Source organism: Maylandia zebra, linkage group LG1 (genome assembly GCF_041146795.1).
Source record: "Maylandia zebra isolate NMK-2024a linkage group LG1, Mzebra_GT3a, whole genome shotgun sequence".
NCBI lineage: Eukaryota > Metazoa > Chordata > Actinopteri > Cichliformes > Cichlidae > Maylandia > Maylandia zebra.
In genome coordinates, this window is record NC_135167.1 from 38,625,103 (window position 1) to 38,769,281 (window position 144,179).

At 42.0% G+C, this 144,179-nt stretch overlaps 5 protein-coding genes and 1 long non-coding RNA gene across 6 annotated transcripts in view; 4 read left to right on the top strand and 2 right to left on the bottom strand.

Annotated features, from left to right (window-relative positions):
* The first annotated feature begins 15,274 nt into the window (after window positions 1-15,274).
* On the top strand, window positions 15,275-39,284 carry si:ch211-71n6.4 (para-nitrobenzyl esterase). The gene is made up of 10 exons (XM_004571822.5): window positions 15,275-15,364; window positions 17,676-17,946; window positions 21,176-21,596; window positions 25,479-25,586; window positions 27,959-28,155; window positions 28,968-29,167; window positions 29,249-29,307; window positions 31,156-31,323; window positions 34,686-34,913; window positions 36,764-39,284. The coding sequence occupies exons 2-10, from the start codon at window positions 17,683-17,685 to the stop codon at window positions 36,904-36,906; spliced, it is 1,788 nt and encodes a 595-aa protein (XP_004571879.1). The 5' UTR covers window positions 15,275-15,364; window positions 17,676-17,682; the 3' UTR covers window positions 36,907-39,284.
* An 8,990-nt stretch (window positions 39,285-48,274) lies between these two features.
* Window positions 48,275-54,071, top strand: LOC101463913 (coiled-coil domain-containing protein 42 like-2-like). The gene is made up of 7 exons (XM_004571823.4): window positions 48,275-48,435; window positions 48,527-48,647; window positions 51,483-51,569; window positions 51,653-51,844; window positions 53,328-53,549; window positions 53,647-53,805; window positions 53,887-54,071. The coding sequence occupies exons 1-7, from the start codon at window positions 48,398-48,400 to the stop codon at window positions 54,007-54,009; spliced, it is 942 nt and encodes a 313-aa protein (XP_004571880.1). The 5' UTR covers window positions 48,275-48,397; the 3' UTR covers window positions 54,010-54,071.
* On the bottom strand, window positions 52,188-57,310 carry LOC143419366 (uncharacterized). The gene is made up of 3 exons (XR_013099332.1): window positions 57,155-57,310; window positions 55,838-55,998; window positions 52,188-52,679 (listed from the first exon to the last, which is right to left on the bottom strand). It is a non-coding gene; the product is annotated as an uncharacterized LOC143419366 (long non-coding RNA).
* Window position 57,311: 1 nt separating this feature from the next.
* Window positions 57,312-88,057, top strand: LOC101464206 (USP6 N-terminal-like protein). Its single transcript, XM_076885837.1, has 14 exons — window positions 57,312-57,578; window positions 62,489-62,562; window positions 70,241-70,326; window positions 70,419-70,458; window positions 70,543-70,623; window positions 73,020-73,127; window positions 73,665-73,774; window positions 79,757-79,805; window positions 82,431-82,551; window positions 82,792-82,886; window positions 82,980-83,045; window positions 84,395-84,494; window positions 85,083-85,235; window positions 85,340-88,057. The coding sequence occupies exons 2-14, from the start codon at window positions 62,497-62,499 to the stop codon at window positions 86,032-86,034; spliced, it is 1,770 nt and encodes a 589-aa protein (XP_076741952.1). The 5' UTR covers window positions 57,312-57,578; window positions 62,489-62,496; the 3' UTR covers window positions 86,035-88,057.
* A 2,512-nt stretch (window positions 88,058-90,569) lies between these two features.
* LOC101473797 (ankyrin repeat and BTB/POZ domain-containing protein 2-like) lies at window positions 90,570-113,751 on the top strand. The gene is made up of 17 exons (XM_023154122.3): window positions 90,570-91,607; window positions 102,052-102,180; window positions 103,147-103,354; window positions 103,481-103,633; window positions 103,964-104,129; window positions 105,123-105,212; window positions 105,291-105,392; window positions 105,520-105,616; window positions 105,963-106,089; window positions 106,180-106,433; window positions 108,869-109,047; window positions 109,802-109,907; window positions 109,993-110,095; window positions 111,615-111,687; window positions 111,772-111,840; window positions 112,523-112,636; window positions 113,226-113,751. Exons 1-17 carry the CDS (start codon window positions 90,728-90,730, stop codon window positions 113,469-113,471), a joined length of 3,096 nt encoding a protein of 1,031 aa, XP_023009890.3. The 5' UTR covers window positions 90,570-90,727; the 3' UTR covers window positions 113,472-113,751.
* Window positions 113,752-120,054: 6,303 nt separating this feature from the next.
* LOC101464487 (serine/threonine-protein kinase BRSK2) overlaps window positions 120,055-144,179 on the bottom strand; it is a 54,109-nt gene continuing 29,984 nt past the window's right edge. The window contains exons 12-19 of the mRNA XM_076887583.1: window positions 140,134-140,194; window positions 136,491-137,148; window positions 135,931-135,979; window positions 134,842-134,965; window positions 132,189-132,369; window positions 130,214-130,306; window positions 126,420-126,467; window positions 120,055-122,687 (exon numbers count right to left, since the gene is read on the bottom strand). Of these exons, the coding sequence (XP_076743698.1) occupies window positions 122,470-122,687; window positions 126,420-126,467; window positions 130,214-130,306; window positions 132,189-132,369; window positions 134,842-134,965; window positions 135,931-135,979; window positions 136,491-137,148; window positions 140,134-140,194 (1,432 nt within the window). The 3' untranslated portion in view covers window positions 120,055-122,469. The remainder of the gene's footprint in view (window positions 122,688-126,419; window positions 126,468-130,213; window positions 130,307-132,188; window positions 132,370-134,841; window positions 134,966-135,930; window positions 135,980-136,490; window positions 137,149-140,133; window positions 140,195-144,179) is intronic.

Sequence of the window (144,179 nt, forward strand, 5' to 3'; positions counted from 1 at the left end):
CCTGCTGACAGTCAGAACCCAGGCTGACCTCGGCATGGCACAAACCATGGCTGTGCACCCCCGGGCAACTGAAGATGCACTTTTGTAGTTTGGTATCTTTTAGCAATCAGCTGCTTCAGACAAACAGGGCAGCAGCTGCGCTCCCCTTCCTTGTAATCCTCACACAACCCGACACAAACTGAGCCGTCATGCAGAATCTCAGCTCTGTTATCATCTCTAGACTGAAGAGTTTTCATAACACTGCAGCATAACTGTTGAGCAACACTGTTTGTAGAGCGTTGTTGAATCTTTCTACCTACGGTGGCATTTAGATTTCAGTCTTACTTCTTTTGGAGCATACCCCTCTCGCTGTTGACGAACAACATTTCTGGCAGAAAAATTTGCAAATACCACCACAGCCTTTTGTTCTTATACCAGGTTTAAGAGAAACGCAACAAACTGCCGGTGTTAATTTTGGCAGGAAATATAAATTGTGTTTTATTCATAGTCTTTTGACTAAAACATCATTTAGTTTTATTCTATTGTTAGTTGACTAAATATAAGACTAAATCTGATTCAGTTGACTTAAAGTGTTAAAGTGTAGATTAAGCAGAAAAGACCAGACCTTCCTCTCCACATCCACCTTCTGCTACTCGAGTCCCCTTCCTGGGAGCATACACCCAGAACTCTTCACCTACGAGGTTCCCAAGAGGCACATCACCACCTACAACCTAGGATTATGTTAAAGAGTAGTGGCTCCATTCTGAGCCCCTCATGACCCAAAGTGGGCACTCCACTGATTTTCCAGCAGAGAGCCGTGGCTTTAAAATTGGAGCTGCTCATTTTCATTTCCACTACTTCACAATCAGTTGAAAACACCCTCACTGCAAGTGAGAGGTGAGATTCTGAGGCCACCAAACTGGAAACCTTCCTCCACTTGGCATCACCAGGAAACTACTCTTCAGTATCTTGGCACAGACTTTCCCCTGAGGAGCGTGATCCCCCTTGTGATTGGAACCAACCCTCCACAAGAGTTGTTTAACTACCCATGTGACATCCTTCCTAGTTTACTCTACTTCCTCTAAGGAAGTCGTGTCAGTGGGACTGAGGAGATCATTCAAATAGTTCCTCCACCACTGAACTACATCCTCAGTCAGCAACAGTCCTGTTACTCAGAAGCTAAAGTGGGTCATATATCTGTAGGAAGGTTGGTGGTTCAATCCCTGGCTCCCCTAATGTGTATGTCTGCCCCTGAATCCAGCTTCCTCCCTCCTGACCTTCCAGACCATCTGCTACCTCTCTGTGATAAATCTGCTCTCATGTTGCTACCATGTTATTTAGCATCTCCTCAAGTTAACTTTGTAAACTGTGTGTCTTTACTTATCCATTCCCTGGGCTCAGAATGTGCAACTTACCTGTTTACTCACCTGGTGCTGGCCTTCATATCGAACGCTCACTGCTTGCTCTTCTACTCACCGCCATTCTCCAGATTTAAAACGTTAGACTACTTTCCAAGTAAGATATTCAGCCTTGCTCGCTCTTCCTCCAAACTTATCAACACGGAGCTAGCGGATTAACCCCGTTCTCCTAACTAGATCCACTCACTCCTCCTGATTACCTGTTGACAAAGTCTCCTGTGTTTAACAAAGTCATACCTCTAAATAATCTGTGTCTGCATTTGATTCCAAAACTTGGTGTCAGCCATCTCGACCATTGCCATCAGCTTATAAACACACAGAAAAAAGATGGATGTAACCACTGTGATAGCACTCATCGGTCTTTGAGGTCCAGTTCTGAAGCTTCAGTAAAGTCATAACACTGGCCAGTATTTTCACTCACCAGAACTGAAGCACATCCTTACTGGACTGTCTGTACTGCACAACAAGCCATAATAACATTCAAATAATTCCATTAAAGTCAACAACAGCACAAACATGGTAGCATGGAGTTCAAAGACTCCAAGTATCTATAGGACACCTGTCAATAAAAGCAGCCACGCCTCTAACTCCAGTATCTCGTTAACATAAATCAGCCCCACTTGGAGTTGATAAAGAAAACAATCCACAGAGGCCAAAACTGTCGTAGAAATGCTTTCTAACTGTGCACACTGGGCATTTTAACATGGATGTTTTTGAATAATTAAACTGAGAATTACATTTTTATCCAGTTTTGGACAATGATGTGTGCTTTGGCAAATCACAGACCTCTTAGTCTCTTGTGAAAAGGCTGTCTTATCTTTCCTTTCCTCCCCGGTGACACACTGTACGCTCTCGTGTGCATCTGAAGCAGCTGTGGGTGATATTTGGCTCCTAAATCAGTGTAATGATTCTGAAGGTACTGTCAGAGTTTCACTCCAAAGAAGAAAAGAAAGACTTTAATGTCGGCACTGTGCTGTGTTTCTTTTCTCATTTGATTTGGGAGCAATTTCAGCAGTTTGCATCAGAGGTTTAAAAGTTCTGTTTTGATAGAGGTTGTTCAAAAATCTTTATGTGGCTCTGATCTGTGGTGTGACTTGTTTACTCTGCAGGCACTCGCATTGATCAGCTTCATAAGTCAGTAATGTAGTGAGCGGCTTGTGAGAGATTGCTGTGAAACATCAAGGGAAAAAAATTGGTTTACGCTCTGTAAATGACTTGTAATGGTCTCCCCTGAGCAGAGGTGGTGTTCATCAGTGAGTAAGAACAGGAGAAGCACTTGGCAAGTCAGGGACAGACTCAGGCGTGGACAAGTTAAAGCAGACATGTTGACATTTTGCTCACATTTTGAACTTTCAGGGCGTCTGATCACCAGAATTCTATAGAAAAGACGAGCAGCAGGCTGATGCAGTGGTTAGCTGTGAGGTGCTAACTGAACTGATTTGCTGGCCCTCCCTGGAGTCTGCGTGCTCCAGCTGGAGACTCCAGCTTCCTCCCACAGGCCACATACATGTATGTGCGGTTAACTGGTGATTCCAAAATTAATTGCAGGTATCAATGACACCTTTTTTTATTTATTTAACCTTTATTTAACAGGAAGATCCCACTGAGATTAAAAACCTCTTTTTCAAGGGAGACCTGGCCAAGATAGGCAGCAGCAGCAGAAATTACTCAATTAAACACAGGCAGCAACAACACACATGCAAAAAAGAAATGAATACAATAAAAATAAAATTCAAATAAAAATTCAATCAAAATGACAATCTAATTGAAACAGTTGCATGTTATGGACTTGGCCTCAAGGATTCTTAGTTTAGATTTAAAAGCACTTAATGAAATGAATTCAGTCATTTTCCAGTCGTTCTGCAGTTTGTTCCAAGCTGAGGGAGTTAAATGGACAAAAGCTCTTTTGCCAAATTCAGTTCAGGCAAATGGAACAGAAAGCAACAAGTAACCATGCGGACGAACAGAATACCGACCAGCAAGCAGGGAACATATATAAGAAGGCAGCAATCGCCTTATATATAAAACAGTAGAAATGAGAGTTCGTCCGACTGGCTAAAGCAGGCCGTTCTACCTGAGAGTATAACTCACAGAGGTGAGTCTGAGATTTACAGTTAGTGATGAGAGAAGCACGACACACAGTATCAACCGTTCGAAGATAGTGAGCAGAAGCATTCAGATAGAATATCTCCATAACCCAGCACAGGTAAAAATGTTCCAGCAACAAGCTGCTTCTTTGTATTAAAAGAAAAACTTATTTTGAAAATAAAATCTCAGTTTGAACTTCAGATTTTTCACAAGACTCTACATTTGGTTTGAAAGTGAGCGAGCCCTCAATCAAGATACCCAGATATTTATACGTGTGAACCAACTAGTGATGTGTCGGTCGCGAACGAAATGGCTCTTAGAGCCGGATCTTTGACGTGAGCCGTGGGGAGTTTTTTTTGGTTTTTTTTCCTTTCTCTCACCCTCTCTCTTGCACTTTTTTTCCGCTTCACTCCGCACGTGAGCCTTGTGCTTTGCACTGGGCAGAGGGGGGAGGGGCGGTAGTTACACTCAGTAGCACAGGAACAGAGCGGGAGGGAGAGAGAGAGAGAAAGAGAGCCTAGAAAGGTATAGTAATCATCCACAACTATTTTCAGTTGCAGATGATAAAGGATTCAGAAAGTTTATTCATGCAGGCCCATATGACAGAGAATGTGCATGTTCTTTTTGTTTTCATATTATAATTTATATTTAATTGTGTTGTGGTTTGCAGTGTTTTGTGTTGTTTCACTTTAAATTTGTTTAAAAAGGAAAAAGCTGAAAATTTAAATACTTAAAAGTTGAACTGTGAATAGTTGTTTTTTATATTATATGATTTATTTATTACATTTTATGTGGAGTGAATAAATAAAAGTATATTTATGGTGGCCCCTACAGACAAAACACGTACAAAACACAACAGAAGTGCTCCAGGATGCTAGGGGGCAGTGTTGAGCTTTTGTTACCTAGTGGCTACACAAGCCAGCAAGTACCAACGACCGGATTTGGTGTGTGGTAATAACAGGTAAATGAACATTTGTTTAAATTATTTGAATATATATGAGTGCTTGTGTATAAATACGAAAACAATACACATATGCTTTCAATTGTGTAATTTAAGTGATCTAGGTAGCTGTTCTGGAAGTTCAGTTTAAGCTAGAAATGTGTTTTGGAGTTTGTACGTGTTTTGTCTCTAGGGGCCACCGTAAATATTTATATATAAACATATATAAATAAAACCACTTTTTTTTTTACATTAGTAATTCCTTTTGTGCATAATTTTATATTATTGTTAATAATACATTAATTAAAGCAACAGGTTGGGAGCTGAAAGAGCCGGTTCTCTAAAAAGAGCTGGAAATCCCATCACTAGAACCAACTCTATTTTACTACCTTTAAGAGTGGTTACTGATCACCTTATTGTCTGCGTACAAATGTGGCCCTATGATAAAGTGGTAAAGATAAAGAAACACATTTTTACACACTTATAAAATCAATATTATTTGAAAATGTGAGAAGCTGCAAATCAATAGTAAATATTTAGGTTGTATTACTTTTTGTGACCTGTATTGAAGCTGACACTACACAAAAGAAAGCCTCGCTCACCACACCATCCTCGCCCTTTCATGCCGCCTAATTATATCCTTAAGCAGGAAAAAATGTTTAGAAGAGGAAAAAAGCTCCGTTATTCTAAGATTACTCCAGACCGAAGGAAAAAGGCAAAAAATCTAATTTGGTTGGGCTTTATTTACGTGGACTTGAAGCTCCTGCCAGCGAGGCACACATCAACCAACCAAATCACTACACACACACACAGAAATGGTTCACTGCCATTCATAAGTCACAGTGTAATTCTGGCCTCCTGGCTCACTGCTTTAGATGAATGTTTCTACCCAGAAAGCAAACAAGATTCTGAAACCATGTTAATATTACCCAGCTGAGTGAAACTGAAACCAATCATCCCTCTTTCTCCCAGTCTGCAGCCTTACTGTGCCACCACACTGTCAAGGGAAACAATACTACCAGTAAATAGTATTTGAGGAACAGAAGGCAAACAAGGCCAAATATCTGCATAGATGTAGTAGCACTCATGTTTATTAAACACCAAAAAATGAAATATGCAGAAAAACAGCAGCCTCCAGGGTAGCAAAATGAAACAGAACTACCCAAAACAAACGAGTCCTCTAATGGTCACTTACTGCTTGGATTCATCACAAAGTCGGTTCCACAGACTCCAACGTCAAACTCACCAGAGTTACATCAGAAACAAACATGATTACAGCTCTAAACACTGGGTTTGGTTTCTAATGCTAGGTGAAACTATATACAGAACCAAAATTTAGCATCATATTTTATGTCACAGTGAATTATGCATGCACCTTGCTAACCGAGATACACACCCAGCACTAATCGGCCCTGTGCAGTCTGACTCGGCACTATTTTTAGTCCCCTCTGGTGCACTTTTGGAATGTTTCAGGATGACATTTCTGTCAAGTCTTGGATAGTGCACTTCTGAGATTAGTGTGTGCGCCTGTGTTCTTTTTAGCTTCCTAATATCACACTCTCTGTGTGTATTTCACATGAAATAAAATGGCTTTCTTGCACCAACAAAGAGCTATTAGGTAAAACTGAGTAGAAACTTGGTGCATCTTGGACTGAACGACTGAAAGATTAATAGGCTCTGTTTTGAGTTTTGTTCAAAAAAGAATGACTTCATATAAGAAAAAAATATATCACATATGCAGGACACCTTAAACTAGTGTTTTAATTAAGCAGCAGGGCAGAAAAAAGTCAGGGCTGCATCAAGACACGAGGACTAAACCCCAATTCAACCAGACCCAGAACTGATCCTGAATTAAAACAGGACTACAACAGTTCAAAATCAGGACTACTGAGGACTTAACCAAAACAGACCCAGAATCAGAACTAGATGATAGTAGCACTAAAAATCATCATAGACCTGCACTACACTTGTTTTTTAATTCTACCAAAGTCCACTATTTAGATTCAGAAACGTTTATATAATTATTTAGCCTTGTTGTGCAAACAAGCCTGCAAAACTTAATAAATATAGAATTTGAAAAATAACAAACCTAAAAAGAAACACTAGGTACGAGATACATGAGGACCTATGATACGGTGATACTTTTAGTAAGCAACCATTTGACTAACATGTGTGTCTCACCTGCTCTTGTTCCTCTCTCTCCCTCTCTGTTCCGCTCTCTGTGTTCCAACAATGAATCCCATTTGTATTGAAAGCATTAGTTTGCATGTGTTGTTCCCTGTATCACCTTCAGTTTTGATTTGTGGACGTTGTCGTCTGTTAAACTCTAATGAAACATCAAATAACGGTCAGTTTTTGTTTCATCCACTCCACTCTCATCTGCGTTTGAGTTCACATTTCCACCACCAGAGATCATGGCAAATATTATGTTAAAGTCATGTCTTAAGAAACATATGGCCTCTGAGACGATCCATCTGCTCTTCACTGCAGGCGTACCAGAAATGGTCTCAATACTGACGTGACTGTCAAAAAGTCGTTCTTAAGGAAGGAAAAACAGCTCAAAATTTCACAAGAACTGGACTAGAAATCAGTGGCAACAGGTGTTATGAAGTGAGGAAATTCAAATTTAAGAAAATCTTTTTGTTCAGATTGGTATTTAAATGGTTGTCTACAGCTGGTGGCTCCATCATAGTTTGGGGGTTCGTTTTATCCAGTGGTACTGGGGATCTAATTATTAACACAGAACTCAATTTTAATCATCTGGAAAGCATCTGTAGCATCAAACACACTGCCAATGCAGTGAAAGCGTACCTGGATAGGAAAACATAGATTGTCCTCCCAACAGCCTGAACATCATCATTATTGAAGCAGCGTGGGATCATCATGATTGAACAAATGAAAGGCAACATCGAAAGAAGAACTTTGTCCTCCAAAAAGCCCAGAAAACCTACTGAAGACCGCTTAGAGGAATTATAAGAAAGCCTGACTAAGAGTTCAGGCTGTGCCTAAGAATAAAGGTAGTCGTACCAAATACTGAATTGAACACACTGGATCAAGACTTCAAGACTTTTGAAGAATTAAACAATCATGTTCAACTTCAAGCTAATTATTTCTATAATTCTTATTTATTGTATATCTAATATTTATGTTCATCCCATTATAAAGTATCTTTGTCAGGGACTGTACATAGTGTATCTGATCTATTGTACACAGATATAGAGGAGCAGCTGGCAGGGCCTGAATTCTGGCTGGGAAATGGTAGAGCTGGTCTGTTGGAGGCTGGAGCTGAGCTTTGTCAGGTGATAGACATGAAACTGAAGCAGAGGAACAAACATCCCATACACATGAATGGAGAAGCTGAAATCATTTGTCACAGGAACAGTGACACTGAGGTTTATCTGACTGTAGATATTTGAAGTTTTCATTGGTCAGGGAGAAGTCAGACACACTCACAGTATACAAAGAACCTGGTAGCTTTTGCAAAATAATGTTGTTTCTGTGTGCAAAGTAAAAGATAGATTATGATAAGATTAAGATACGATTTTTAATAATTATTATTTTTCGGTATTTTATACAATAAAATAGTAACAACAATTTTCCAAAATAAGCAAAAAGAACATTAAAAAATAACTTGTTCTGATTATCCGCACTGGCAGCTGGAAGTGCAGCAAAATTCTTACTCCCCCTGATGCTAATAGTCAGTTGTGGGGTTTTTGCTAGATAATACCCTGCAGTCATTGGCTGCAGTTTTCAACAACAACAACAACACCTCCCCGTGTGCAATCCCAGCACATTCTTCTTTGGTGAATCGCTCAAGGTCCTCCAGATTTGATGGTCTTCAGTTCGCCCCACAGATTTTCAGTAAATTCACTCTGGTCTTCTGGACATAGTTCTTCAGCAGGAATGATGTAAGTTTTGTTCCTTCATGTTGGAAGACAGCAGTGACTCAGACTGACAGACTGAAACCTGCTCGAGGTTTTCTTTCAGAATCTTCACGTATTCTTCTGTCGTTGTGATTCCTTCCACCTCGATGAAATCCACAGATCCAGAAACACTGTAGGAGCCTTTTTTTTCTTTTGTTTACTGGATGTAAATTGAACAAGATAAGTACAGCTGGATTTATTGGACTTTATCAATAGTTACTAAAGGTTTCATTCACAACAGTGGCATCAACCCATCGAACACCTCAGTGGCTTCAAGCGTAGCCTCTACAAGCACCGACTGCCTTCTTGTAGACTACAATGTGTCGATTAAGTCACTCACTGGAGTCTTTGTAGTTGTTCTGCTAAAAATGCATTTTGAAGTGATATTACACTGGGTGTGTACCTGTACCATTTTATATGCTGTACAAGGGCATAGATTTGGTTTTGGCGTTGGTGGGGACAGATGATTCCACCGCCGAACCCTGCCCTGTTTCTTTTTTTTTCCTTTTTGTCTTTGCTTCTTGATAAAAAAAAAAAAAGGAGAAATACACTAGCCTACATATGCTATTCTACATGCTTTTAAACCATTTAAAATCACAATTCATAGTTTTATATGTGAATTATATAATGTTAAAGTACTATTAAACAAATGACTAAGTATTTTAGACTTTAATTTACTTCAGCCATATTCCATATAAATCAGGTATCATGCTAAAATAAAAATAGCTTCAAATACAGTCATGACAATAAAAGAATATGACTTTAAGGACTTAACAACATTACTTCAGTTATAGTGCACCAACATCTCTTACACATTAGCACTAAGGGAACACTGAATGACCTGCTGGTTTTTGTCCATAAAACTACTCATCTAAGAATACCACAAAATTATCAATTCCACCTGTGATCTTGTGTCACCATTACTCTCTGAGCTTTGTGTTGGTTCTTCTGTCACCTGACAAATAGGACATTGTTGAGTATTGCTGCATCGACAGCGATCAACTCGAAGGAAAATGACAACGGAGGCAAAAATGTCCTTAATATTTTGGGAACTTTATTCCACATCAACACGCGGCAAAACTTTCCTCATGGGTGCCATTTTCGTTGTGGTATACTTTTTTCTTCTTAGGGGCGTGAGCATCCGTGCTCTTACAATGAAACAGTGCCTCCTTGTGGTGACAACTAAAATACTGTCTCTGTTAAACCCCAGTAACCATAATGCAGTTAAACACTGTACAACATGAGTACACACAATGAATATCTTAACAGACATACATGACTAGGGATGGGTACCGGTATCCGGTGCCATGATGGCACCGGTTCTGACATAAACGGTAGTAACCAGACCGAAAAGCAGCGCACATTTCGGTGCTTTATTTCGGTGCTTTTTTTTCCTGAGCTGTGATACACTTTAGATTCTAGCCAATCATTTTACATTTCCGAGGATAGTAGGCGGGGCCAGGTACATAGGTTCTTTTAGAGCAGAGCTACAGATTAAAAATGCCCAAGGCGAAGCGGTCAAAAGTCTGGCTGTACTTCACAGCAAAATATGCAAACTCAGCAGCAACAAGTGCTTTAAGGTGATACTGTGATACTGTCAAAGGAGGTAACACCTCGAATCCGATGAAACACCTGGCGATGCATAGCGTTTTTTGTTTTTTTTTTAAAGCCGAGAAATGCGCCGTATTTGATAGCTTGCTGTGAGACCTCACACCGAGCGCATCTACTGTGGGTGGGTTGCCTGTTATCGGACCCGGAGTTAGCAACATCCCCCCAAAAACACGAAGAGTAAAGTCCTGGCCCCTAGCCCTGCCAGTGTAGCAGAAATGATGAGGATGATGATGCAGCAGCAGCCGTTCTTCTCTGCGTGAGTAGCTTAATGTTGTTCGTGTGTAATTTACGTTGAGTAGGCTAACCACGTTATTACATTAATGCAGGTAAGGTGAACTAGCAAACATCATCATAGCTACATGCGGCTGTCTGCTTGTTTGATGGCAGATACTCCCTTCACCCTGGCCAAAAAAGGCTAAAATGACCAAAGAAAAAGTGGAAAACAGTTAAACATGAGAGGTTTAGGACAAAGTTTGTGTTTTGTTTTTTTTTTGTTTTTTTTCCCCCCCATTGTTTAAGCACTGCTTCCAGCCAAGAATGATACCATATATGCCCCATAGCTGCAGAAAAGGCTAACATTGTTATCTTTTTACAAAAAAAACAGCTGAACATGAGAGGTTTTTGGACCAATTTTGTGTTTGAGCACCGTTTAAGCACCGGCACAGTTTCAAAAGTACCGGTTTGGCACCGGTATCGGATAAAACCTAAACGATACCCATCCCTACACATGACAATAAGAATAAAATGTGTTTCTGTCAATTTGTGCAGATCTTGACTCATCAGTAATGTTTGTAGGGTGAGTGCATTTTTAAAACAATTTGTGCAAACTGCACTACAAGGTGGATTATTTGCGAAATCATGACTACCTCATGATATTTTGTCTCAAAAATGAACCCTATGAATATGGCAGTACCATTAGGATGAAATTATTGTGTTACCAACATTTTAACATTAGACATATAATTTTAACTTCCTCTGTAAACTAATATCCTGGCTTGCTCGAGGCTGCCGTTTTCTCTGACAGTTTTAATCAAAATTAGAAATGCTGCTCTGGGAGACTGAGAGAACTAATAGTGCCGCCTGTTGTGCAGTTAGTTTCCAAAACACGTTATTCATGGTTACATACAGTTTTAGACTGATGTGGGCCAAAGCCTAGCATAGCCTGTAACAGTATTACGACGGACACATTTTATGAGTTAATTTGGCTTTAAGTAACTTACAGGTTTCTTTGAAAAATACTTTCTTATATCCAGGTTCTTCCTTTTTGCTGCCATCCTCCTCTCCTCCTCGCAGCGCAGGCTTGCCGCTGCTAAAACTAAACAAAGCTCCCTGAAAGGCTCAGCCAATCATATTGGCCATATTTGTCACATGAGGTAGGACTCCAGTAGAGGACGTAATTTAACTCTTTCTGCACCGCTGGGTGAATGAGACGCTGACAGATCGTTTTTTTCTTTCGATCGGTTTTGTTTTTCTTTACTCGAAGAGATCAAATTATTGGTGGGACAATAATCGCTGGATATCGGTGGGGACACGTCCCTTCCGTCCATGCCAAATCTACGCCCTTGATGCTGTATCTAAAAATGGATCCTTAGAGACAACATTTGTTCAAGAATGGTACTGTTGGGTCTGTGCTCCAGCTGGTTCAGAAACGTATTCCCGTTAACAAAGCAAGACGAACAGCTCAACCGGTTTTCACATGCTAGCAAGGGGAACCGGACGGCAGCAGTCCGCTGCCGTCGGTGTCAAGCGAGTCCAAAGAACCAGCTTCCCCTGCAGCCTTTTATTTCTGTGACACACAGTTTACACAAACACTCATTGTAAAATCCCCCTATGGTGCATCATAAACCCTAAGGCACTGAGTGTGTATATGTATGTAAGTGCGTGTGTGTGTGTGTGTGTGTGTGTGTGTGTGTGTGTGTGTGTGTGTATTCATGTGTGCGTTTGTGTTTGGGGGTGCGTTTGTGTGACCTCCTGCTCACCAAAGAGTCATAAAGGCAGGAAGTTTACTAAGCAAGAAACCAGAACCTTCACATAGGATGTTCCTATAATAAAACACTACAGCCTCCCCCACCATTCAACAGGCTGGGAGGGGTCAGAAACAAAGGTCTTTGATCCCACCAAGAACCAAGACTTACAAATTTCAGTACAATAATGGCAACATTTAACAACCTAACAGGTACAGTCGTCAACGCTGGTGTTTACAACCTAATAAAAGATACACTTTTAGATATAGAACTTAAATGTTAAGCACTACATCTCACATTTGATGCCCTGCAGATTTTACATTAATATTTCTCACAAAACTTAAAGCTGCCACTCTTTATACATGCAAATGTGTATAAAGACACACAAAAACAGATCCTGTATTCACTCAGCCTGCAGGCCACCAGTGATTTTACAAACTTTGAGCATTACAGAGTTAACCCACAGCCTTGCACAGCAGTGATTTTGTGGCTCAATAAAGAGGCCAGAATCACAATCATTTTCATTTGGCCAATATTTGCACACAAACAAGGAATTTCTCCCAGGTTCACTTTGCAATCTTCGTACAACCCCCCCCCCCCCCCCCCCCCCAGAAAGGTTTCATTACTGTATAAAATATATAAAAATATACAAACTATAAATGCAAAACGGAGTTTCTGAGGGCTTGTAATATTGATCCTGGTAATCTTTGTTTTTTCTAAAATGGTTCTGTTATCGTTTGCAAATAGAAAATATTTTAATTTTTTTGAGAAAACTATTGAAAATCCTTTGCTCTGTTGAAAAAATGCAGTTGGAAAGATTTAGACAAAAACTTTAAATTTGGTAAATGAGGCTAATAATCTTGTCCTCATCTATATTTGCCATGGCCTGCATGATGGTTATTGTTAGTTGCTGTAATTCTTAGGTGGAGTTGTTTGTTTTGTCCTGAAGTTTGAGTGTATGTTTTACTGGTTACTCTGTCTGCTTTGTCCCTGTTACAGTTTTATATTAAAACCGGAGTACTGGCAGCTGGCAGTGCTGTCAAACAAAGCTTTTGGGAAATACTTTCAAAAATTGAAATTTTCATTAGGGGACTAATAATTCTGTCCCCATTTGTACATATCCCGTCCATCATCACATGTTCGAACATGTCATTTCTTCTTCTTGTTGGTTTTGCTGGTTATCCTGTTCCATTTCTCCCTGGCTCTTTACTTGCTTGTTTTCCTTACATCCTTTGTGGATTTATTTGTTTGTGTGGACTCTTCCTTCTTGGAGTTTGCCACTACTTTTGGTTTACTTTGCGTCCCTGCCAGCAAACAACATTTCTTATCTTTACACAGTTTTCCTGCTTTTGCTTCCCTATTGATCCCAACACAGATCAAACTATTAACGAATGCTGAGAACGTGTAGGCGGTCCTCTGTATCGATCCATATTGATTTGACTAATGTGGCTTCTGTTGTATTTGTCGTTATAGAGCCAGCTTTAGGCCCCTGTGTTTGTATCTGTGATATATACTGACTGTAGTAAATAACAACCTCAAAGGCAGAAAGCTGAGCAAAGATCTGGGGAAGGTTGTTGTTTCTTTCTAATTAGACTTGAAACCACCTCAAGAAAACAGCTGGTCCCTTTGGACTGAGCAGCGTATCAACAGTGCTATAACAGAATTAACAAATGCTTAATTGGACAGAGTAGCTGTAGTCAGATATTAACCTCTTTCCACACAGATACTGAAATGCAAATTAATTTTGTTTAAAGGGTAACATTTTCTATTTTCTGAAATGTTTTACTTCAACCTAACCCTAAACCTGCCCGAGTGGTTTACTGGTGACCTCGTGGATCTCAAGAAGTTAGTGGTTAGATCGGTGAATTCCAATAACAAACCAAGCTCCCATAATGGACCAGGAGGAGCACAAGACATGGATCAAGTATGAAAAGTGCTTTGAATGTGCATTCTTTCTAATATAGGGGTGAATCCTGTGGTTGTGTTCCAGTCTTATAGAAGTCAGTGGGGAAAACTGTCCACCGTATCTTATCTTATCAGATTCGCACCCCTGTGGTTAAAATCTGTCTTTAAAACACCAAAACAACAACAGCAGAAATGCTCATCGTGAGATTTCATAAATGGGACCAGTGGGTTACATCAGGGTAACTACATTATATATAACTACATTATATATAACTACATTATACAGATGATGGCTCCCACATATGCTCTACCACTTGAGACAGCTGAAAGAGCCTTTACCTGGAAAAGTTCATTCATGGAATTCTGGTTGAGTATTCTTGTTTGTCCTTATGTGACATTAGGAAATCTGCTGCCACCCAGTGGATAACAAATTGCCTTAAAATGGGACTGCTCTCATTTCTAATGATTTTATTTTTTTTGACGTAAAATCCCACATGCTCAACTAAGCATCCGTGCACTGTTGCACATTCAGCAGCTGTAGTAGGAAGGTAAGAACATCCTCTCCTTGTATCACTGGCTGCTGAGCACAGGCAGCTGCTGTTCTCTGCTTAGATGTTTTTATTATCATATAACTGCTAATAACCACATACAGTTCTGCCACTTTATTTAAACCTCACTGTATAAATTATTCTTTTTCAGACACTTAGGGTATAATCTTTGTGATGCACTGGATCCTTTTTTTGTGTCCTGATAATTGGCACATAGAGACAAACTTTCTTATTATACTTTAAATCAGCCATTCCCAAAGTCAAGAGTGCTGTGGCCCACTTAAAATCCTATGGAGTCCAAGCGATATTACATCTCCACTAATCAAAATACAAGAAAAATTAATGTATTTCCTTAGGGAACAAAAACTATTCTAAAAACATAAACAGCACATGAACAATGATAACTCACACGCTTTACTGAAGTTGTGTTAGTAAATCATGCAATTCTTTCTGTCCTGTACACAGTTTGCGTTTCTCCACTGCAGTCTCGTCTTTCTTTTTTTGTGTGCAATAAAAATACATGTAATATCCATTTTCCTCGTCCGTGCACAGAAACTGAAATGGTCTGGTTGTAGCACAAGTCAGGCAGAAGAAAAAAGCATGGTTTGATGGTTAACCTTCTATACCTGGTATGTTACTGTAATATATTACTGCATTTAATACAGTTACACATGGTATTGCTGGCCCGCACTAGTAATCAGAAACGATCCTATTAACAAACACCTGTGTGATGATGTGGAAATCCACAGACGGAGTTTGGGGTGTATGTTAGTTTAACCATTGTGATTAGCTAATCAGGGCCGATTTTTAAATCATTTTATTTATTCATTTATTTATTTATTTATTTTCCCGTATATTCTAAGTTTCGTGTCCCTTTAAATGTCCATGCATGTCCGCGCTCCGCCCACTGGAGAACTAAACGCGTCAACTGTTGAGGTTTTTGGAGAGTTTGTGCTTTCTTGCGTTCTTTGGCAGTTTATAGGACATGGTAAGTTAAGAAACTGCAATGTTAATTTCTTCTGCAGTTATCTGAGGCGTTAGTAATAAATCTGTCGAGCGAGAGGAAGTTTAGATTGAGGGCAGGAACGGTGTTATGCCCAAAAGTCATCGACTGCCATAAAGGGTTTTGTTTTTATGCGTTATTTATGTCACTGTGACACTTTGTACCCGGATTAAAAAAAACAGGGATGCATAAAAGTCACTGCTGAAAACTGATTGCAGGATCTAACCTGTGACACGAATGTTGTTTGAGGCTTAATCCTGAGAAACAAGTTTGACAGATTTCAGCCCAACAAGTTGTTTATAACATTTGAACAACTTGTTTGCAGCTGAGGGAAAAGTGCATTGTGGCGAAAAGCGCTGACAGCATATTAACGTCAGACAAAACGATTTCGCTCTTTTAGCTTCTCGTCTTCTTTTTGGGTTAATTGTGAGAGAAATCTGTGACCCGAGCAGCTGAAACGCTGAGCCTACACGTTGAAGTCGCTGTAACCTGTTGGCAGCTCTGATTTATTGCTGGTACGTCCGGTTATTGTTCCCGCACAGTTTTTTTCGTTTTCCCGTTTTGTGTGTTTGTATTTTCGGCACACGTCTGCGGTGGTGTCGGACAGCCGCTCCTCATGTCTTCATATTCTTCTGTTTCGTGTTTGTTTAATGTTCAGCAGTAGTTCTCGAGGCTTTCGCGTGTTTCTTTGGGAATTGGCTGCTTTTTCACTCATTTTCACTTCAACCAGTCAAACCAAGTTGTTATCGTGTCTTTAGGCACTTACTAGACTGTTGTTACTAGAAGCCTGTCACAAAGTAGAAGTTCTTCTCATTATTTGAACGTATGAAAAATACCGGCGATAACAAAGTTTTGATGGATATAAAATCTTATTTTTGATTTGAGCAGTCTGTATTCTGCATTTCAGTCAACTCCAGCTGCTGTCTGTTCTGTCTGTTGGTCATTTTGGAGTTTGTGTAGAAGTAGTTCTGTTCATCGGCACATTTCTTCCTGATGTTTCTTGTTATTTTGTAAACTGGTGGGAACAAATGTGGAATGGGGGGAATGTGGAGGGAACGTTGTACAGCTGGTCCTGAGGTAAACTGAACAGATTGGTTAGAATTCGCAGCGGGACACAAAGAACAATACACAACGTGCCACAATTCACACTGCATATCAGTAAAATCAGCTGTTCCCTCTGTAGCACAGCTGCTGACCCTGATGTATGCATAGACTGTACATAAAAGAAGGATTGGGGCCACTGTGACATCACTCATTTGTTTCTGGCTTCCAAGTTTTAAGCTCCACCCTTCATGTGTGTTTTTATTTTTTTCAGTTATTTGGAGTCTTAATTGGATGAAAGCATGGACTGCCAAGTTATCGATTCATGCCTTGAGGCGACTTTTGTTGTGATTTGGCGCTAAAATATAAATAAAATTGAATGGAATTGAATGTTAACTACCCTGATTAGCAAGCTCCAGCCATAAACTGTGCTTGAATACTGTAAGTGCTGAGTGACAGACTAATAAAACACTGACCACAACCGAAGTACAGATGTCTTGGGTTGTCTGTACCACACAGCAGATCAGTCTGATAATTACATTAAAAGGCTCCAACGGGCACCAGCAGCACAAACAGCGAGTTCCAGTTCAATGACCTCGTTTACCTCGTTTACAGCTGCTGTGAACAGAATAAACAGTTTGTATTTTTGTAGCAGGCTGTAAACTTTCTCTGTAGTGCTTTATAGTCGGGTATTTTTACATGGGAGTCTCATTTTTAGAGCCATAAATGGAGGCTTCAGCTTGTTTATGAGGCAGTGAGAGTGAGGGTATAAACAAAAAGTTTAGAAATGGTTTTTAAAGCTAAGAATGTCATCCACCCCGATGGGTAACTTCGTAATCAGGTTCTAAATCAAGAGCTTGACAAAAGCCTGGAAGAATGTTTCAGAAGTTCTCTGCAGAGATGTTGGGTCAGCTGGACCGGAGCTACTTTATATAGAAGATATACAACAGCTGGTTTTGAGCGAAACTCAATTAAAGGCTTCTGATCAAGCTGCTCTTTATTTTTTGTGGAGAACTAAAGCACATATTTGTTATACAGCAGGCACTGCTCATTACATGACTAATATCATCCCAGTGACTGTGGTGCTGGAAGCATCAGATAGAAATCTTCCTGATGTGTGAGGAGTGTGTTTTGGTGATGTCTAACCTGTAAACATGCATTTTGGACGGACCATAATTCCCGTGTCCCCCTCATGCAGACGAGATCTGATCTGGTCTGAGGTGAAGTCATTATCATTTTCCGTTTCCTGACCCAGAGTGAAGATGAATGAGGATGCATTCGAGGTTCCAGAGAGAACCGAGTACCGCTACTTGGTACAGGAGGAGGATGAGGAGGAGGTGCAGTATGTGCGTCACAGACACTACATCAGCCCCTTCCTGGTCCTGTCCAAACGCTGCATCTTCCTCATCTGCCTCGGCGTGCTCGCTCTGCTCGCTCTGGCCGCCTACCTGGGTTACATAGCCCAGACGCTGCCACCGGGACTCGCCCAGGTGTCAACTGACTGTGGCGACTTTAGAGGAAGATATGTGAGTTTGTACTCTTCATAATATCAGATCTAAGATGTATTGCAACCACTTTTCAAAAACTACTTTTTAATTCATTTAACCCTCATTTCCTGAAGTCTGTAACTGTAATCCTGTACCAAATGTAATCGTTAACCGAGCTTAGCCTTGCTTTCACTTCCCCAGGATGCTGCAACACACAAGATTTGTGCTTCATCTGCAGAAATAACAAAGTAGAGCTCGTGATCGAATTTGTGTCTTTTTTTCTGTGAACACGAGCTGGCTGCTGCAGGATGAGTTTCATGCAGTCAGCGCTCAGCTCAGTTTATTTACATTCAGTTATTTTTAATGATCATTTTCGCACACTGAGTATTTTTTTATGTTTCTCAAAAAAAAAAGAAGAAGTTTGTTTAATAAACTGCTTAAAAGCAGTAAAGGAACATCAGCCTGACTGTTTGATGGTGGGTCAGGGACACACAGACGTCTATATTCTAGACAACAGCACCCGGATCAGCTTCGAGTATTGGGGTGAAATCCAGAACCGGGTCTCAGACCCTGCACTGGTGCTGTGGTCGCAAATTTTGAAGCCATCCTGATAACCTTCTCCCACCAACGATGTGGAGATCCAACCCTTTTAGATCCAATTAAAATCAAGACACTTAACTCATTCACTGCCATTGACGTCTATAGCCGTCAATGGCAGTGAATGAGTCAATGGGTTTAACTCATTCACTGCCAATGGCTGGCAGTGAATGAGTTAAAAAGATGCTCTGGAAAAGAGTAGAATTCTTGGAACAGAGTTTAATACAATGAATCATATGAACAGCAGGAAAAATACATACAGACATTTAGCAAGAGAATACATAGCAGAAAGCAAGCAAAGCAAAACCCCGGGGTGTACAGCCTTAAGCACAGACAAAAGAGCAACACAGAGACGGACAGAGAGAAACAGCAGAGGGGAAAAACGAGCTGGGGGTGTCCTCTGGTCATCTAATATATAGGGACCAGTATCCCCGCCCCCTGCTGCTGGGTAACTTTCCCACCCATCCAAACACAGCTGCAGGGGTCAGGTAGCGGCCAAGGTAGCGGCCAAAGGCCAGTCAGGACTCTGACTACCCCTTGCTCTGGCTTATCACAATAGGTCATGACACGGTCAAACATCACACATTAATCCTAATTATTAAATCTTACACAGCAAGTGGCACAATCTTATAACATATAATCTTATAACTACATAGGTTACATGCTTTCTCATATATAAAACCACTTCAGTGTGGGTTCAAAGTGTGTGTGTGTGTGTGTGTGTGTGTGTGTGTGTGTGTGTGTGTGTGTGTGTGTGTGTGTGTGTGTGTGTGTGTGTGTGTGTGTGATTATATCGTGTGATATTTTATTGTGATGTGTTCAGGATCTCTGTTACATTGTTAATGTTTTGGTTGTGCTGCATGAAAGACGTTGAGTGTGTATTAGAGAAGGTTAGTTAGCTGGAGAGTGAGTTATTCAGGCGAACTCTCAACAACATCAACTGCCCTGTTACTGTAAAACCTTAATAAACCTTGGTGAAGCAAAATGTATTGCTCTTAAGACTCTACATGAAAGTTAAAATATATATGTTCAGTGCACATAGATATATAGTGTATCAGGGCTCTAGACTAACTTTTTGCCATGGGCGTACCGGTACGCCTAACTTTAAAAAGTTAGGCTTACCGGCACAAAAGTTAGGCGCACACAAATTTTATAATAATTTATATAATATAATGTGTTTTTCTGGATACACTGTGCTTTTTCAGCATTCAAAGATTGATGACACCGTGTCAGAGCACTGGCTATGAATTTCAGAAGGATCAGGCCTTAACAGAAAAGTTAGCAATAGTTCTTTTCCTATTACAGCTACATCCACTTCTGTCGTGCCTAGGCTGCTCACTAGGGCTGGTTATCATCACTGATTTCTATAATCCATTCGATTCCGGTTTTCAAAGTCCCGATTCGATTCAACTTAGCCTCAGACAGTCAGAAATATTATAATTCTGATCATTTATCAGTACTGACTTCATCAGAATTGTGAACATCACAGCAGATGCCTTTGTGTGAAAGTAACTGAGAATAAAACACAGAAAAACATGAAGGAGATTTTCCTGGTCTGGCTTTTTATAGCAGATAACCTTAAAAAGATTCTACAATGTTCTGCACATAAAGTTTAAATTTCTTCAGTATTGAATAACAGAAAAAACAGGCTTTCTTGTCCGAGGTCATTTAAGTGAAAAAAAGAAAAGAAAAAGACAGCAGCCACAGCGCTGTAAACAACGGTAGACTGGTGGGTAATAAGCAAATGAATAATACAGAAAACAGAGATTGGAGACGGGAAACTGTTCTTGAAGTACAGAGAGAGAGAGAGAGAGAGCTAGCTGTGCATGAAGTGTGATTTTAATAGTCGTGGAAGCAAAACAGCAAAATTCATGACGACATTGATCAAATGTGAAGCGCAGTTTGCTGCTTCTTTTGCTGCTGGCTCGGTGAATTTTGGCTGGAGAGACAAAACCTGCAGCTCAGAATCAGCGCAAAAAGACGTAATCACAGCGCGGACCGGACGCATCAGGATCGCTAAGCTCCGACAGCGTGTCCGTCTACGGGCCGTCGGGTGAGAAAGCCGAGAAAGACAAAGTTGATTCTGATGCGTCGGGTCCGCTCTGTGTTTACGTCTTTGTGTGGAATCCGTGTACCTGCTCTCATTTGCTGTTTGTTGTTGAAATAGTTTTGTGAGCTTTAATCTGAGAATCTGGCGTTTCTGGCAAAACACAGTTATATTTAAAAGTCGATTCAGGATTTAATGAATTGATATCGCTTTATTCAAGCTACTCACCTCCCACTTCCACCTGCACTTTCAACTGGACCACGGCCAATCAGAGAGGTCCCGCCCCTTACTATCTCTGATTGGTTTAGTCCACGATAGGGGCATAATGTGTGTCTGTTGTTGACCACAAGGAAGGTTGCAGATTTTTTTTTTTTTTTTGCTACCCGAACATTTGGTCGCACAGGTGCAACCAAATGTTTTTTTTTAGTCGCACCACTGAAAAATTTGGTCACATTTGTGACCAAATTGGTCGCACTCTAGAGCCCTGTGTATATAGTTACATAGTTATACATATCACACAAAAATCCACCACAGTGCAGTGGGTCCTGGGATCCTCCTCCAAAACTCAGATCTTCAGGAAAGTACAACAAGTATGCTCTGACAGTTTTAATCTTTTCTTTGTAGAAAAATGGAGCCTACTCCTTTAAAGGCATGTCCTACGCTGCTCCACCTGTTGGTGGCCTGCGCTGGGCTCCTCCAGTTGAACCGGTATGCAAGAGTGGGGTTATCGATGCGGGGCACTTTCGCAGCATGTGTCCTCAGGTGAGGCCCTTGTCGAGCACGGGGAAGGTGATGGGCCAGGAGGACTGCCTGTTCATCAACGTTTGGACCCCCACCCTGCAGCCTGACGCCAAGCTTCCCGTCATGGTGTGGATCCACGGAGGATACCTGCACATGCTCAGCGGAGGAGAGAAGGGATACTCGCCTACGGAGAAGCTCGCCGCCGACACAAAAGTGGTTTACGTCAGCTTCAACTACAGACTCAATGCCTTTGGCTTTCTCGCCCTACAGATGCTGAGAGAAGGTTCTCCAAGAAACACCTCAGGTTAGTCGGTGATGCACAGCAGGACGAATGTGGAGTGTTTTACTGCAGCCTGCAAACAACTGGCTGCATGATATTTGTAGCCTGAAGCCTTAGCTGAAACAAGCTAATGAATATACATGTTCTGTAAGACATTTGTTAGATATCAGGAAAGGTTAAAGGAGACCTGTTCAACTCTTCCAATTTTCTGACCCTTATGTAACCTGTTGCAATGGATTTTGACATGATTAATGTCTCAAATAATGAGGTCACTGTGCATACAACTCTCCCCTGTGAGCCTAAAGGCTTCACACTAAACAAGCTTTTCCTACGTTTGCCTCTGTATGTTGTCAGTGACAGAGATCTCAGCACCACAATTATGTCAGCGCACAAGCCCCGCCCACTGGCTTTTCATACCTTTTATTAGTTTTTTCAATGATCTGTAATATCAATGACCTAAAATGAAGCTACGACACAGATTAGATGTCACGATCTGCGAGGCAAATTGTCGGGATATGAGCGGAGCGTGGACCCAAGTGCAGGCAAACGGAGACCAGAACGGATAATGACAAAAAGTGAGTCTTTATTTTGGCTGCTACCAAACTACAAACAGGTGGAACAGGGAAAGCTAAGAAAACCTAAACTGGGAAAAACTAAGCATGGAATAACACCTGAAACTAGAAACAAGAAACTTGAAAACCTGGAAACGGGATGGAGAGCAGAGGTAATCCGGGGGTAACACAAACTATATATACACAGAGAGAAACGAGGAAATGGCGTACAGGAGGGAGACACAGCTGATCCTCCATAAACATTACGACACAGGGAGGAAGCAAAACAGAATACACTGACATAAGACACAGACCTTCAAAGTAAAACAGGAAACATGACACAATACGCAGCCGTGGGACACGGGAAAAGTACAGAGTAGACACGGGAACAGAGACTAACACAGGCGAAGATAAACACAAAGAGAGGAAGGACTATAATCACTAAGAACTAAAGGAAACCAAAACTATGAACAATATATCAAATTGTAAAGTCAGAAATACAAGTACTGGGTCGCAGCCCAGTACAGTGACATTAGAATAAAGTGATAACACAACAGCTAACACTTCTGAAAAAATGTAGTTCTTACAGAAGAAGAACTTTATGAAAAGTTGAAAATTAAGTTTGGCATTATTTGCACTGAAATATAGACGGTATAAAAACAGACTGCTGTGAAATAGACTGAACAGCTATTGCCTAAATTTTAAACTCGACCTTGCAGCTCAATACAAAATCATAGAAATGCATTTAACCTCTGGGGGGTCCTAGAAAAATGCATACACTATTGGGCTTAGAGCCACAAATCGACCACGCCATGAAAAGTGCCATAAAATATCTATATATTAATATTTTTTTCCACTTTAAATTAGCCAATCTTTTAGACCTACTTCTCCTTGAAATATTCATATCAAGTTTTAATTACATTTCGCGGATTTTAACCCTTTATATCCCGGTTTCGTCACATGGCCGCACTGTTTTTTTAGCCCCAAAAAACAAAGAAATCAAATATTTCCCAAAAGATACAATTCCAAGGCCCGGACTCCCGAGTACCACCAACATTCGGAAGATGGCCCATTATTTGGTTGTAATGACCGTGGAATGGGAAATAGCGTTTATAATGGGTTTCAATGGGGCACAAATCGACCACTAGGACCAATAGTGTAAGTTTATCTGTAGCTCAGCCACTGAAGCTAATTTAAGGGAGTCAGACTGGAATTTTGAAATATATGTAACCAGACTTTTTTTTGGAAAAGTTGGCTATATTCCGTTCAACACAGTGCAAATGGCGTGTATACGAACAATGAAAAATGGCACAAATCGACCCAAGACCACCCAGAGGTTAAAAAAATATTGTAATAGTAGATCAGTCCAAGTTCATTATCTTGTCCACCTCTGCCTGAGCGCTCCGCACAGTCCTGAAACCTTGGCTACCGGGCTGTGGATTTCACTTCGTTTTTAAGCATCATATCAGTTCTCCACAGTCTGGGCTCCCTGCTCAGTTTAGCTACGTTCCCCTGCTGCTCTGTACAGACAGCAACCTGCTTGGTTTTCCACACGCTTGGTCACACACTGCCCGCTCTGCTCTGCATCCTCAGCCCGGCATTAATTATTCATATTTTACCTAGCTACGCTGCCTTAAATTCATTTATCAATCAGCTGTTGCTAGCTGTGAAAGGAAGAGCAGCCTTGTGTTGTTGTGTAAACGGGCGTGTTGCTAGGCAACCCAGCATGCCATAGTAATGGTTTTGCAATAATTTCTGTGGGGTAAAGATGACATCCTCTGCAGTTCTAGGTATAAGTGGTCATGTTTTCTTTTCGCAGCCCAAAACTCCATATTTGATAAATGAGCCTGAAAATACGAGCTTATTCCAGTATTTTCAAAATGCACAAATCTCCAGTTTAAGATGAGTAAAAATTATTTGACCTGTCAAAGTAACTTAAGGAGACCAAGAGTAGAATATAAAGGTGTAGCTGATAATTATTCATCGACTTTAAATATAATCTGAAACTATAAAAATGGAACGTGTATCATTGTACTGTCTTTGCCTCGCAAAGTGGCTTGAAGTAACTGTTGTGATTCGGCGCTATATAAATAAAACTGAATTGAGAAGCCTGCAGTGAGATGACCAAACGTTGGGTATTTATAACACGTAACAAAGATCTGAATATTAGAATTTTGAGGTAACACTGAAATATGATGCGTGATAGATTATACGAATCAACATATTTAAATCAGATATCTGTCCGACTGACTTGGAAAGCTAGATCGGGTCATTTCGGTGCTTTTGTGACAGCAGACTGATGAGAACACAAAGAGATGGAGAGTGTGAGTTTACCAACAGCAACACATGACAAGTCTGTCCACTTGGTCAGAGTGGTACTTTCACCTCATTCACTCTGCTGTCTGTGCTTACTAATGACGTTTTAAAACCACTCCATCGCTCACACAGTCTGGCTAACAGCCTCTAAACTACAAAGCCTTTCCCTGTCACCATCGACCGCACGGTTAGCGTACGCAGCTGGCATGCGATGTGGAACCGAGACACAGCTTGCGCTCCGTCTTCAGGCCCGTTCTCATTATTGTTTGGTTCCCTCAGAGGTGAACCGTGAGCCATTTACTAAACAAATAAAGTGGAATAAAATGCAGCCGAGTTTGAACAAACAAACCTTTTTACATGCTCAGTTAAAGACCCTAATTAGCGTCGTGGAGTTTCAGAAGTAGTGACACTTGCAGGGAGCTTTTAACGGCTTCTGTTAGGTCGCTGCAGTGCATCGTGTGGAGTTAAAGAAGTTCTAATGGCTGTAGTGTATTTTCTTACAAGCCATTTACCACTTAAACCGACCCTTTTAATATTTATGGTGTTTACATTGTGCTCCCAGTTAGAGGGAATGCTGAGAAGTCCATAGCCTTCCATTAAGATGTGTATACTTAATGAATGCTAATGCGATCTTTATAAATGGAGCTCTTTCCTAGGCTTCCTCCTGTTTGTTTGCATTTTTCCGCTGTGAGTCAAGTGGGTCATTTCTGTTACGCAACCCGAATAAGCCCACTGTGACCTTGATGTGACAGAGCCTTGCGTGACACGATGGTGTGATGGCAGGGCACACGACTCCTTTTCGGCATTCCAGAGCCTCCTCTCTGTCCTCTTCACTATCACTGCTCATTTTTAATAGTTGTAATCATCCCCTGCCCCATTTCCTCGCTCCCTCAGCTTGAGATGAGTTAAATTTAGTTCATGCTGCCAGAACACCACAGAAAGCTGGTTTCTGATTGAGAAAATAGGACATCAGAAAAAAGGCTGCATCAAAACCTGACTAATCGATCTCTTCTCAACTCTCCCCTTCCCTCCTCTGCAGGGAATTATGGCTTCCTGGATCAGATTGCAGCTCTGAAGTGGGTTCAGAAGAACATCCGTGTGTTTGGAGGAGATCCTGGCAAAGTTACCATATTTGGACAGAGCTCAGGTATAAACAGTATTAAAAAAAATCATTAAAAGTGTCATCGGGACATGCTGTGACACATGCAGTCTCAAACTTACCCTAAAGGATTGAATGTTTTATGTCTGTGTCCTAGAAAAGATTCGATCTAATTAAAAGAAGAGATAAAATATATTAACAGGAACACAGATTAGATCTGTCATGTGGTGTTGTGATTATAAAATATAACACTCACTTATGTTTTCGAAGTTACAGCAGTAACTCACTTGCTAGTAGAGAATGTGCACATTAAAGTTATTTATAGTGAATGCCCAAAGCAGTTACAGCGATTTGATCAAATCTACAGAAGCATTAAAGACACTGCCAGAGTCATATAACAGTTATTTAAAAGACAAATCATGTTAAGCACTGATGTGCTGGTAGTATTTTGGTCAGTATTGTACTGCGAATGAACGCAGTGTATACTGACATAAAGAAAACTGTCATTTGAAGTAAAAACAAAAAACTGATAAAAAGAGATGGGTGTGGCGTCAGTGTTTTCCACAGTATTATATTGTATTAATGGCAGTAGCAAGTATACTTTGTATACCTTATGACCATATCATTTAAACAGGGCGATAATCAAACCGTCTGCAGTGGTAGACATTAGAGTCCTGTGGAAGTACATGGTCACTGCTTAAATTTGACTGAAGAGGCTAACTGGCAGCTAGGTGATGCTAATGAAATGCCCTTGATTAACTGATCATTGCTAAAGTATCTATAAAAACAGAAGCTGTGGCAGTTTACTGGTTTGGAGTATTCAGGCGGATGTTACCAGTGTCAGAGTCTTAGCACCCCAGCAAATTTATCCCTGGGTCAAACCCTCTGCCAAAGCTCAGAGAAACTGTAGAACACCAAAGAGCTACACTTCAGACTCAGTTGGCTTCACGAAGTTTGTGACAGAAGAATTAGAAAAATATTGAACAAAATGGCCTTTTTAGAAGGGAAAACGGCAGCAAACCACTGAACAAGAGCTCTAGAACAATTTACTAACTGCGGTAACGTATTTTCCGCACTATAAGGCGCACTTAAAATCCTTTAATTTTCTCAATAATCTACAGAGTGCCTTATGTATGAATTCTGGTTGTGCTTACTGACCTCGAACTGATTTTATGTGCTACACGGCGCTCAAAAATCTGTCAAAAATGTTTTAGTGCGACTTTGGTAAGCTACGAAGCCGCACCGCTTGATCAGTGTTGCCAACTCCTCAGGAAGGAAAATCGCTATTGGTTGTCCTAAAAGTCGCCAGATTTGTCGCTAGTTGCGTTTTAGAAAAAAAATCGCTAAGGGGGTCTGAAAACTCGCTAAATATAGCGACAAAGTCGCTAAGTTGGCAACACTGCGCTTGATGGATTGTTGGAGCATCGTCAGGTGCCTCGCGGAGTAATCAGTGTCCTAAACTCCATCTTCTTCAGGGCCCAAAGTCAAACGAACCCTGCAGCATCACTGAGAGTTAAAAACTGTCTAAATTCTTTCATCTTTAATAAAATCATCAGCGTTGCTGCTTTACCAGGTGTAACAATTAAGTTTAACATCCAGGCATTTAACGGAGTTAGAAGTTAGCAGGAAGTTAGCTCGCTGGTTTCCACCTAAACATGATATAGCATGTTCTGACTGAGAGATTTCTGAAAAAATTCAAACGTACAGCTCTGCTATCACTTCCAACATAAATGAAGACAGAAAACTAAACAGCAGTGACGTTTGTAGGGTCACTGAAGTTGGGCTAGCTGGTATATAAGGATGTGCTACGTGATCGCTAGCGACACAGCTATGTTAGCATAACATAAACACAGTGGAGGTGGAACGTTAACTCTTTCGACTCAATAAAAGTTAACGTGAGGGTTCCCAATGGTTAGGATGCTGTAAACGGACCAAACTTCAGTGAGGAGAACAACTGAGATAATCCATCCACAATATGAGATTAGGTTATAATCCGGTGCACCTTATGGTCCGAAACATACGGTATATGCACCAATCTGTGTGTGAATGGTGCAGATGCACAAATCAGCAATTTATGACTATGTTCATACCAGAAATTTCAAAATGCCTTTTGCAGTGCAGCCTGATGGAAATGCTATCACAGAACCTAATAAGAACTGCAGAATGCCACAAACCTCAATGAACTGAAGCGATCTGTAAAGAAGAGTGGGCCAAAATTCTTCCACAACCACATGAAAGATAATTACTTGCTCCTAAAAGTCCTGAAAACATAAGTGTACACTTCACATCTTTTGGGAGAGTTTGAACGTGCAGGTGCTTGCTATGTTGTCTATGTATTTAATAATAAGGCAAACCAGTAGAACCGCTCCATCACCTGCAACCAGATGCTGCTCCCATTTTTGTACTTTGCTCTCCTAAAGGTGGAACGTCAGTGTGGACCCTGATGATGTCACCATTAGCCAAGGGTCTCTTTCATGCAGCAGTGGACATGAGCGGCTCGTACATTTACAATGCGACCCTGGAACAAGCCGAGGTGGACAACCTGGCGTTCCTGAATAAGACGGGCTGCGGAGATCTGGCCTGCCTGAGGCGCCTCTCTATCGGACAGGTCCTGCAGGTAGGGGGAGGAGGAGGCAGACAATCCATCCTAACTGGAGAGCCTTGCTGTAAAAAATCTGTGAAAGGCAACGAAGCTATCACAGTAATAAAAAATCTAATAACAGAAAAACGTTAATTTCTGTAATATTCTCCTTAATGTCTAAAGATATCAGGAAATATCTCATTCGTAGCTCATCTATCCAAACGGTTCTGACATTTTGATCAAAATTAAAATTACATTTTTCATTTTGATGGCTCATAATGTCACGTCCAGGTGCCAAAAGACCTGGACATCTCTAATTTTCCTATGCAGTTGATGAATAAATGGGACACTAAATATAATTTGCAGCCATGATTACAGGCAGCTTTCCCTCAAACACCACTGAGCTTCATTAAACTGAGGATCCTCTGATGAGAAGAGAACCTGTAGGTACATGAAGAGCTTCATTTCAACATGACGATGACCCCGGGAGGAATTATGAATAATGTATGTCATGAAATGATGATGACAGCTGAACTTTTAAAACTGTGACAGTCATCAGACTGCAGGTTACTGTTATTAGGTTTTTAAAATGTCAAAGTAAGTGATTCAAGATGCCACTCAGGAGACTGGAAAAAGAGCAGTTTCCGTCTTATTTTACCCCGTAATTCTGTTAAATACAAATTAAAAAATAGTCGTGTTTTATGAAAGCGAAACCTAAACTCACTGTGGACCAGTCGTCTTTACATACATTGTGCTCCTCTCCTGTCCAAAAGAACCATTAAGATGAATATAAGTTTGTTTCCTTCGTCTTGAATCTTATGCTAAAAACAACAAGCATGTATTCCTAGGCCATCCCATGGCAGGAGTACCCCTCCTGGGCAGCAGATGAGATGACTGACCTCCCCACCAAAGGGAAATCCATCGGCCCGGTTGCAGTAGTGGACGGCTACGTCCTCAAAGCGCCCCCTTTTGAGCTGTGGGAGAAGAAAGGAGAGCACAGTGACGTCCCTTTCCTTGTCGGAACAACAGAGCAAGAGGCTGACTTCGCGTGAGTTCACCTGCTTCCGTTTCTCCACATTCAGCTTGTGCTGAGATGAGTCTCCACTTCAGTGCTGTGTTTCCTCCACAGTCCTCCATCTACAAACATCTCCGAGTGGACCTGGGGGGACTACACGTGGTTCGTAACAGGTAACGGCTTTAAAGGGGGTGTAACCCAGGTTTTTTTTTGTAGACGTCTTCTAAATTTATCGCATGCAAGCAACCATGGAGCCACTGTGCTGGAAGAAATGACTGCTATGGTAAAATGGTACATGGCCTGTATTTGTATAGCGCTTTTCTAGTCCCTAAGGACCCCAAAGCGCTTTACACAACCAGTCATCCACCCATTGGTGATAGCAGCTACATTGTAGCCACAGCCACCCTGGGGCGCACTGACAGAGGCGAGGCCGCCGGACACTGGCGCCACCTGGCCCTCTGACCACCACCAGTAGGCAACGGGTGAAGTGTCTTGCCCAAGGACACAACGACCGAGACTGTCCAAGCCGGGGCTCGAACCGGCAACCTTCCGATTACAAGGCGAACTCCCAACTCTTGAGCCACGATCAAGGATTCTCTCAGAGATTGTAGCCACTTGGCTTCAGGGATTTAGACCAAGATCAGGGTTAGTGCTTTGTAGTTTGTAGTGATGGTTGAATGAAGTCACAGGAGGCTTGGGAATTTGATTGAGAATATTTGAATCATTAATGAATCAATATCTTTACAAACATGGCCCAATAAACATGCCTGTGTGTGTGTATTGGTTGCACCATAGAGCAGCGGTCCCCAACCCCCGGGACACAGTCTGGTACCGGTCCGTGAGTCATTTGGTACCGGGCCGCAAGAGTTGAGGCTCCGGTGTGAAATTTATGGTTTTCAGGGTCTTTTCCCGTGATGAAGCTGTGTGTCTTGTTTTGAAAGAAATATTTACGCGTTACCATAGCGACCAGAGAGCATTAAGGTGCAGAGAGGAGGATGTTACTCTCAGTGTTGTTGGCGCATTTCAGGAGGACGCTGCTAATAAAGTTACACAATTACACAGTGAATTCGCGTTTATTATTATATTTACAAAATACCACAGTTTTTGTCTCGGTCATATCATTTTATTTTGTTGTATTTTGTTGCACCTTAATGGCCGGTCTGTGAAAATATTGTCTGACATTAAACCGGTCCGTGGCGCAAAAAAGGTTGGGGCCCGCTGCCATAGAGTACCCTATGGCTGCAACCTGCAACCAAGGAAATGTTGAGCATCGTATACTTCTCAGGAATCCATTTCACCTTGCTACTGCTGGGCGTCTCCAGCAGCTACTCATGGAATACAGAATTTTGCGTAGTGATTAGCCACGCCCCCTCTCTAGGTCTGTGTGACTGGGGCTTCAGGGAAACGCTGGTAACAGAACCTTTATCCTAAATATGAGAATCATTCATTCAAACAAGGTCAGTCTCACTTACACTCTGGGTTTCCTAGCAACACATCTAAAAGATGTGAATCACATGATCACATGAAAGGTTGTCAGGATAGGCAAAGAACAAACAGACTGAAAGAAATTTCCTAAAATATTAGTAAGATATTGGGCCTTAAAGCAGACCCAGGCTTTCTACTGTCTCTACTTGTTAAAAAGGAGTTCTTCCTCCTTACTGTTGCCATGTGCTTAACATTCAAGGTTTTTTTACTGTATATTTTTTACCTGATCAGGTAAAATTATTAGCGTGGAGGAAAAAGATTTTAGAAAATAAGGTTAGGTGTGCTCTATAAAGTACCATGACAGTGTAGCCCATTAAGAAGTCAACCACGCTCTTGACACTGAAAACTAGGCTTTACCTCACTAAGCCCAAATCCAGTTTCATAGTTCAGGCCACTGTTCTGTTTGATTGCATCCTGCTCACTGACGTATGATGCCAGGGACTGAAACTGAGTTTAAACAGGAAAATCTGTGTAAGCACTTCACATGATAACATATTATGTGTGGACTGTATATGTCTGTGTCGTTTTCCTCTCAGCTAAACTTAAGTCATTCGGCGACGGTCTCGTCAAGGAGGCGTTGCGGCTGTATCCATCTTCAGCCTGGTGTCCAACCAAAGACCGCTGCCCAGAGAGGTCCTATACCACCATGGTGTCTGACATCAGGGTCACCTGTCCCAACAACGACCTGGCCCAGAGGGCTGCAGGTAAACTCATGGATCACTGAATAATATCATGATTATAATAATAAAATTGATAATAGGTTCTCCCATAATAAGAGCTTTAACCCAGATGTGCAGTGCTCAGTGATGATTAAGTGGCAGCTGGAAAACCAGCAGGGTGGATCATCTAAGTGTTTTGAAGTGGAGGCCTCACCATGGTTACTGCAACTGGTTGAATAAAGTTTGACCAATTTCTGACTGAATTGTTATTTCACAACACCCAATTTCCATCTTAGGCTTCACTTTGTCTCCACTCTAACCAGTATATGTGGGGGATTAGAGTTGAGTCTCTCTAACCCAGACCTTCCCAAAGTGTGGGGCCCGCCCCCTAGGGGGGGTGCAGAGCCATGGCAGGGGGGGGGTGCAGGATGAAAGGGGGGGGGGGAACAAAACGCTTGGACACTGCTAGCACAGGCGCCTACAGAAACGCAAAGCAGGAGATGAAGCATCGCTGAATATGTTTCCAAACCAACTTCATTCTAAGCCAAAGACTAGAAAATATGGTGAAGCATGTCTGCCCTTTGGCTTCACCTGCAGTGCCGAGGTAGGTCTCCCTGCAGAATTGGTTTTCCCTTCGTCGGGAGCAGCGCTGGGCTGTTTAAATCACGGACGCGGGGGGGGGGCAAACATTTTTCTGTAAAACAAAGGGGGGGCCCAGCAAAAAAAGTTTGGGAACCACTGCTCTAAACAATCACCACATCAGTCAAGATTCAGTCAGCACGCTTAGTCAGCATACTGGTTTATACCCTTATTGTAAGAGGCAGAGGAAGTAAAAGCTGTCTACCTTTCCTTGGCTGCAGTGCTCAGCTTTAGTCTTGGCCATGGCCCTGGTAGCTGCCCTCTTGCAGCACACTGTCTTTTCATTTATTCTAGTTTGGAGATGATGATGATGGATCCCCACACACATTCATTTAGAAGCAAAGATGTGGCTATATTAAACTTTATCAAAGTGTAACATATACAGTACCTCATATTGATAATATTGATCCATCACCCAGAGCAACCCTACTCTGACATGTAGTTGAGTAGAAGAAAATCTAAATATTACAGTAAAAGTATCTGAGAACAGAAGTTATTTGCTTTCTTTGTTTCTTTGCTTTGTAATCTTTACTTTATAATACTTTCTGATATATTTATTGGTTCTTAGTGAGAGCGACAAAAGCTGAGTGTTTTTCTCTGCTGATACCAAAAGTGAAGTGATCTCCGACATATTAGTATAATGTAACACAAATATATGTTACAAGTCGTTTTCTTTTCACAGTAGCAAGCCCCCTTCCTTCCTTTGCAGTATGGCACCATTGTGCTTCGTGTAGGTTTGGTGTCAGCGGTGAAACTCTGAGTAAAGTGACATTTAGCTGTTGTGTGAGGCGACTGCAGGGCATCCTGGGTGATTTTTCTTCCACTTGCTTCATTGGGTTTTTTATCTTGTGCAGCTTGGTTTTTTTTGTTTGTTTTTTTGTCTTTTTTTTCATCTCTCGCTGAGTCACAGTCAATCTGGGCTCGAAATGACTGATAAATGGGAGATTCAAAAGGAACCTACATGTTGGTTTCAGCAAGAAATGAAACATTGCTTGTGGCTGAAATAATAGAAAAAAGCTTTTCAAATAACATTTGACTCTAAAAATGTACATAACACCAAAAAAACACAGTTAGGTAGGTTTTATGTTTCTTAGAACAGAAATATACCGACTGTATGTACTCACATTACACTTTCATTGCATATTAACATTTTTTGTTGCTATATACTTATTTTCCAACAATTTTCACACGCCCTAATTTGCCAAAAGTATTCAGTCACCCAACCAAATCCCTGAAGGTTCAGGTGGTCTAATCACCTCCGTGGCCACAGGTGCATACACCCGTGCATGGTACCACGATAATACACCACCTGTGCAATAAGCCCAGTCAGGAAATTTCCAGTCAACCTTTAGTGGTATTATAACACAGTGGAAGACCACGTGAAATCTTCGAGTGGATGTGCAGAGGTTGTTAATTTTCTGCAGAGCCAATCACTACAGACCTCCAAACTTCATGTGCTCGTCAGATTAGCTGAAGAACAGTTCATGGAATGGGTTTCCTATGCTGAGCAACTGCGTCTAAGCCTTACGTTACGGGATGTAACGCCACTGGACTGTAGAGCAGTGGAGACATGATCTCTGAAGTGATGAATGACACTTCTGTCTAGGATGTCACAGGGTGAGAAGCTGGGTCCTTCACAGATGGCCGTTCACTCTCACAGCCTTGTTAGTTAGTTAAGCTAACATGCACGTCTTTGGATTAAGGGAGGAAACTGGAGTACAAGAACTTAACTTTAGCCCCTAAATGTGTCACATGCAGGCAATTTGAAGTTTTAGCTTTAAAAACATGAATATTTCACAGTTCCAGCTGTTTTAAATCTTTGCTGCTTTTCAGGAAGGTTTGGACTGCTGCCCCAAGATTTCACAAGTGAGGGATCAGCAACAGTGTGGCTAAGCTTTTTATTTCATCCTGTCATGAGTGTCGAGAAAGAACAAAAAGTATGAGATGTCATTGGATGTCAAAGATCAACTTTTTTTGCATATAGTTCGGATCTCTGGAGGGAACTTCTATCCAGCTGGTCTTCCATCCTCGCTGACTTGCATCAGAGGTTTTGCAGACACATCGAATTGCTGCTAAAATAATCTCCCAAAAAATGTGTAATTTGAACACTCCAGTGAAAACTCCCCCCCAGACTTGCGCACTAAACGTTTGATCGTATTCGTGAATGTCAAGCATTAAAATATAAATCCAAACTAGAGTCGCTTCAACAAAGGCCCAATTAATTAATAAGCCAGAGGACAGATGGGTAATCTAAAACTATTTTTCCATTTAAGTTACTTTTAAAGTCCACGACTCAAACATTCCACTCGTATTCGCTTTAGTGTGTTGGTACATTTATTTCTCATTATATTGAGGAATGATGGTAAAAAGAATGTGGTGACTTTGCCTTTGGCTTCAAGAGACTATTGCAGACATTTTCAGTTTTCTGACACTGTGGAAGCAAAGAAATCATAAAAAAGATGTGAGGTCGCTTCCACCTGTGTAATGTCAGCAATGTTTGCGTAATTCAAAGTTTCTTTTGTCGTAAGTGTTTGAAACAAATGTCAAAAGTGTTTTTCACATTTGACATTTGGTTGAAGATTCTTTTTCTTCAGGTGACAAGAGTAATTTTAATAACAACAATTAATAAAGAGGCATTGATGCTGCAACTGCAGGATTTGTTTTCTTTTGTGTTTATGAAGATAGAAAGTGGAACATTTACAGCAGGATACATTTGGTTTTTTGTCATTTTTGACAGTCTAATAAGCTCTTTTGTAACCATTTCTCAGCTGCTCTCAAAAGTCCGGTGTATCGCTACGTGGTGAGGCACACGCCATCCGGACCTGTCAACACATCCAGCGACCTGCTGCCATTCCCCAGCCGCTTCTCCTTCCACTGTCTGGATGCCGTGGCATTCTTTGGAGGGCTGGAGTTCATTTTAGGGAAACCTCTCTCCGATAAGGACCGGCGCTTTCAGGATCTCATCACACGCAATCTCGTCAGCTTTGCCAAAACAGGTGAGGGCTGTTTGTAAATCATAGATAAGAGAAGTTATTGTGTGTGTGGAGTTAAAATAGTGGATTCAGGGCTTCAAATAAGTCTTTGCAAGTAATTGCTGTGAGCCAAAACTTCAGGCTAATAGACAAGTTCAGATATCTCTGTGCTTGAGAATGAACAAAATGCCACCTGCCTAAACCTTCTGTTTGCGAGGTGCAGCCAATCAGAAGAAGAGGAATAAAAACAGTTAACTGAGGTGCTACACTTTGTGTTTTAAAAAAAATCAAAGTGAGCAAACCCTACTTTATCAGATGTGATGTGATGATGGCAAGAACCCGTCTTTTTGTATTTGTATTACACATCAGTGTTTGTGCTGCTCGCCCATCTCACTGCTGCCACTCAGGACCAGAAAATGACCCCTAAAATTCCTCTAAGGAGCAGAAGAGAACAATAAGAGAATAGGGTTGCTCTTAGCATCCGAGATAAAAGCAGGTTCCTAACACTAAATGGTGTTTCTCCTTCTGCACATCTCTATCAGCTGACCTCTGTGCCCTTTGTTAAGCAGTGCTCGGAGCTTGCTGATGTTCCTTTGTTCAGAGTACCTGTGAGTTAACTTATAGCTCAGGAGGTACTTTGAACAAATTCAGCAGAAACAATCCTCATCCATCGAAAAATGTGATGTAAAAGACTTTTAGCCTTATGAAGGGCTCATAAGGAACTACCTTGGATTTCTCATTTGATGACTCAGTGTATTAGTGTGACGTGTTTTTTTTTTTCTTTGCCTTTGTACATTGAAATTCATGTCATCACGGCGTGTCTTTATTAAGCAGCAGCCTCCAATGCTGAAAATGAAACTGCATTACACTGATGGCAATTTGAGGCTGGCTCCCAAAGATTTTGGACTCCGTCGATAGTTTGCCGTTTTGTAACAAATGTAAGGTGGTGAGATTTTGTGTAGCTGATCCACTTGCTTGCTTTGAAGGGTTAAAGCCTGTTTGTGGCTGATTGCCAGCACATGGCTTTTACCCATCGGCTGTGTGCGTGTGCTGCAGACTGTGCCGTATCATATTGTGCACAATTTTACATGAAAGTGTCATATTCACATCATTGCTACAAGCACACCATGTGTTTATATTTTTCAGTGTGGACTACAACAAGAAAAACCCAGGCGTGTCATACCACGTGTCCAATGATTGATTTAGTAAAACCGAAGCTACTCCAACAACCTCCAGCAAAGCACAACGCTTTGAAAAATATCCATGAAAACTGTTCTCACCAAAGGTGGGAGACACAAGCAGGTGGTGACTGAAAAGTTAAAAAATGACTCAAACTAATTCACTTGCTAGTCGCACTCCATATGACACGAAGAGCAAATGCTGGGTTGAAATGATGGATCCAGTTATATGATGGTAAAGGAGAGCTTCGAGTATTTTCTTTTTCTATATCATCAGTTGTTATCACACGTTTTCTCCAGATATTGACATGATTTTGAGGTTATATCGCTCACCCCTTAGCACACTGGTGGACAGTAAATGGTCGGACACACAGAGATGTGGGTTCATCTGAAATTCTGATGGATATAACGTCCATTACTGAGACCCAAGCACACCCTCACAAGAGTGGCTGATACAACAGTGGTGACAGATGGCTACAAAGGGAGCGGGACACACGTTGACTCCACTAATTTCCTTTTTGCACATCACTTTCAGAGGCAGCCAAAAAGGATAAGGAACTGGCCAGATGCAGATTTAAAAAGGAAAACATACTGTACACTAGACTGTGTGCTGGACGAGGGGATTTGACCTCGTCCACCTCCCGCCTTGATACTTTTGTGCCTTCAAGTTACACTGTTTCTCTTTACTCCTTGCAGGTAAGGTGGAGACAAAGTGGTCCGAGTACCCATCAGCCATTGCTTTCTTGTCCGACATCCTTGAGGTGGACAGTAACTACACCTCTCCTCAGTGTGATCTGTGGAGGAAGAACGGCCTGTATGCCTACGCCTGGATGAACTGAGCACAGACGGCAGCTGGAAGTCACTTTGCAGTTTCTCTGCTTTGTCTCTCATCCAGCTCAAATCCCACAGCAGCCGCTGTTAGTTTGAATCCTCAACAGAGATGAAACGTTTGTTTGAGGCAGCGTTTGATTGCTCAATCTTAAATCTATTATTTTAAAGTCCAGCAACGAGCCATATTTGTGTTTTAAATAATTTCTCACTTCATTCCTAGTTTAAGTTTGTGTGGTTTTTTTTTCCAGTTACATTTCCTATCTTGGCCAGGTCTCCCTTGAAAAAGAGGTTTTTAATCTCAATGGGATCTTCCTGGTTAAATAAAGGTTAATAAATAAATTTCAGTTAGAGGTGCAGGGAATTCTGGCTGATCCACAGGATGTCGCTATGGACCGTTTTAAAACTAACAGCTTTATATTCAAGGAAGCTTAACTTGTTTGCATTAGAGCGAGGTGAGAAAGACTTAACAGACTCTGGGTCTGCATAAAGTAACTGTACATTAAACTAGGTGTGTAAGTGTAATGGAGCAGACCAATGGGAGCTGCAGTGAACTTGGGTTGTTATGGGTTTCAAAGAAAACATGTTTGTGCCAAATCAATCTGAAACATGAAATGAAGTCCCCTTTATCTGGGTGCAGTCATGTAACATTACTTTAAAACACACAGGAAGTTAAACTTCGCTGATCTGCTGAAAATGTTTATAGATCAAAAACAAGTTAGAACCCTCTTCAAAAACCTCGTGAAATCCACTCGACCGAGGGAAAGTTCTTCAAGTCTGGCTCCTCAGAGCAGTTTTGGAAATATACAAAAGAAAGTTTTTCTTTCCTCAAATTAAGCTTTAAAAAGGTAAAACATTTGGATAAAGGCAGGAATGCTGTTTTCCTCCTCTTTATATGTAATATGATGAAACATTTCTAAACCTGGAGTCTCTAAGAAGAAGTCCCTGTTTGACCGCTCACGCTGTGCAGCAGCTTCTGTTTCTGACCTTTGAATGGTCATCACTGGGATGAGAGCGGGTCTGCAGCTGAAACTCAGCAGCCGTGTCAGCCAAGTCGGACATGAAGCGAGACCAAATTGAAAACAGAGGAAACACTTTGGCCACACCAACACAATCTCCTCTTATCAACTGTGCTAACTGAAAGATTTGCCTTCCTGCAACTTCATCCACTCACAAAAATGAAAATGAAAGTGAAGTGTCTTTCAAGGTTTTTAGAAACTGAAGAGAATCCAGTGCACTCTGCAGATGAATAAGTGTAAGTGGGGACTGGGTCTTTCAGAAAGTACCAGCTGCTCTGAGGGCAGTTCAGAGGCGTACAAGGAGACACATTTGATTTCTTCTTTTTTATAAGCCAGAACATTTCTTCTCCAGCTGATATAAAGCAATAATAACCTTAACGAAGGCTCAGTGTGTCTCTCATCTTTGCAGATTGTTGCTGCTAAAGCCTTTAACTGCTTCTAATGTTTTTAAAGAAGTGCAAGGGTTCTTCAGATCATTTGTTTTCTAAAGACGTGCAAAGTCTTGTTAAATATATTTGAGAATACAAAGGAAGGATATCATTTCACTATCATTTCTGTCAACCTGGAATTTCGGGGTTTGCCAGGACACATCCAGTCCTGATGACTAAAAGGCTTTTCGAGGATTTACTTTGTGTCCTTTATTCAGATTTTAAATGAAAGACTGCAGTTACATTCCTCCTGCTTCACAAAGTTTAGTGAAATCGCAAAATAAGTTAAAAAGAAATGATCTTAATAAGAAGCTTAACGCGACTTTGTAACCATTTGTCTAATGTCCAAAGTTCACTCAGACAGAGACACAAACATAGTTGTTACAGCTGTAAAAGTATGTAAGTACACCCAGGTCATTTTCACACGGACTCTTTGTCTGTATTTACAGAGGAAATATTAAGGTATGAAGGGAATATTTTTAAAAAAGAGATTTTTGCTTTATAATTTCAAGACAAATGTGTCCGTGTTATTGTCAACTGTGAATGTGCTGTTGAGTCACGGGATGTTAGTTTTGAATTTTGTCACTTTCTGCTGTTTGCACTGATTTCAAGCTTGGCCACTGCGAACATGTGAACACGTTTCGTTCTTTGTATATTTGATTTAATTTGTTTTGATTGGTTTTAAATGCTCGCTTCCTTTTGCTCCTCATTTGTTGTGTTGTTATGTGAATCCAATCAGCAGACAGTATGTATTTAAAGATGTACCACATTTCCATTTTAATCAAACGACACTAATCATTGCCATCAGTTTGTTTCTATCTGCTTTGGTTTTGCATCGTGTTTCTGTTGTTTTTGGAAACAGCACTTTGATGGTTATATTTGGCTGTGTGTTCATGTGTTGATGTTCACTTTTGTATGTTCAATAAAACTGCATCATGCTGACTGTTGTTAACCTGCTAAACTTGAGGATTAGTATTAGTAAATTAGTATCGTTCTCTTGGTTGGAAGGATGTAAACGTTTTGTTTGTTTGTTTGTTTTTTACAGTTTAATGAATTTCCTGTATTAACTGTCCAGTTTTGTTGATCAATACAATAAGAGTAGCACAAATTACCAAGTCAGAAATAAGTAGACTTAGTAAGGAACCAAGCAAGAAAAAATATAGCACAAGCTAAGGTTTTACATGTGTTTCTTTCTAGAAGCAGAGCAGGAATTTATCTAAAGAGATGCAGCTGAAATAAAATCAATATGTCTTTGATATAAAGGTCTGTTAGAAATTGTCACAGTTGGTGTGCGGTTGGGTAGGTTGAGAGCCATTCACTGGCTAAATCGTGAAAGTTAAGATGGAATACTATTAAAAACCTCTGTCAAGATTCAAGATTTGTATTTGCCATTTGCGCACAGGACAGGAAATGCACAACAGTCCATCCACACTGGAATTGTTGTGCAGAGCTCTCTAGGTCAAGTCACATTTTTAAAAGGTAGAAACAGCAAATAAAGGAAAGTAGAGATCAAGCAAAGAGTGGAGCAATCTTCTAGTAGTATTCATGATATAAAAAGATTTTTTTTTAAAAAAGTCCGGGAAGTTAGGTCTCCCGTGTTAACTCACAAAGTCCTGACAACGCGAGTACGAACTCGCATACTTGAATATTTAGAAACGGCTTAACAGTCTGCAGTCTATGAACAAGCTAACAATGTTAGCTCGGTGGCGAGTAGCCTTCAGTAATAGTAATAAAAATCACACAGCAATAGTACATCGAAGATACTGAAGTTTCGTCCGTCCCATTCTTATGAAGTGGTGTCAGAAACGCATTCCTGCCTGTGCACTGCTGCCTCTGTTGTGCTGCCTCTGGGTCCATTGTGTAACTGACGCCGCCAACATTAACAGGACGCTTACATTAGAGCCTCTTATTGCGTGTTTTGTTTGGGTGTCCTGCAATCAGAATCAGAGAAACTGAATTAATCCCAGGTGGAAATAGAGTTATCCAACTGAACTGTTTATCCCATCGTACATTTGAAATGAGGTAAAGTAGTGCTGTGTTCTTTTAAGTGTTCAGTGTCTTTTGCTTGCCATCAGTCTGACAGTTGCAGGGAAGAAGCTGTTGAAAAGCTGCTGTTGTTCTGTGTGTGATGATGCTGTCTGCTCTGTTGTGTCTGAGCAGAGAGTGAGCTGGATGGTGTGAGTCCCTGATTATTCTCTGCTCTTTTTCAGCAGCGTTGTTGTGTACAGAGAGTACATGGAAGGAGGCTTTGTGACCCTTTGCAGAGCCTTCCTCTCTGCCTGTGTGGTGGTCCCGTACCAGACAGTGATGCCTGTGGTGAGGATGCTCTCTACAAGTCCTCTGTAGGCCTGGGTGAGACGGCGATGATTCATGCCAGCTTTCCTGAGATAGAAATAAAGCCTTTGCTGGGCATTTTTCACTGTTGCTGTGGTGTTGAGAGTCCAGCTCAGGTCTGATGTAACCTGCAGGCCCAGGAATCTGTGGCCATTGGCCCTCTCCACCTCTGTCCCTTTGATGATAAGAGGCTGCAGGGGAGGGGGTTCTTCCTGAAATCCAGTATTACTTCCTTAGTCTTGTCCGTGTTGAGGATGAGGTCATTTTCCTCTCCATAGGCAAGAACACTGTCTACCCCCCCCCCCCCCCCCCCCCCTTGATGAGCCCCAGGATGGTGGTGTCACCAGCATATTTGATGACGATGGAGTTTTCCTGGGTGGAGACACAGTCATGGGTGTACAGGAGTTTGGGGCTGAGGCAGCGGCCCTGTCGAGATCCAGTGCTGACGGTGAGCTCAGCAGAAACGTGCCCTCCCATTCTCACCACCTGTGGTCTGTCTGTCAAAAAGTCCAGAATCCAGTTGCAAGTGGGAGTTGGGATGCCGAGGTCTGTCAGCTTCTCCATCAGCTTGCCCGGGTGGATGGTGTTGAAAGCTGAGCTCTAGTCCAGCATCTGCTGCTCTCCAGGTGTTGCAGAGTAGCTATTGCTGTTGCATCATCTACTGATCGATTGGGACGGTATGCAAACTGGATGGGGGTCTATGGTGTCCAGGACCCTGTGGTTGATGTGTGTGAGAACCAGTTTTTTTAGACACTTCATAACGACTGGTGTGAGGGCCACTGGCCTGAAGTCGTTCAGGGAGAAGCTGTCAAGTTTTTGGGAACTGGTATAATGATGGAGGATTCAAAAATACATGGGACTACTGCCTGGGATAGTGACAGGTTGAAGATATCAGTGCACACAGCTAGTTGTTCCCCACAGGCCTTCAAAACTCTGGGAGGAACTCCATCGGGTCCCACAGCCTTGTGGGGATTCACTTTTTTCAGAGCTATGTGATAATAAAGATGACGTGGAAAATGCAAAGGAACACAAAACATTACTTACCGACAGGTTGCTACCCCACCGCAGTGTTAAGGAAGATACTTTTACTGTGCCACATTCATAAATAAGCACATTACTCATTTGCACTTCAGATGTCCCATTAGTAACTTCTTATTGTTGTTTTTTAAGCTACTTAACATGGACCTATGGATCTTTGAAGCTAAAATAAACAACTCAATGAAGCAGTGTTGTGTTTACACAGAACATATAACACACAACAGCGAAGAACCATTTCAAATAGTATCTTTACTAATTTGTTACTGGCAGTCTGTCACAAAAACTGATATTTTGTTCATATTTCATTGGTTTCCCAGGTTAGTTTCCCTCTCAGACTTTTTTATATTTAGTTGAATCTATGTAAAAAATAAATGAAAGATTTAAAAAAAAGTCTGAAAGGCATAAAATAACATTTTGCACCAACAAAAATGCTCAAGAATGGTTTTGTGGTAAATGGATTGGTTCCTATAGAGTGCTTTTCTAATCTACCTGAGCACTCAAAACACGTTATACATTTTATCTGAGTGCTTTCTAACATTCCTGCTCCAATGGATGCATCAGAGAGCAACTTGGAGTTAGTCTCTTGCCCAAGGATACTTGACATACAGACTAGAGCACCGATTAGTAGATGACCTGCTCTACCTCCTTGGCAGCAACCCCATTTTTCAGCATGATAATGATCCCAAACACTTTGCCAGTGCAGTCAAAGCATACCTGGATAGAAAAACAAACACTGGAACAGTATCAGTCATGGATTGTTCTCTCCAAAGCCCAGACCTAAACATTACTAAAGCAGTGTGGGAAAATCTGGACAGAGAATGGAACAAAAGGCAGCCAACGTCCAAAGAAGAGCATTGAATGTCCTTCAGGAACCCTGCAGAACTATTTCTGAAGACTACTTAAATAAATTGCAAGAGTTCTAAGAGAGTTCAGGCTGCATTGAAGAATGGATGTAGCCATACAAAAAATCTAATTTAGTATTTCCATTCATGCTTGCATGTTTCAGTAAAGTGCTGCACCTCATTCCCATTCTCCTCGAAAAATATTAAGAAATGAAGGGCATGGAAGAATGGAAGAAAAGCTTGCTCCGTGCACTGCTGAAACAATCTGCAGAGGTTTCCATCGTGGGCTTATCTCTCTGTGAGGAAAAGCTATAAATGTGCCTGAAAAAGCCTGAAACACTTGAAACCCATCACTCACAAACGTCAGCTGACTGACCCTTGGAATCAGCAAAGAGCTGTGGAGCGATAGTATCAGAGCAATCCCTCGGACTGCATTCTTCTGGACAGAGAACTCTGATATTGTCCACTGGGATTGCCATACCTATCACAGCTGCAGTCTTCTGCTTCTTCTCAACCACCATTATGTCTGGCTAGTTGGCCAGTATGTCTGACTGGAACTTAAAGTCCCACAGGACCTTAGCCCTGTTCTTCTTAACCACTTTTGGCGGTGCCTCCCATCAGGAATTGGAGAACTGGCCTATTCTGTGCTTCTCTGATGTTGGCTTCCAGCCTCGTTCTCCATGGAGAGAAGTCCTGTCCCATTTTTTTTTAACATGTTATTGCCATGTAATTCAAAATGAGCTAATATCTGTCTCAAAATGACACTTTTTTTCAGTTAATCATTTTGATCATTTTGTATGTTTTTCTGTATTGTGTTGTGAATAAAATATAAGTTAACAAGATTTGCAAGTCATTGAATTTTTACTTACATTTAACAGTTTCCCAACTTTATTAAAGTTGGGTTTATATACATATAGAACTGTACTCGATCTAAAATATGATGACCATTTGAAATTTACATCCTGGCTGTAGGTGAGTGAGTGCTCCCAAAAAATCCCCCCCCCCCAAAAAAAGAAGTCTTGAAAGTGGAAGTTCTTGATTGTTATTATATTAGTGGTATTATATTCTACTGTGCTATTCAGGAAAGTGAGGCAGAGACAGAAGTCATCCATGGCAAAGACTAAGTAAAGTCTAAGTGGTGCCATGACACCAGTCAGTCAGAAGTGCCAGCTTAATGCCAGATCAATATATATATATCTGACCTTTTACCAGACCAGAGGCTCATCCTTATGTGTAATAACCTAACTGAAACTACATGTACTATGTTGAATAAATGTTCTAATCAAGAACCTCTACTAAAAGCTTAATAATAGAATATAAAAGTATAACAGACAATTTGAATAACCTAGTAATTCAAATAGCCTCGTCTAACCTGCTCCTCAGAATAACTTTCGGTTTCAGTTCTGCAAAGCCTGCAACTTCCTGTCAACTGCAACTTAGTCTTTCTGAAAGACACACACACACACTGTTTAAACATCTGAATGCAATATCAATGCTGCAGATTATATTACTAATGCAATAGTAATGATGATGATTATTTAACAATAGCAGTAAAATAATTTCCCTGCTCCACAATATACACTGAACAAAAATATAAACGCAACACTTTTGTTTTTGCTCCCATTCCCCATGGGATGGACGTAGAGACCTAAAATTCATTCCAGATACACAATATAACCATCCCTCCCAAACAGTGGTCACAAATCAGTCCAAATGTGTGGTAGTGGGCACATCTGCCATATTGCGATAATCCATCCCACCTCACAGGTGTGCCACATCAGGATGCTGATCTGACATCATGAGTAGTGCACAGGTGTACCTCAGACTGCCCACAACAAAAGGCCACCCTGGAATGTGCAGTTTTGTCTCACAGCAAAATGCCACAGATGCCACAAGCAATGAGGGAGCGTGCAATTGGCATGCTGACAGCAGGAATGTCAACCAGATCTGTCGCCCGTGCATTGAATGTTCATTTCTCAACCATAAGCCGTCTCCACAGGCGTTTCAGAGAATATGGCAGCACATCCAACCGGCCTCACAACCGCAGACCTCGTGTAACCACACCAGCCCAGGACCTCCACATCCAGCAGGTTCACCTCCAAGATCGTCTGAGACCAGCCACCCAGACAGCTGCTGGAACAATTGGTTTGCACAACCAAACAATTTCTGCACAAACTGTCAGAAACCGTCTCAGGGACGCTCAACTGCATGCCCGTCGTCCTCATCGCGGTCTTGACCTGGCGTATACGACAGCGTGTACCAGTTCCCACGAATATCCAACAACCTCGCACAGCCATTGAAGTGGAGTGGACCAACATTCCACAGGCCACAATTGACAATCTGATAGACTCCATGCGACGATGTGTTGCACTGCATGAGGCAAATGGTGGTCACACCAGATACTGACCGGTTCTGGGTCCCCAGACCCCCAATAGCGCAAAAAACTGCACATTCCAGGGTGGCCTTTTGTTGTGGGCAGTCTGAGGTACACCTGTGCACTACTCATGATGTCAGATCAGCATCCTGATGTGGCACACCTGTGAGGTGGGATGGATTATCTCAATATAGCAGATATGCCCACTACCACACATTTGGACTGATTTGTGACCACTGTTTGGGAGGGATGGTTATATTGTGTATCTGGAATGAATTTTAGGTCTCTACGTCCATCCCATGGGGAATGGGAGCAGTAACAAAGGTGTTGCGTTTATATTTTTGTTGAGTGTATATATATATATATATATATATATATATATATATATATATATATATATATATATATATATATATATATATATAAAGAAATATATGTACATACATTTTTACAGCGTATTGTGTTCTGTATCCTGATTGGCTGTAGACCATTGTCACTCAGTCTCGTGCCGTGTCTCCTGTACAGTACAGAACTCGTTCAGTTTGTCAAATTTACATAAATCTTTGATCCTAGCAGTGTGACTCTGCTGTACTGTAAGTTTGTAAGTTTTCTCCCCAACAAACACGACAATGTTGACGAAGCGTTTTGCACCGTCAAAGGCAGCTGCGGGTGCCTTTGGTTTAATTCTATAATACTGGACTTATTTTTCTACAAAGGTTTGAACTTTGAGGGTGTTTAAACAACAGAGAAAAGTGTGAAAATGTTCATGTCTGTCTGAGAAAAGTGTATAAAGTGTGTAAAGAGGAGTCTTGGAGTCTTCTCTCACCCCCGTTCTCTGCGGCCTGCTGGAGCGGGGGGGCTAGGAGGAGTTGGCCGTCCGACTGCGGTCTGGAGTGTGGGGCCTCCCTGCTGCTGCGGAGTCGGGGCGGTCTGCCTCTCCCCACCGCAGGGAAAAGGGTAACACCACCTGGGTCTGGGTGCAGTTCCCCCCTCCATGGGCAAGGGTACCTAGACCCGGTTCGTAGAGTACGCTTGGGGAGTGTGATTGTGTGTACAGCGTCTCTTTATGTCTGTCTCCACGTTGGGTGAGTGTGGAGTAAGTGCATATGAGAGCATGAGGGTGGGAATGGATGTTTGTATCTGTGTGTGCCTGTATGTCTGTGTCTATATGTCAGGTTGGGTGTCAGACGCCACCTCTCTGGGGACATCTCAGGCCCTCCAAGGTTTGGAGGCCTATCTCCCCCTACCACCACTTCCCCTGCCAGTGGCGGACTCCCTCAGGTGTCGGTGCGTTGGTGGTTCTTTGTGTCTGGGGGTGGGCGTCCGGGTACACACCGGCTCACTCCTTGGCGGCCGCTTATCGGGGCCTGGAGCCTGGGGCTCGCTCGGGCCACTTCGGAGGTGGGGTGCCCCCGGCCTCTCGGCCTGGGGCTCGGTCACTCAGGCACGGCTGGCTGCCGGCGGAGCTCACGGGCGTGTCACTGCAACTCCCCCTGGCTTCTGCTCCACGGCTGCTGAGTGAGCCCTCATCTGGGACTCTCCTCAGCTCTTACTGGGACAGTGGCGCGGCTGCCCCTCTGTTGGTCTTCCTTGGTCTCTTGTGTTCTGGGGGCCTCTGGATGTCTGGAGTTTTGATCTCCTCCATACCTGCTTCATACCCTGGAGGACGGGGCTGTGGCCCCCCCACACTCCCTAGCAGATCGTTACATGGAGAAACCTTTGGAATGCAAGCATGCTGATCCACACAGGTATGCACACAGGTGTTCACACGGGTATTCACAGACGCGGACTACAGCTTTCTTGGCTGCTGCCTCAAAGCACATTGTGCGCTGTCTATCTTGCGTGCTGCACAGTATCGTTTATTATTTAGTATCTACTGATATCTACTGCTAGCTAGTTTATTGTGATGGTGCCGTTTTTTTTATTATGTTGCTCTTTGTTTTTTACTTTCTCTTCTGTTTTTTTTTCTCCATACAGGTGACCCAGGTGTTTTTTTTTTTTTTTGTTGTTTGGTTTTTTTTTTTCTTTCTTCCCCCCCTTCTCACCGTCGCTTCTCCCCTTTGGTTTTCTTTCTCTCCCTCTCTTTCTTTCATTCTTTCTCCCTGTCCTATCCCACAGTCATGTCTGTCCCATTTGTAGCAACTGAAAATAAAATAAATTCATAATTATAATAAAGGTCAATCAAATGGACCAATATGGCAAGGCCATGATGATCCACTTGGTAAAATAAATCTGCTTGGCATCTTTCTTGGCCTTAAGACAACAATTCTGACGGCTAAAGATCCAAACGGGACACAAAAAAAAAAAAAAAAAAAAAGTGTGTAAAGAGGAGTTTTACAGCCCCCGGATCCAGGGAGGGCCTGTTTTGTATGAGCCTGGGCCACATAAAGCATATAAACCAAACCATAATCAGGCCAGATATGGCATGCCATCACATAAATAGTGCCATCATTGCCAGGCCTAGCCAACATCTGGTTGACATGCACCCTGCCATGACGCCAGTCAGTCAGAAGTATCAGCTTGACACCAGATCTGGGCCAGACCTGTCTGCTATGTGGGCAGAGGCTACAGAATGTGAATGACGTTCAGCAGCTTCAAGCAACTATAGTAGAAACTTTACTTCCAGGTGAGTGATTGAAGCGACTGCTAATGAGAGACTCTGTTGATGACCTGCAGTAAATAATTTAGAGGGTTAACTAAACAACCAGAGCCTGAAATGTCCAAGCAACCAGCCACCAGCTCCAAAGAAATGTGAATCGCATAAAAGTCCTCCTGCGACTTCCACACTCTTCTGGTGTTTTGTGGCACCATTCTTAAGCCAGTTGTGATAACATTTAATAATCTTCTCCCACTAGAGGTTTATTAAAAGAAAAAGTTTTAGGCCTAATTTTAAAGTTAGTGTCTGAAAACTGAAACAGACATAGGAAATGTTTCTGTAGCAGGGAATTCTGATAGCTGAGGAGTCCCTATCTGTAGGAGGACTCTGGGAAGTGCTCCGTCGGGATAATATGGTGTTAGGATTCCTTTGAGATATTCACATTTTATTAAAATCACTTCAGGAGTTAACATGGAGGCAGTATTGTAAGCAAATTTCCAGTTGTTTTCTGATACAACTGAACAAGCCAGTTAACTGTTTTTTGCTGCTCTGAATTTATATTCGAATATCAGCTGTGAAGGACCTTTTTGCAAACCTCTAACTCAATCATCATTTCATCTTTTCAGTCTTACAGATGTACTCAAAATAAAAAAAGCTCTTTTCACATTTGGTCGAGACGTGTTTCTTCAAACTGAAATGCTGTGAGTTGTGTCTTTACAAGTTCTGGTTGCCATAGAAACAAGGTTGTTAAAGCCTGGAGATGCACACTTTTAGAAAGTTTGAAAACATAATAAGCGAAGAAGAAGAAGAAAAAGATAACATAAGAAAAGTGAACCAATAACTCTTTTTGAAAAGTCTTCAACAGACAGCCATGTCTTCAAGGCCCAGAAGCCAGAAGCAGTTTTCACAGTAAGTTTTTGTGGAGTGTTTCTACTGTTTTTCTCTGTGAAGCCCGATTCGGTAAATGATGTATGCTAATTACTTTTTACTGTTCTTGCAGGAACACGTGTGGTTTGGGGGAAAAGAAGAAAACCCATGATCAGAGTGTTGTCCTGTGTGAAATGCTGAAGGGAGAAAGACAGCTCGCAGGGCTTAAAGCCAAGGATGAGGAAGGCACACAGGTGTGAATTTGTCACTGGCATTTCTGGCAGTTTAAGGTTTATCAGGTAGCCAGTGTTAATGGTCAGTGTTGGGACTAACGCGTTATGAAGTAACGCGTTACAGTAACTACGTTATTATTGTGGTAACGAGCACGGTAACTAGTTATTATGCCAAAATCAGGAACGCGTTACTCGTTACTGGGATTTAGATAGGCTCGTTATTCGTTACTTCATGTGGTGGCTCTCGCGGAGCTTCCACAGATTCAATAACATTAGCAAGTGGTGGAGGCCAGCAGGTGGATGAAGGAAAGGGGAGGCAAGAGGAGGAGAGACCCGAAGTGGCCGCCCGTCCGAGTATCAGGTGAACTGACCTTCAGGTAAGAAGTTATGACCTGCAGTCTATCTGGGTCAGATATAAACCAAGTTTAGTTGGAGTTTATTTTCGTTGTGTTGACTTTTTCGTACTGCGTGCTAGCTAGCATGACGGGGTTTCTATAGAGATTGACAGACCACGTGACTTTCGCGCATTGCATGCCGGGAACTCGTGGCAAAACAATCCAAGTACCGCATCAAATGCAAGCATTTGCAGCACCGCAAAACATTCATTCTCCGGTTCCAAAACCTTCTTGCTTTTTCTTTGCCCCCCAAAAAAGTTATGTTCAAAACGAAGGAGAACAATGCCGGTCCGTACAAAGACAGACTCGACGAAAAGTCAAAGAAAAGATAAGAGGAAAAAATCAAAGGAGTGAAAGGGTCAGACCCTTACGAGCACACAGAGGGACCAAAGATGTTAGCGTGCTGCCCAACTTTCACCACGCTCATATTTATAATCATACGGTTCTTGGAGTGAGTGCATACACTCATGAAGTTTAGTAACTTCAGGTCACTGCAACAAGCCCAGGTACAGTTTACCGACGGATGGGTGCAGGACCTTGAAATGCACCGTGTAGAACGAAAGACCATCGTACGTATCATAAGTTTACCAGTCTCACAAATCGTCTTCATAAATACACATTCGTTAACCGTTTATTAATAGGACCTTTGAGCTCAACGTTAATTAATTAGCAGTGGAAATAATTTCTGGTACGCATTACAGAAATGTAGCAGTGACAATAATATTGTATGCTGTAATCGCACTGGACAATTAGTGATAGAAAACAACAGTTTTATCCTGTGAATAAAAGTATATGTTTTTGTCAATGTACCATGGTAATAACAGAAGCGAAACGCAATATTGTGTCAGGACAATTCACTATTTATGCACAATAAATAAAGGAGCATAGCGCGACAATTTCTGTTCAGCGCCAGACTTGCTTGTAACCTATATCACCAATTATGTTATGAAAAATGACGCATTAACTACTACAAAACACTGACCTTCGTGGAAATGCTTGGAGCAGACTAACCTGTGAGCTGGAGTGTTCTGGGACGTTATATTTGCTCTTTGAATGGCTGCAATCCAGGCCATCCGTCGCCTCTTTGTTACTTCAGAAACATGGCTCGAACAATTTCTCTTCAACGACGTAATCCGATAACAACCGATCTCTTTACCCATCGGCTTCCCGTGGCTGTCATGCGACCGGCTATTGCAGTTAATAATACAACAGCTTCTTGACATTTTTGTGTTTCTTTTTATTGCTGTGTAACTGATTTCAATTGCAAGCCTGCGTGCGCTAGTACCTCTTGCCACGAGTTCCCAGAATCCTTTGCGGTTTTACCCCTGAATGACGTCACATTTTCAATCTCTATACAGCTGGGTGGTGCTATGTTACTGATGTTGAACTTTATTTTGTTTATACGGTTAATTATTAGAGTTTCCAACCGTCCTGTAAAAAACGGAATTGTCTCATATTCAGAGAAATTATTACGCGTTTCGTATTGAGGTGAAAAGGAACAATTTGTCCCAGACTTCAGCTACAATGAAAAAGACACAAAGCTGGAGTTATTCTGTGTTTACGCTGCACAGCTGCCTCTTCTTCTCTCATCCTCTCCCCTCCCTCTCCTGTTTCTACTTCAATCATGAAACTGATCAATGATCAGCTGATCTGCTTTTCCCTCTTGTTTATTTATCGTCCGCTTTGCACCAGAAAGAGGAAACCACCGGATGTCACGTTAAACAACAGCAGCACGTTTGATCAGCTGTTGTTAGAATTTATTTAATATTACTTTCTAGTATCAGCTGATGTTTGCTGGAGCCATAAAGCTGGATATGTGGTGGTTTTGTCCCAGTCCAGCCCTGTATGCAGCTCATCTGCAGTCTGGTGTTACCTACATCTTCCTATTCAGAAGGCAGAATTTCCGAGTTCTGAGTACAATCAAAAAGCGCCACGACTGCAGTTTTTGTGTTGGATGTAAAAAGCGCACATGACGCTGTAACGTAGGCTAGAATCATGGCGGTGGTCAACGACGGTCCAGGCGTGGGATTTCTCTGTGTTCCCCGGGCCATCTTGTTGATTTTCACGTTTTGTTGCTTCCTGTTTTATTTTGTTAATCTGTCTCCATCTTGTTTTCTCCTGGTTAGTTTCAGCTGTTTTCCCCAGTGTTTTCATTTCCCCCGATTACCCCAATGTGTAATTAAACCTCTGTTTGCATTTGTTCGTTGCTGCCTTGTACTGTTTACCCGCCTGTGTGGCCTGGCCCTAGTTCAGCTTCACTTGATATCTCTTCAACACAGATGTTTTGGATACGAAGCAGTTGTTTCTTGAGAGTCTGTTGATAGCTTTATGTCCTCAGTTTTAAGCTCTTTTCAAACACACGGTTTCACCATAAGTACCCTTGAGGCCTACTGTCCTGAAAGTCATCACAAGTATTCCCTTAGTAACGTAAACCTTTTCTACTTTGTGTGCATTTCTGTAGGAGCTAAAAAGTTTGAAGGACCAGACAAAGGAGCTGCAGGATGACATTAATAAAATACAGGAGCGCTTTCATGAAGCCTTTGTTGAGGTACTGTAGAAGACCATTTCACACAAGCTGAATTTCAGTTTTATGGTTGGAACGAAACTCAAATTGGACCTGAAACTGTGTAGGATGAAGATGCTGATGATGCGCTGGAGGAAGCGAAGGCAGACAGCAAAGAGTTCATTCAAAAGGAGGCAGAGTTAGAGAGATTAAAGAAAGAGTATGCTGAACTGATGGAGAGGAGAGAGGAGCTACAGCATCAAGTTCAGAGGCACTCAATGTACAAGCACTTCATGGAGCGTGTGCTTAAAATAACAAAGGTACAGTATTTTTATTTCATGCTAACAGTAATCAGTTCATTTAAATAATGTCTTTATTGTCAGTGCACATGCATATCATGTGTGTATATATATATATTATTTTTTGACTTTTGGATCCAAATCATTTTCACCCCTCAGCTGTTCCAGGCTAATGGTGGGCGGCGTGGACAACTTGGTGAATGTAATAACTTGGCGACAAGTATGAGGAGACATATGATTTTGAAATTCATACCATAGCTGATCTACTACGTCATTTTTTTTTACCCTTATCTGTGTTTCTATTGTCCTGAACCGTCTGCCAGAGGACAGACTTTCAAACAAAGTGACCAGGGTGGGATGAACGTCTCATTGTGGTGTTTTAATTTTACTTTAATGTTATTAATGTCCTACTTTGAGGCAATAGGAATTGTCAAAGACTTTACAGGCGAGAGACAGGCATCTGATGATCTTCTGGGTGATGATGAGGACCCTTTAGAGCACTTTCTTCTCTGATGCTGTGCAGCTGTCAAATCTCATACAGATTAAATATGTCAATCTGCACTTTATGGAGCAGCAAGAGAAGGACACCAGTTGTTTTTTAGTTGACTTGGTTCTTTCAGAGGATCCTCGGGACAAGAGCAGGGACATAGAGACTGGCCCCGGTGTGGTAGAGGGTTAGCCCTGATGCTGGGGGAGACGTTGTCCAGTGTATCTGCTCTCCTTGTAGCTGATGGAATTTAGGATTAACTGCTATTAAATCAGCGTGGCTGAAGTCCTTGCTATGATGTGAACAGCCTTAGGATACATCCTGTGACTGTGTGATGCAGATGAACAAGAGCCAAGTTAGCGTCAGCATCTGGTGGAATATACACAGCAGTTATCACAACAGTACCAAACACTGTTTCAGAAATATCTCAGATATCAAATATCAATATTTGACTATTTATCCATCCATCCATTCATGACTCCCATGTTAAAATACCAGCTTTACAGTATTAAAAAGCACACAGTTAGAGTCTGCAGGAAAATGTAGTCCCAGTGCTGTGTTGAGACAAGCACAGGTGAACTATTATCAGTCTAATAGCAGAACCCACAAGCTAAACAAAATACCAAAAGGGGAACACTGGAAGCTAACGAGGAAGAGGAACAAGAAGCAAAAGCAGACAATGAGATGAAAAAATAGGGGAAGACAGAGGGGTGAGTGAAGGAACCGCTGAAAGTCAAAGGGGAAAATGAGACTGGGAAAAGTAAAACTAACAGTAACCATGCAGAACAGGGAATACCGAAATAAAACAGAGCCAATCAAAGGTTGCTTTTTGTATGAAAACGTGTGGGGGAAAACCTGCTGTGTGTCAAACTCCAGCACAGAGAGCACAGAGCACCATCCATAAGTATTGTATCAATTATTAATGATGATAATAATGATGTTAAACAGTGATTCCTCCACCGAAAACACTGAAGATAAAGCTGCAAGCAAAGCTGTGTGTATGTCTGTGTGTTACAGTTTGGGGATACTGAGGCTCTCGCAGACTACACAGAGAGTCTGCTCCATTTTCAAGATCAGTTCTACCAGAAGGAGATGAAGTTGCAGGATGAGGTCGACCAGCAGAAGAAAGCACTGTTAACCCTGCAGGACCAGCACAACTTGGTGGTAATGCAGAAAAACAGTCTGCTGTCTCAGCTCCAGACCGAGCTAGAGAAGACTCAGGCCGAAGCTCTCACATGGGTACCGGACACAATCCTGGATCACATCCCTGCAGCAGAACTAAGGCTAGGTCAAATATACACTGTGAATGGCATTATGTGTTGCTGTCTTCATACAGGAACAAAAGTGGAACCACATTCAGGAAACAGCTGCAAAGAAGACACTACAACTGGGAAAGATTAAGATGGCGATCCTAAACCTCTATGAAATGACAGCAGGTGCCATAGGAGAAAAGGAAGGAGTTGATATGAATGACACAGAGACGCAGCTGAACAAGGTAAACTCGCAGATCAGTTACTGACAAAGAGCTAGAGCAGCAGGAAATGATCAACATAACCGCCTGTTCTTCTTCTTATAGCTGCAGGTGTTCTCTGAGGATGAAAATGACATAGTGAAACAATATGAAGCCAGACTTCATGCAGCCAGTGATGGAAAGAAGCCAAACAAGGACAAAGGGAACACAAAACCCAGAAAAAAATGAACGCATATTCAGTTTCTTGGCATACCGAATCATTTATTACTTCAAATAAAGGTTGAAAATATTGAGGTTTTTGAGCTGTTTTCAAACTGAATATGACTGAATAGTTAATATTTTAGCTAGGACAGGTAACTTCAATAATACCTGAAAACTCAATTCCATGTGCAATCAGCAGCTGATTAGTTACTTTGGAAAGGCTCCTTAGTTTGTCTTCCTGGCTGTATTTATTCAGTTAGCAGTGGTGGAGCATTCGAGTGGAGCTACTGCGACTGGTTTTCATTTATTTATTTTGTTTTTCAATCCAGTGCCTGTTTTATTAAACAGTAGAATCAGGACATATATGTGAACCCAGCTGTCATCCTTAGTAGGCTGACACCTCAGACACACACTCCACGTCTTAATGTTACAGTATTTAGGATGTGCACTCTCAGTGACATTAAAAGGAGGCAAAACCTCATTATGTAGTCCTCATAATAAAGCAACTTGAGGCAATTGTAGTTGTGAAGTGGCATTGCATACATATACATACATATACATACAATACTGTATATCCAGAAAGCCTACATGCAGATGGTTTTGGGTGTCCACGTGACTGTTATGCAAATCATTGAAAACACAGAGGACATCACTGCCACCCTGTGGACATCAAAGAGTATTTTATTTACTCAGTGAACGAGCCCATTTATTTTCTTGGGCTGGTTAGATGTGCTTCTAATTAATAGTTAGGTAGAAGCATGTTGGATATTTGCTGAGGTTGTTGCATCTCTTAATCACAAGATGTTTACTCAGAATGCAGCAAAGCTCACACACAAAGGCACAGCCATGTGAATACAGTCCAGTGCAGTTGTGAGTAACACATCAGTGTAGATGTCTGTTGAACTAATAAAAATGTGACATGAGATTGTTTTTGGTGTCATTTCTAAAGCTCCCTGTCAGCAGAACTACACAAAAACCAAGAACAAAAATCAATGAACTCAGCTGAGAGGTGGAGCATGTGCAAAAGAAGAAGCTGCTACATTTTGGTGCTGGTGGACATTTGTGACATGGCTTTGGCCTTACTGGCCTTAAAGATTCCTTCTTGTCTGCTGCTGTTGTTTCATTAACAACCTCAGATATTTACAACACATATTTGATTTTGCTCTCAGAGTGAACACAAAGCACCAAAGACTCATTCAAGAACAGGAAAGAATGAATGAAAACCTGATTCTGTGTCATATAGCAGAAACTCAGTGCCACTAGGGATACAAACGTGTTCAAGGTAACCTGCTGAAGAAAAACACAAGCATCGGTATGAGAAAGAAGAGTGATTTAAGTGACTTTGAGTGTGAAACTGCTGATCTACTGAGTTTTTCCACATGACCTCTGTAGGGTTTACAGAGAATGATCTGAGAATGAGGAAATATCCAGTGAGCAGCAGTTCTCTGGGTGAAAACGGCTTTTTGATGCCAGAGGTCAAAGGAGAGGGCTCGGCTGCATCAAGCTGATAAGAAGGCAACAGTAACTCAGAAATGCCTCTGTACATCCAAGCTATGCAGAAGAGCATCTCTGAACACATTGAACCTTGAAACGGATGGGCTACAGCAGCCAGAGACCATATCTGGTGCCACTCCTTTCAGTTAAGGACAGGAAACCCAGGCTACAGCTCTCAGGGGCTCAGCAGAATATTGCAAAAACATTGCCTGGTCTGAGGAGTCCTGATGTCTGCTGTGACATTTATGGCAGGGCCAGAATTTAGTGTAAACAGCGTGACTCCTTCCTGCTGCTCCTGGTGTAATGATGGACATTTTCTTGACATAATTTGGATCTCTTAGTACCACTGAGCACAGCTTACCTGAGTATCGTTGCTGACTGTGTCCATCCCTTTATGACCAAGAAGGGTACACTTAGCTCTTAGCATAACCCCACTCAGTATGTCCGGTGCTGTATGAGTAAAACTCTCTGGACTCGAGATGGGTAGAGCTCAGGCGTGGTTTATTCCCCTTTTGTGGGTCTCTGCAATAACATGGGACATGAGTAACCATGGGTTTCCAGCAACAGGATTCCGCCCAAACTATCAAGAGAAGTTTCAAATTATTAGACACGACAGTCTCCTCTAGCTGTTAGCCGCTAGCTCAGCGTGTCCATTTTTCCTACCGTCTAACCCATTAATTTCAAAACAAGATCATAAAACTGAAATCTACTCAGATGCTACTGTATGGGCAGTTCATGCTGTTAATGCACTGCCATGTTAACCTCAATGAGGATTTTCAAATATGTTTTAAACTCATGTTCAGTCAGGGCGGACTGAGGAAGAACTTACCACAGCAAAAGCTTCATTGCCACTAACGGGATAAGATTAGGGAAAACCAGTTTACCAGTAGCAGACTTTTAAAATCGAATCTTTCAAAATAAACCCATGGTTGCGATCCCAAGTTTAACAGGAATTTAACCACGACAAAACCATGTTCATTCTTTTACATCATTACATTAGCAAGTACAACCTTCAGGTGGAGACCCAAACGCATGATTTGTGTAACTGTGTATTTAGGCTGTATGTGTGATGATGTTCGTGCAACGTTTAAATGAGATTGGTCCACGTGTTGGGGAGGAGAGAGGGTACATATGCAACAAGAATATTATTTTTATTATTAATATTTTATATTGTATTTTTATTAGTACATTTCCAAAACTTTCAATTCCAGTTGAGAAAAATTAAAAACGGACATTTTAATCATTTCTCTGCTTGACGTCGCTCTTCAGCATATCAATGAACAGCATCAACACACTGCTCTAAATGTTTCTGTCCGGTCAGGCACTAAAACTATCCAGTCATGAAGCTTCAGGAACAAACAAATCAAACCAGTTAGATACGGCCCGAGTGAATCCGAGTGAGTCTGTCTTGCGTTTCTGTGCAGGGTAGCCAATCAGATGTTAGGTATCATCTGATGATGAGCAATAAAAAATATTATTTATTAATTATTTTATGATGCAGATGCAGGCACCATCAAATAATTATGTTAAGTTAAATTAATTATGCATTTAATATTTTTATTTTAATTAATTAATAATATGTATTTATTGTTTATGTATTTCCAACTTGACTAGATCAATGACACTTTTGATGAACTGCACGCAGTTATTTCATTCTGGCACTCTCGGCGCTCCATACCTCTCTGGCTCCATCCCTGCACTGCAGTGTTTTTCCAGCAGATGTCGGCAGCAGAAAGCCCAGTTACTGCTTCTATGCTGGTGTTTGCGTCTCCACCGGGACAGCTGTTGTCAGAGGTTCTGTTGCTTTAAGGCCGGATGGTTTACAGCTCACACACGGCTGACGATCGGCGCCTGCTCAGTGCGTCTTCTCCGCTGCCGCTGCTTGGATCGCGGACCTGGGGGGTTTCTGTCCCGTCCGTGTGCTCCTGTGTGCGCGTATGTGTGCGCTGTGTCTGATGGTAACCCATGGATTGACGGAGGGGGAGGCTATTGTTACCAGCCCGGTGGCTTGTTCTGCTGCAGCTGCACTTTCAGCAGAGAATGCCCAAAGCAAACGGAGCGGTAACTGCACGGATAGCGCAGGAATACACCAGAGGATCAAGGTAATTACAAGCGTATTTGTTTCTTTGTAGCCATGCCCCAGATTTGTTTCTTATTCTCTGTGGAGTAATAATAATGAATAAAAACGAGGTCTCGCGCGAGGCTGTAGAATGGTGTCAAATCACAGCATCGCGCGCGGCTCGTACTATCGGAGGCTGTGGGTTTGTTTACCAGCGCTAAATGACACTTTGAGCCGCTACAAAGGTCCTGATGTCGGCGAAACACGTCCACACCGTGGGCAGCATCCTTCAGCAGCCTGGCCCTGCGTGTGTCTGGGATGGAGACACTGAAGGCAGCGGCAGCAGCTCTCGGGCCTGCTGGGGGAGCTTCGAGAATACAGCGAAGTTATTCAACATTTTTCCTGACAGCTGAAAGCAGAAGCACTGCTCAGATATTCATTACGCTTTATTATACTGGCGTGTTTCTGCTACTCCTGTTTGTCCTGAAATGATAACCCGTAACATTGTACTCTCTGAGTCTCACATAGTTTTCGCAACATTTGTGGGTCTTATTAAGTCTTTATTGGCTTAATAACTGCCTCACTCACTGATACACATTCTGCGCAGTAACTCACATGTGATACATATTAGTAAGCACAAACACAACACAGCGGTTAGGTCTTAAATTGAACCAATGTATGCCAGTTCTTGAATACTGAGTACATGAATATTTTTTCTAATCATTGTACATGTTTTAATTTTTCTGAAGCACAGAAAAAAAGAGATTCTGTTTGTGAGGTTTCGCTGGGAAGATGTAAAAGTTTTATTTATCCAGTTTGAAACCAATGAAAAAGATCAACAAAGTGCAACGATTCCATTGTACTTGATTAGCTAATAGATGAGGAGTCTGTAAATGTTTTACAGTCTTCAGAGAGAATCATCGAGAGTAGGCTCCAGACCACCAAGGGCTAAAAAAAAAAATCCCTAATTCACTGGGTGTTCTTTATCTTTAGTAATTCAAGTAACTGCACAGGAACCTGAGTCATTCAGTTACAAAACATTTAAGTATGTCCTGCTGTACTCACTTTGTGTTGGAATTCTCTCTCACACTCTCTCCTTCTCTTTAGAGCTCCAATGATGCTTACTCCTAAATTAAATGGCATTTGATCAAATTCCCAGGCTTGTGGTCCACCAGGAAGTTTTTAACCACAGGGCTCCCAGTCAACATAAAGTACCCGGGGACGGATGGATATTCAGTTTATGTAAAAGTCCAAACCTCAGATTTTGGCAGTGACCATTACAGTTCAAACTCTATGTGCTTAACACAGGAAACACAAACATTAGACCTGTGTAGGTTTGTATTGTTTTAAGGCAGGGAAAAAACCCAAAGTAAACTTTACAAAGAAATAAAATGCAAGTTAACACACACACACACACACACACAGTTCCAAAGAACAGGACCACACTTACCGAAATCAACGTCTGCACACTTTGATCTAGAAATAGTTAAAAGATCTGCAGTTTAGAATATTACAGAACATTTGTTACATTTTGGTTGGAACTTGTCCTGGTGACCTTATTGCTATCATTATCAAAAGTGAGATCGCTGTCCAAATGACACTAAGGTTTCTGACTTGAAACTTTGTCTCAAGTTTGCCTTCAGTTCTAAATGTCTCAGGTTTTGAGACATCCAGACATCAGCACAGATAATTAGTGAACAGAGGTTAGATCATCAGAAAAAAAAAAATTAGTAGTAGTTTATAGCTAATAGTTTTCTGTATAATATGAAGTGAAAGTTGAATAAATATGATTGTAGGTTGAGAAAAAAAAATATAAACTAGACAAGCGAATCTAGAGGAATCCAAGGAAGAAGCACGACACTCTAAACAGGAATAACAGCTCCGTGTTAAACCTGTGAGATTGAAGTCGTCATCAGTTACAAGCCTAATCCAATCAGAATATGTCATTTTTTTATATTGTTGTCTAAAGATTTGGAGGTCAGAATAAAAAAAAATTCAATTTGACAAAAAAGAGTTTAAACTCCTCCACATGATATTAAATGAACACACCACTTCTTTAATAATGAATATGACTTAATGTGTTAATATGTTTTGATTCAGTACGTATCCTGATAGAGTAATCTTAGCTAGTTTCATTTGTGAAACTGGGCTTATGACATTAAAATTAGCCGATGCAACCAAACACTTTATGCACCCGCAGTAACTTAAATGTGCAGAGGGCAAAATGTGACTCATTTCCCACTTTCAACAATCCTACCTCCGACCATGAACCACTTCAGCAAAAAACTTGGTTCAAGTCCAGCTCCCAAGTCTCCACTCGGAGGTTTATTAAATAAAGCTCAGCGTGTATTCCGAGAGTAAAACACAGCCTGCAAAGGCAGAGTACATGTTCATCAGTCAGGTAGTGTGAAAGGGTGCAGTCCCGTCTCTGTTCCCTCTCCTAGGTTGGGTCTCCACCCTTTGTGCTGGGTCTCCTGCCAGAGCTCGTCTGTGATTTAGTACGCTGACCACATGCAGCCGCTGCCATATGTTTCAGAGGACAGCTCATATTTAAAGCTTCAGTGCCCATTCCTTGGTAGCCTCTAGATGAAAGTCGTTAAACGTTTTTTGGTTACAAGCCACCATCTTAGAACAGACGGGAAAGATTTGTCTTCAGACAACAGCAACACAGCAGAAAGGTAGCATCCTGCTACCTACTGGGTAAAAACATACATTCAGTTCACTTTGCATAGTCAGACGCTCAGTTTGCTCTCTGTGTCATTTGTTTATAGAAACTCAACAGGACACAAGGAGGTCAAATGGACTCAAATATAAAGTAAAGTAAATTCTGTTGCTACAGTGTGACACTACAGTGTGGCATTTTGTCTAAATATCAGAGCTACACTCTTAAGGTGGATCCTTTTTGTGGACTTTTTAAACCAAGAAGGAGCCATCAGTGTTACGTGTCCGCACTTCTGCACGTCTGCTGTTTGGCTCCTCAAAGCTCTTTGTTTCTCTTTGTTCAGGCTTTGACAAACACAGATTTTCACTGCATAATCCCGCTTTGGGGTTTTCCCTAATCCAGATGATTTGCGTTGTCCTGCAATGTGTCCGGATCATCACTCCAGGTCTGTCACTGGTGTAGAGCCAAACAGAGGATGCAGATTAAGCTGGATTAATACCTCTGCTGCTTTGTTTGATGATGAACATCAGTATATAGTCATGCTCCACCTCAGCGTGAGACCCCGAGAGAGTCAGGTGTGACTTTGCACAGTTTGGTCAGTGTGGGTGAAATTCTCTCTGATTCACGGTGCAAGATGGAGCTCCTCCCCGATCCACCAATGAAACCATTTAAAACAGAGGTGGCCTTCGCTTTTACCAATGAGAAAAACCACTGATCAATAAAGCAATTTTAGAAAGGCAGGCTCTCGCTTCAGCCACTAAGGACGGTTTTGATCTGACCAATGAGCTGTATTTACGGCCTTCTGACGAGTAAAGCGCGTTTTTTTTTAAAACCAACCAAGACAGCTTTGCAGATGCTGCAGAAAGTCCTTACCAGCTGCCCCACAACTTTACCAGTGTTGTTGGTCTCCTCACCACATTCAGGCGTTTTTCCACATAAAACATCGCTCTCGCTTCGGTACGACGGTCTCACGCTGAGGCGGAGCGTTTGTAAGTCTAACTTTTTTGGATTAAACAAACAAAATGTATCCATCGGGGCTCGCAGCCTCCAACTCTCCCCATCTTTACAAAAGCACTGGCTTTACCAAAAACAACCTTTTTACTGTGGTTTAACACAGTTTCACAGACGCACACACACACACACAGGTTTCTGCCAAGGGAACATTTTTTTGTCTAAAAAAGTAAACTTTTTGGCTTAAAATGACAACAGCACAAAAATATGAATATTCCACAGTTTTCGTTTCTGTCTCAAACCACCTCTTCATCATCCTCATCCATCGCCATATTTTCATGATCACATATTTTTGGGCATCGGATTATTGATTATTACTGAGTTATAAAATATCATAATTTTATGATAGTCATCAAAATGATAACTGCCATTAACTTTTATTACTTCCTAAATCATTCGACGGGGGGCCATAAATCACTGACCTGCAGATAAGCGTGACTTTGTTATGCTCAGTTTCATGAAACAGAGAGGGAACATTTTCTCGGTGGCTCCCGTTTATTGGATTTAAGTCAAATTATGAAATGTACTGTATTGTTTTCTTATTACTATTACTTATTAGTACTAGAGGCTGTATAAGTTAGAAGAGTATGTATTGCTCTTTAAACAGGCCTTGTCATGTCACAGTTTGGCACAGGGCCTTGGTGCGCCTGTATATGAGCACTTATACTTTTACACCTTCACACAGCTCTTCAATCCAGCTGACAGACAAATGCACAGTACACTCACCAGAACCTGTTTTCAGATCACTAAATTAATTACCACGTCTTTACCGAGCTTGTTCAGTCCTATAGACCAGCGTTCCCCAACCCCCAGGCCAGGGACCGGTACCAAACAACTCACGGACCGGTACCAGGCCACGAGACTTGAGAAATGTATGGTTTTCAGGGGTTTTATCTGTTTTTATGATTATTTTAGCATTTTTATTGTTAACTCTGTTTCCCTGGGTCTTTTCTTGTGTGTTATGAATAAATCTTCTTTTTTCTGGTACTGGTTTTATTTTATTGTATTCATCCGCGACTCCGTGGTGCAAAAAAGGTTGGGGACCGCTGCTTTAGCACGTTTCTGGTGCAGTTTTTGATATTTTAAAGCCCCACTATGATATTGTTCTACTAAATCCAAGGCAACCATCTACTGATGTGTTTATTCTCTTTAAAACCAAAGCATGCTTCAGGTATACCAGCTCATCGTGCTGTTAGTCACATCTAGCCGTGTTATTTTTTTCATCGTCAGTTGTTGTTTTCTCTAGTTTATGCAAATCTTGCTCTTCCTTTTTTCTGTAGATATTGACATGAAGAAAGACATCGAGAGTCTAATCGCAGAAGAACGAGCTGATATCATCTTGAAGTATGCTACGGTGAGTTTACATTGTCACTTGTGTTTTCGTTCGTGTCTTGGAAGAAGAGTTCTCACATGGTTCATTTTGGGCTTAACAAAAACACAAAAGGACAAAAATTCAAATGTCTTCTTGTGTTTGCTTTGTGTGCAGCACATTTCTGCATGTGTGGAGGACAACAAGCGTGTATGTGTGTGGGTGGATGTGAGTATGCTGGCAAAGTGCATTAATAACATGTTGTGTAATAATATGTTTATGCCTGCGGTGCGATGTCTCGGAGAACGAAGACCACAGATATTGATTGTGACTGCAGTGGAAACTAACATTAAAAGCAGCCATTAAAAACTAAACAGACATGATTCATTACATCCTTTCCTCTTGATTAGTCTTCAATGGACTGAGAAGAAAGCCATCCACTGTGCACATGTAGTACAGGTTTTAGAGTCCTGCTAATGATCCAGATACCTCGGCTTTGGGAATTTAATGATCCACCTATTCTTCAGTCTGAGCAAGAAACTGGAAATCATTCTTTTATCCAGGAAGCAAAATCAGGCTTCATGTCTACAGTAAAAAGTCTTGACCATGGACTTTCATATGAACGACCGGTGTAGCCACCTAAATGTTATCTATCGAGTCGCTGACTAGGGCTGGGCCATATTATACCGTTCACGGTAGTACCGGTACAATGTTAAGAAAGATAAGAAAATGAAATATCGCGATAGAATATGGGTAAAATGCGCATGCGCAGTGGCTTTGTTTTCATACACACCTGGCAGAACACGTTTCATCATTTGAAACAGAAGCGCTTGTTGGAGTACAACAAAGCTGTTAAAGCACGTGAAGAGGCGTCCGCTTCAACTAGCGTGGTGGTGAGACCAAAGAAGCTGACTCAACAAATAATCGGCGTAGCTTTAAATAGCTGCATGCCTTATGACACAAGTAGCAAACGTTGGGGGGAACTAACTAATGAACTAAACTAATATAAACAGCTGCTTGTTTAAGTGAAAATAAATTAATGTTTTAGGGTTTTTTGCACTAATAAAGTTGTGGAGTTGTAAAGTACTTCGTCTCGCGTCAATTATATTGTCAGTTATATTGTTATCGCAAGTTTTCAAATATATATCGTGACAAATATATTTTGCCATATTGCGCTGCCCTATCGCTGACTACAGTTTTGAGTTTAGCTTTTTGCATGTAGCCATCTTGGTTTTTTTCTGAGCGAAAAGTTAACATATTTGGAGCTAGCTAGTAGAGGTGGGAATCACCATACAACTCACGATACGATATTATCACAATACTTAACGCACGATACGATATTATTGCAATTTTTTAAAATATTTTGCGATATTCAGATTCTGTACATAAAGGTAAACTTTATCAATATTCATTTTATCTAATATCAAAGTCTCACTCTCCGTCTTTCTCTCATTTCAGTCAGTTTTATTGTTGACAAACTGAACGGTTTGTATTACAGTCTAGTCCAACTTAACTGAATGCAACCATCTGGTACAATTATAGCTATTCTGAACTATGCAATTTATGAAAACTATGCAGCCCCTTCAGCAACTGAAGAATTTGAAAGTAAATTAAAACAAAATATAATTTTATACTAAATAAAAAAGTTTTAAACTTAATTAAAATAAAACATGTCTTAAATTAAAATAAGTCAACTGTCATGTTTATTGCTGCCAAAAAAAAAGTTAAACAAATTTGGACAGTGAAGGAATGTCAGGATTCTTGCTCAGAAAAAGGATCAACATGCTCTGAAGTCGGAGCATGTTCCAGTCCACGAAAAAATTGCTTGTAACAAAATATCGATTTCTGCTGTCCCTGTATCGATACATTATTAGCAAACAAAATATCACGATACTAAACAGTATCGATTTTTTCCCCCCACCCCTACTAGCTAGCTTGTTAATAATGTATTGAAATGTAAAACAGTCACTGCAGAGGTGCATGTTTGTGGCAATCCTCAGCACTCTGTCACCATGGTTCTTAAAAAAATCAAAAAAACACTACTTTCTCTCACCATTACTGGGAAATATAACTCCTCATGACCACATCATCATAGGTGGTAACCATAACCCTACCTTAGCCTAAAGCGTTGGAGCAAGGCAAAACTGACTTTTTTTTAAAAAACATATCAATGCTTTGATTTTCTCAGTTTGAATAATTGTTTTATTATGATTGCACAAGTGTTCGTGCTTTAAAAAAAGCTGTTGTAAGTAGGAAAGCTTCTCAAGCTGTAACATAGAAAAGGAGCTTTGGTCAGAGTGGTAAATGTGCTGATGCAGAGCTGAGCTGGGGCCGGGTGGGGTTGGTGATGCCACAGGTTAAATTTAGCTCAGCGGCTTGCAGTGAAAGGATGGCAATGGAGGGGTTTGAGCTTTTTAGCCATAGCAACATCTGTGACAAACTGTGCAGTAATTGAGTTGACACTGACCTGCAGGGACAGCATTTTCCACACAGTGTTTGCCACTCGACAACCCCAGGCGATACTCTAATTTAGCTATTGTGCTAATCTGAATTGCAGTAATTTGTTGCTTTTAAGAGATTTAGTGTTTCTCTGTCAAACCTGGCTGCAGCAGAATGTGGGAACGATTTCAAAATTCTTTTGATTTCATCAGGAGGCAGCTCTGAAGTTCGAAAACACAACTAATATTTGTCTATGTTCTTCATTATTCTATCCATGGTTTGAAAGCCTAACCTTTATTCTTCTAAACATATCTCTTGTCATTGTGGTTGAATAGCTCAGTCTTAAAGCTTTTCCCCAGAAGGCTTTTGGCTTGTCCATGTGGACAACTGCAAATTTCAGTTGAACCTGAAGTTATTAATTTCATAAGCATGGACTTTTTCTTTGGTCGACACTCTTTCTTAGTCCGTGGTAGCGTAAACAGCTGGAAGGTCAGTGGACTGTGGACAGCGACACTGGCCTTCCAGCAGTTTCCAGCTCTTGGTAGGCTTGATCTTGTTGGTTCCTGGTTTGTTCCTGAACATCCTAATCAATTTTGTCTTTACATACAATTCTTTGAACCGATGATCTGCACCTGTTTAGAAATGGCCCACTGAGTTTCTGGAATGGTCTTCCCAATGCCCCAAACTCAACCCTATTTTAAATTTGTGGGCTGTGCTTAAACGCCAGTTCTGTGCCAGGAAAACAACAATTTTTATATACCAATTCTGCCAACAAGGGTCATTAAATATCCAGCCAAAATAATGCAGAAGCTAGTTGATGACTACCAAAAACATATATTTGAGGGACAGGTTTCTAAGGGGCATTAAATCAAATAATAATGTACAGATATATTTGAAAATGTGGGTTTACTTGGATTAGAGAAAAGTCAAAATAAGTTCAAACTTGTGGGCCTAATTCTTGTTTTATTTTTTAAAAGATTAAAGATATACCCTGGACAGTCAAACTGGAAAAGAACAGTTCAAATAAATGACACTGTGTATGATCATCTTGAAAAAGAATATATGGATAACAAAATTATTCTTCTTTTGATGCCAAAAGAAGCCATTATTTTCAAAAGAAGCCAGAGCTCCAAAATGATGCTCTAAACATTATCAGTACGGTAAGTATAAAATTAAGAACATTAAAAATGAGAAATTAGTGAAACATTAGGAATAACACTGATTATCTCTTCTTCGTGGAATCTGTTAGTGGGTGCATTTAAGAAGTGAACATTTTGTCTTTAAAAGCAGGAAAAACTGGTGAATGTAAGGATTTGAGAGAGTTTGACTAAGGCTGAACTGTGCCGGCTCAATAACGAAGTCAGAGTATCTCCAATGCTGCCACTCCTGTGGCGTGTTCCTGGCCTGCAGTGGTCAGCATCTATCAAAAGTAGTCCAAGGAAGGAAATGGGGTGAACCAGAGACAGGGACATGGGCAGCCAAGGCTCACTGATGTACACAGGGAACAAAAGCTGGCCCATATAGTCTGATCCAACATCTACTGATCAAGCACACACATCCATACATATGCAATAATACCAAGTGCAATAATCCTTTCTGTCATCGTTGTATTTTTACTCAGTTGTATATAGTATTTGTATTTGTATTCTATTTTTATCTTATTGTATATTTATTTTATTTTATTCTACTGTATATAGTATTTTATTTTATTCTATTCTGTACAGCTGTGTACTGTATTTATTCTTATTGTATTCTAATTTTTGCCTCATAACTTTTGCACTGTCCACTTCCTGCTGTGACAAAACAAATTTCCCACGTGTGGGACTAATAAAGGTTATCTTATCTTATCTTATCTTATCTTATCTTACTAAAGCATATATAGAATACACAGTGCATCACAGTTTGTTGCGAATGGGGCTGAATAGATGCAGACCAGTCAGGCTGCCCATCCTGACTCCTGTCCACTGCCCAAAGTGCCAGCAATGGGCAAGCGAGCATCGGAACTGGACCCCAGCACAATGGAAGAAGATCGGCCTCATCTGATGAATCACTTGTACATCACATGGATGGCTGGGTGTGTGTTGTTTGTTGTGTTGGAGGAAGCAAGCAGTGTGATGCTTTGGGCGATGTTCAGCTGGGAAACCTTCATCATTGTGGATGTTACTTCAACTCGTACCGCCTAGCTAAGCTTTTTTGCAGACCATGTACACCCTTTCATGGAAACAATATTCAGCTGGATAATGCAACCTGTCAGAAAGCAAAAGTGTTCAGGAAGCTTTGAGGAGCACAGCGAGGTGTTGATTTGGACTCCAGATTTCCCTCAATCCATTCGAGCATCTCTGGGATGTGCTGGACAAACAAGTCCACGGGGGCCCCACCTCACAGCTTACAGGACTCTGTTGCTAACAGCTTGGTGTCAGATACCACAGCACACCTACAGGGGTCTAGTGGAGTCAATGCCTCAATGGGACAGTGCTATTTTAGCAGCAAAAAGGGGACCAACACAATGTTAAGCAGGCGGTCATAGTGCTAATCGCTAGCTCTTACCACTTGACTTCTGTAAGTAAATGCTACCACTAAGTACGATCAGGGTAAGATCGGCTGTCTGTTTGTTGGCACCTGTAACTCACAGTAGCTGTGTCATTCAGAAAAGATGAAAGAAAACAAGGCAGAGTAGTCGGGTTGTGTCGAATGGTTTAAAGTGGCCTGACAGTCATTAGTGCTGTGAAATAAGGCAGCCGTAGACACTGGTGCTCTTGTGTTTTGATGCACTCCATCAAATCTTATTGTGTCTTACAAATGATGTGAGTCATTCATTTAGTGAATTCGATTCAGTTGTAGTGAATCAGCGTAGCAAAATTTAAATGAGTGCGATTCAAATAGAGCCATCTCTCTGGCTTTAATGTCTTTCTGTAACACACTGTGTGTCTCCAAACGCCCTCGGTGTAAAATTATTTTTAGTCCTCTCACTCTGATGACGCCGACATCACATGCAGGGCCTCTGAGGCTCAGAGAGCCGACTCAGCCATGGTGAAGCTTTACACTTTCTTTGGGTTCGCTGATTGGCTGCTTTCCAGTTAGGCAGCCAACCACAGTCGAGTGGAGTGAGAAGCCTCTCAGGCTGTCTGTCTGAGGATTAGTTCCCTCTGTGTTATGTCAACACTGGGATCAAATTGTTGCTCAAATGGATTTTCCATGATAAAAGCATTACTTCTAAACTTTGTGCAGGTTTAAGGAGATTCTAAATGCATGTCATGTACAGTTGTACTATGGAGAGAGACTGAGTGCTTACTTGATTAGGGGAGGAGGTTTGTGTGTGGAGCTTTCTGTCCATGTTCATACTGTGCTTTTATTCATTTAGTTAGTCACATGTGTACTTTTTGGCTTTTGACTGCGATGTAAAGCTTAAATATTTAAATAGATGTATTTTAAAAAATGTCCAACTGGCAACTAGTGATATCACGAAGTACCAATGCAAACTGTAAATGTAGAGGATTTACAGTATGGCAATGTGGCTTATGTGAACCCTAATGAACATGATCATGACATGCTTGGTCCTCAAGCATTGATTCCAAGGGGCAAAGCCCTACTCCAAAAGTAAGCTCTAAAAAAATACTGTACAGTCGTCCCTCGTTTATCGCGTTATTAAAAATAACCCACGATAGGTGAAATCCCCAAAATAGCCAACTTTATTTTTTACAATTATTATAGATGTTTTAAAGCTGTAAAACCCCTCACTACTCCCTTTATACACTTTTCTCAGACAGACATTTTCACACTTTTCTCTCTTGTTTAAACACAAAGTTCAAACCATCCATCCATCTTCTTCCGCTTTATCCGGGGCCGGGTCGCGGGGGCAGCAGCCTAAGCAGAGTAGCCCAGACCTCCCTCTCCCCAGCCACCTCCTCCAGCTTGTCTGGGACCAGCCGAGAGATATAATCTCTCCAGCGTGTCCTGGGTCTGCCCCGGGGACTCCTCATGGTGGGACATGCCCGGAACACCTCACCCAGGAGGCGCCCAGCAGGCGTCCTTGTCAGATGCCCGAACCACCTCAGGTGGCTCCTTTCGATGTGGAAGAGAAGTTCAAACCTTCATAGAAAAAAAAGCCCATTATTATAGAATGAAGCCAAAGATCAAACCCTGTTTTCAGGTCCAGAACATGGGAATAGAGCAGCTGCCAGAGAATTCAACATAATGAATCAATGGTACAGAAGTGGAGGAAGCGAGAAGAATGAGCATGTCTTTTTGTGCGATGGTTAGCAGCTTCCTCTGCCTGTTGGGTGCTACCGCAGAAGCCTTTGACGGTGCAAAACGTTTCGTCGACATTGTCGTGTTTGTTGGGGAGAAAACTTACAAACTTACAGTACAGCAGAGTCACACTGCTAGGATCAAAGATTTATGTAAATTTGACAAACTGAACACGTTCTGTACTGTACAGGAGACACGGCACAAGATTGATTACAATGGTCTACAGCCAATCAGGACGCAGAACACAATGTGTTGTTTAAAAAAAAAAGGATGCAAAATTGCACCAAAAAAATCAGCGAAACAGCGAAAGGTGAACTGCATTATAGCGAGGGAGCACTGTATATCAAAGATTTCTGGACTCAAACTATGATTTATTTTAAGGCAGAAGTGATGATTTGTGGATGAGAGGGTGCAATTCTAGTGATCAGTCAGTGTCACGTCAGTCTAACTGACTGTTTTTGGAGACAGCCTGAAGTGGCCCCAGGAGGAACTAGTTTCTGCTACTTCTACAGTACTTCAGCTTATCAACCCCAGACCTTACTGCTAGTTCTGTAATACCTGTAATAATAATAACTGCAGCATTAAAGAGGAAGAGGAGCATCACAATATGCCTGTCGTCGTCCCTAACTAACGACAAACACGATTGTGTGCAAAGGTTTGTGCATGGACCCAGATAGAAGACACATGGGGGCCTAATCTGGACTTCTTTTGGCACAGCACTCGCAAGTCCTGTATCCAGGCCAGGCACAGGCCAAAAGCAATGAGGCAGGCTTTACATGGGTTACATGTGTTATATGGGCCAGATGCAGGCCAGATGTAGAACTGACCCATGTAAGGAGCACCTATATCCATACTGTAGGACCTTGGGCTCATCAAGAGTCTTTAAACTCCATTTTGGGGCCTTTGTAGTTCCTCCTTTAGGGCAGGTGCGCTTCAGCACAATAAGATCCTTTTGTTTATGTAAGTAATTGTACACATGTGCGTATCTATTTGTCTAGACTGTAGTTTGTAAGTTTATACCTGTTACTGTTTCCAGGGCAGGCAGGGCGGGGTGGAGATCTACCCCTGGGAGGATGCTGATTACAGCATCTACAAAGTCATCGACCGTTTTGGCTTCATGCAGTAAGTCTGTCTTCAAAGTAAAGTCATGCCGGTTGGTACCACTCTGCTCTGTTTTGTTGCATCTCATCATTTGTTTCTCTTCATTCTTCCAGTGAAGATGAGCTGCCGGCACCAACTGCACATGAAGAGAAGGTAAAGAGGCAAATGCCACATTTCTTTCAGGACAAATGCATGCAGTAGGTTGTTTTTGTTCACCAGCTTCTTTTACTTTCATAGCTGAAGCAGCAGGAGATTGAGAGAGCAGAGAAATGGCTGAAGATGGTGAAGAAGTGGGATAAATACAAGAACAGTGACAGGGTGAGTAACAGTTTGCACACGGAGCACATGGAAAATTCAGAACAGATTTATACTGACTTCATTGCTGGAGACAATTGCTGACAAACATGTAAAACTGCAGCTGGTTTCTCTGATGTCAGCGAGTTTTGTAACACAGATTGAATCACAGCAAGCGTCGGTGTTGAGTCCAGAACATATTCAGCTCAAATGTACTCCCTCATTAAGAATTCTGAATCAAAGCTTCTCACCAGAATATAAATCACACTAGGAGAGGAAAAAACCTACAATCTTCTCTCCATCTCGATAATGATGTCCTCATACAAGCTTCTGGCAAGTGTCCCCATAAGTCTCACAAGCAGTCATTAGCAATAACAATTTTGCTGAAAAAATGATGAAATCAGATTTCTTATATGCTAATTTCATGTTTCCATTATACTTTTTAAAAATGTATTTAAAAATCCCATTGTACAACGCAGAGGTTGGGTTCTGACACTCTGCAGTTCTGGGTTAGTTTCTTTGGTTTTGCACCGACACTCTTCCTCACTAAGACGATGTGCGTCCTTGTACGGGAAAGGTGGAAAATTAGCTTGACTGGTTCCGACCCTCTGGACAAACACCTACATTAGTGAGAGAGTCGCTGCTATGCTTATTGATCGTTGTTACTGTGGCTGGAAAATCAATAGACTCAACCAGAGCAGCTGAGTGTACATCCACCGTTAGCTTGGTCTCCACTAGTGTCAGTAAGTCATCCATCCGCTTCCAGTTATCCTTTTCAGGGCTGCAGGGGGTGCTGGAGCCTGTCCCAGCTGTCATAGGGAGAGAGGCGGGGCACACCCTGGACAGGTCGCCAGTCTGTCGCAGGGCTGACACAGACAGACCATTCACGCTCACATTCGCACCTGTGGGCAATTTGGATTAATCAATTAACCTATCCCCACTAACTGCATGTCTTTGGGGAGGAAGGCGGAGTACCCGGAGGGAACCCACGCAAACAGGGGAGAACATGCAAACTCCACACAGAAAGACCCCGGCCTGGTGTTGGAATTGAACTCAGGACCTTCTTGCTGTGAGGCAACAGTGCTAACCACCGTGCCACCGTGCTGCCTAAATTGTTCATAAATAATAAATCTCTGTGTTATTCTAAGGTCTTTACCATAAAATATAAAGCATCTTGCAGTAACTAATTTGGTATTTGGTGCTATATAAATAAAACTGAACTGAGTTCAGTTCAGTTTGATCCATCATTGAGCATTTCTGTCATCTGTCTTTGTTAAAAACATGAAACATTATCGTGCTCGAAGCATGAATTTGAGCTCTTTGTTAGCCTAACGCTCTCTTTTAACGTCGTCATTGAGCTCGTTCTAGTTGTAATTCTAGTCTCCTTTTCCAAATGAATGAATAAATAATACAATATGTACAGTTCCACCTGACTAAAGCTGGTGACAGTAGTCTCTGTTCTGCTCTGCAGCTGTGGTGAACTCTGTGTAGTGGCAGCAGATCTCTGACTGCTGTGGATTCTGGTTCAAAGAGCCACCAGTTTACAGCAGATCCCTAAAGCAGAACAAGCACTTCTGTCACCAGCTGAAGTCTACAAACTCAACAAAACTGTGCTATACACCAGCATAACACCAAGCTGACCAGTTTACTCAGAGGCAGCACATTAGTGTATAAGGACCAGAGTTAGTTGGTTAGCAGTGACTGAACAAAGTCAGGGCTGGGAGGCTGCAGGAGTAAATATCATGTTGCTGTCTCGGAAAGATGGAAAAATAATAATAAATCATTAAAAAATATAGTTGTGCAGCCTGTCTAAGTAAAAAAAACAGAGTAATCAGAAAATTGTAAAAATCTGTAGCTAGAAGTGTAAAGTGCTTTATGAATGTGTGGCTAAAATGTGACTTGTAGTCTAAAGCACTTTGAGTGGTCAGTGAGCTGAGAAAAGCACAAGTACATCAAATACATACACAGCAATGAGAGCAAGCAAGGTGGATGAACTGTGCGTGGCAGGCAGGACTGGACCCGAACGCAGACTCACAGACACAGAGGAAAAAAGCAAAACAACAGACAGACTAAAACTCACGCTGAATACAATTAAGCATTAAGTCCAAAAGACAAAGCACTTGGCCCAAGACAAAGGATTTGGGGGGGTGTTTCCATGTTGATGAGTGGAGGTACTTGAGGTAGAAGTTGCAAAGCCAACCAAGTTAACAGAAACTGTACGACAGAGAGATACTTACAAACCTGCTTCGAGTGCTCACGGAAAATGTTTTCAAACTTTTGGCTTTACTGTGAACGGGGTCGTAGGCGATCGGTAGGTGGTTTAACTTTCTGATGATTCAGTCTTTGTAGCTTCTGTTCTCTAAACTTTGTGGCGTTTTATTCACTCAGTGTTTATGATTCCCTCTGCTCTCTGCTGCCAGATGGTAAAACGAGTATACAAAGGCATCCCCCTGCAGCTCAGAGGCCGGGCCTGGGCACTGATGCTGGACGTGGACAGGGCCAAGAAGGAGAACGAGGGCAAATATGAGGTATTTATTCACGTCTGAAATGAGTCTCTTTGCAAATCTGTTCTGAGCATAAAAATAAGTTGGACATATAAATACGTTTTTTAAAAAGCTGAGAGAAAAACATTGTTATAACTGTTATAAACTGTAGCTATGTTGTAAATGTTACAAGTCTAATGTAATAAAGTAAAAGTATAAAGTAGCATGTTTTAAAAAAAGTTAAAGCTATGAAATATCAAAGCTGACAGTCTTATCACCTGGCAGACTGATCTTAACTGACACATATTTGTAAAGGATAAGATGGTCCACCAACCTGTAATCACATTTTCAGCACATTCATAGATGCAATCACATTTTCTCTGATAGACGAGATGTTTCAGAAAACTGATGACACACATAAACAGTTAGCATAATCAATAATAGATTCATTCTGACTGAATTTACAATATATATTCCCTGATATGTAAAACTTGTTTTTGTAGCTCTACTGAATGACACATTTGTCTTTCAGCACAGGTACCTCCACATGTCCTTGTTGACTTTTGTCTGTTTTTCACTCAGAAAATGAAGGAGCAGGCCAGGCTGTGCTCATCTGAGATCAAACAGATTGACTTGGACATCAACAGGACATTTCGAAACCATATCATGTTCATGGATCGCTTTGGAGTCAAGTAAGTTTCACTGTTGAGTCGGATTTTGCAGCTGAAATGGATTTCAGACGGATAAACGGCTCGGACTTTCTGTTCTCAAAGAATATTTATAACCGCCAAGCTCAGTGGTGGGATCCAAAGTTACAGAGACATATTTTCAAAGTACTGAGCAAACAGTGTTGGGAAGGTTACTTTTAAAATGTATTCCATTACAGAATACAGAATACACGCCCCAAAATGTATTCTGTAACGTATTCCGTTACGTTACTCAATGACAGTAACGTATTCTGAATACTTTGGATTACTTAACATATTATCATGCTTTTTACAACAACGTGAATGTACTATTGCTGTGTGATTTATTACCATTACTGAAGGTCCGCGGCTCCGAACTGTAGTAAAGGGACCTCTGACTAATACGGCGGGGTCCCTGTCGGCTCGTAGCCGAAAAATAGCTTTACTTTGTTGTGTGGGTCAACTTTTCTTGCGAGAGACAGAGAGAGGCGTTGAAAGGCTGCTCCAACGGAACTTATTGTTTTCGGAGGAAAACACGAACACGGTGTACAGTCGAGTCTTAATAGCTTACTTACAACTGGGCTCGTCAGGCACTCTTCTTGGCTGCAGTGGTTATTATTATATTTACATGCTTCCAGCTCCCGTTTTTCCTCGATGACAACTCGTACCTTTCCATTATCCTTTTTTCTCCCTCCTCTTGCTCACAGACACATAACGTGTATGGCAGTCCATTCTCCCTGCAACACGGACTACACTGCCCATGATGCTACATTCTTTTGAGCTATTCTTGTAGCATTCTGCCTGTTAGCTTAGCACAACAACAACAACAACAAAAAGGCGCTCTCTCACCCAGGAAACACACAGCCGCGCGAGAGATAGAGCGTCGCCCTGTAACCATGGCAACCGTAACGCTGCCGGCTGGAACAAAAGAACGTAGCTGTCAAATAAAACCCAAACAGTCCTGACCCGCGACAAAATGAAACAGGAAAGTACCGCAGTGTAATCCATTTATTTCAACAAAGTATTCTGAATACCACCTTTTTAAACGGTAACTGTAACGGAATACAGTTACTCATATTTTGTATTTTAAATACGTAACGGCGGTACATGTATTCCGTTACTCCCCAACACTGTGAGCAAATGATGTAACTTGCACATTAAAGAGGAATACAGTGTGAAAGCATACAGTTATCATATGCTTTCAGCAAAGTGTTAAGATTGTTAGGTCGCAGTGCTAATTATTAGGGCTGGGTATCGTCACTGATTTCTAGAATCGATTCAATTCCGATTCACAAGGTCCCGAATCGATTCGATCCACGATTCGATTTAATTCGATTCGATTTGAATCTGGGAAATTTTGACAGTCAGAAATATTATAATTCAGATCAGTACATTTACATATTTTTGTATCAATAAAAAGGAAGCTGACACACGCAAGACTTTATCACAGGTGTAAGCGTCACAGCAGATGCTTTTGTGTCAAAGTAGCTGAAGATAAAACACAGAAAAACATGAAGGTGATTTTCCTGGCCTGGGATTTTATAAAAATATTCTGCAGTACATCAAAAATGAAAGAAAACCATTAATCAACACATGAACATCACCTCTGACGTTACAGCGGTTTTATTAGAGACACGGTTAAGCGTTTTACATTTTGCTTAATTTAAAAAAATTTAAATTTGTTCAATATTGAACGGCAGAAATTAGGTTTACTTTTCGGAAGTAAGTAAAAGGGAAAAAAAAACGTCGGCCGACAGCGCTGTAAACAACGGTAGACTTGTGCGTAACAAGCAAGCGAATAATGAAGAAAAGAGAGAGAGAGCTGTGCATGAAGTGTGATTTTTATCCTGAAAAGTCAGCAAAAGTCAGAGGGAATTCATGATGATGTTTATGTGAAGCGTAGTTTGGATCTTCTTTTGCTGCTGGTTCGGTCAATATTGTTTGGAGAGAGATGAAACTAACAGCTTTAGAATCGGCTCATAAAGGGCGTAAACAAAAAGCGCGGACCCGCGGATCAGAATCGGCGAGCTGTCGGCTTTCAGCCCCGACCATCAGCTGAGAAAGGCGACATCTCACTGATTCTGATCCGCGGGTCGCGCTGTGTGTTTACGTCTTTGTGCAGAAGCCGTGTTCCTGCTCTCATTTACTGTCTTAGCTGTTTGGTGGTTGTTGAAATTTTGTGATCTTTCACCTGAGATTCTGGCATTTCGGGCAAAATAAATTAATATTAAAAAATCGATTCAGGATTTTAATGAATCGATTTTACGTTATCCAAGCCAGAATCGATTTTAATCGATAAATCGATTATAAAAACCCACCCCTACTAATTATAGGACAACATTTAGCAAACAACTGTATGAATTGTATGAATGGGTGTGATTGGGTGAATAAGGTAAGTTGTATGAAGCACTCTATAAGAGTCAGCCCATTTACCATTTACACTAGTGCGACATGAAACATAATAAACTAATAAACTGTAGACCAATATCTAAGCTGCCCTTTTTATCTAAAGTCTTGGAAAAAGTAGCATATAACCAATTGATCCTGTACTTGATGCACAAAATGTTCAGGAGATTTTCCAATCTGGTTTTAAAGTAATGCATAGCACTGAATCAGCACTTTTAAGAATTTTTAATGATATATTTTTATCATGTGATTCTGGTGAAAGTGTCATTCTTATCTTATTCGATTTAACTGCTGCATTTGACACCGTAGACCATGAAATCTCCCGTTTGGAGCACTGTGTCGGTGTAACAGATGTGACTCTGAAATGGTTCAGGTCTTACTTAACAGATCAAACCTTTTCAGTTCACTTAGGAAACTGTGAGTCCTCCCGTGCTCCGCTGTCTCACGGAGTACCACACGGTTCCATTCTGGGCTCTATCCTGTTTTCGCTTTATTTACTTCCCTTGGGTTTAATTTTTAGGAGACACAGACTCTCTTTTCACTGTTATGGAGATGACTGCCAGATTTATGTTCCTCTTAAAAAGAAAGATGGATCGTCTGTAAATCGTTTGCAAACATGTCCGGACGACGTCAAGTCGTGATTGGCGATAAACTTTCTTTGTTTTAATGATTCTAAGACTGAAGTAATGGTGTTCAGACCTGCCTCCACTGCTGTTCCGTGTGTTGATTTGCAAACCCTGAAATCATTCTGTAAACCAGAGATTGTTAATCTGGGTTTTAAAATTGATCCTGAACTCCAGATCGGTCGGTTGTACGGTCTAGTTTCTTTCATCTGAGGCAGCTGGCCAAAATCAAGCACTTTCTTGCGAGACAGCAATTTGAAACAGTAATCCATGCCTTTGTAACCGTTCGGCGGGATTACTGTAATTCTCTTTATTTTAGGGTGAGTCGATCTTCTGCTTTTCGACTGCAGCTAGTTCAGGCTGCACGTCTTTTAACTGGCACTCGTAGATGCGAGCAGATCACCCAGTTTTATATTCACTTCATTGGCTGCCCGTGCATTTTAGGATCCATTTTAAGCTGCTTGTATTTGTTTTTAAATGCTTGTCCAATGCTGCCCCTCTGTACCTCTCTGAGCTTCTTCATCCATACATACCTTCCCGGTCCCTCAGGTGGGCAGACCAGCTCCTCCTGAGCGTGCCCAGGACTAATCGTAAGCTCAGAGGGGATCGGGCGTTTGCTGTGGCAGCACCAAAATTGTGGAATAAGTTGCCTTTACATGTTAGACAGGCACCTTCCTTATCTGTTTTTAAAACATATTTATTTACCTTGGCTTTCAGCACAGCAGGACTTGTTGATGTCTCTTAATCTGTTTCTTATTAATTATATTATTTTTTAATTTTTAAGGTATTCTATATGTAATTTAACAGTTTTCTCTTTTGTTTTGTATTTGTAGCACTTTGGCCAACATTGTTGGATGTAAAGTGCGTTATAAATAAAGATGCTACCATATTCCCCTCTGTTTCTCGAGAACTACCAGATCCGCACGTTTTTGGCCTTTAGTTGTGTAGCTTCAGAATTAGTTAAGTGAAAAAGAGTAAACATAGCTGAGCAAGATGAATATACCAGCTCAAGTTAAAGGAAGAAAAAGAAAAGGTTGAATAAAAATGTTCCCTTCCTAGTACACACAAAAGCAAACTGGTAGGCTGGCTGAAAAGGGGAAAAACCACAGTTACCAGTATGCTGTAACAGGAATGTTGCGATACCAGAAATATAGTAGTTGGGACCAATAGAAGTCCACGATTCTTCAAACCTATCTCGACACCTAAACAAAATGATTTTTGGGGGGATGGTAACGTGCAGTTCAGGATAAAACGAGGACGATAATAATTATTTGTTGTTAGCTGTCAGATTGAAGCTCATTCACCTTGAATTCTTTGAACAGATCTGGATCTTTTATGTGCTTTAAACTGACAGTGATGGAGAGACGGGGTTATTTTGCTGCATTCGCTTTTAAGATGCCTTTAAATGTGGGACACCTACAGAATATTTACTGTGCAATTAGCATTTAAACTAAGCACAATGGACAAGGAGTATTCCAGTATTGGGATACTGGAATACTCCTTATTCACAGTGGGAATGAGAATCAGCACCTCCAAATCTGAGGCCATGGTGGAGTGCCCACTCTGGGTCAGGGACGAGTTTCTGCCCCAAGTGGAGGAGCTTAAGTATCTCGGGGTCTTGTTCACAAGTGACGAGAGAAGGGGGTGGGACATCGACAGATGGATTGGTGCTGCGGCTGCAGTGATGCGGACGCTGTACTGGTCTGTTGTGGTGAAGAGAGAGCTGAGTGTAAAAGCGAAGCTCTCAATTTACCAGTCGATCTACGTCCCTACCCTCACCTATGGTCACGAGCTGTGGATACAAGCAGCAGAAATGTGGCTGGACTCTCCCTTTTAGATAGGGTAAGTTCAGGGGTGCGTGAGGGGCTCAGAGTAGAGCTGCTGCTTCACCACATGGAAAGGAGCAGGTTGAGGTGGTTCGGGCATCTGACAAGGATGCCTCCTGGGCGTCTCCTGGGTGAGGTGTTCTGGGCATGTCTCACCGGGAGGAGGCCCCAGGGCAGCCCCAGGACACGCTGGAGAGATTATATCTCTCGGCTGGCCTGGGAACGCCTTGGTGTTCCCCTGGATAAGCTGGAGGAGGTGGCCAGGGAGAGGGAGGTCTGGGCTTCTCTGTTTACTCTGCTGCCTCCATGACCCGGCCCCGGATAAGCGGAAAAAGATGGATGGATGGATGGATGGATGGATATTTTAAATAAAAATCCAAATAGGTTTATGAGTTTTCTTACCTCTGAAAGGAACCAGCAGTTGTGGTTTCACTGCAGTGTAGGCTGGATTCAGAGTAGGCTGAAATGAGTAGCGCTGAGCACTGAAATCCCTGCATCCAGGTTCCCGTCAGAGGGAAAACCTGAGACAAGACTAATTAAGGTTGTTGTAGAAGGACATTGATGCACATGGCTTGGATGTCCACATACTTTGGGTCATGTAGTGTGTGTTACATATCATTTTCCAGGTTGTAACTGTTACCATATTCAAACAGATTAAAAAAGTGCGAGAGGAAAAAAATCTGTGTCTGCAGAGAGACCTCAGGGTGAACTTGGACTGAGTGTGAGAGAGAGGTGGGCAGGCTGAGCTCTGGATGGCGTGGGTTTATGTGTAACCTGATCCTGTAACAGAGTGATGTCAGTGTAATGGTCCTGTTCAGAAGCAGCAGTGGAAAGTGTGGAGCTGGAGAACATTTCAGTATCTAACAGATGTTCAGGATACAAAAAAGATTTTTAAAGAGCAGAGACTGTAGTCTCTCTGTGTTACTGTTATTTTTTCCTTTCCTCTCACTTCTGGTTTGTAATTGTGTGTCCAGCACACTGTTTGCTGTGGGGTTTGCTTACAGCTTCACATACAGTGTCAGGATTCATGACACTCATTTTTTCATTTCCTCTCCTTCTCACTCCCTTCCTTGTTTCCTTTTGTTGCTTCTTCTCCTTTCCTATCCTTTCCTTCCTGTTTCTTTGATTTACAGGCAGCAGGCTCTCTTTCATGTCCTCTCTGCATATTCAGTCTACAACACAGTAAGTAGCTGATTTCTCTAAATTACATGAAACATTAAAACACCAGCAACTCAAGTGAACTGATAAAAATCTGCAGTCACGTCTAAATTTTCTTTTCGTGGGCAGAGACTTCATTTTCCACTGTGGTTTCTTGTCCCCCCCCCCACCACACACACACACACCCCACACACAGTACTGCATGCTTTTGACATGATATGCATTGAGTGCTTTAAGTGGACAGCAGCTGATACAGCACTGATGGTTGTCTTACTGAGCTGCTTTTATTATTTGCAGAAACAGGGTTTTTACTAGACGTGCCACTGAAACATGTGGATTGCAAAAATTGCTGAAACTGCAGCACTCATACAGGGAGTGCAGAATTATTAGGCAAATGAGTATTTTGTCCACATCGTCCTCTTCATGCATGTTGTCTTACTCCAAGCTGTATAGGCTCGAAAGCCTACTACCAATTAAGCATATTAGGTGATGTGCATCTCTGTAATGAGAAGGGGTGTGGTCTAATGACATCAACACCCTATATCAGGTGTGCATAATTATTAGGCAACGTCCTTTCCTTTGGCAAAATGGGTCAAAAGAAGGACTTGACAGGCTCAGAAAAGTCAAAAATAGTGAGATATCTTGCAGAGGGATGCAGCAGTCTCAAAATTGCAAAGCTTCTGAAGCGTGATCATCGAACAATCAAGCGTTTCATTCAAAATAGTCAACAGGGTCGCAAGAAGCGTGTGGAAAAACCAAGGCGCAAAATAACTGCCCATGAACTGAGAAAAGTCAAGCGTGCAGCTGCCAAGATGCCACTTGCCACCAGTTTGGCCATATTTCAGAGCTGCAACATCACTGGAGTGCCCAAAAGCACAAGGTGTGCAATACTCAGAGACATGGCCAAGGTAAGAAAGGCTGAAAGACGACCACCACTGAACAAGACACACAAGCTGAAACGTCAAGACTGGGCCAAGAAATATCTCAAGACTGTTTTTTCTAAGGTTTTATGGACTGATGAAATGAGAGTGAGTCTTGATAGGCCAGATGGATGGGCCCGTGGCTGGATTGGTAAAGGGCAGAGAGCTCCAGTCCGACTCAGACGCCAGCAAGGTGGAGGTGGAGTACTGGTTTGGGCTGGTATCATCAAAGATGAGCTTGTGGGGCCTTTTCGGGTTGAGGATGGAGTCAAGCTCAACTCCCAGTCCTACTGCCAGTTTCTGGAAGACACCTTCTTCAAGCAGTGGTACAGGAAGAAGTCTGCATCCTTCAAGAAAAACATGATTTCCATGCAGGACAATGCTCCATCACACGCGTCCAAGTACTCCACAGCATGGCTGGCAAGAAAGGGTATAAAAGAAGAAAAACTAATGACATGGCCTCCTTGTTCACCTGATCTGAACCCCATTGAGAGCCTGTGGTCCATCATCAAATGTGAGATTTACAAGGAGGGAAAACAGTACACCTCTCTGAACAGTGTCTGGGAGGCTGTGGTTGCTGCTGCACGCAATGTTGATGGTGAACAGATCAAAACACTGACAGAATCCATGGATGGCAGGCTTTTGAGTGTCCTTGCAAAGAAAGGTGGCTATATTGGTCGCTGATTTGTTTTTGTTTTGTTTTTGAATGTCAGAAATGTATATTTGTGAATGTGGAGATGTTATATTGGTTTCACTGGTAAAAATAAATAATTGAAATGGGTATATATTAGTTTTTTGTTAAGTTGCCTAATAATTATGCACAGTAATAGTCACCTGCACACACAGATATCCCCCTAAAATAGCTAAAACTAAAAACAAACTAAAAACTACTTCCAAAAACATTCAGCTTTGATATTAATGAGTTTTTTGGGTTCATTGAGAACATGGTTGTTGTTCAATAATAAAATTATTCCTCAAAAATACAACTTGCCTAATAATTCTGCACTTCCTATAGAATAGTGTTGCAATGTACTATGTCAAATACAGTTGCCCACACCAAACAAACATATTTGCAATATACTATTAAGACAATATCACCATTGCTTCTTCTGTACATATGAATAAAATCATGTAGCATTGTGTCTGTAGTGTGCTTGCTGCAGCTGGGGTCCTTCTCTCATGTTCTCCTAGTGCCTGTGTGGGTCCTCGTCCACAGCCAGAGACATGCATCTTAAAGTTTTAGGAGTGCATACAAGTTTGCATGGCTGTCTGTCTTTCATTGTTGATCCTGCGATGGCCTTTGCCCAGGGTGCACCCTGCCTCTCACCTTGCACTTGCTAAGATAGACTCCACTCCCCTCAGTGACCAAAGCTCCGTGCTTTTGTTTTTTGCTTTGCATGATTAACATTTCAAAATAGGAATGACTAAGTAATTGAAAATTTGCCCATGTTTAATATATTCTGGGGTTTTTAATTCGTTTTGATCATGGCCCATCTGCTTTATTCCTACTGACTATTAAGGCACTATAGAATATACAAATACAACAATAACACTACTGCTGATAATAATAAAACTAATATCCGTGGTGGAGAATGGTCCCACAGGATGATGACAAAAAGTTAATAATTGTTTGATAGTCTTGTGTTAACTTGTGTTAACCTAGTGTCAGTTACAGTTACCACAACAGCGGAAAGCCCATTATTGGGGTCTTTTTGCACGTTTCCTGCAGGAGGTGAGCTACTGCCAGGGCATGAGTCAGATTGCCGCCCTGCTGCTCATGTACATGAATGAGGAAGACGCTTTCTGGGCCCTGTCACAGCTGCTCACCAACCAGAAACACGCCATGCATGGTGAGACATCCCAGAGGATTCATTCATTCGTCTGAACATTAACAGCAAACGTGTTCTCTGCAAGATACGATGAAGCTAAACACTGAAATCATTTTCCTGCAGCTGCACCAACCATGCAGATGACAGTTTTTGGCTCTGCGGGTGGTGGAACTGATTACAAACTGTACTGCTTGTCAGATTTGGTTTGGACTGACATGAAATTAGATTAAAAAGTTCTCACTTCCCTTCTGCCCTGTTAAGGCTTTTTTGTTCCAGGCTTTCCAAAGCTTCAGAGATTCCAGGCACATCATGATCAGATTATTTCCAAGCTCGTTCCCAAACTGAAGAAACATCTGGTGAGATCAGTTTTTTCTGTTTTTGAAAAACTTGGAGTAACGCTCAAGCAAGCAGGATACGTGCTAGTTCTGACTCGTGTTCTCTATTTCAAGGACAAAGAGCAGATGTCTGCAGGCATTTACAGCACCAAATGGTTCCTGCAGTGTTTCATTGACAGGGTGAGTCATTATCTTGGGGTAAACGAGTAAGATCATCTTTTTCTGCCTGTTAAACGTTGAATAAAAGGTCATCTGATTATTTTCTCACTGTGTGAAGAGGTTGCTTTCCCCTCTTCTTGTTTTATGTCATATCATTTCCATGTATCTTCTCTATTTTGCTTGGGAAGTTTTAAAGCAGTTCAATTCAATTTTGCTATAGTGCCAGTTCACAACAACAGTCAACACACAGTGCTTAATATTATAAGGTGGAACCCTGCATCAGAGCCTGAAACATACTAAACTAAAGCGAATAACGATCTTGCACCTGCAACAGTGGAGAAAAAGAACTCCCTCCCAACAGGAAGCTATCACCAACAGACTCTGGCAGCGCCTGCTGTGATTGGTTGGGGTGTGAGGGGAAGGAAATGAAAGAATACAGAGAAGAAAAAGTGTTCAGCAGCCTGAGCGTGTGGCAGCATAACGAGTCACCTGATCCAGCCGTCACTACAAGCTTTATCAGAGAGGAACGTTTTAATCCTGACCTTCAAAGAAAAGATGCTTCATGTCTCCTAAACTGAGAGCTGGTTCTGGAGGAACCTGGTATCTCAGTGCTCTGAATGATAATTGTTATTCATTAAATAGCCAGATTACACATTCAATTCAGTTCAATTTTATTTATATAGCGCCAAATCACAACAAAAGTCGCCTCAAGGCGCTTCATAGATACAGAGAAAAACCCAACAATCATATGACCCCCTATGAGCAGCACTTTGGCGACAGTGGGAAGGAAAAACTCCCTTTTAACAGGAAGAAACCTCCGACAGAACCAGGCTCAGGGAGGGGCGGGGCCATCTGCTGCGACCGGTTGGGGTGAGAGAAGGAATGCTGCTCATATGCTGCTCGTTACAATGTGAATTTATGAATATAGCCAACTGCATGTTTAATAAAACTGGAAAGTTAAGCCTGTGTAAATATAGCAGTTAGCATTAGCAGATGCTAATCTCTGTAACATAAAAACACTGAATCGCCTTTCACACAGTTATACTGTACATGATTTCAGCAGAGCTCGGGTGCATCGCATTAGAGGAGAGCATTAAGACCTGTCAGCCTAAACTGTTATTAGCCTTCTACTTGCATGCCCACAATCCTGTGGTAGTGGTCTGGCAGCGTTTGGCTGTTGTCAGCACTTCTCCATCCCGCTGAGTTGCCGGGCTCAGAGGGGCCTCGGGGCCTCTGAGGTCTGAGAAGGAACCAAACAAACTTCCTGACTCCAGCCAGCAGGAGAACAGCACATACATGAACCCACTGGCACAAACAAATCCAGCTAAGCTGCAGTGATTCTCTAACTTTTTGTGTTTGTGATCCGGCAGACACCGTTCACCCTAACGCTCCGCCTGTGGGACATTTTCATCCTGGAGGGAGAGCGGCTCCTCACCGCCATGTCTTACACTATCCTCAAGATACACAAGAGTAAGGAGATGATGGATGGGTCGCCACGAAACAATAAATCACTCTCTGCTCAGTTTCCTCACTGAGCCTTCTACACAACAACCACATTGTGTTAACTTTAGCCTCTTATTAACCTCCTGAAATCGAGTGATTTTGAAGTTTTCCAGTTTTTGTTTGCTTTCCTAAAGTCTGCAAAAGTGAAACTTCGCAAGGCCACACTTTGCAATTTAAGTACTACTTACTGGTGTCTGGTCTCGAGACATCTTTATGATTTTTGCATAAATGTCTGTATACTTGTGTGATTCAGGGTTTCTGTGTTTGTGTGGATATCTACAAGTGTATAGATGTTTACAGTCGTTTAAATCTCATTTGTAGCAAACAAGTTATTATTGCAGAAAATAGAAGATGTTATATAAATATAAAGATGTTTATAATTAATGTGCTCATTACAAAATCATATGTGGGATTACACAACTCAGTTTACACAAACATTTTTTATTGTCAGTTTTTTAAAACAGGGGTTAAATGTCATCTGAATACAGCTCCAGTACAAGACAGATGAGACGTGACTGCACGTTTCTGTGAGTTTAACATCTGGTTTGTGAACAGAGCGCCTCTTGAAGATGTCTCTGGAGGAGCTGAGAGAGTTCCTGCAGGAGCGCATCGCTCAGACTTTTTTCTACAGCGACGACATGATCGTTGAGCAGCTTCAGGCCTCCATGGCTGAGCTGCGAAAGATGAAGCTGGATCTCCCGTCTCCAGGTACGCGGCTGTCCTTTTAGGAGTCTCCAGTACTCCAGTACATTATTCGGTGTCAATAATGTGCACTTAAAGAAAATAAACAGTTCTTAATGGCTCGTTTTTAGGGAAGCCTGAGGAGCTGCCCCGTAAGCCGCTGGGCCAAGAGCTACCCGTGCTGCTGAGTCCAGTGCGGCCCTCTGAAGGGAAGCCAACGTCAGCTAGCGGGTTCCCCAAAGCCGGCCTGTGCCTCCGCATCATCTCCCACCAGCCAGACTCCATATCCCCAGACCAGAGTCCCTCCAAGGACCTTGTGAATCTTGAAGTTGTGGATAAAGAGGAGACTCCGTTGCCTTCCCCAGATCCCATCATCATCCACAGCCAAGCCCCACTCACCCCTGACAGCTCCCCACTAGCAGGGCCTCCGCCTTACCAACCCCCATGGAGTCAAACTGTGGTTGCAGCAGATCAGCCGTCACCACGGTCCGACCCGGAGAGGGTTGGAATAGAAGCTGACACAGATGTCCCGGTAGGACCTCCCTCACCTTCAGAAATAACCAGCGCCCCGCACTCGGCCTCTACTAACGACCTCACTGCAGACGCGCATTCGGCCGTCACCGGTCAGTTCTGCTGCAAAGTCCCGCGGACTCTTTCAGCGCCCGTGTCTCAGGTAGCCTCGCCGGCTTTGGGCATGGCCCAGTCTGAGAGTCTGCCTGCAGCAGAGAGGCTTCAGCTGCCGGAGCAGGCCTCAGCACTGAGCAGGGACGTGAACCTGGACTCGAGTGCAGAATCAGAGGACACATCGGCTGCCGATGTTTCATGAGAAGAGCAGAAAAGTGTAGATCGCTAATTTATTTATGACGCTTTTACATGTAAAAAGGTTAAGTCTGTGATTAATGTTCTGGTGTGATTTATTAGTCAGATTTACAGTGTTAAGCAACAGTTGCTTCAAAATGTGCTTTCAGTTTCGGGACCAGTATTTATAAAAGTTTTGTATTTGCCAATTTTCAAACTGACTTTCTAAAGACTTTTGGCTACAAGAAGCTGTTTCCTCCTTCGGACTTTTCAGCCCTTTTTCATGTTAGGTAACATTTTAACTGGTAGATTTTTGCCCTTTATGTGGCTGAAAGTTCCAGATGTAGGTTACAAAGACAATATGTCGACATAGTGAAAGGCAGATGGGTTTGTTTGGTCCTGAAGCAGTGAACAGGACGATGTATGTGCTGTTCTGTTAGATCCAGTTGTGGGAGAAGGACATGCTAGCTAGCTGTCATTCTGGCTTTTAAATGTCTTAATTAGAAGATGTCTGTCTTAATACAACCCTCACATGCTTTGCTGAATAAGCAAATGTCCCAAGCCATTTATAAGCCTTAAATGGCTTGGGCCTGTAACTGATAAGAAATATATCAGCATATTCTGAGAGGATCAGCTGAGAACTTTTGTCAGATTTAATTGATTTTCAGTTCAGTTCTTTTCTCCAGTTGAGCAGAAGCTTCAGTAGTTTGGGGGTTTTTTTTGTGGGCACCGATCTTTCCACTTTAACCGAACATTAAAAAACACCTGAGTACCTGCTAAAATCGCTGATCTGTGGAAAACACGTCACTTCATCGTTCAACTTTGGGCACAAAGCATTTTTGCCCAGAATGGACTGATTCTTATAGAGCGCTTTTCTATTCTCAAAGCGCTCTATGCAACATGCCTCATTCACCCAATCACACCCATTCTCACAAGCACTTTATCTATACTCAGTGCTTTCTAAGTACACTCATACTCCGATGGATGCATCGGAGAGCAAGTTGAGGTTAGTATCTTGCCCAAGGATACTTGACATGCAGACTGGAGGAGCCAGGGATCGAACCACCAACCTTCCAATCAGTAGGTGAGCTGCTCTACCTCCTGAGCAACAGCCACCCCAATCATACTGACTGACTAAAACTGCCGTCGCCTGCTTTAATCAAGACATCATATTCTAGGTCTGGATTGGCGGGAAAGTGATTTCCAAGGACTCCAAGTCTGAAGCATCATCCTTTACAACAGACGAAACACGTTTGTAGTTTTTTAACTTTTTGTGTGTTCAGTCTAGGCCTTTGTAAAGTGTTTGCTAGGAGAGTTACAGGTTTATTTTTTGTAATAACGTCTCGATGCCTTATTTGGATTGGCTTCAGTTCTGCATTGGACCCCGTTGAACCTAACCTGACTCTACATCAGGAAACAGAAGCAGCTTCCTGGCGCTGTACTGATTGTGCAGATCTCTGACGTGGTGAGCAGGCTCACTGTTGCGATGATACGTACTGAAACCTGTTGAGCTCATTTCAAAGAAGTGCTTTTTTCTAGCTCTGTAATTTATTGTTTGTATCATCTCAGAAAAGGCATCTTGTGTGTTTCCTCCTTAAACGGTGAAAATACGCAAAATACGAATGTGTATGTATCAGATGATTTGAACATGTGTTTAATATTGTACAGTGCTGTAGAACCAGTAGGTAGACACAGCTGGGACTAGTTTGTTCATCTGAAGGAAGAAAAACTTCAGTTCTGTTCTTAGAAATAATGAAACGCTGACATCTTGTGGTTAGTTTAGATTAAGAGTTTCTCTCCAGTTATAGACGAGCCAGGAAGGAGAGAAGTGTTCTAGAAAGGTCTTCATTTTTTCCAAATAAATCTAGTCATATTTTACAATGTAATGCCATTGTTTTGAATGATGTAAATATGTTTTATGGTATTTGACTATATTTACATCCTGAAAATCCTCCAGGGTTGGAGAAATGATGTGCCAAAGTCCAGTAGCTACAGTCCAACCAATTAGCTGATTGAAGCCTTGGAGGTGAAACAATAAACTTTAATTTTGATTTTCTTTGTCTTCCTTGACTCTTGCAAAGTAAAAATCATGTCGGGGAAATAGTAGATTATGGGTCTAAGATGTTTTTAAACTGAAAGGGACAGAACGAGGCAACGATATGACCGATGTGGTGGTGCTGGGTAAAGACCAGCAGGAGAATTCAAACATGTATTATTAAACGTAAAAAAATAACTACTATTCAAAAGAGATTCTTCGCCTGCGCATTACCCCGGTAACACGGTCGGCAACCTAACATCAGTGTGTTGAGTCGTACTAACATAAAGTTAACATAAAATAAATACACACAGCATACAAATAAATGTTAACATTGGACACTAACACTGTTTTTATTTTGTCTTTGTCTGCGGGGACTTTTACAGTAAGGCAAGCAGAGACAATAAAGTAGTAAATGTACTGGTTTTTATACATCGTGCTTTTCTACTGTACCTGAGCACTCAAAGCCTCTTTAAAGAAGGAAAGAAAGAGAAACCTTTATAGTCCCACACGTGGGAAATCTTTGGTCACGGCAGGAAGTACAAGAGAGAAAAAACAATAGAATAAGATAAACAGAATAACATACTACACAAAACGGACAGAACACCATATACAATAGAAAACGTACAAATAGAATAAAATACTTTGTTACACTGGGAAAATTGCTCTTAGTGCCATTGCAAAACAAGGAGACAGGGCGAGAGTTACAGTTGTGTATGGGATGGTTGTGTGTGTCTGTCTGCACGTGTGTGATCCTCTGCAGAGACCATGTTGTGGAGTCTGACAGCAGTAGGAAGGAAAGACCTGCGGAGTCTCTCCGTCCCACTCGTGGGTGCCGCAGCTGCCACTGAAGGAGCTGCTCAGTGATGTCAGAGTCTCCTGCATGGGCTGGGAGATGCTGACCAACAGCGATGACAGCTTCTCCTGTCACTCACCACCTCCACAGGGTCCAGAGAGCGTCCTAGAACAGAGCTGGCCCTCCAGCCTCTTCGTTCTCTTCCTGTCCCCTGCAAAGACGCTGCCGCCCCAGCAGACCACACCGTAAAAGATGGCTGAGGCCACCACAGAGTCATAGAAGGTCTTCAGGAGAAACAGGAACAACATACCTCATTCGCCTATTCAAACGAGCTCTTTTTTCTTGCGTCATATCTAACATTCATGCTCCCATGGCGCATCAGAGACCAACTTGGTGTTATTCCCAGGATATTTGGCATGCAGACTGGAGCAGCCAGAGATTACACCGCTAAACGTCCGACTGGTAGATGACCCGGTCTACTTCCTGAGTAACAGTCATCCCAAGTGAGGTAAAGTGAAGGTTACTAATGACTTGTGGCCTCTGACAGTGGGCTTATTTTTGTGTGTGTCCTCTTAGACCTCAGAACAACATTTAATGCTACTGAACAAAATATTTAACTCAGACAGCAAAACTCTTCTATTGACTTATTCTGTGAAGGCAAATTACTCTGGGGCAAATCTTTGTACCTCGGTTATTGTTTGAAAGAAGGAGGGAAACAAGGCTCTGAAGTCTCACTGGCTGAGAGCTATGATGTGGGCTGGACTGGATAATTATTTTAAATTTTTAAAAAATCCTTAATGGCAGAGGCCCACAAAAGATATTAAAGACAATTCAATTTTATTTTATTTTATTTATACAGCACCAAATCACAACAACAGCCGCCTCAAGGTGCTTGACACCCTCTCTGCTTCTAAGATTAGGCTTCAACTTTCTGCTAGAGCATATCGTTAGGGCAGGATCAGGTCACATGAGCCATCCCTTAGGCATGCTGCAATAGGCCTAGGCTGCTGGGGTCTTCCCATGATGCACTGAGCTTTTCTTTTTCATTCCTCTTTTCACTCTCCGTGTATTTTTAGACTTTAATCATTATTCATTCTTTTTAATCGACGGCTGTCTTCCGTGTTGTCTTTTTTCCTGCCTCTCACTCCCAACCAGTCGTGGCAGATGGCTGGTCTTCCCTGAGCCTGTGTTTTTGCAGTTAAAAGGGAATTTTTCTCTTACTGTTGCAAAGTGCTTGCTTATAGGGTGTTGTTTGATTGCACCATAAGTTACAATGGTGGTGTACCCCAGAGAGCCACATTCGTTGTATAGAAAGCTCGTGGTTAACAATGAATTTACCTGAATATGGTGAAATCTTGCATCATATCAGAGGCCTCAGGTTTCGTAGCTTTGAATAAGGTCTTTGCTTGTCTCAGAGGACAAATTTAATTACATTTTTGAAAATACAGTTCAGCTTCCGTGTTGTTCATGCTGGCTTTTAACAAAATATGTCTCATCTGGGCTTTTCCAACTTGGAAAGTAAAAACAGCTGAGGTGAAAAGGAGTTCTAGTCCAGCGTAGTTTTTAATGTGAACATCATACACCAGACTTTTTTTCCCAATGACTTTAACACACCCACAGATAATCACGCGTAGTTATAGCCGCAGGGAGGTGCTGACGAGCAGGGTGAAAAGGATGTTGTGGCAGTACTGTGAGTTCGAGTTTGATTGGTCGCTTGTGCGTAAAACACTCCGTCCCTCTTTAAACTGCGGTCAGGTTTGGTATAGCCTCTCCTACAGCTGTGTGTTTCTGGCAACTGGATGTAGGAGCCTCTCTTCTTTAAACTGGGGCTCAAAATTGGAATGGTAAACACTAGCTGGGTTCTTTATTGTGCGTAAAGAGCTCCACATCATGTCCAACAATGTGTTGATTAAAACCCTAGAGGGCCTGTGCCTGGACTCAGGTTATATGGCGGGGGAGAACTGCCCGTCACTCAGCCTGTCCTCGGGCAGGTCGGGGCACTCGCAGCCAAATTTGAACACACCTCACCGGGGTCCTTGCTGGCAGCACGCCGGCTCCCTGTACAGCAGAAACGGTAGCTGGGACACTGTGAGCACGCTGCCGGAGGACGTGATAGATATCCTAACGAAATGCCCCTTTCTGCCCGAGCTGGAGGAGTATCCCTGGATCGAACAGGAGCTGCTGGAAGTTGTGCGTAAAGTTGCCCGCACGCGTGCGTCATACACGAGGGAAGCGGTCCACCGGCTCTCTGTCCTGCTCCGGAGAGCTTTGGTGCGCATCTCCCGGGAGGCTCAGCGGCTGAGTGAGCTGCACAGGCGGTGCACACGGCTGGAAGTGCAGAGCGCAGTGAGGCTGGTGTTGAGTTGGGGTCTCGCAGAGAAGTGCATCTCATCTGCTGTGAAGGCGGTGTCCCTGTACTGCATGAACTCAGGCAACACCGCGCGTCAGCGCGGCAAGTCCTCGCGCTGCGGCCTCACGCTCTCCGCGGGCCGTTTCTTTAGGTGGATGGTGGAGACGCGGGTGTCGGTTCGTGTGCACGAGTACGCTGCAGTGTGCCTAACAGCCTGTGTCGAAACTTTGGCAGAGGAAGTGGCAGGACGTGGGCTGCAGGCGGCGAGGCTGACCGCGGAAGAGGAGGGAGGGCAGATCGACGGGGTCATCTGCGGTCCGGTGACCACCGAGCTGCTGGATGGAGCTGTGAGCAACGACGCAGAGCTGTGGGGGCTGCTGCAGGTCTACGAGCATCTCATATGTGGCAAAAATGCCAGTGGTGAGTTCAGTGACCTCATGACGAGATTTTGAAGCTTACTTTTAATAAAGTATAGATCTTTAAAAATTCTGATCTAAATAAAAAGACAAAAAAGGATCAAAATGCAAATGTTATTAATTTATCGCTTAAGTTTAAAGCAGGTATTATATGCACATGTACAGGCTGTTTTTTCTCTCCCCTGTCAAGAACCTTAGATTAAAAAATGACAACTACAGAAAATCCAAAATAAGAAATAGCTTTACAACAACCAACTCATCCAAGTTACCTTCCAGCAGATCCACAAACGGTGCTTCAGAAAGTTCAAAAAAGGTTCTGACACCTTTTTTTCTGATACGGTGGATACAATGTGTTCTTTGTGCAACATTCCAATCTAATGTTCACTTTTATTATAATTATGTTCATCTGGTTACAAAACGATTTGTCCATTAGGACTTATTTGTTTTGGAGCTCTTACTTCACTGTCAGTCACAGTGAAGCAGTGTTCTTTTGACCTCTGCTGTTATAGGAGTCATATATATATACTGTATATATGTCATATATAGAGACAACAACACTATGTCCAGCTGTAGCATGCTAGTCTGAGGCTAGTCTGAGGCTCTGCTGAGATTTCTCTTTCCAAATTTTTGTCACATTTATCTTATAATATGTGATATTTCCTCTTCTTTCTCTGTTACACTTTCACATCACAGCTTGTGAGAAAGAGGAAGATGTCTGGATGAAAACCTGCCAGCTTTTGTTATTTCAATCAGTCTTTGAAAAAAAACTCTTCTTCAGTACAGTGCCAGGACTTGCATACATGCATACATGCATACATGCATCTGTGACTGACGGTTGTGGGCTACATCTTCACAGGCTGACCTCACTACAGAGGGGAAAAACCTTGACTTCCTACTCGGTCCTCTGTTGAACTGGGTAGTGTTACAGATTAGACGAGTTGATGATGGCATTAAATTGCTGAGAACTCTCCAGAGTCCCGATAATAAGAACCAGAAGCTTAAGAAGTCTACAAACACCACAGAGAGAGCAATTAGAAAATCCTTCAGACAGGAAAGAGGCATTTTGGGTAGTAAGTAGGAAACACTGTCTGTTAGACTCACTGAGGTCAGCTTTGTTCTTCTTAAACATATTTTGCCTTTGAATAATCACAGCATGGACAATGAGCAACTGAGGAAGTGTTACAGAGCAAAGTTTGCATGAATCTTATGTCACAAAATTGACAAAAGATGCTTTCGGCCTTGAGTTTGAAGGGCAGATTAATTCCTTGGGCTCTTTATTGTATTCTTGAGCAGTCTTTGTGGCCTTGCTCCTGCTGTGGGAGGGTGCTGCTGATGGAGAGTGTTGTTGCCATCATTAGGTGTGCTTGATCGGCTGCAGCTTTTAAGTGGGAGGTACATGTTAAAGCAAGATCCACATGAATGCTAGGACTGAGGCTTGACAGCTTCATGTTTGAATTCGGGAGACAGATGGTTACGTTTTTACAGATTTGGATTAGAACTTTGTTTCTTTTGATAAAGCATATAGTTAGGGCTGGATCAGGTGACCCTGAATCCTCCCTTGGTTGTGCCAAGGCTGGTGAGGGCTTCCCATGATGCACTGTCTTTTTTTTCTCTTCACTTACCTTTTTTTCACCCACTGTGTGTTTATACACCACCCTGCGTTTCATCATTAGTTATCATTCATCTTGTCGTGAAATCGATCAATGTAGAGCAGTGTCGCAAACCACGGAGGCCCCAGAAAAGTGCAATCAAACGTTGAGTTTATTAACAGCCCAGAGAAAACATCAACATATGTCTTCTGACCAAAATACATGTTGTGGACACTTATAAAGCAGTGGGGTTACACCCCCCCCCCCCCCCCACCCCCCCCCCCATGGCGTCAATGACAGATTAAAATAGGTTCCAGACATTAGTCACAGTTAATCGTACATCTTGTACATCTTTGATAGCTATAAGCAGACATAGAACTTCTCTTTTCTATAACACCTTCCATGCAAGGTAATAAACTTCAAGCCCTCAGGGTCTCTGGGGCTAATTATTGACTCTGGTCATCTGTTGCCAGAAAGTAAAATGCAACAGGTTTGCAACAAGAAGCTGGGAACATTTGGGCCTCTGCTCAGGCCTATTCCTAGATTATATGTGTTGTAAGCATGCATTGCAGTTATCCTTCTATGTTCTAGTTTCCCTCAGCATGTATCACCTGGACAGTCACGCCAGTGAAGCTTAAGACCCTTAATGAACCGAACATCAACTCAAAATAAGCACAGATATGCAGTATGTATAAAATACTTAATGGAAGGGTCCTCAAATGCAATATCAATACTGTAAGAAATATTATTAAATGAAATAATGCTGTAAAGAATGTTATTAATGCAATTATAATGATGCAGATTATATGGCAGCAATAAAAGAATTATTTCTGTATCTCCACAATCTCTACTCTTCTCCCCTTATCCCAAGCGGATGGTCACCCTTACCTGAGCCTGGTTCTGTCAGGTTTCTTCCTGTTAAAAGGGAGTTTTTCTTTCCCACCGTCACCGGTCTTTACCTTCCATTAAGTGCCTCAAGGCAACTGTTGTTCTCTTCAGTTCAATGTATTTATATAGCACTCTTCACAGGATAAAAACCACAAAGTGCTTCACAGTAATATAAAAACAGATATACATAAAAAAAAACAGCACAATCAAACTTACAGCAGAAATCTAATTAAAAGCTAGTCTAAATAAATGAGTCTTAAGCTGCTTTTTAAAAGAATAAATACAATTAAAGCAACACAATGATGGAGTTAGAGCATTCCTCAACCTGGGGGCCACCGCTCTAAAAGATCTATCACCTCTGGTCTTAAAACGAGTTCGTGGGACTACCAACAGCCTTTGATTAGATGATCTCAGGCTGCGAGAGGGAGTGTGGGGTTGATGTTGAGAAATGTGGGCAGAGGCATCACAATTCAAAGCTTTAAAAATCAGTACCAAGATTTTAAAATGAATTCTGAAATGTACTGGAATCCAGTGTAATGAGCGTAACACTGGTGTAATGTGCTCCGTTTTTCGTGTCTTAGTTAAAAGCCTTGCAGCAGCATTCTGGACTAACTGGAGACGGTCAAGATTCCTTTTGCTCAAACAAAGATACAGACTGTTACAATAATCTGAGCGAGATGAAATAAAAGCATGAATAACCATTTCTAACTCAGATTTAGACAAAGTTTGCAGTTTGGAGATGTTTCTTAGCTGAAAAGGCAGTTCCTAATGAACTGTCGAGAGTGTTGTTTTGGGGACATGGCAGAATTTTAAAAAAAAGGTACCTGAGGCTCGGGTGAACAGATGAGCCAAGAGAACCAAGATGCTGTTTGATTAGAGATATCTGGTTGTTGGGGGCAATAATTAATGTTTCTGACTTCTCAGAGTTCAACTGTAAGTAGTTGTCACCAAGCCACTGCTCAAGGGAAGCTAAACATTTAATTAAAGAGGACAGTTTATGGACTTCCATCGGCTTAAAAGAGCAGTAGAGTTGAATGTCATCAGCATAGAAGTGATAAGACCCCTCAGGTAACTGCCTGATTATAAGTTCTAGAGGTAACATGTACAGGAGAAAAAGAATCGGTCCCAGAACTGAACCCTGTGGTACCCCACATGTCAGATCCTTAGAATGTGACATAAACTGATTTGCAAAAACACTAAAAGATCTGTTGGAGAGGTGTGACTGAAACCACTCCAGAGCCAGACCGGATACAGCGACTATGTCCCGGAGCCTGTTAATCAGGATGGTATGGTCAACGGTGTCAAAGGCAGATGTTAAGTCCAACAAAACCATGACTGAGGATGCTCCGGAGTCAGCTGACATCATAATGTCACTAGAGACTTTAATTTTGCGGTTTCTGTTGAGTGACTTTTATGGAAACCCGACTGAAATTTGTCATAAATTTCATGTTTTTCTAAAAAAAAGTGGTAAGTTGATCTGCAACTAGTTTTTCCAGAATTTTTGACAATAATGAAAGCTTAGAGATAAGCCTATAATTCTTAAGCTGTGTTGGATCCAAACCACTCTTTTTAATATTGGCTCAACAACAGCATGCTTACAGAACCTAGTGACCACACCTGGTGAAACAGAGTTGTGATTTGGGACTATATAAATGACACTGAATTGAATCGTTTCCCTTATATGTTCAAACTGCCTGCAACACGCTGGGATACTACAGGTCCCAACCCTCAAATGAGGACGAACAGGGAAAGTAAATGAATGAGTGCTGTTAGCCTCTGACCCATACACACACACACACACACACACACACGCGCGCACGCACGCACACACACACACACACACACACACACACACACACACACACACACAGCCACAGTGTTCTTCCTGATCTGGCAAGAAAAGCAGTGAAACCTGAGCAAATATTTCCACTTTGTTTGCAGACAGCTTGCTGATAGCATCCACAGACACAGCTCATAATAAATACAACAGAAAGCAGATTTAGGCTAACACTGCAACACACATGGTTGTCAGATCAGCTCAGAGCGAACTCCTTACATGAGGCTTTTTTTGTCTTCCTTTGTGACATCTGTAGTTTTCATCTGCTTCTGTGTAGGTTAAAAAAATCAGTGAACTATTTTTACTCCTGAGCATCCTTCAGTAACTCTCCTCTTTCCTCCAAATATATTTGAATAACTCTGACGTCCTTCAACACGATGCACTGATGAGGCTGATTTCTGGGTCATGAGCAGGATGACAGAGAACAGAAAAAGAGGCGCAGATGAATTACTCTGCAGCAAATACAGTGGTTACAGTTGTTCTGCTGCAAACTGGTAATGGCTCAGAGAGCAGACGCACCCGGTCATGATGGTGTTTGCCGTGTCACCAACAAAGATGGCTTACCTGAAGAACGCTTTGGTTATGTGAAAGCTGACTTAGATTTATTTACTGTGTCAGCTCTACAGGCAGGATCTCAACAACCAAATATTACTGTAATCAGTACTATTAGTGATGTCACAATCCTTTGTGCAAGGTCGTGGGAGCTATCTTTGGGCAGATATTTTGAAGCATTATCCAACAACAACAACAAACTTTATTTATATAGCACATTTAAAAACCAGTGGTGTACCAGCTCACTCCTGGTGGCCGATTGGTGGGGCCTGGCGCCTGTGGCCCGGCTGGGCCCCTTCCGGGGGGGTGGGATGCTCGCAGGCCTCTGGCCTCTGGGCCTGAAGCTCGGTCCTCTCTGGCACAGCTGGCTGCCGGCAGAACCCACGGGCACGCCACTGCAACCCCCTCTGGCCTCTGCTCCGTAGCTGCTGGGTGACCTCTCGTTTGGGGCTCTCCTCAGCTCTTCCCAGGAGGGTGGCACGGTTCCCCCCCTTTTGGTGGTCCTCCTCGGGTCCTTGTACTCTGGGGCCTGGATCTCCTCCATACCTGCTTCATACCCTGGTGGACGGGGCTGTGGCTCCCCCACACTCCCTAGCAGATCGTTACATGGAGGAACCTTTGGAATGCAAGCATGCTGATCCACACAGGTATGCACACAGGTGTACACACGGGTGTACACACAGGTGTACACACGGGTGTTCACAGACGCGGACTACAGCTTTCTTGGCTGCTGCCTCAAAGCACATTGTGCGCTGTCTATCTTGCGTGCTGCACAATATCGTTTAATATTTAGTATCTACTGATATCTACTGCTAGCTAGTTTATTGTGATGGTGCTGTTTTTTATTATGTTGCTCTTTGTTGTTTGCTTTCTCTTCTGTTTTCTTTTCTCCATACAGGTGATCCAGGTGTTTTGTTTTTTTGTTTGTTTGTTTTTTTCTTTCTTCCCCCCTTCTCACCGTCTCTTCTCCCCTTTGGTTTTCTTTCTCTCCCTCTCTTTCTTTCATTCTTTCCCCCTGTCCTATCCCCCAGTCATGTCTGTCCCGTTTGTAGCAACCGAAAATAAAATAAATTCATAATTATAATAAAGGTCAATCAAATGGACCAATATGGCAAGGCCATGATGATCCACTTGGTAAAATAAATCTGCTTGGCATCTTTCTTGGCCTTAAGACAACAATTCTGACGGCTAAAGATCCAAACGGGACACAAAAAAACAAAAAAAACAAAAAAACAGTGGTGTACCAAAGTGCTTAACATGCAAGAGAATAGGATGAAGTAACAGGGAAGGATGAGGGCTATGGCAAGGTACCAAAACAGCTAGCAAGTTGAATGGCATTAAAACACAAAAGCAAAAGAAATTGCATATGAAAGCATAAAAGAAAACTAAGTGTAAAGGATAAAACAGTCAAAAAAAAAGTTTACTAATGAACACTTGAAATGTTTGGTAAACTTGGTGTGTGTGTGTGTGTGTGTGTGTGTGTGTGTGTGTGTGTGTGTGTGTGTCAGCTATGACTGAGGAGGAAGTGGATGCAGCCAGCTGGAGACAGTACCTGATGCTGGGTCAGATTACATGGAGTAATCCAACACTCATTGGCTACCAAATGTCACTTAATGTCATCTCCATCTGGCCTTTATGTGAAACTATAAAACAGAAGGAAAATGTGGTTTAATGTTTAATGGCTTGGCTACTTTGGGTTGTATTAGCAGGAGGATACAATCTGTGAGCTCCACCACAGAGGAAGGCTCCAGCAGGAGCATTTTATGGACAACTGCACCAAAGTAAATGGTTAACCAGAGGTCGAGCACATTGGACGGCTCTGTCCTGACCAGCTTTAATCAAACTGTAAACTTCTTTGTGACAGGAGGCCGTTTGGATGTTGGAGCTCTGCTCTGCTGTTAACAGCATCTCATGGCTGCTGATTCCTGGCTCTGTGCGCTCATTGCCCCAAGCCAACACAGAATCGCTCCAGACATGCGGCCTGCAGGTTTTAACCAGATTATACGACGAAAACAACATCTTCTGCCTGTGTGTTTGACATTTCTCTGAGCGGAGGCTTTATTTAATCCCACCCAAGTAGGAGCACAGGATTCTCTGTTTCTGTGCCATTTGGCACTTCATGTTTCTTCATGTTTGCTCCATTAGTGTTGTCATGTTGGCTCCATGTGAAACAGAGATCGTATCATAAAAGCCCTGATACGGATTGTTTCTACCATAAGTTGACTTTAAACAGTCTGTTCAGGTTCCTTGATGTTATGAACACTGAGCTAACCCCTGCTCTGACTGACCTTCTGACCTCCGCTTAAAACACTGAGATTGTTTAGGATCATACTGTATTGTACTGTACTGTATTATCATACTGTATACTACACAAACAAGTGACTTACTGGTGCTTTTGGGTGAACTGTGTGAATTCAAAAATCCCTTTTTCATGGTTATAATATTTCTGTAGCTGCAGGCTCTTGTCTACATTGTTGGGTTAAGCATCCATCTCTCTAATATTCTGACCAACAGGTCAAGGTAAAAAAGGCAGTGCTATAGTGGAGACACTGACACCATGGATACCACAGCTAGTTATTAACTTTTATTTAAACTGGGGTACAGGTTTTGGCTAATTAAATTGAGAAAAGTCAGAAGAAATGAAACGCCGTGTCCTTAGTAGAATGAAAGCCAAATAAGTGAGGGATGCATCTTACATCCAAAGCATGCCTAATGGTCTGGTTACAATTTGTCAGTCGCAAAAAGCATGCTCTGCCTTTATCATCTATTTTAACGAACCAAAGTATGAACAGGGAGATATACTTAAGAAGGCCTTTATGCAATAAATTATTTAAAATGATTAATAAGATCATTTTCTTAAACTTGACCCTGATGACCATTAGAAAGAATTCGAGACTACTGACTCAGTTTTTAGATGCAGAGGCTCGACTGCATCCACAGTTTTGCTGGTTGAAGATGTGATCACCAGGTAACCTTTTGTTCCCAGCTAGTTGACATCCTATTTTTACTCTAGTGTGATGTAGTCCCAAAATATTAGAACAGCAACAGGTTATAAATGACTTTAACAGAAGTTCAAAAAAGCCTTAATTTATTTGATTAGCAACAATCTGTGATTCCCCGTTTTCTCAAATCAGAACAACAGTTGCCTCAATGTGCTTTATGTTGTAAGGTAAAGATCACACAATAATACAACAGACAAAACCCTGAAAATCATGTGACCCCGTATGAGCAAGCACTTTGGCGCCAGTGGGAAGGAAAAACTCCCTTTTAACAGGAAGAAACCTCCTGCAGAACCAGGCTAAGGGAGGGGCGGGGCCATCTGCTGCGATTGGTTGGAGTGAGAGAAGGAAGACAGGATAAAGACCCTCTGTTAAAGAGAGCCAGAGATTAATAATAACTCATGACTAAATGGGGAGTGGTGAATAAACACAGTGAGAAGGTGACAGAGGTCTGCCTACATGATTCCAGTTGGATGTTGTTGAGTTTCTATTGCTTTGATGCCATGAGCATTACTCTTACTCTTGTTACTAGTCTTTACTCTAAATTATTTTTGTAGCAATAATAAAACCTTCTGCATGTAAATGTTCCATGTTGTCACTATCTGACCCGTTTTCACAGCACTGCAGAGGTTTTCTTTCTTTTTAATGTATTTCCTTCTCTCCTGGTTTAGTCTGGATCGGGACTGAGATTGTAACCTTAAACCCTTACACACAAACACACACTGAAACACGCACACAACCTTTGACTCTCTGGTTCTGTTGTCTCAACCAAACACTTGCAGTATTATACCATGCAGCAGAAAAGAGCTGTTGTTTTCGGGGCCGGGGACTGAGCCTCTCTCTCCATTTGGGACACACACACACATACACTCAGTCTTTCTCACAGTGTGTGCTTGCAGGCTCGAGGGTTGTTGAGCACTGTTTTCACTGAGCCGCAGGTACACACAAGGAGACCGTCAAAGGAAATGACTTAATCACTCATGATTCTGGATGTAAGCAGGGCAGTGTTGGGAACAGGAGCTCAGGCGTGTCTTTAGGGGGGGTCGGTCCTACACGGGTCGGTATTAGAGAACAGTGATTTGTGCTTTGTCCACTGCAGACTGGTCCCCTGTTGTGCACCAGTGAATAGATGCCTGTTCACCCTGTCTCCTGTCTGTAAACATAGCAGGGTAATGAGCATCGATTATCACCTACACAAGTCCGTTTTTTAACCAAAGATTTCTTTATTTCTGGCCAGGCCTGGTTTTAGAAAGCAGAGATGTTTTTTCAGTAGAGAGGAATGAATCAGCTCAGGCTGATAAACAGTCTGATTAACATTGGTATATCCCAGAGGTGTTGGATGAGGTTTGGGCCACACCGTACGGTGAATATTGTTTCTAATACACTGAGCTGTATACTGCCTCAAGTGTCCTGTAGGTTTTAGATTTCACCCTGGGTGAAAATACCTGAATCAAATGATGAGTTCATTACCAGGCCTCTGGAGAACTTCAACACATGTTGAGGAGGTCATTTAGCCATTTGAATCAGCTGTGTTGGATCAAGGCCACATCTAAACCCTGCAGGACACCGGCCCTCGACACCTGTGGTTTATGGTCATGTCAAGGCTAAAGATCTGACCATAGAGAGAACCAGTGGAATTACATGATTCACAGTGAGCAAGGACTTGGCAACGGTGGGGAGAAAAAGACCCCCAAAACCTCTTTTTGCAAAACCAGGTTCAGGGAGGGGCCGCCATCTGCAGGGAAGGCATCAAAGAGGATGAAGATCTGTCTGTCTTCTGACTGTGAAATCTGCTGGATCTTAAGTTTTAAAAACACTGGAGTATAGTAAGGATGCAGAAAATGCTAGCTTACTCTAGCTAGCTCTTACAATTATTGTACAATCTACTCTACAATATAGAGGTGACTGTTGTTGTGATTTGACACTATATACATAAAACTGAATTGAATTGAACTTGAAAACTAAGTACCTGTAAACGCTCCAGTGGTTACAACCACTTCACCATCCCCATCTGTCCTGGCTGGTCAGTCATGTTCATGTCTCCATACATGATCACTGTGAATGCCTCACTAAAGCTGGATTTGTATTCTGTTGGGCTTTAGGTTTTGCAGATTGCCATCAGTGATGTGGCTTCCATTGTGCGTAAGATTACGAGTCAGCAAATCCCCGATTCAAAAGCACACAATGGTCAGGGATCTACGAGTGTGTGTGTGTGTGTGTGTGTGTGTGTGTGTGTGTGTTGGCGTATATCTGTATGGGCTTTTCTAAAGTGGCTGCTTGGCTTTGAGAGTGAGTGCATCGCAGATGGCCTGAAGTGGTGGTGCATCATGTCAATAACATGAGAGAGCTTTTGTGCTGCAGTGCATTCAGAACTGTTGTATCCATGATGTTCTGTGTGTTTGTGAGATACTTTTGTAATGCTACGTTGCAGTGATGAGTTTAAAACTGGCAAAGAGTTTCTGAAGACAGAACCTTCTCCAACCACGTACATAGGCCAAAGTGATGCAACAAACCAACTCCCACCTTTATGCAGGAAACTTGGCTAAAAACTTACAGCTTCATAAATGTTCTTTGTTTTTGTAGGTGAGCTGTCACTCCCAGCCCACATCAGCCCATACACAGAGAGCAGGGAAGATGCCTACATCCAGCTGGAGCTGCGGATGTTGGAGCAGGCGCTCCTTGCCACCTGCGTTGGCAGCATTGGAGAGCTGAGTACGTGTGTGTTGTGTCAGTCAGCACAGTAGGCTCCTGTGTTTTGTGTGTGTTTATTTAAACTGTGACCGACGTCGGACTCCTGGGACACAGTGTTTCCACTTGGTTCCATAACCTGTGGCTTGTGTCCAAATAACAAGAGCACTTTCAGACCCTGCAGGCCACCGCACCTCATTATCTGGCACATAACCTAGGTAGCTACCACAACTAAAACAAGCTAGCTGCAGTAGGCTAACGTTAGCTTTTAAAAAGAACTTATTTCCAGATGTTTCTTTAGGTTGGAGTCTTTTGACGCTGAGAGCAGCTTGGCTGCACGGTCAATAAGAAATGCATTCCTGCCTGTGCACTGCTGGCTCTGTTGTGCTGGCGCCGGGTCCATTGTGTAACTGACGCCACCAACATTAACAGGACGCTTACATTAGAGCCTCTTATTGCGTGTTTTGTTTGGGCTTCCTGCAATGCGTGGAATTACCACAATTAGAGAGGGGATGGGCTAACATATGAAACAGGAAATGACCGCCATGTAATGCATTTAACAAAGTAACTGTATTCTAATTATCACTTATTTAAGTGGTAACTGTAACAGAATACAGTTACTCATATTTTGTGTTTTTAAATACATTATGCTGGTACATGTACTCTGTTACTCCAGAACTCTGACTATTACAGACCCACTGTGATCCACTATGTCAACAAAACTGGAAGGTTCATAACTCAAAAACACTGGATCAGCAGGTAAATGGCAGATCAGAGGGAAAAATAATGCAAATTAAATTGTAACTGTATGAGCTTTATGGCAAATAATCTCAGCCTCATTATTGCTGTTGTTTTTCTTTTTTTTTTACATTATTTCTTTGTCCATAAAACAGACATAACTACAAATATATTAAGTTTATAAACTTTCTGAAATTTCTGAAATATGACAGCCTGTGGTGGTGGGAAATGATGGTTCCTGTCTTTTTGCAGGTGATCTGGTGTGTCGAGCAATGCACCACATGCAGCGTCTAAGAAGCTCGAGTGCCTCCATCAGCCACTCTTCTTCAGCCAATCAAATGCCAGTATCCTGGGCTCCAGATGCCCTCCGCACACTCTACTACTTCCTGTCCAGCCCACAGATGGAATCACTGGAGAATCCCAACCTTGACCCTCCAACCATGACACTGAGCAGAGAGAGGTTTGTGTGTGTGTGTGTGTGTGTGTGTGTGTGTGTGTGTGTGTGTGTGTGTGTGTGTGTGTGTGTGTGTGTGTGTGTGTGTGTGTGTGGCCATCTCTATACTGTCTTATGTTAAACTTTTTTCAGGCCATTCTTGCTCCTCCCTCCTCTCATGGAGTGGATCCGTGTTGCCGTGGTGCACGCTGAACATCGCCGTAGCCTATTGGTTGATAGTGATGATGTCAGACAGGCGGCCAGACAGCTTTTGCCAGGACTGGACTGTGAGCCCAGGCAGCTGAGGTAGGACACCAAAGAATAAAACCACTGATCGTGTATACTGTCAAAGCTGGAGTTGACTGATTACCAACCTGTCTGGCATTATTCAACCTTCTCAACTAGACTGTATTGAAAGGATGCCTTAGATCCTCCAGGTACAGAAAGACTGCCTAGTGACCACAAAAAAGAAAAGGAAATCGAGCCTCCAATCAGGAACCCTGAATATCAAAACAAGCTGTATGGATATCAGTATGAGCAGCATCTAGTCCTCTAATAGGTGGATGTTCTCTAAAAATGCCGTGCAGATAGGAGTTAAATTGATATGACCTGTTTTTTTACTGTGTTACTCTGCAGGCCAGAGTGCTGTTTCCAGTTGTTTAAATGTCTGGATGCAGAAGCTGCTTCGGCTAAATTCCAGTTGGATTTAGGATTCAGGATGCTCTCGTGTGGCCGAGCAGACCTGCTCCACCACGCCGCCCGGCTTCTAGGAGCTGAAGGTGTCAACACTATAGACGATCAGGTGAGTGCAGCTGTGTTTCAGTGACTGGAACAGATACTAGGTTGATGTTTATACGTTTAAAATGTAATTCAGAAAACTGCTTAAAAATTTACTGAGAAGACTCCAATCAGAGTAAGGTCAGAAGAGCTCTGCTGGATAAATGTGATACCTTTGTCAGTATACAGATAGATTCATAGGAGACAGAGTCTAATATCAGCAGCTGTGGGACAGCTATGAATAATTTGTTTTCTAATGGTTACAATTTTATTTGCGAAGAAATTCATCAAGTCATTGCTAGTTAAGGTTAAAGGAATAATTGGTTCAACAAAGCTGTGACTCTTTGTCAGTCTGACTGCACTGACATGATGATGTCTCAGCTCTCAGATCTCTTTTTTATAGATTTATAGAGTTTGAAGTGTGTCTGATTTGTTGGCTTCTTCTTCAGAGTAGTCACATTATCATATGCTAGATAACAGTAACCGTAATAATAGGATCATGGACCTCTGTCGTAGCAGAGTTTAGGTAGCTGCTCTGCATTGTCTCGGCACATGGATGGAAGAAGATAACAGTGGCGGTATCACTTCCTTAAAGTTAGTTCCAGCCCTTTGAGAAAGACATCTACTGTAATGACATGTATTGTCCAGTGCTCATTATTGCAAAATTAAAATGATTATGTGTTTTTATATGTGATCTGCTCATTTTAGCTGACTCTACGAGCCAAACGATGCATTAGTCCGTTTGTTTTGTCTTGCATTGATTTACGATCTACAAATGTAAAAATGTAGATTCTTCTTTTGTGCACAAATAATGAGATACAACTGTATCTATTTTCACGATGCAAAATCATTAACATTTTAAAAATCTTAAATACATCTTACATATCATGTGTACATAGTTGCACTGGTGGATGTCATTCTGTTCCTCTGTCTCCTGATGTGTTTTCCATTGTATTACTTTGTATCTAAATTATGTACATAAATAAAAAGAAACAAAACCTACTATGTGTTCTTGCAGGGAATGAGCCCTCTAATGTACGCCTCAGCAGCAGGAGATGAGGCACTAGTGCAGATGCTCATTGAAGCCGGAGCTCACCTGGACATGCAGGTAAAGAGTGATGGTGGTGTAGGTAAAACCTCATTGCATAACAACAGGTTGTGAAGTATGTGTGTGCTTTATGTTCAGGTCCCTGGCAGCTCTGCCAGACATCCGTCTGTTTACCCAGGCAGTCGGCACTGGGTGGCCTTAACATTTGCTGTGCTTCACAGTCACCTGTCCGTGGCTCAGGTGAGTCCTTCAAACAGACTCCATCAGCAGAAAAACATTTCACTGGACTACTGAAATTAGCATTTTAATTGCTGCAGTGGTCTGACTGAATGAGTCTCTCACAGTATCGTGTTTCTCATGCTGGCAGCTGCTTTTGGAGGCCGGTGCAGACGTGGAGGGTGGAGCCTTGCTGGACAGTCAGGAGAGCTCAGCTGAGACACCACTACAGCTAGCTGCTGCAGCAGGTATCATTCTGCTGAACATTTTAGCGTATGTAATCTGAAGTTAACTGACAAAACTGTAGCTTTACCAAAGTGGACCTTTTTGATCAGAAACACATTGTTAATAAGAATAAATTACAATGGTGTAAATAAAAACTGGTTACAATATAACATCTATTTTGAGGTTTTCGCGTGGTTGACTGTTTGGTGAAAACTATTTGTATGAATAGATGTTTTAGCAGAATAATGACTTGTATACTGACAGCGCTGCCAGTTTAGGCTCTATGAGGGGCCATGTGACCACGAGTCACACATGTCACATGTCACATGTTTCGAATGGATCCACCAATAGAACATCCGATCTTCTCAGGTTACTACGACATGGTTAGCCTGCTGCTCGCTCACGGAGCAGACCCTCTGATCAAAGTGCATCATGGGAATTCACCGCTGTATGAAGACATGAACTGCTTTAGCTATGCAGCAGCACATGGGCACAGGTGAGACTTAAAGTTCCACATTTTCCAGTTCCTGTTTTACCTTGCTCTTTCACACATATATAGCAACACATTTGCCCTTTCCACCTGCAGAAACATCCTCAGGAGGCTTCTGCAGCAGCCACAGCACAGGAAGGAGGACATCCTCTCTCTGGAAGAGATCCTGGCTGAAGGAGTGGAGGATGAGGAGGAAGAGGAACTAAAATTTTCAACACAGCCTCTAGCTCCTGACTCCCCAAGCATTATTCCGAGTTTGTGTAAGAACAGGATGAAGGCCCTGCAGCAGGCAGCCTACTACAGCGCGGAGCACGGCTACCTGGACGTCACCATGGAGCTCAGAGACATGGGTAAGCACGTGATGTCAAACTGAGGAACTCTGAACTGGGGTAATCGACTTTTAATTAAGAAGTAAATACATATGCACTGCAGGCTCCTGGTATAATTTTGAAATGTGCGTAATTAATTGTAAACTTGTGACAGATAAAAACAAAATTTCATGCTGAAGAAATCAGAGGAGAGCAAAATGTGAGATTTACAGTCCTTTATTACAAAGCTCAGGATGAAAATATCCATGAATATCAGACAGAGCTTCATCATGAGCTTCATAATGAGCCCAGTTACACCTTATTTGTTACTTTAATTGGCTCGAATGAAATCAAATTGATTGAAAAATTAGTTCATTAAAAAACACACATCCAGTGAAGTGAACACATTGAAACTATTAGCCTAGTGTGCAGCCCTAGCACAGTACCAAGAAGCAGGCACAGAGGTGTATTTATGAAGCTCATTGCTGGGACATGAAAATCTACCTCAAGTGTTCACTGCTTGATAGAGTTATTATAATCTGACAGGAGGGTGTGTCGACATATAGAACAATCTGGAAAACAAAGAAAACACGTTTCAACAGCGAGCGTTTAAAACTGTGATCTAATATTTTTATATACACTCAACAAAAATATAAACGCAACACCTTTGTTACTGCTCCCATTCCCCATGGGATGGACGTAGAGACCTAAAATTCATTCCAGATACACAATATAACCATCCCTCCCAAACAGTGGTCACAAATCAGTCCAAATGTGTGGTAGTGGGCACATCTGCCATATTGAGATAATCCATCCCACCTCACAGGTGTGCCACATCAGGATGCTGATCTGACATCATGAGTAGTGCACAGGTGTACCTCAGACTGCCCACAACAAAAGGCCACCCTGGAATGTGCAGTTTTTTGCGCTATTGGGTATCTGGGGACCCAGAACCGGTCAGTATCTGGTGTGACCACCATTTGCCTCATGCAGTGCAACACATCGTCGCATGGAGTCTATCAGATTGTCAATTGTGGCCTGTGGAATGTTGGTCCACTCCACTTCAATGGCTGTGCGAGGTTGTTGGATATTCGTGGGAACTGGTACACGCTGTCGTATACGCCGGTCAAGCACATCCCGAACATGCTCAATGGGTGACATGTCCGGTGAGTATGCTGGCCATGCAAGAACTGGGACATTCTCAGCTGCCATCTGCCCTGAACAATGTGAACCATGATTCATCCGTGAAGCGCACACCTCTCCAACGTGCCAGACGCCATCGAATGTGAGCATTTGCCCACACAAGTCTGTTACGGCGACGAGCTGGAGTCAGGTCAAGACCCCGATGAGGACGACGGGCATGCAGTTGAGCGTCCCTGAGACGGTTTCTGACAGTTTGTGCAGAAATTGTTTGGTTGTGCAAACCAATTGTTCCAGCAGCTGTCTGGGTGGCTGGTCTCAGACAATCTTGGAGGTGAACCTGCTGGATGTGGAGGTCCTGGGCTGGTGTGGTTACACGAGGTCTGCGGTTGTGAGGCCGGTTGGATGTGCTGCCATATTCTCTGAAACACCTGTGGAGACGGCTTATGGTTGAGAAATGAACATTCAATGCACGGGCGACAGATCTGGTTGACATTCCTGCTGTCAGCATGCCAATTGCACGCTCCCTCATTGCTTGTGGCATCTGTGGCATTTTGCTGTGAGACAAAACTGCACATTCCAGGGTGGCCTTTTGTTGTGGGCAGTCTGAGGTACACCTGTGCACTACTCATGATGTCAGATCAGCATCCTGATGTGGCACACCTGTGAGGTGGGATGGATTATCTCAATATGGCAGATGTGCCCACTACCACACATTTGGACTGATTTGTGACCACTGTTTGGGAGGGATGGTTATATTGTGTATCTGGAATGAATTTTAGGTCTCTATGTCCATCCCATGGGGAATGGGAACAGTAACAAAGGTGTTGCGTTTATATTTTTGTTGAGTGTATATAAAAATACTAGATCACTGAGAGACGTAAAAGAAGTTGAGGATGTGACAGCTAGTGCTGTCAGCGTTAAACGCGTTAGCACGGTTAGCTCGTTAACGCGTTTAATGCTGACAGCACAAATTTCAATATAAATTTGAACCCTTTTTTTTGTTGTCCATGAGGTGTGCACGTTCTCTTTGTATTTGTGTGCTTCAACAAATGAAAGTGAAATAAACTGAATGAACTAACAAAAGCATTCAAAATCCAAACTTTGTATGATGCCAGGAAACTTGGTGGTTTTCCATATATTGCATTGAAAGCGTCTTTATAAAAGGAACATTTGCAATCACCTGCCTGCAGCTTCCTATTTCCTTTGGCTTTGATGAGCAGCAATCCAGAGAGCGGCGGGGAAAAACAGAGTAGTTTAACAGCTTGTTGCTTCTGGCTCCAACTGCACAAAGACCTCAAACACGTTCCCTGGTTCCCTCTCGCTGATCTCTCCAGGTGTCCCCTGGAGGCTGCACATCTGGTTAGAGTCTCTGCTCAGAGCCCAACAGCTGTGTAGGGACGATGTCATCATTTCCCTCCTCACAGAGTTCACCTCTATCAGGACGGAGGACTACAGCCCCGGGCTTCTCTCCACGGGCATCCCGCTCATGTTCAGCATGTTGGAGACCACCAAGGTACAACTCAGCACCTCTGCATCTCTGATTATGTGGATTTTCCTGTCTTTCCATAATTTCATGGAAATGCGGATAAAGGGTTTGAGGCAGAGCAGCTAAACAAAAGAAACAGAAATGATGATTCCTGACCTGTCTTGAAAAATAGCGATGGTACATTTTTATTGTTAAACAGATTTTAGAGAGTGGTGTCACACTCTGTGCCCAGTACAACAAACATCTACTAGCTCTACAAGGTGGCGGATGTTCAGTTGGTTTTTTGCTCCCATGCATGAAAGACAAACTGTGTGTCACAATGATACTGCTGCAGAACGTGACGAAGCGTAGTTCCCGACCACTCCCACACTTTTGAAAAGGTACACAGAGCCAACCATTTGGGGACATTTATACCTGCACTGGGGACTATTCTGAAATTCAAACCTGTTCAAACTATGACACCATATTATAAAAATATTTTCTCATTTATTTACATACTTGTTTGTTCTTTGGTAATTTCTCAGTAAAGTTCATCACAGCACTCAGCAGTGGCATTAGTGTGAGCCACGTTCACACATCCATCAGTGTCATTCTCACATGCTGATGGATGCTTCGGGGAAAATTTCCCGCAGATGCTTCACCACTGGAGGAGTCAGAGTTTGGATCATCAGTCTTCTTATATAATACAGCATATATAAAGGACTGTGTGTGTGGATGTGTGCTGCTGAATGTGCAGAGGTCAGTGCTACGATGATCTCCTGTTCTGTTTTATTCTATGTAGGACTACGTGGTAACAAAGCGTCTGGCGACTGTCTTTTCTCTCTGCTACGGCTCGTCTCCCGTTCCTCCGGTCCCACCTTTGGACGTCACTCTGTCCACACAGCTGGGTAACACTCCCCTCCTGCCAGTGTCAATGTTTAACATGTTACATTTGACCAACTTATGAAGGATTACATGGTTGTCTCTGCTCAGATATTCATTTTCTGAACAACAAAGAGATGTCAGATGTGACATTCATGGTGGACGGGCGCCCATTCTTTGCACACCGAGTGCTGCTGATGTCTGCGTCAGACAGGTATCATCTCTCTTCGCTGACTGACATTAGCTGCCTGTTATTATTAACCTATAAGAGGCTGCAGACATGTTCTAGTCAATGCAAACAAAATTAATGTCTAAGGGCATGTAGCAAAAGGACTATACAATGCAAGAATATAGGCTCGTGCACGCAATGCTTGGAGAAATTGCATAACATGTAAATTGTAAGTAGTTAAATTTCCAATAATGAGGTCAGGGTACATGTGTAAATAAGAAGTCTGGGTGAGCTAACGGCTCAAGCTTTTGACTCCTCTAAACGCTACATTTCACAGTTTTTCTACTCTTGGATCTGTATGATGTCACTGAGAGCAGATATTATTAATATGATTAACTCTACAGCTCTAATTCAGACAGAGAAGGACATGAGGGACTGCACATGGCTCTAGTGTAAAGTTATTTTGAGCTCTTATTTAAGCAAAGCTCGTCTAGAAGAGTTATGATAAGTGAAATCCCCCAACAGACTCTCCAAACATGCTGCTGACTCAAAAACACTTAAGCACACTATAAAGTGCTGACAGTGTGAAATTAACCTAAGATGTGAAGCAGCTTTGTATGATTCATAACAGAGGAACCTGTCCACTACACTAAATATTCTGATGTACGTATGTATTGGAGTAGGCGTGTTCAGATCCAGTAAAGTGGGATTTGGCAGGTTGGACCAGTGTGAGGGAAGAAAATAATTTAGAAATAAGACAAATACGCCTGAGCAGTTTTTTTGTCTTTGCATACAGGCTGTGATCAGCTGACCTGTTTGTGGTTGCTGCTTGCCGCCCTTGATTCTAACACTGCACTGCCGTAAGCTTCACCACAGTACTGCTCGCTAAGCAGTTTAACCTGCACCAAACTGTATTTTCATGAAACCTTTGAGTAATACAAAATAATTATACCTTAATTGTTTCTTCTCACAATATGTGAGATCAATTTCAAAATATCAACATTGTGAAATGGATCCAATATTATTATTTTTTAAATAGCACGTGTAACTTCACTGAGTGACCCGACACGGCTCCGTGGGTGTGTTTTTGCCTTTTTCTTTTATTTTGATACAATCCGTTTTTATTATTCGTGGCACTTTCCGGCGCACGCTGCTCCAGCAGCTCCTCTCTCTCCGGCCCGGCTGCTACTGAAATAGGGAAGACCTACACAGCACACCCTGAACCTGCTGCTCCACTCCTCCCCTGCAGCCGAGCCACCAACCACACCCGGACACATCATGATTTAGAACCAAACTTTAAATGTTCATTTTATCAAATGGCGCTGAGCACTGCTTACCTAGAAATGAACCTTTCATCCACTAATAGGAGGCATTCCTCAGTGAGCTTCCGTGTGCTATGATAACCAATGAGAGAAAGTATCCATTTTAATGTGATTATTGATCATTAATTCTTTCAGAACAGCTCTTACACTTTATTTAGAAAGTTTATGTGAACAAGTGGCCTCGAATGTCACCGCCTATTTAAAGAATGAAATGTGTCCTGATGTGCGTTCTGTCCTGGCAGGTTTCGCCAGCTGCTCGCAGATTCCCCCGATAACATCGTCCACATCAATCACATGACCTACGGCACCTTCCAGGTGAGGAACTAGCTTACCCCTTGTGCTTCGGTGCAGATGTGACTGAGACGTTTAGGTGGATGAAGGCTGTTTGTTTCCCTGCAGATGATGATGAAGTCTCTGTACTGTGGAGGAACTGAGGGGCTGTCTGTGTCTCCCTCTGAAGCCTTGAAGGTAAACGTCCCACAGACTGTGAGTCAATGCCTGCTCCAGTCTGGGCCTTTTTTAGGATTTCCAGCTTGTTGTGGATTGTACTGGTTTGTGTTTCATTAGATGAATCTCTTTAAGCCACTGACTGTGAGGTAGGTTTAAACTATTTATGACTTACTTCTGTCACCGGGGCAAATACTTTAGACGGCATCTGTTATTTTCTGTTGTTTCTGCTGGCAAATCAGTCAAACATTTCTTTTTGGTAACGTGCTTTTTTGGACAGGAGCAGCAATCGTGGCTCAAGAGTTGGGCGTTCGCCTTGTAATTGGAAGGTTGCCGGTTCGAGCCCTGGCTCCGACAGTCTCAGTCGTTGTGTCCTTGGGCAAGACACTTCACCTGTTGCCTTCTGGTGGTGGTCAGAGGGCCCGGTGGTGTCAGTGCGCCCCAGGGTGGCTGTAGCTACAATGTTGCTGCCATCACCAATGTGAATGGGTGGATGACTGGATGTGTAAAGTGCTTTGGGGTCCTTAGGGACTAGTTAAGCGCTATACAAATACAGACCATTTTTACCATCAGGTTATTACTATGGCAGAAGTACACATCCACAAATGATTTTAATGTGTATTCACCACTCGTGTGTGCATATCCAGCTTTGTAAATAGTGTAAAGTACACTGATGGTTTACTCTTTGGTATCTGTCTCATAGCTGTTGCCAGTGGCCACTTTCTACCAGCTCCGAGGTCTGCAAAGACGCTGTGAAATGTCACTGTCGCAAAGCCTTACTCTGGACAATACTGTCAGCATATACAAGGCTGCTAAGGTAAAAACACACAAGCTGACATGTAAGACAGTTAGATATCTGGGACACAGCTTTTATTCAAACCATAGACTGCATATGAAAGCACTGTCATGAAAAGTAGCAGTAGTAGTAGCCACGGCAAATCTAAATATCCCAAAAAAGATGAAATTGAAGGGGAGACTGATCAAACATAACTCAGGTAAAGTTTTGGATTGTTGCCTTTTGATGGGCAGTTACAGAACCTGATGATAGGACTCGTATAAACTCCACCACAAACTGTTTCTCTCACTTTATTACTTTAGATTACAGAGAAAATAAAGAATAGGCAGAATTTGTGATTTCTCATATTACATTTGATTGATTGGACCATGTTCTATTTAGACCTTCATGCTTCAGGCTGTGAAACTAAAAACTCAAGCCTTATTTTCTTTTAGGTGTAAAAATTATTGTATTTTTTAATGGTGACTTGAATTTCAAGATCATAATAGAAGGAACAACTGTTTGCATAAATGTTGCTGCGAAAAAAATCTCCAAGGAAAAATTTCTTATATCAACATCATATATAAAATGGATTATCGCAGAGACAATGACTCAGCTTCTGCACTTGCAGCACCATGGAGGAGCTGAACTCTGCAGGTTTTGTGAAGGATTCTTCCTGCAGAACATGGATCAGCTCCTGGACAGGGAGGACTTCCACAGCCTGCTGCTAGGAGGTCTCAGTCAAGAGCTGCTATACCCAGGCCTGGGCACCCGATCTGGACTCGACCAAGATCAGGATCTACTGGTCCTCCTAAGGGACTTGGAGAATGTACTTATCCAGAGACTTTATATCCTCCACTCTGCATGTCGAGAGTAGAAATGGTGGAAATGTTGACTGTGTTCGACCACACTTGTATGTGTACCTGGGAATAGAAGCCATACTGTATATAGTATAGAGACACATTTTAGTGTAGAAGAATCCCAGTATCGATGATCTTAATTAACAGCTCTTAACTGGTTGAAGGTTTTCCTGTTACTCTGGATTTGACTCTGATGTTGGTCAGATAAAAGGATCAATGTCACGTTTGGCTCTAGTTAGCTGTGATGAGTAAACGATCATTTCTTCATTTAATTTTCCCGAGTTTTCACTCGGAGGATGTGTGTTTAATAAAGACATTATCTCAGACCACCTGTTAAAGCTGGTGATTTAACGTGTTAGCATTACTTTACATTATTTTAGCCCATATTTGGGAAGCACGCCAACACCAAAAAAGAATAATGAGAAATATCAGTACTCATTTAAAATGCAACCTTAGGAAAACATTTTCTACTCTGACTTGCTGTCAGATTCAGTCCTGTTTTTGTGGTAATCTGAAAAACTGTTGCTAGCAGATTTTATTAGCTAGCTCAGCGGTCCCCAACCCCCAGGCCACAGATCGGTACCGGTTCGTGAGTCGTTTGGTACCGGGCCGCGAGAGTTGAGGCTCGGGTGTGAAATTTATGTTTTTCAGGGTTTTTAGTGTTATTTTTTTTAATCGTTTTTATCGTTAACTCTGTTTCCCTGGGTCTTTTCCCGTGTGTTATGAATAAATCTTCTTTTTTTTGGTACCAGTACTGGTTATATTTTGTTGTATTTATCCGCGACACCTTAAAGGCCGGTCCGTGAAAATGTTGAAAATGTTGTTGGACATAAACTTGTCTGTGGCGCAAAAAAGGTTAGGGACCGCTGAGCTAGCTAACTGACAGACATAAACGGAGAAGCTGGAACACTATTTTAAAAGTACTCCATGAAACTGCTAAATGGTTTGGTGACATTTAAATAAAGATTTATGGTCTGGGGAAATATAAGGAAACTCAGTTTGAAACCATCATAGATGATAGCACTGCTGTCTCAGGATTGACTGGTTAATTGTTTGGTCCATATATTGTTAACAGGACGGACTGTCTGGGAATATTAAGGTGTTACCGTTGATAAGGTGAAAGGTGCTACATCAATAGGCTTTAAGAACAGATTCATTTTTTGAAAGTGGGAGAAAAAGACTGCCTGTAAAGAATACCACCAATGAGCCTGAGTGACTGCGAGCTTCATTTATGGCTACATTTACAGAATATCTTATTAGTGTAGCGAATCCAAGATGGCGCCAGTGTGTACGCCAGGCCGTCTTCATCTCCCCAAGCTCTGAGTACTGCTTGCCGTTTTGCTTTATGTATGCTTCCCGGCTGTTTTTGCACTAATTGCCTATGATCGTCAAACTCTTTTGAATCTTCGACCATTGAACCATCAAACGCCAGACGTACGCTGGGAACCAGGGACTTTCCCCCCGCTTTCGACGGATATTCTTCCCCTCGTACGCCACCTGTCTTTTGCCTCCTACAGAAAAAACGACCTAGGAGACAGGGTAAACGGAGCGGTATCCATGAACGCATCAAGGCCTACCTAAAGTCACACGAAGTGATTAACCACTATGTTATCTTGGATATTTTACGTTCCTCCCCATCCTTCCAGGACTGGTCTACCTTTAGGCTGATTCGCCATGTCGGCCAGCATGCTCACTCGGTCTACCTGCTTGGTGTTGGATGCAGACCTCCAGAGGTGGCGTGAAGCACAGCAATCTACGCCTGTTGAGGCGCACTCATAGAAGTGATAATGTGACTACGATCCGGATGGCACTGCTCAACACCAGCTTATTAAAGAACAAGTCCTTAATCCTAAATGACTTTTTTCTCTAATCAAGGTGAGATTTCTTGTTCCTGACGGAGACTTGGGTACGCCCCTGTGAGTCCTTTTCCTTTTTGGAACTTCTTCCCCCAAACTGTGCCTTTCTGAGCTGTCCCAGGACCTCGGGTAGAGGTGGAGGGCTAGCCTTGGTCTTTAAAAACAAATTTCGAGTACGGCAATTGCCTCCTGCCATGTACTCCAAGGCCACACACTTGATCTGGTATTGTCATATGGTCTGGACATGCACATTACGGATATAAGTGACGCTCGGTCCCAGTCATGTTTGATATTGAACTTTGTAATGTGGAATTGAATTGTGCCAAGTGTGCACGATTAATCCTGAGATTACCAGCTTCTCTGTGGCCTTTACTAACTCTACTTTTTATGATACCAACTCTAATTCAGCTATATCGGTTGATGAATTTTCTAACTCCTTTATTTCAATATGCTCCTCGATTTTAAACACTGTGGCTCCATTAAGGGCTTACCAACCATGGCTGAATGAATCCACCCGCGCTCTCAAGCGTGAATGTCACCGAGCCGAGAGGAAATGGAAAAAAGGCAAACTTCAGGTGTCCCTGGAAATCCTGCATAACTGCCGATCAAAATATCAGAAGACTGTCAAAATTGCAAAAGCCTTCTTCCTGACAGAACTTATTACTGACCACAGTCACACGCCACAAGTTCTGTTTAAAATCTTTAATTCAGTTGATAATCCCTGCTCTACGCCTCCCTGGCGCTCTGTGAAAAATTCTTACATTACTTTATAGATAGATAGATAGATTTCAGCACTAAGGGCACCATATCTACCGGCAGTTAACCAAACCCCAGTTTCTGAATGCTCTATGGTTTTTCAACAGTTTGAGCCTGTATCTTTTTCGACTCTGAAAGAAATTATTGATCATATGAGTAACTCTAATACGCTGCATGACATTCTGCCTTCCCACATTAATAAGGAACCTCTGACTACTATCGGTCTCTCTATTTTACTTCTAATGAACTCTTCACTGTCATCAGGCTGTGTTCCGACCAGTGGCGTGTCCAGCGGGGTGGCACAGGCCACCCCAGGTGCCACCCCAAAGCTAAAACAATAAAATTCAATCAAATGTACGATTATGTTTTAACAGTTAAGCTCGGATATCTGAGTGCAAGTGAATGCATCATCAGCTTCTGCACTATGAGCATCACGTTAGGAAAAACTATTTTTCGGCAAAAGATAATGAGGAGAGAATAAATGTCCCTGTAAGTAATATTAAGTTTGTTGAGTTTAGTAAACTTCGGTGAAATTAGAATACCAAGGAAAAAATAACAGTTAAAGAATTATTGCAGCCATCGCATATTTCAGACAGTAGGCTGCTGGGGGGAGCTAGCATAAGAGTTATGAGTTATAAGATATAATCCAAGTCGTAACATTGCTGTGTGGAGCTGCAGATTTGGTTGCAGGTTAATACTGGCAGTGTCACCATGCCAGCTGACTGTACTTCATCACCAGCCAGTGTTGTTCTTTATACATCAATATTACCAAAGTTGACCATAAGGCAGCACTTACACTACACTGTGCGGTTTAGCTCATTTCTCTCATTACTTATCCTATCTGCCAGCTCCATGTTATGAATAGAGTGTAAATCACCCCTGTGCCATGTTCACTGCAGGGATGTGCAGTTCTGGATCTCAAGGCTCCTGGTCTCCCGGTTTCAGATGTTTCCATACTTCAACACAGCTGATTTAAAGAATCATTTACAGACTTCTGCACAACTAGGTGTTTGGGGATTATTTGATTTGAATTGGCTCTGTTGGTATAGGTAACATCTAAAACGTGCATGATAGGGGTCCATGAGGGCCAGAATTTGACATCCCTGACTTCTAGTCAAGGTCATACATCAGGAAAGTTGTTGTTTGTGACATAAGTTTTTGCTTTATTACTTCAGGGCCAACCAGTAGAGATAAAAGAAGAGAAAGAATGAAAAGATCTCAAAATATTGAGAATTTCTTTCTTAAGAAGGCTAAAATACACCCAGAAGCAGAGAGCAATGTCAGGGAAAGGTGGACTGAGCAGCAGTCATCATTGTCACCTGTGAGTTCTACAAATGAAGGTATGTGAGAATGAATAAGGAAAATGCAAGGAAGGGATGTTTATATTGTCAAGTGTTCAACCGATCCTAATATTTGGGGATAAATAATTAACTAAGCAAATATATGTATTGTGGCACATAATTGGAAAGTAAAACAAAATCCTTATTTAAATAACATTTTTTTTTTAATTTAATGAAATGTAATATTTGTATATTATCCCACTTGTAGTGTTTAAAATCTCATTCTAATAAGAGTTAAAAGCGCATTCGGTTATTAGGTTTATAGGGTTATTGAATTATGGTTAACGCTTGGTAGAATTTTTTTTTAACATTAGATTACATCTGCCACCCTTCTCCAAATCTGTGCCCCTACCTGGCCCCCCAACAAAAATTTTCTAGACACGCCACTGGTTCCGACTGCCTTCAAACACACAGCCGTACAACCTGTAATCAAGAAAAGCAACGCTGACCCCAACAGTCCTCTAAACTTCCTTTCATGTCTAAAATGTAAAAACAAATAGTCCCTCTTAGAGACGTGGTGTCAGTGACAAATTTCAATCTGCATTCAAACCCTGTCATAGTACCGAGACAGCCTTATTGAGAGGTTTTAATGATCTCCTCCTAACTGCCGCCCTGTGACTCTAGTCTTATTAGATCTAACTTCTGCTTTCAATACGCTAGACCATAATATTCTCCTAACAAGGCTAGAACATGTAGTTGGCCTTAAAGGTAATGTTCTTTCATGGTTTAAATCATATCTATCAGACAGATACTTCTCTGTCACCATGGGGAAATACTCTTCCTCTTCCTCCCCTGTTAATTGTGGTGTGCCTCAGGGGTCCGTATTAAGTCCCACGCTGTTCTCCCTGTACATGCTGCCCTTGGGACTCATCTTTAAAAAACATAACATCTCCTATCACTACTATGCAGATGATATCCAAATTTACTTTCCTCTAAATTTGGATGCCTCGTCCCCGCTCTCGCCTTTGTTCGAATGTCTGTGGGAGGTTAAAGACTGGCTATCCCAGAATTCTCTTAAATGAAAGAAAAACAGAAATTAGTGCTTTTGATAGCCACGTTCCCCTGGGCCAGCTAACTGATACAATGGGGTCTTTTGCCAGCCACTTTTCTCATTCTGCCAGAAACCTCGAAGTGCTCATTGATAGTTCTTTTAAATTAAACAAGCAAGTATCCACTGTGTTAAAAACCAGCTTTTATCAATTACGCCAAATTTCCAAAGCTAAGCCCTATTTATCATATAAAGAACTCGAAAAACTTATCCATGCCTTCATCACTTTTAGTTTGGACTATTGCAACTCTCCCTCCTTCAGTGCCTGCAATTAGTCCAAAATGCAGCACCACGCCTCTTAACTGGCACTAGAAGGCATGAGCACATCACCCCTGTCCTCGCTAACCTACACTGGCTTCCCGTCAAATATTGCATTGATTTCAAAATCCTTCTGCTCACTTTTAAAACTCTAAATAACCTGGGCCCTAGCTACTTAACTGATCTCCTTGATCCGTACAACGCAAAGAGAGCACTAAGATCCTCCAGCCAACTGCTCCTAATGCGACCAAGGTCTCGTTTAAAAAACGGAGGTGACCGTGCATTTGCTATCGCTGCCCCTAGACTCTGGAATAACCTCCTAGTCGAAATCCGTACTTCGGAATCGATTCAATTGTTCAAATCCTGTTTAAAAACACACTTGTTTGTACTTAGCTTTTGAAACAAATTAGTTTGACTTTCAAATTAGTTTGCCTGCACTACACCATGTTAATGCAATTTTAAGTATAATTGTACTATTTGTACTTTGCCCTGCCTGCACTGCGGTTTTATTGTGAAGCACTTTGATGTACATTAGTCTTTTAAATGATCTAAGAACTGTAACTTGCAGAATTGATTTCTTTCAACTGACTGCTTTAATATGATGTTTAGTATAATTTAAGTATTTTCTATGCTTGGCTGCAGCATTACTAGGGAGTTATGACCATTACGTTTATGCAGTAGCACTACTTGCAAGAAAGAAACGCTAATTTAAGGAGGTCTTCCCCCAAGTTCTCAACAAAAAGGTATTTCAGGTGAAGAGTCTTACGTCATTTTGATTGGCTGACTGAGGATAAACAACAACCCAATGAAGGTGACGTGCAGATCACAGAAACAGACTTTCATTTTTGCAACTGATCAGCTCTACTGAACCAACGGGTCACACAGATTTTTCCAGGGTTATCATCAAAACACCAAAGTATGTTTTGGAAGAATGGTGGACCATCAAAGTAGTAATGTAACAAAGACAATGTAAAGGTTCATTCAAGCCATCTTGGTCTATATCAGGGGTGGGCAACTCCAGGCCTCGAGGGCCGGTGTCCTGCAGGTTTAGATGTGTCCGTGATCCAACATAGCTGATTTAAATGGCTAAATGACCTCAACATGTCCTGATGTTCTCCAGAGGCCTGGTAATGAACTAATCAGGCGTGTTGACGCAGGGTGAGATCTAAAACCTGCAGGACACCGGCCATGTTGGACCAGTTATTAGAGCAGCAGAAAGTCTGAAAGGCCAAGATTTGAACAGAAATTGTGCATTTTTCACTACTGGAACTCTGAACATATAAGATTTACTTCTTTACACGAATAAACCTAATAAATAAAATAAAAAAAGGCGCAACACAAATACTACTCCAAAGTCAACAGATTTATTTCCTTTAGCACTGAAGTTGTTCACAGTAACATCACAAGGGAATACATTGCAAATGGTTATCCTGCTCAGTAGTAGCGCTCAGTACCGAAGAGTCCATTCTGTGTGCTCTGGATTCCCACAGTAGAAAAAGAGGAAAGCGAATGATGAAAGGTATTGCTTTAATTTTCCTTTCTGACAACTCAACACACACCCAGATGGGCTGAGTGAGTGACCCAATTGCCAGCAAGGTCCCTCTTTGAGAGAATGAGTAAGGAGAATGCATTGCACGGTTACTGTGTGCACACAGTAATCAAAAAAGAGAAAGGACAGCAAATTAAATGAAAATGTAAAAAAACAAAAAGGCAAATTCAAATGAATGCACATAAAGAACTGAAACGTGTAGAGAAAAGGGGAAGAGGAGAACAATTCCAACGACAACATGCAAAGAAAAGACAAATGCTGAACATGCAAACAACCATACAAGGTCAAAGCTAAGAATAGGGATCCCCTTGTTTTTTTGTGGTTTTTTTCTTTTCTTTTTTAAATAAGCTTGCCAGTAAACTCGGCTTATTTACAGAATGAGTGTTTGGTGAGTTCTGAGCCGTCATACGCGCACGGGGCATGGGGAAAAGGACAGTTATCAACAAAGGGTTTGTTCCTCTCAAAGAGGCTAAAACTACATTCTTAAATTACAGTAAATTATTTTCCCAAACATATATTACAAGGTTTCTTGCATCAAAACCCAGGGAAAGCAACAAACAGACACAAATGTTTTCATTTCTCAGTGGTCAAATAAATTAAACATGACAAAAATATCCTTAAATAATCTGACATTAAGAAACATTCTCTACATCTTTCATATAAATAAACAATAATAAATTAAATTAAAAAAATGACAAAATACAGTAAAGTACAAAAATATACACAGCAGTTCAATATTGTCTGAAACCTGCAGATAATCTAAAAGAACTTGGGGAATAAAAGAGAAAATTTAAAACATACTGAAATGGTGTAACTCAAGACAAGTGTTCAAAGTGCAAAATAAAAAGGAGACGACTAAGCAAAAAGGCCTGGTCACACCAGCAAAATTTCCTGGGCAATGTTAACGGTCAACGCGCTAGCTAGCAAGAACTTGCTAGCGCTAAATCCAAGATGGCTTTTTGAGCATTTTCTATTTTTTACCGTAATGGGCTCTTCCGTCTGAAGTGAGAAACTAAGTTTAGCTAGCAAGTCTGCAGCTAGCTAACTAGCTCATTTAGATTACTATTCGTGTACCTCACATTAACAAAGGTTGTTTTGCCGTTATCGCTAGCAGTTGCATTATTTCTTGACTCCCCACGACCTCTGTTGCAGGTCTCTTCCTGTATGTGAGCACCATCTACTGTTACAATGAAACATTTCAAATGCTGGTGTGGCCGTGCCTGTTCGTGAATACAAAAGAAAATATGGCAAAAACTCTAAAACATAATGCCACTACTACACTTTTTGACACTAAGCAGGGACATAGTTTAGTCTGTACAACAGAATAGATCATTCATTTATATAATATTACCACCGCCAACCCTCTTTATCATACTTTTATGGGCAGTCTTTAATTGCAAGAACCCATGTACAGAAACACCACAGAGCGAGCTAAAAGAACCTGCTGCTCACAAAGAAATATGATTTTAAAAAGAATTACAATCCAGCCAGTGTTTGTTGATCCATCCGTCCACCTTTGCTTTCTTCCATCGCTCCTGCATCCCATCTCGATTTCAAGTTCATCACGCGAACAGGTTGTTTATGCCGAGGTGTATGTGTGGGTGCATTTTTTTATGTACATGTAGGAGAAATGGAAGAAAGAGGGAGAGGGTATACATGTGTGCAGACTGACAAACGTCACTGTCTTAAGGCTTTTTTTCTTTTTACAAGTCTTCCAAGACGTGTCTGTGTTTGGTCTGGCGGGGTGAAGTGTACTCTACTGATGCGGCAGCAGGAAGAGACTCAAAGATATAGGGCGGGGGGAGTGGATTCAAGTGGGCTAGGGAAGTGGTCCTCAGTCTTTTCCAGTTTCAAACTCTCCTGGTGCTGGCAGGCCCAGCAGGCCGCTGTCAGCCATCTCGCCAAGGTTAATAGTTATTATGGATGATCCCTGGTGGCAGAGACAAGTCAAGCCATCACACATGTGAGGAGGACACAGAGAGGGACACAAGGTAGGGACGACGAAGCTACATCTGCTACTTATTGTAAAATACTGATCGACCTTTAAACTGAAATAGCCATTCCCATTATTAAGTACAAAATTTATAGGCAAAAAGTAGATCTTCTTGTTTTATTCTTAACTAAAGGGCAAAGTTAGCAGCTCTCCTAATTTCTCTTATTTAATGACCTGATTACTGCTTTCATCTAGTCATGCACAGCTACGGCTCCTTAAGGTTGTTCCTGTGTCCTGCTGCTGGCAGCCATCTTTGTTTTGTCTTTGCCAGGGGGGCATTTAGAGTCATTAGGTGGGGGCTGGTTGGGCTTGCTGCTGGGGGTATGCTTGGTGGGGGAGCTAGGCGTGGCGCCGGGGGAGTGGGACGCTTGGATGTTCTTCTCGTCTGAAAAAAGCTGTTTAATTACGTCAAAGAAGTTACTCAACGGGCTGCCTACACAGACGGGAAGAAAAGAAAAAAGAGAAAGAGAGAGAGAGAGAACAAACAACAAATGAGCAATGGGGTTAACATGAGGAGAGGAAGAGGACGTGATGGAGGAATGAGAGGAGTGGAGCTAGGAAAGGAGACTCTTACGACCGAGACAACTGAAGTCAGAGCTTTTGTTTTCAGGCCAGACGAAGAAGAGGTGGCACCAAAACGACACTGGTTGTATCAGGACTTCCATCACTTTTACTGCGAGAGGTTTTTTTGGTCTCTGAGTCTCAGTTTCCCTGCAACATGGAGAACCAACAGGAGCACTGGAAGACATTTTGAATCTTACCATCAGAACCGCGCCACCAAATCTCAGCTGACACCGCAGAGGGAAGAGATTTTAAACTGGAAGTTTATCATGACCTGACGGATACCTGGGTTCAGCTTTTGGTTTCAACAGCTAGCCTAGAGGGACATTTCTTGCGGGGTTTTTAGAGGGATCAGTAAATTGAAGTCTTTGTTAAAAAAAATAAATGACTAAAAACCCAGGACTCAGTGTTTCCTGTAAAACCATAGTACAACTATGAAGCTGTAAGGGAAAAACCAATAGGAACATATGGCTTAAAAGTTCACTTTTTTGCTTCACTGCTGTACACAAGAATGATTCCAAATGGTATAATTTGTGCTCTTTAAACAGCGTTCAATTACATTTTCATAAACCACCAACACATAGACTGCCACCCTCAACAGATGATAATTTTAGCCATTTGAGTCCAAAAGTGTTTCCCCACAAACATTAAAAAATATGACTTCACAGCACAAACGGCTCAAGAACGTATGTCGACAAACCGAAGGGCGAGATCGCAGTGGCTATGTCTAATAAAATGTTTTTGATAAAAAAGCTTAGTCAGCCTGTCGTAACAGGCTTTGAGCCTGCATTACTTTCTAATTTTGTTAATGCAGCATTAACGTGTTATTTAATAAAAGCCACCGTCTGTACTGTAGATGATCAAATAACTGGTTTATTGTGACAGTGAAAAATTAAAAAATGTCCCGATTCTCAGCAGACTCTAGAGATACAGACTCTAAGAGCACTCTTAGTCTTCCACATCTTCCCTGCAACAGAGTAAAAATAGGACAGCATCCTCCTTGTGAATAGAGGAGATTAAAAAAAATTGGTGGTTTTCCCTACATTGATTTTTTTCACATTTGGTGACTGACTGCAGCTGAAACAAGCACAGTGTTTACACAGGACAGCTGGTGAGGGAAGGTCTGCAAACTGTCCCCTAATTTACAAAAGCAAATTACAATCAATCAGAGTTGGTTTGTGCCAATGACTGCAGCTTCTCTTAGAAGCATCTCGTCAGACATGACTCAGCTGTTTGCATCCTGGTTATATTTCTATATGAAGACAAGGTTGCTGAGTGACTTTGTCATTCTGCAGTTAAATCGCTGTCCTGCAGCAACTACATCAGGAATTTCTGTTTAGATCTCTGAGGTTCTGGCTGGACTCTAATCAGTTAGTATACATTTCTGTCTATTTAGAAGGGCAACAGATCTTTACCAGTTTATTAATCTGGCTATGAATGGATGCAGAAGTGGCAACAATGAGTTCATTGCACACAATCACAATAATCATGATAACCGTGCTGCAGTCTCTAACCATTGTTTTTTATTGTGTTACTTTTGCATTAAGCAGTGAAATAAAGGGCGGTAAACCATGTCAGTGCAAATGTCTTCCAAAGCTCCAGTTAACTCCCCATTATACCAACATCCATCACAACAGCATTTGATAAGTCTTTTGATCAGTGCTTTTAAACAGCAATGAATGAATAAAACATGCAACAATACAGCACGGTGCACACATTAATACACATTACAGGGTTAGTTTAAAACGGTACATCCTTCAGTGAGCATCTGTTGGTGTTGGTTTTGAATGTGCGTGAAGAGTGAAGGCGTGTCCTGAGAACTTACCATCGTCCCCCTCTGACAACACGCACACATGTGTTCCATTTGTGTCTGATCTTTTGTTCAAGTGAGGTTAAATATGGAGAGTTATAGAGGAGGGGTGAACAACCTGGTATCAAGCATTATCATGCAAAGGCTTAATCAGGCTAGTAAAGCCCCAATGCCAACCTCCAACCCCAAACACACAGAAATATAGTCATCGTATCAAGTCATTGTGTTCCCTAACTCAGCCAAAACTACCGTGGAAACATCACTGACACTACATAGCCCAGTAACTTTGACCAAGTGGCCAATTAGTGGGCCCCACTACATTTAAAATAATCTTTTACATAAAGAAAGATGCCCATTGCCCCTCAGACTGGAGAATTCACTGCCTTCCATCATCGTCCTTATGAAATCATAAACTGGATGTCTCTGTGTTTAGAAAGCTTAATGGTCAGTCTGTGTGGCTTTTGAACAAATTATTTTTTATTGTCCGTCAATAAAAAAAAGTTGTTAAACACTAACAATGAGGCCCTTTTAGATTTGTCAGGTGAAAACCTTTTTAATAGTGCTGTCAGCGTTAATCTCATTAAAATGGCGTTAACGCCAAAACCGCATTAACACGGCAAATCTACGTTAGCGTGGATCGCCCCGTGCGTGGGGCTGGACGGGGCTATCGCATTAACGAGCTAACTGCGCTAACACCTTGATGTCCTGCAGCCCCACGCACTAACTCGCTAACGTAACGCGTTAATGCGGTTATGGCGTTAACGTCATTTTAATGAGATTAACGCTGACAGCACTAATTTTTAACACACTGCTGTCATCATACGTTGTTTTCTTATTGTTCATGACTTTCATCAGTCAACAAAAATTATATTTTTTTGTTTCAGAATGATATATTCATCAAATTAAAGAAAATTTGAAAAAGAAAGACTCAGGAACAAATGTGAATAAGCGGCTACACGAGCATTATCTTTCTGGCACAAACTGAAAGAATTTGAATCTAATTTTTAGAAATAATTTCTATACCTTGCTTAATCCTCTTTTTACGATGATTTTTTGGCCTTTATTGGATTCGGACAGTGAAGACAGACAGGAAAACCGGGAGAGAGGGAAGAAGACATGCAGCGGATCGGACTCGAGCTCAGGATCTCCGGCCACACGGTCGCCTGCTCACCCACTGAGATAAACCTGCGCCCAGACTCGCTTGGTCCTAGCTGAAAAGCTAAAACTGACTAGCTAAAATGAGCCATAAGAAATATTAGTTAATTACATTTTTAAAAAAAACTTCCTATTCAAAGAGCATTATTAAAATCCAATAAAACTTAAACATGCCTGTGTTACTGACACTGGTGGAGCTTGGGTCAGAAATTGGCTCAGTATGTTGATGCATCACATTGGTTTTGTTTGATTAAAAGAAGTCACTGAGTTGCGCACATTCTGGGCATATTTTTTTTAAAGAGACCAAATTTCAAAAGCCCTCATCAACACTAATGTTTGTCTCAGAATAAACAACTGGAAAAATGAAGAGGTGCCTCTAAGAAGCCTTCCTGTGGATTCAGTTTCTTGTTGTAAAAACCCCCAAAGCACTTTCTACTCCTCATTGAAAATACTCCATTTCTTTCCATTAAAATGACTTGTTACGATGAATTATATTTTATTTGCAGCTCACACGCTCCCAGACACACGTGTTAGTGCAGACAGAGTGTGTTGGTGAAAGGGCCTCCAGGACGTTGCCAGTGTGTTAAAAGCCAGAGTTAAGGTGGTTTGCCGGGAGTTCCCGGACGCTCTGGGCCTTACCACGCTTGGAGGATTTACTGGGCAAAGAAGCTGAGCGCTGAGAGCCATCTGAGAGCAAAGGACAGTGTCAGAAACACCAACCCACGCACTGAGGCCGTGTGCTTCATCAACACATGAGCTGAAGCCCAACATCAGCAGGGCAACACATTACACTCCCTCTTGGCATGAGTGGACTCCAAACACATGAATGTTCAGCTCATTTCTTTCTCCTGTTTGCTATTTTGCGATCCTTCCTTGTTGTGATATTTTCTGTGTTTCAGTCATTGCTAGATTGGTTTAGGTAGAAACACGTCGACTTAATCCAACATCCAACTGAAAAACCTTAATGTTGGGAGTATTGAGCCTACTAACTTATATTCAGCATATTATGGGCGAACCTGCTGCAAACAGTTTAGTCAGCGTGGCGAGCTAGTCTGACGCTCTCGTTCCATTTTTCTATAGGAACCAAACTTTACAGGATGTTGGTGAAATGAGTGAAAATGAAAAAAACACCTAAAGAAAACTGACAGTTAGAAAGAAAAAATCTCAACATTTGTTGGTCGTGTAAGCAGATACTTTCTTAGCAGGGACAAGTGCTGTAAATAAATGTCCTAAAAATGACATCTTACTGTAATTATGGAGTGGATGGATATCTGCAGATGGTGTAAAGTCTTGCCTGATTTTTCTTTTTATGTCCTCAACTCTTTCAGTCTCAAAACAAATATATATGCAAAAAATAAAGCATTCCTTGGTAATGTGGACCGGTCTCATCAAAAACTGTGAAATAATGAGACTTAAAGGCCCAACTGTGCTACAGAGCGAGCGATTTACAGTCTGATCTCTGTTTGCAAAGACTTTGGGTTTAGGGAAGCAGAGAGCAAAACTTCTCTGTGCTGAACGTTCACAATCCTTCCCGATCTTTTAAAAGATGTTGACATGATTGTACAATGCAAGTACGTCCCTCACGTGTTGGTTTGCCCTCCTAATTCAAACGTACCTGAACCTCTTTGTTGTTGTTTTTTAGAAAGAACAATCGAACACGACTTTCTGACAAAGCTAGCATGGACTGGATTCGAAAAAAGAAGACAAAAAGAAGCTAGTGCACCACTGTGACTGTTCTAAATCTTTGGGTAAGAAGTAAAATCTAAACATCATCATTAGGGCTGGGTTTTGATGATCGATTTATCGATTAAAATCGATTCTAGCTTGGATAACGTGATATCGATTCATTAAAATCCTGAATCCATTTTTAAATAATCTCAGGTTGAACCTCACAAAATTTCTACAACCACCAAACAGCTAAAAGAGTAAATGAGAGCAGGAACACGGATTCTGCTCAAAGACATAAACACAAAACGCGAAGCCGCCAACGCATCAGAATCAGTGAGCTGTCGCCTTTATCCCCCGACGGCACGAACACGGACATGTCGTCGGGGCTGAAAGCCGACAGCTCGCTGGTTTTGAAGCGTCGGCAGCTCGTTTTGTGTTTACGTCCTTTTTGCGCTCGATTCTGAAGCTGCAGGTTTCATCTCTCTCCGAACAATACTGACTGAACCAGCAGCAAAAGACGATCCAAACTACGCTTCACATAAACATAGTCATGAATTTCCTCTGACTTTTGCTGCTTTGCTTCCACCACGATAAAAATCACACTGCATGTAGAGCTCTCTCTCTCTCTCTCTCTCTCTCAGGAACAGTTTCCCATCTAAAAATCCGTTTTTTGCATTATTCGCTTACTTATTACCCACAAGTCTACGGTGTTGGCCGCTGTTTTTTTTTACTTACTTCTGACAAGAAAGCCTCATTTCTGCTGTTCAATACTGAACAAATGGAAACTTTTTAAAATTTTAAATTTAAAATTGCAAAATGCTGTGTCTCTAATCAAACCTCTGTAACTTTGCTAAAAACCCCGACCAGGAAAACGCCTTCATGTTTTTCTGTGTTTTATCTTCAGTTACTTTGACACAAAGGCCTCTGCTGTGATGCTCACACCTTTGATAAAGTCTCACAAGTGGCAGCTTTCTTTTTATATATATAAAAATATCGATATGTACTGATAAGTGATCAGAATTATAATATTTCTGACTGTCTGAGGCAAAATTTCCCCGATTCAAAATTGAATCGAATTGAATCGAATCGATTCGGGACCTTGTGAATCGGAATTGAAGCGATTCTAGAAATCAGTGACGACCCAGCCCTAATCATCATCATCATCACAACTGTGGGGCCAAACTAAACAACCACGGGGAGAAACTTGCTCCTCTGTAGCTGTTTATCAGCAAGAAAGTGAGAAATAGGCTGAACATTCACATGGCTGACATTTCTTTACATTCACCTTCCACAACCTTGCATATATACAAATACACACAGAAGCCCAGAAGACTGACGTCTTTACAGCTGTCAGGGGTTTAGCACATTTTATCACACATGCAGATTTGCCTTCTTCCTGCTGCACAGAGATCAACACACACCATATCACATACATGTTTGTTCGACATACACTGTAGAGCATGCTTTCATTTTAGTACCAGACAGTCACGTGTGTGAGTGTGTGTGTGAATGGCAGCTCACCCAGAACCATCAAGACACATTCGTGAGAAACGCGACACAGTATGGAAATGCTGGCTCTCCCCAGTAAAGAGGCCAGTTTGCAAAACTGCGTGTGTGTGTGTGAATGTGCATGGTTCTGGGCTTTCATTCAGCATGCGAGCCATTCAAATCATCCACGAGGCTTTAGAGGAAGCTGTGGATGACAGAAGCTGGGTGACATGGAGAGGCAGGCCAAAGGGAGAGAGACAGAGAGATAAGAAAGAGAGAGAGATGTGGCTCATTGGCACATCTACATAATGGTGGAAGCGACTGAGGCTGTGCATACAGTGCGTGATAGCAGTTCCCATCTGTGGCAGTAACTGTTGATAGTGGGTCCTTTAAGCTGAGTGTGCGATTCCTGCAGGTGGACATCTTTCACAATATCACTAATAATGATCGTGACTGGGTGTTTGGCAGAATCATCCATTTCAAAACTTAGAGTGACTACTTTTACGTGTCAGTGCTCCTGTGTGTGACGCTAAGGTCAGGTTGTAATTTCTCTGCTTCACCACAAGAGGGGACCATTATCAAGTAAATAACCACAGATAAAACAAGAGGAAGACCACCAGGATACCACACTGACAAACAAAACTAACACGGACAGCTGGAGAACACAGACTTTCTTTTCTTCCATATTTTTTTCCCTAATGTTTCCATCTATATATAGGCAGCCCCCAAAATAATGGCAAACGTCCCAATCACATCAAAGGTTTGAAAGAATTGTGGGATTGTTCCAGCGTGTTGACACTAATCAGACAAATGTACTTTTCTCCTTCTTGCAGACGAAAATGCTGCATGCACAAGCAGCTAATCCACAAATGAACAGTTGTAAACATCCATTAGCCGAACCTACAGTTTGCTTGGGTGTGTGTGTGTGTGTGTGTCAGAGCCAAGCTGCTTGTCTATGTTGAATTATTTACAGTTTGAGATACACTTCTTAGTGGCTGTAATCAGTCCTGTGAATGTGTATATACATCTCAGTACATAACACTGCCATGTAGACTGTGTGTGTGTGTGCTGGTGTGTTGACGTGCACACCATGGTATGTGGCAGGGACATGCACGTGGAAATGCCGTGTGCTAAAAGCAGTGCGCCGGGCTAAGCTGAGCCGAGGTGGGCCGCAGGTGTGGCTGTGCTGTGATGCGAGGAGGGAGGGAGGTTGTGAGGGCGTGGAGGGTGGGGGTTGTAGGCGTGGTCGAGGACGAGTGGCGAGGGACTCCACTTACCGGATATTTGTGGCTGGATGCCAGGCTGGTCGTTGGAGCTGAGCAACTGGGCCTGGATGGTCTCCACCACACGCTTGAAGCGGCGGCTAGGGCCTGTTGAGAAACCAGGTCCGTGTTATAATCCAGACTTGACACTGTAGCCACAGGGCTGCAAGGAGTACTTAAAAAAAGCAATACTAGGGGTGCACGAGTGGTTTTCGCAAGCATAATTTCAATATTGTGTGTTTCCCACTGAATTCATTTAGTGTTAGCACTAGCAGTCCACGGATTCAGCTCAGCCAGCAGTCACAGCAGATGTAAGCCCACATCACCTGATACCACAGGCAAATCTCTGATGGCTGTTCTGTTTCCTTTTGGCTTTCTACTAAGTGCAACCCATGATTCAGTATATTGAGCAGCAGTAATCTGAACTATTGTTTGTAAGACTTTCTCAGTCTCTCACACCGGCTTGTTTGGAGCGTTGTCTCAGTTTGTTGTGGTTCCTATGCATTCACTGATGCACGGCTCTCTTAAGGTTCAGCAGCATTTCAGGCTGACTTCTGGATTTGGTTCTTTTTGCTGGCTGTGTTTGGGATCACTTTCCTCCTAAATGACACCATTTTGGCTAAGCTTTAGCAGCTGGCTCCAGATTTAACACTTTAATACTTGGGTACACAGAGAAGTTCATGGTCAACTCAAAAGCTGCAAAGTTCCCGGTCCTGTGGCTGTAAAACAAGCCCAAATCATCACCCCTCCCCCACCAACAGCTGGACTCTGTGCTGTCCAATAACATGCCAAACATCTTGGCCTTGTGTGCCAAAAGGGCATCGTACAGAAGTACTGTGGTCCTTTCAGAACATGCAAACATGAGGGCTTTCTCCTGGAAACTTTCCACTGAACAGTCTTTCTCAGTGCAGAATGATGGGGTCAAGCTGTTTGGAGAGGCCTTTTCCAGATTGATGGACAGCAACAGCAATGTAAGAGACTGCTAAACCTCTTGCGGGTAACCTGTGTTACCTACGTGTGCTATAGATCGCAGGTTTAGCTTCAGATAATAAGCTTTCCCTGGTGTGTGAGTAACACATACATAAACATGCTGTAAGTGGTAGCTACAGTAAGTTACTCCAAATGGTTGTAGGTTGTGAGCAGAACAGTCACTGAAAAGCACAGTGCTGTGTTCAGTGTCACAGGAAAGAAGAAAACAGTCCCTGTTCGTGTTGCTGAGGCGTCCCAACGAGTTCTCCAAAGCAGAAATGTGCATGTTTGTTCCTGTTTAATATACCAGTGGTGTCCGACTCCAGTCCTCCAGAGCTACCGTCCTGCAGCTTTTAGATGCGTCCTTGTTCCGACACACTGGAGTTGGACACGCCTGACCTACACTCATTCACCAAACACTTTTTTAGGTACACCTTGCTACGACTGGGTTGGACCTCCTTTGGCCCTCAGGACTGTCACAGATTCACCAAGGTGCTGGAAACATTCCTCAGATCTATGACACCAATCTCTCGCTCCCCCAAAGATCTAACAAAAAGACCCCAGAGGGGTAGACTGAACTCCTTGCCATGTTCAAGAAAGCAGTCAGAGATGATCTGAGCTGTGGCAATAATAACTGGTACTACGGTAGGATGGAGTCATGCATTCTTGCTGTTTACATGCAATTCTGACTCCAGCCTCTGAATGCTGCAGCACTCCATGTAAAATTATTAAGCTCTTCAGCATACGCTGGTTGCCATGAGTAGTTATTTGAGGTTGCTGCTGGCTTTGCTGTTCCTCTGACTGGGATGATCACCCAGTAAACTGCTGCTCACTGGATATTTTCTCCTTTTCTAGACTGTTCTCTGTAAACTGTAGAGAATCTTGCCATGCTTAAAATCCCCTTTTGCCCCATTCTGATACTCGACTTGAACTTCAGCAGGTCATCCTGACCAAGTCTGCATGCCTCGATGCGCAGTGTTGTTTCCATGGTTTTCTATGTGTTGTGATGTATGTGGTTTACCTGAGAGCAAGGTGAAGGTGACAGAATATATGCCGTTCTCCTTTGTGGCGCTGGTGCTCTCGGTGTAGGTGATGTCCACCTGGAACTTCACCGGCTTCTGGAAAACCGTCGGACCAGCTGTGGACTTGTACTCTGCCCGGAAACTGGTCTGAGAGATGACGCTGTGGCTCAGACTGGGAATCTGGGGAGAAAGACGGTGGGAGAGGGTAGGAGGGTGAGGTTGGTGGAAGAGCAAAGGCGGAGTGCTTCTGAGTCAGCAGCACTGGGCACGCAGACACAAGACAACTTGCACATCAGTTAAAATGGCAGCATGGATGTAAGAGAAAGAGACGGGAGCAGAAGGAGACACTGTTGGATGTGCTACACCCTAACATGTGGTGACATTTTGATGCGTAATCAGCGGAGGCCACGCTAACACCAAGACGCGAACAGACAGCAAGGTGTTGCACAGAGCTGTTGTGGAGGACCAGCGTGGATCGTCACGATATTAGTCAGGTTTTAATCTCATGGCTGGTTGGTGTACATGAGCGTTTGCATTTTTCTCCTGGACTGCTGGGCTTCTATGGTCCTGCTTGGTGAGTTTCGCGCTCACTATAGCAGGTTTTTATCACGCTCATGAGGGAGCACCTTCACCTTATATTTCAGGCTTTGTAACTTGGGATGAAAATGCAAAATCTATAAGTTAAGGCATCATGTTTTTCAAACGTGTGTATGTGAGAAGAAAAAAATATCACTACTCCTCCTGTTTGATTTGCTTAGTGAGTATTTCCAGGTACCAGCGTGAGTCATAATGAACATAATGTTGGTTTTCATCTGTGCTTTATTTTGAAGGTTTACACATACACTGTGAGTAGTGTTGGGAAGTAACACAATACCAGCGTCATGTATTTAAAATACAAAATATGAGTAACTGTATTCCATTACAGTTACCGTTTAAATAGGTGGTAATCAGAATACAGTTACTTTGTTGAAATAAATAGAATACACGGGGGTCACTTCCTGTTTCATGTTAAGCTGTCCCCTTTCTATGCCTTCTCCAATTTTGGAGATTTAATGCTCCGGGTTTAAGTCCGACCCCCCCCCCTTTTTTTTTTCTAATTTAATTTCCATCTGGGATTAATACAGTTTCTCTGATTCTGATTGCTGGAAACACAAACAAAACATGTAATAAGAGGCTCTAATGTAAGCATTAGAGGTGGGAATCACCATATATCCCACGATACGGTATTATCACAATACTTAACGCACGATACGATATTATTGCAATTTCTAAAAATATTTTGCGATATTCAGATTCTGTATATAAAGGTAAACTTTATCAATATTCATTTTATCTAATAACAAAGTCTCGCACTCAGTCTTTCTCTCATTTCAGTCAGTTTTATTGTTGACAAACTGAACGGTTTGTATTACAGTCTAGTCCAACTTAACTGAATGCAACCATCTGGTACAATTATAGCTATTCTGAACTATGCAATTTATGAAAACTATGCAGCCCATTCAGCAACTGAAGAATTTGAAAGTAAATTAAAACAAAATATAATTTTGCATTAAATAAAAAAGTTTTAAACTTAATTAAAATAAAACATGTCTTAAATGAAAATAAGTAAACTGTCATGTTTATTGCTGCCATAAAAAAGTTAAACACATTTGGACAGTGAAGGAATGTCAGGATTCTTGCTCAGAAAAAGGATCAACATGCTCTGAAGTCAGAGCACAAAAACCTTTTTTGTAACAAAATATCGATTTCTGCCGTCCCTGTATCGATACATTATTAGCAAACAAAATATCACGATACTACACAGTATCGATTTTTTCCCCCACCCCTAGTAAGCGGCCTGTTAATGTTGGTGGTGTCAGTTACACCATGGACCCAGAGGCAGCAGTGCACAGGCAGGAATGCGTTTCCGACACCACTTCATAAGAAGAATGGGACGGACGAAACTTCAGTATCTTCGATGTACTATTGCTGTGTGATTTTTATTACTATTACTGAAGGCTACTCGCCACCGAGCTAACATTGTTAGCTTGTTCATAGACTGCAGACTGTTAGGCCATTTTTAAATACTCATGTACACGAGTCCGTACTCGCGTTTTCACTAGTCCGGACTTTGTAAGTTCACACGGGAGTCCGGACTTCCCGAGAACGCAGGATGTGTACATGACATCACAGCTGCATCCACTGTTAATTTAACTGTGATTAATATTTGCAATGGAAATTACACATGACATAAAAACATGATGAACAACATGATGTAGGTGATTTCTTTAAGAAAAATGAAAAAAAAAAGTTCCAACACTGACTGTAAGACTGTAAAATTATGTACACAAAAATGCTAACAAAGATTTTGTCTTTATTTTTTCTCTGATATCTGAGAATAAGACTTCAGAGACATCAACAAAGTTCAGATGTGGGAGGAAAAAAGGCAGATTGAGGTCAAACTGATGTGAACATGCTCTGTCGGGTCTTCCAGTCTGCTGTGTTGTAGCAATGACTTCTTGTATTAAGGAAGAAAGCTACAACAATAGAACAGTTATTTATCAGATCAGCCTCCATTGTAGCATAGATCATTCAAATCGGGCATAATGTAATCAATAATGAAATGTTACAGGATTAGAAGAACCGAAGAGAGGAGTAAGGAGGGAGACTTACAGAAAGGAAGGCGTGCACAATGTCGGCCTTTATGGAGCTAAGAGGTTTGTCTTTGATGACTATGAAGATCTGCTCCTCCTTCTCCAGATTGATGAAGTTTCCAAACCATGACTTCTTAGCCAGTCTGCAGAAAAGATTCAAAGTTTGGTTCCAGCGTTACAAAGCACACTCAGTATACCCAGGTTATATTTTATTAACAACTAACAACTAGCTAAGAAAAGAGGTGGGATTGTAACAATTACAAAGAAACCCAAACAAATGAGACCGATACCTGACTAATAATTGTAACAGACAGCTCCATCAGCTCCATCACCACTGCTAACTAACGTAGAGTTGTGCAGATGATTACTTTACCTAATTTTAAATTGTTATTATGCTTTTGAAAGATTTGTACTGAAGCATTTTCCCAAAACACAGACCTGATGGGACACACGCGTTTCTCTGTGACTGAGGAGATACTTTCACAGCAAACATGCTTTTCTAGGAAGTGGACAGCTGCACACTCACACAGCTTGGCTGGTTATTAATCATGGTATAACTGCACAGAATGAGCACATTACTGAGTTCCCTGATAAAATCCCTAATAAAAAAGGGCAATGTCTTACATGCTTATCAATGACTCAGCTAATTAATTAAAAAATAGTTTTCTCCAGCGAAGAAGGCCGAGTGTTTGACTGGGGTAAGATTTGGTTTTGGAGTTTAAAATAACTTGTAGCTGGTGTCGTCTGACTTATGATAACCGTCATTAGCCTGCCTGCTAACAGGGACAAACTGCTAACTGCTAAATAATAAACTACCTAACAACAGGGAGCCTGTTCCTGTGTTTTCTCTGTATTGTTGCAGGATCGTTACCTTACACTATAATACTGTGATTTGGTGTTATATGAATAACATCGAATTGACCTGAAATGAAAAAACGCAGTTCGCTTGCTAACTTAAAATGCTATCACATGGATAAGTCTACCATTCAGATTCCCAATATGCTAAAATAATGTAGCTGCTGCAGGTTCACATTTGAAACACTTGTGCTGCTATTAAATAAACATAATGGACAGGTGAGGTATTCATGTTTGCTGCTGTGGTACTCACTCTGGCGAGGAGTCTGGGGTGAGACTGGACATATCCTCCTGGGTGGGAACTGTGGACACAAACAGAGGCTAAATGTTAGATTCGGCTCTATAACTTATGGAAACGGCACTTGGGGAGATACTTCTGTGTCTTGTTTTTAGCACTACTAAGCAGATATCATCAGTGTAAACGAGTACTGGGCCTCATCATGACTTAATTCGGTTTGTCTGGAGGGGGTTGGTTCAGCAGCATCAAAGCAGCTGTAAGAAAACTACCCAAACTAATGAAAAAATTAGGGAATTTTGTAAATTTTCCACTTTCTGTAATGAGGCCGTTATCTTCTTTATGACATGGCCTCAGGATGCAGATTCTCACAGTTAGGCTGGCGTCAGGTTAACTGCAGGTAAACGCAGTCATTAAGAGATTATTTGTCCTTGTTATTCCCCTGAGCGATAAGGATGGATTGCATAAACACACTCTGCTGAGTAGATTATCACATGGATAAGAGTAAGAAATTCAATCTGATTAAGCCAAATCATGAGGTTTCATTTCCTGGGCCCTACCTGTCTCCTCCACCATACCTTGCATTTTCCTGCGGTGGAAGCGTGGTGAGCCGAGGAAGCTGTTCTTGATGGAGTTGAGGCGCGTCCTCCAGGGCATGCCACCAATGGAAGGGCTGGGCGGTGGTGTCGGGCTGGGCGTGCCAGCCGGGCTGTCCTTGGGCGTGTGCACTGGGGTGCCTTTGGGGGTTGGGAGAGGGCTCCCTCTGGGGGAGGGGTGGGGAGTCACCTGCGTGATGGGGACAGATTTGGCGTTGTGGTCAGGGTGGAGGTGGTGGCGGCGGAGTGGGGACATCGGAGGCACCGGGGAGAGAGGGATAGAAAGCTTGGGGGGAACGGTAAGGGGAGGGTGGCGCCTCACCCGGGGGCTGTTGGGGATGCAAGGGGCCAGAGGCTGGCTCGGGGTGGAGGGCTCAGATTTAGGGGTGGTGGCAGTCTGGTCCGTGTTAGGGAGTGGGTTGGACCTGGTGGTTTGCAGGGGCTTCTCAGATACTTTGGGCTTAGCAGGGAGGGTCTGTGTGCGGGGGTGCATGATGGGCGAGCCCATCTTTGGCTGGTAGGAGTTATGTGTACGGGGCCCCACCCCATTAAGGCGGACCTCGGGGGAGTGGGTGGGGCTGCAGTTGGGGGACTGGCATAGGTCTGGAGATTGGGGTGGGATAAAAAACCGCCGGATGGGCTGCGATTGTCATGCACCGTCACAGATGACAGCAGGGTCAGCCAATAAAAAAAGCCAGAGGAACACCACGGCCCAATGAAGGTTCATTCCCATTCAACAAAAATAAAAATAAGCAAACACCAGGAAATAAAAAAGGAGTGTGGCAGATGGTTGAGAAGTGGAGCAGGCAGGAAGTGGTGAGAGTGCAAGAAAGAAAGAAAGACAGAACATGCGATTAGCAGAGTGATTAAGCCAATCACGAGGCAGCAGTGGAGCATTCATGATGCATTAACAGAAGGGATGCACCGAGATCAACGTGGTCACTTTGTCCACATTCTCATACTGTGTCGCTTCTGCAGTGTTACAACATACACAATATCACAGTCTAGCTTTGTTCTCCAAGGTTCACCTGGACTCATTACTTTAGTGCATTATAACCATGTAAATCACTGTTTACACGGAGAATAAAGCATCGTACGCTTTATCTATCCTACATATGAGCTAGCAGCGTGTCCACCTCTTTAAAAGCTAAACCCCTCTGTGGTCACTGTGGTCTGTGGTCACACTGAACACGCCGGAATGTTGCAGCAAATCTCCAGAATGTGGAGAAAGCAACAACTTTTAACTGAAAAGATGAAGGTTTGGAGTTTATTTAAATGTTTTGGCCTCTTAATATCAGGGCCAACCATCAGCTGAACTTCCTGAAACTAAGGCTTTCACCTGACAGAATTCCACTACTGTGAGATACATCGGTGCATCCCTAATTACCAGCAAGTGACCCAGCATGAAAGCTAACCGATTTAGCTTCACCCTCCACCTGGGAAAGCAGCCAGAGTGCATGCCCAGTGCTGACGCACAATACTGTGGGATGAATGAGCAGATCACTGATAAGACAGGTCAGAGCAGTGAGAATCCACAGCTGAACAAACTGCAGCAGCACAGCAGACCTCAGCAAATCAAAAACAGCGAGGCTGCAGAGCCTGTGGTGAGCTGTCAGCCCGTTCTTGGAATAGCATGTGTATAAAGTAATACAGTCATGTCTGTGTAAGAGTTTAACACTGAGAGTTCTGCAGTTCTGATTCAGTATTTTCTTATTACCGAAAAAAGAAATGCATCAGAAGACTCAACAGCTACTCATTGATTCTTATCAGTAATTAAAACAGTAACCTTTTTAGGAAGTTTCAAAAGCATCCTCTCTTCAGCATGTATGAAACAGACTGAGCAAATAAACTCAGGTGGGTCTGTTGAACGAATCAGCATCACTTATAGGAAGAGGAGCTGAAGATTACAATCTATCTCCTCTTTAGTTCGCTGTGTCACACATCACAATGTGCGGCTCACAAGGACAAAACATAAAACTTCAGCACGTCCTCACAGGATAGAAAATGTTACGATACCCAGCCTGTGCTCTTTCTGAGCGTTAGTTAGTAAAAATGAATGACTTTAAGGAAACAGCAAAGCAGCACCTGGAGGCTGTGAACTGATTCACACACTTCTCCTCCCTGCTTTGACTCTGCAGCAGGGTTTTCTCAGAGACTGACAGACGTGTTCTTCCACTAATTTGCCACGTCATTAGAATCTCTTCTTCATGGATATTAATCGCCAGATCTCAGTTTGGTCTGCGCTCATAGATGGATCTGGTCCCGCTTCATCTAAAGCTCTGTGTGACGTACAGCGCAGCACACACTGGGTTCAAATGATCCTAAATCAGATCGGCCTGCTGTGAATAACAACGAGAATAAAAAGAATAAGAACAAGAAGGCCTTTATTTATTTCACAGCTGCAGAGCAGTTAGATGACGATATAGATAAAAAAGGGGCATCTTTTATTTTCCACAGATGACCAACTGACTATGATTTGTTTTTCAGTAATTTGGTGGAAACTGTTTTAGTTAGTAATGGAGCGACATCATCATCAACCCAACAAATAGCATCTGTTAAATGTCTTATTACGTTTCCCCTGACGATTTCACCATTCACTTTTTAAACATAAGTTATTACAGTGAATTATACACGTGTTAGTTTGTTTCCAAATATTTGGTTTTAGCCAATATTTAGAGTTTATTCAGAAGAAGTGGTTCATTGGAAAGAAAGGACAAAATGCAAAAAGTATTTGATTGTTTGGTGACCAGCCGGAACCCAAACACACAAAAAAATTTAAATTCAATCAACAGGCAAACACTAATTTATCCTCGTAGCGATGAGGTCGCTGGCGTATTCTAGTGGCTCATTAGGAAAACTGAGCGTTTATGACATATGACTGAAAAAACATTTCATTTACTACAATGGAAGACTCGATAGATACTTTTTAAAACATTTTTCCCTGAAAACTCAAATTATTAAGCTATTAAACTTCGATCAGTTACATAAATTAATTGACTATTTACCGCAGCTGTACTGTTATTTCACCAGAGGACTCGTTTTTTATGGTTAGTGATTTGTTTTGTCGTTACAGTGAGCACTTTGTGGGGATTTTTATGACAGATACTCTAATATCATATGTGCAGAACTTGAAATTTACTCGAGTTCCTCCAGCTAATGTTAGCTGAAGCCCACACTGACCAGCTGTTAGAAAATTACTGACATGTTTTTTCCTTCTGCTTTGACTTTTTCAATAAAACTAAACGAAGTCTTATGAATCTTCAGCAGGCTACAATGAGAGAACTACAAATGGCTCTCAGATGGACTTTGTTAGTTGTATATAGTCAGCTTTGGCCTTTTCATGCTTTAGTTAGTTTAACATTTCCAGATTGGCTTCACTGCAGAGTTCTTCTTTCTTCACCTGCCCGGACATGATGTACAACTCACTCGTTTCCCTCATTTAGGCTGTGCTGTACGTCAAACAGGCTTATGATGAAGTCCACAATGTGAGCTGCTGATGGGAGGCAATGGGAGGGAAATGTGAACAAGTATGTGTGTATGAGCGGAACAATATGCCAGCAGAGCCAGTCAGCCAGCAAGGTGCTTGTGGGGAACCAATCACTTCATGGAAGGGACGTATACTTACCCTGGGACTGCTGAGAGGACTGGTGGACAGACCAGAGGACGCTCCACTGATTGACCGTGACCTACACACACACACACAAGGTAAAATCAATATTCACAAAGTGGACAGTATGCATGATGCACAATACCACAATGTACAAAGCAGCACACACACACACACACTTGTTTTCATATCTTGGTGAGGACATCTCATTGACATAATGCTTTCCCTTGCTGCTTACCCTGAGCCTAAACCTAACCATAACCTAACTGTAACCCTGACACTAAAGCCACATTTTGAGCCTCAAAAATGTCTTCAAACTCGTGGGGACGGCACTTTGTCCCCATAAGTGACTGTTGGTCCCCACAAGTGCCAATTTTCTGTCCTCACAGCGATGCCTAAACATGTACACACACTTCATCCAAAGGAGCTGAACCTTTCTGTGTAGCTCTTCCTTTTTTCCCTTCTACAAATACATTTTATTGTCTCCGTCCTGCTGAAACCTTTCCTCTTATCAACATCTGTAAGCTCTCCAAACCAAACTTCTTGAGCTGCCCTTGTGGGGCACTGAACTAAAAATGCATTTGTCAGCGAGGCTGTTTCCCCCCCAGGTCACAGTCACAATAAGCACCATTAAGCTAGCATGCTTTTTTTACAGCTGGCATGAGTTCTGGACCTCAGCAAGTTTCTTTTTTCTTTTTGAAAATGTTTAAATCATTCATTGTTTCATCCAGACAACATTCATCTTCCACATTTCTATATACTCAGCTTCCCCTGAGCTGGTCTGTTCCAAAGTGCAGCCTTTTCTCCTGATCATTGGAGTTAAGGTGCTATCTTTAATATAATATATTCCTATAATATAGCCCTGATGGAAATGTGGGCTATGGTGGAAATCCATCCATCTTCTTCCGCTTATCCAAAATATCCTGACCAAGTAATTTTTTTGTGGTTTTTTGGACTTTTCTGCTCCATTCTCATGATTTCTATCCACAGACTTCACTGACTGCTCTCCTCCCGTCTTTGGGTTGCTCTTTTTCTATTTGATTTAGTGCAATGACCATTACAGATATGGTAGTAAGAGGCTGCTAACCTGGCCGTAAATGGTTAGTTACAGGGGAAGTGGTTAGTGGAGATTTTCACTTCCATTGATTCTGAAGGATCTTAGCTTTTGTGTGGCTAATACAACTAGAGGGGAAAGTTATGGTGTGACAGGACAACTTAAGGCTTCAGTAATTCATGCCCTTAACCAAAGTTCAGATAGTTCAGAGCAGCTCAGTCAGTGTTACAACACACACACACACACACACACACACACACACACACACACACACACACACACACACCGAACCAGAGAGCTACTGCAAAATTCATTACCATGGTTTCTCTTTTCTGCTTTTTATGAGTGTTTCCATTTTTCATTTACGTGTCATTAACTTTTCACCCCCCCTTCTCGCTTTTGCCCGTACGCCACTTTCACCATTCAGACCTGCTGACGTCTTTGAAGACTTTGGGATTTAATTGCCCATAGACGATTTGGCTTTGTTGCCAGTGAAAAATGAAAACACTACATCATAATTAAAAATGCTTGAAGACACAGACAGACTGATAGAAACACAGGCACACACACAAAAATAAGAAAATAAATAAATAAAATTCTCATAAAGGAGAAATGACATTGCCAACTGCAAATTAGATTTTGAAGATGCGCTGTCATCACACGAGGCAGTATTTGGAGCTCACAGCTATGACGCTGCCCCGTCATAATGAAGAAACCATGGTTTCTTCATTATTATTACTATTTTCATTATAACCATAATATTATAACCACGGTGGCACGGTGGTTAGCACTGTTGCCGCACAGCAAGAAGGTCCTGAGTTCAATTCCAACATCAGGCCGGAGTCTTTCTGTGTGGAGTTTGCATGTTCTCCCCGTGTTCGCGTGGGTTCTCTCCGGGTACTCCGGCTTCCTCCCACCGTCCAAAGACATGCAGCTTGTGGGGATAGGTTAATTGGAAAATCCAAATTGTCACTAGGTGTGAATGTGCGAGTGAATGTGAGTGCGAATGGTTGTCTGTCCCTGTGTGTTGGCCCTGCGACAGACTGGCGACCTGTCCAGGGTGTACCCCGCCTCTCGCCCTATGACAGCTGGGATAGGCTCCAGCGCCCCCCGCGACCCTGAAAAAGGATAAGCGGAAGCGAATGGATGGATAATATTATAATAATAATATTATTTAAATAATATAATAATAATATTTACATAATATTTAAAATGCCGATGTTGAAATGTTCTCTCTTTGGCTGCTTTAGCGTCTCTACAGCGATGCAGCTGAAGAAACTTCTAAAACAAATATTAGCAAGTTGTTAGAAATCAATTAGCTTCTTCTGCTTGTGTAAAGCTTTTATAAACAGTATTTTTACATCTGAACTCAACATTCTACTTTAATTGAATTCAGCTGTGAGTGAAATAAAACATCTGCCTAACTGCTGCTGTGCTACTTGATTCATCATCCAGATTTTTTTGTCTTTTTGAAATAGAAAACTACATTAATCTTGTTTTTTTAATGACATGATGAATTAGTCTGACTTAAACATGCTGATGATTTACGTATTTAAGAAGTACAGACGAACATCAAACACCTGATGGTGAGCCTGTGTTAATAAAACCACTTCTAATCTTTCAATTGAAGCAGCTATCATTAATTTAAATATATAGACGCACCTCGTTAAATGTGATCACTGCTTATGTTTCCTACCAGTGAACTGCAACTAAAAACTGATATTATTTCCAAATGAATTAAACAAAGGTCTCTCTCAGAGTCTCATTTTAAAATGCCTAACTTAACAGCATTACAGAGTATATTTAAAGCCTGCTAGCCCAACTATGGGTCGTTTCACACTTTCTGACAGGCCTCATCTTTGCATCTAATCGGAGCCACTGAACTGTGCCTCTCGCCTGTTTGTGCCGTCAGTACCTTTTAGGCTATTTTTTAATGAAAACACCTGACAAACAATGACTTACTAAATGGTACAGATCATCGACGATGTTTGTTTTGGTGAGTGAAATTATATCAATTTGAACTAATTAGCAGATGTGTGTGTCTGTGCACTGCACCAGTGCTCTTTCTGAATGCAGTTTGCTACCTAAGCTTCTTAGAATTACTTGATCGTTTTATCCAAATATGGCGCTTCTGGTTATGCAAAGAAATATACCAGCAGCTAACATTTATAGTTTTAAAGAGTTTTAAAGAAATGATGAAATCACAGTTCATTCATGATGTTTGTTTTTCAACCCAAAAACTGGACCATCAAAGTTATTTAAAATAACCGAAGAGCAAAAACAAATAAATAATTGGAGTTAAGAAATCATTACGTGAGAAGTTGGAAGCATCAAACCTAACTTTTTGAAAATCTGCTAATTGTATCAACTACCTCATGATTTTAAAAGCTCTTTGTTTTCCATTATTGTCTGTAGCCCCGCTGTGATACAGTCCCACAGAGTATAATACTGCAGAATCATACATATTCTATCTGCTCTGCGTCGTCATGCTGAGGAAGCACGCGCTGATGTTACGTTAAATCATGGCGACAGGACTCTCCCGCCAGGGAGAGGAGCTCTTTTGTAACACGCAATTCATCAACGGTGGCGCCCATCCAGGACAAACCCAGGACGCTAACGCTAGCTCATCTCTGAAACGGGAAAATGGATTCCTGGTTTGTTGCTGGTGATGTTTGTTCGTGGGCACAACAAGCTTCATTTTATGGATATTCCCAGTTAGATGACGAGCAAGATAAAAAGCTGTTCAGTGGGACTGTGAACCTCATTTTCATCTCGTGTTTATGCTCCATCTGCATTCAAAGCAATTAATTTATGCTAATCTCCATTAAGGCCACAAATCCATAGACAAACTTGTGTTCAGCCGCACAGGGAGGATCCACAAATCATTATACACAACCCTCCCCATGCATCATTGGAAAAACACACTGGCAAAGTGCAAAAAAGTTTGTTTGTTTGCCAGTACTTCCTCCACACACACACACACACACACACGATATGGAGTGAAGATGTT

Coding starts and splice junctions, on each gene's coding strand:
- si:ch211-71n6.4 (XM_004571822.5), top strand. CDS start 17,683: ATGAATGAGGATGCATTCGAGGTTCCAGAGAGAACCGAGTACCGCTAC. Junction 17,947..21,175: donor GCGACTTTAGAGGAAGATAT/GTGAGTTTGTAC, acceptor TTTTCTTTGTAG/AAAAATGGAGCCTACTCCTT. Junction 28,156..28,967: donor CTATCGGACAGGTCCTGCAG/GTAGGGGGAGGA, acceptor ATGTATTCCTAG/GCCATCCCATGGCAGGAGTA.
- LOC101463913 (XM_004571823.4), top strand. CDS start 48,398: ATGTCTTCAAGGCCCAGAAGCCAGAAGCAGTTTTCACA. Junction 48,436..48,526: donor AGCCAGAAGCAGTTTTCACA/GTAAGTTTTTGT, acceptor CTGTTCTTGCAG/GAACACGTGTGGTTTGGGGG. Junction 48,648..51,482: donor AGGATGAGGAAGGCACACAG/GTGTGAATTTGT, acceptor GCATTTCTGTAG/GAGCTAAAAAGTTTGAAGGA.
- LOC101464206 (XM_076885837.1), top strand. CDS start 62,497: ATGAAGAAAGACATCGAGAGTCTAATCGCAGAAGAACGAGCTGATATC. Junction 73,128..73,664: donor AGAACGAGGGCAAATATGAG/GTATTTATTCAC, acceptor TTTTTCACTCAG/AAAATGAAGGAGCAGGCCAG. Junction 83,046..84,394: donor TGCAGTGTTTCATTGACAGG/GTGAGTCATTAT, acceptor GTGATCCGGCAG/ACACCGTTCACCCTAACGCT.
- LOC101473797 (XM_023154122.3), top strand. CDS start 90,728: ATGTCCAACAATGTGTTGATTAAAACCCTAGAGGGCCTGTGCCTGGAC. Junction 104,130..105,122: donor TCAACACTATAGACGATCAG/GTGAGTGCAGCT, acceptor GTGTTCTTGCAG/GGAATGAGCCCTCTAATGTA. Junction 106,090..106,179: donor GCAGCAGCACATGGGCACAG/GTGAGACTTAAA, acceptor TTCCACCTGCAG/AAACATCCTCAGGAGGCTTC.